The sequence below is a fragment of the Doryrhamphus excisus genome, chromosome 2 (assembly GCF_030265055.1).
Source record: "Doryrhamphus excisus isolate RoL2022-K1 chromosome 2, RoL_Dexc_1.0, whole genome shotgun sequence".
NCBI lineage: Eukaryota > Metazoa > Chordata > Actinopteri > Syngnathiformes > Syngnathidae > Doryrhamphus > Doryrhamphus excisus.
In genome coordinates, this window is record NC_080467.1 from 27848029 (window position 1) to 27992207 (window position 144179).

The 144179-nt window shown below is 40.1% G+C and overlaps 5 protein-coding genes and 2 long non-coding RNA genes across 13 annotated transcripts; 4 read left to right on the top strand and 3 right to left on the bottom strand.

Annotated features, from left to right (window-relative positions):
• Positions 1-7722: 7722 nt before the first annotated feature.
• LOC131120023 (uncharacterized) lies at positions 7723-9331 on the bottom strand. The gene is made up of 3 exons (XR_009126631.1): positions 9247-9331; positions 8921-8963; positions 7723-7988 (listed from the first exon to the last, which is right to left on the bottom strand). It is a non-coding gene; the product is annotated as an uncharacterized LOC131120023 (long non-coding RNA).
• A 358-nt stretch (positions 9332-9689) lies between these two features.
• nanos1 (nanos homolog 1) lies at positions 9690-11263 on the top strand. Its single transcript, XM_058063939.1, has one exon. It carries the CDS (start codon positions 9790-9792, stop codon positions 10453-10455), a length of 666 nt encoding a protein of 221 aa, XP_057919922.1. The 5' UTR covers positions 9690-9789; the 3' UTR covers positions 10456-11263.
• Positions 11264-18161: 6898 nt separating this feature from the next.
• LOC131109433 (dynein axonemal assembly factor 1 homolog) lies at positions 18162-26603 on the bottom strand. Of its 4 annotated transcripts, none has more exons than XM_058061443.1 (3): positions 25468-26456; positions 20909-23948; positions 18162-20227 (listed from the first exon to the last, which is right to left on the bottom strand). In XM_058061443.1, exons 1-3 carry the CDS (start codon positions 26342-26344, stop codon positions 18880-18882), a joined length of 5265 nt encoding a protein of 1754 aa, XP_057917426.1. In that variant the 5' UTR covers positions 26345-26456; the 3' UTR covers positions 18162-18879. The 4 variants fall into 4 exon arrangements, with proteins under 4 accessions (XP_057917426.1, XP_057917407.1, XP_057917436.1 ...); XM_058061453.1 differs by adding an exon at positions 25194-25263 and having other exon boundaries at positions 18165-23948; positions 25468-25527; XM_058061433.1 differs by adding an exon at positions 26490-26603 and having other exon boundaries at positions 18167-23948; positions 25468-26020.
• On the top strand, positions 26399-36505 carry LOC131109443 (tubulin alpha-1B chain-like). Of its 2 annotated transcripts, none has more exons than XM_058061476.1 (5): positions 26399-26769; positions 26850-26884; positions 31060-31279; positions 31353-31501; positions 33784-36505. In XM_058061476.1, exons 3-5 carry the CDS (start codon positions 31162-31164, stop codon positions 34726-34728), a joined length of 1212 nt encoding a protein of 403 aa, XP_057917459.1. In that variant the 5' UTR covers positions 26399-26769; positions 26850-26884; positions 31060-31161; the 3' UTR covers positions 34729-36505. The 2 variants fall into 2 exon arrangements, with proteins under 2 accessions (XP_057917459.1, XP_057917450.1); XM_058061467.1 differs by having other exon boundaries at positions 26402-26769; positions 33760-36505.
• Positions 36506-36929: 424 nt separating this feature from the next.
• On the top strand, positions 36930-102432 carry LOC131112547 (uncharacterized). Its single transcript, XR_009121401.1, has 6 exons — positions 36930-37188; positions 44001-44171; positions 55835-55913; positions 56205-56369; positions 97481-97655; positions 102320-102432. It is a non-coding gene; the product is annotated as an uncharacterized LOC131112547 (long non-coding RNA).
• A 26259-nt stretch (positions 102433-128691) lies between these two features.
• Positions 128692-129761, top strand: lbx2 (ladybird homeobox 2). Its single transcript, XM_058064207.1, has 2 exons — positions 128692-129031; positions 129304-129761. Exons 1-2 carry the CDS (start codon positions 128692-128694, stop codon positions 129759-129761), a joined length of 798 nt encoding a protein of 265 aa, XP_057920190.1.
• Positions 129762-132017: 2256 nt separating this feature from the next.
• Positions 132018-134973, bottom strand: pcgf1 (polycomb group ring finger 1). 3 transcript variants are annotated; one of them, XM_058064110.1, is made up of 9 exons: positions 134820-134973; positions 134075-134180; positions 133847-133999; positions 133692-133763; positions 133320-133425; positions 133179-133221; positions 132471-132554; positions 132309-132389; positions 132018-132187 (listed from the first exon to the last, which is right to left on the bottom strand). In XM_058064110.1, exons 1-9 carry the CDS (start codon positions 134904-134906, stop codon positions 132137-132139), a joined length of 783 nt encoding a protein of 260 aa, XP_057920093.1. In that variant the 5' UTR covers positions 134907-134973; the 3' UTR covers positions 132018-132136. The 3 variants fall into 3 exon arrangements, with proteins under 3 accessions (XP_057920093.1, XP_057920090.1, XP_057920091.1); XM_058064107.1 differs by having other exon boundaries at positions 132471-132557; XM_058064108.1 differs by having other exon boundaries at positions 132471-132557; positions 134075-134177; positions 134820-134964.
• Positions 134974-144179: the final 9206 nt, after the last annotated feature.

A 144179-nucleotide genomic window follows, 5' to 3' on the forward strand; every position in this document is an offset into this window, starting at 1 on the left:
AGCATCCGTATCAAACTTGCGCGGGCCGCACTAACATTAAACTTTCATATCAAGGCGGGAGTCTCAAACTAGTGTCCTGCGGGCCACATTTGGCCCACAGGCCGCATGTTTGAGACCCCTGTTCTAGGGAGTTGTGATCACAAAGTTCTACAAGTCCTAAATATCGGAGCTATTATTTCAGCCATCTCCCCTTCAAGACACTCCCCTCTTGAACAGCAGGGGGTGCTCACATTATCGGCTTTACGACATGACGGCTAAAGCTCATGAGAATTCCTTGGGTTTCAAAGTGCGGCGGGCGTACGCTAATGCCCTGACGCTATTAAAAAACATTTAGGAGTGCAGTGACCGAAATGTGCTTATCAGGTCTGTCATCGCCGGGCGGTTTTGTTAGCATCGCTCGAGTCGATCCGAAGTGAAAACACCTTGCTGAGCCAACCAACCGAACCCCTCGCCCCCCCCCCGACAGAGAACACTGGAGTTTGAGGAAATGGACAGGAGATGGGAACTGATGCCAAAGTCTTTGGGAACTTCTCAACTGGAAAATGTGCTTGTTTTTTTTTTTCTCGATGATGAGACATTCAGGCTACTGAATTAAAGTCATTCTTGACGACTTAAAGTTAGAACTACAATTTGTTTCTGAAGCTCAGTTCTCCTTGTTTTGCCTTCAACTGATCATTGGTCAGTTGTCTGTTCACTTCCTGTTTTTTGTTTTGTTTACTACAGTAAACCTGGGATATATCGGATTCAATTGTTCCCACTGGTTTTGTCCGATATAAGCGAAATCCGTTATATGCGTATACCGGAAAATGTCCGTTTTACGCACATATCGGATTTATATCCGGTATAAAAAGGCACTTCCTTGACTATGTTTCCAATGTACCTGGACTGGCCAATGAAAAGAGACGTAAGGTAATGAGAATTTAACTTTATTGGACTCTGAGCATAACAAATTGTTAATTAAGCTAGGCCCTGTTACGCCCGTCAGGCCTACGATATTTCCAATAGTGAGGTTAAGATCTCATTCACTGCTGTGCTAGTATTATTGACGTCACTCACTTTTATATTTGTCCTAAATCTGAATAATAAACGTGAATATAAATCGCGCAGTCAACGCTGCAAACGATGTCGTATAGCGGCCTGTCACGATTCGGCGAATCCGAGCGCCACGATGCGGCCATCCGATATATGCGAGGGAAATTTAATGGAAATGCATTGGAACGGGACTGGAGATTTTGTCCGAAATAGGCGAAATCCGTTATAAAAAATGAATTTTTATTGGAAATGCATTACAGAAAAATCGGTTCTTTTTTATCTGTCCGTTGTGAGCGAATTTCCGATATATCCGAGTCCGATATATCCGAGGTTTACTGTATTTTACCATAAGGGACACAAACGACAAAATTGATAAATCAGAAAATCCCACATCTAGACCGTTATTTTGGCGTATAACTTCATATATTTTGCTAGTGCTGAACTTTAAGCCGAGTCTATCTATCTTCAGATCAACAAGCTTCAGATGAATTGACTAAGAAAGTAATCGTTTGTTGCAGGCCTTAATAAATCCATACATCCACAAAAGTAAAACTCACAATTTCACTCGGTGTTGTCAGTCAATACTGAAGTCAAAAGGAAGTGCACTGGGAACAAGAGCGCCAGATAAGTGGTTCAGATGAAAGAATGAATGTAAAAACACATTGGAGTCTTAAGAGCAGAGGCAATAAACAGGATTTGGGGCAGGAGGGGAGTCCGGGGATTTACTCCCATTCAGCAACAAGGGCTCCAGCGAGCCGGGCCTCTGATGTTGCCAGATAAAGGCTCGCCTCGCCAGCCGTGTTCCAGCTCATTGCATGCGTGCAAGATGAGGTCCGAGCTCGCTGCAGGCCACTTAGGCTCCTCGGAATCAAAGAGCAGGGAAGCAAAAACACCTTTGTGGGAGATGAGAGATAGAACTCGTGTTTGCGGGGGCCTAACTCAAACATGAAAAGGAAAATCAGGAAGTGCCCGCAGAGTACAAACCTCAGAAATGAAGCAGAACGTATATATAGGTTCCATATAAACACCACAGACTGCACCTGCAGATGCTAACGTCCTAGCGTTCACATGTCGGGAATGGCTTGTCCTTCAAATCATGTAAATGCAGTACCTCTTTTTAACCAATAGACCAGGAGTTCTGAAAATATTCCCAGCGAGGGATGCATACGGGAAAAATCAAAGGCTACAAGTCCACTTTCATATTTGACATTTTTTAATCTAACCCATGTACTGTAGATATGCCAACAACACTGTGACTTTATTCCGATAATATTTTATTCAGGCAAAATTTGTAGGTTAAATAAAAGGCAAATAAAGTAAAGAAACAAAAAAAGTGATTTTATTTTCAAAAAATACATATAATGCAGGGGTCTCAAACACGCGGCCCGTGGGCCAAATGTGGCCCGCAGGACACTAGTTAATGTTAGTGCAGCCCGCGCAAGTTTGATATGGATGCTGTATGATATCATGTACCCAGAAAAAATGATTACGTTTGATTAATGTTCATGTTAAAGGTTAAATAACTGTTAATAGTTATCCTCCCTATCCGTGTGGAAGTGGTAAGTTTTGGATATTTAAGTTGAAAGGAAATAACTTGAAGGCTACCGTTTAGGTCGCTAGCTCTCTAGTTTGCGAGTTAGCATGTGTCTCGAGACCCTGCAGTTGCGCAATATGTTGTAAATAAAAAGAGTATAAATGTGACTATAGTCGTGTTTTGTCATGTCTACAGGGCTCTAATAATGCTTTGTTCATTTTAATCTGAAAAAAATCATTTGTCTACCCACCAACTATATGTGGTTTATTAAGTTTTTATTATTTGCCGTTTTATTATTATTATTATATTTATTTATTACTGATTGATTTTCTTTATTCTTGATTTGTTTATTTATTTTTCATCTTATTTTGTGCAGAAAAATAAAAATTAATACATTTGAGAACAGTGGAATGTTTTATCGGAGCTTTTATTGTAGAAAATCAGAACCAAAGCACTGAAAAAGTTTGTATATTTTTCTGTTTTAAATAATTTTTTGCGTACATTGCACGGTTAGTGTGCAATATGGAGCAAGTTTTGTGTTTATTAATACACTGCAGAAGTGATACTGTGTTCTTAATGCATTTTCATCATAAAACGTCCTTGTTAGCAGCCTGTTAGCTTGCTAACACTACTGTATTTGCTTCCTATTTGTTGTCTTATTGTAGCTTTATTTTGTTGAACCAATTTCGGGTTAATACTTGTGTTGCTCACTAGCTTCTGATTATAATCCGGGTTGAATAAGTCAATCTTTTTAGTCAAAGTGTGTATTTTTTTCCCATTACAGAAGATTTGTGCAGGATCTAAGCTAATTCTTCTCCCGCAGGACTACTTTTAAGAATGTTTTTAAAGCTTCAACCTCATGTGTTTACAATAAAGGTTGAATGAAAGCACTGAAAGAAACTCAATTCCATCTTAATTGCATTGAGGCTTTGAATATCATTTACCATGCAAATCATGGAGATCTGATTTCCTTTGTCTTTGGAAATATTAATCGTCTCCATTACACCACAATGACTCATCTGCGACTCGTGCGGAGGGATTAGATATGAATGGAGGCATTAAATATGCCAGTTAATTATTACCACGTTGTTCGCATGCTGATAGCGTATGTCGAGCATCGCTGCATACATTTATTAATACATTTTAGGTCTTTCTTACCATACATGTGCACGCAGCACATATAATATACAAAAGCAATATTTTCATACTCTCGACACCAAACAAGAAAGCTATTATTCAACAAAGTTTGGAGCTTTCATCCTGCCCGGGCGACAAATTGTAAGTCTTAGGATGACATTATTAACTCGTTATCGTTATTACTTCCCTCTGGTGTTTAAAAAAAAGTAAGAAACGAAAGGTTATGTCTCAGCCTTTACACATAGAACTACTGCCACTGCAATCATAGGACGTGTTTAATTTCCTCTAAATGCCAAGTTTGCAGGGCACCCCCCCCTGCCCCCCACCACGATGACATTCAAACACCCAAAAGGTAAAATAAATAAATAAGAAGTAAAAGGTGTGCGGCACGGTGGAGGAGTGGTTAGCGCGCAGACCTCACAGCCTAGGAGACCAGGGTTCAATTCCACCCTCGGCCATCTCTGTGTGGAGTTTGCATGTTCTCCCCGTGCATGCGTGGGTTTTCTCCGGGTACTCCGGTTTCCTCCCACATTCCAAAAACATGCTAGGTTAATTAGCGACTCCAAATTGTCCATAGGTATGAATGTGAGTGTGAATGGTTGTTTGTCTATATGTGCCCTGTGATTGGCTGGCAACCAGTCCAGGGTGTACCCCGCCTACATAGCACTGATAATAACAGCATTTTTTTTTGCATATTAGGGCCTGAAAAAAATAATGAGAGCACCTTTACACCTGCAATAAAAGCCTGTTGTTTTGGCGATTAAGTCTGGTGCTTGTGCGTCTCACCCAACATTACAGTAACATTACTGACACCTACTGACCAGTGTAGTATACTACATATCATCACGTCTTCGAGTTGTCTGTAATTGCAACACAACATAACAACGCACCGCCAGAACTGATTTAATTTTTAATAATTCAATCATAATTAAATCATAAAATCATAATGAAACAGAATGCCGCTATATGTATTTTTTTCGGAAATAAAAACACTTTCTTGTTTATTTACTTTATTTGCCTTTTATTTAACCTACAAATGTGTCATTGTATCATTACTTCATCCATTTTCCATGTCGCTGATCCTGACGAGGATCGTGGAGGTATGCTGGAGCCTATCCCAGCTGATTTTGGGCGAGAGGCGGGGTTTTGGTTTTGTTGCAATATTACATTTTTTTTTACATTAATATTATGACATATTGGGGCGGCACGGCGGGCAAGTGGTTAGCGCGCAGACCTCACAGCTAGGAGACCAGGGTTCAATTCCACCCTCGGCGTGGGTTTTCTCCGTGTACTCCGGTTTCCTCCCACATTCCAAAAACATGCTAGGTTAATTAGCGACTCCAAATTGTCCATAGGTATGAATGTGAGTGTGAATGGTTGTTTGTCTATATGTGCCCTTTGATTGGCTGACCACCAGTCCAGGGTGTACCCCGCCTCAGTAGTTGAAATACGGGCATTTTTTTGCAGGACTACCCGTGTTTAAAAAGATGCACCGATTGTGTTGGAAAAAGGATAGGGAACAACTCCAGATATCGGCGAGCTTGTACTTAGCATGCTAACAGGTAAGACGCTCATAATGCTAAACAGACAGCTACAAAATAAACCCCATTATCTGAAACATTGGCATCATTAAACACGATAATCAAGTCCAGGGTCGCCAACCAATCACAGGGCACATATAGACAAACAACCATTCACACTCACATTCATACCTATGGACAATTTGGAGTTACCAACTACCGGAGAACATGCAAATGCCCAAGCGGAGAATCGAACCCAGGTCTTCCCGACATGCTAAGCACTCGTCCACTGTGCGATATCAAGCTTTTAAAGCCTATGAGTCTTTACTGTATGTGCCTGTAAAGTCTATATAAATCTGTATGTGCATATATAAAACATGCAAAGTGGTGCACAATTCCGGTGTTCCTTTCCTTCTTTCAGTTGGAATCAAACCTTATTGAATTTCCTGCATCTTTGCTCATTTGCATAATCCCAAACAGAGGTAGAAGCACGTTACGCAGGCAGCCCCTAAAGAAACGGCTTTCATTGTTTTAAATGATAAAACATGCAAATCTGTGAAGTCCCTGAACACTCACTTACTAATACTTTTTGCATGTACTTTCCACTTTAAATGCTGTATACAATAAGTTAGTTACTAACGTCACAGTGGAGATACGGGATTTGGGTGAAGGGAAAAACAGCTTGAAAAGCAGCAAATGTGGCCAGATTCCATGAAAACATCATCGGCGTGGATGCAGATTTACAAGAAGCTAATGCACACCAGGTCCTGATTCAGCATTCATCTTCATTACTGCCATCCATAAAGCCAAATAGATTTTTTTTTCAAGCAATTCCTGAAAGCCCATTATGTATCGTGTGCGTGGTGATCAATACTGTGTGCGATGGAGGGAATACATGAAAAATGCAACAACCTGGAATTGTCTTGGATTATTATCTTCACCAGAGTCGGAGGGAGGGTCCCGATGTCAGCCCGCTAAGCAGCATCACAATGAAACTAAGCAGTACAGTACTAGTACAGAATATTTGGAAATACAGTAAACCTCGGATATATCGGATTCAATTGTTCCCACTGGTTTTGTCCGATATAAGCGAAATCCGTTATATGCGTATACCGGAAAATGTCAGTTTTTTATTATGTTAAATTAAATTAATTAAATACACATATTTAAAAAATTTGCTTCGGCGGCCGCAACGGATTCAACGTGAGCCCGGGGGGTAACAATTATCGAGCCTCACTCTCGAGGTTCCTTAAAATTAAGTGACACTTAGAATTCTATCAATTGTTCGAAATAGATTGTTGATTAATCACATTTTTTAGCCGTTGAGCCAAAGTAAGGTGCAGTACATATCTGCCACCAGTAGAGGCACTGTTTATCCAATTACAGTAAACCTCGGATATATCGGATTCAATTGTTCCCACTGGTTTTGTCCGATATAAGCAAAATCCGTTATATGCGTATACCGGAAAATGTCCGTTTTACGCATATATGGGATTTATATCCGGTATATGCGTAAATCGGATTTTATCCGTTATAAAAAGGCACTTCCTTGACTATGTTTCCAATGTACCTGGACGCGCAGGCAACGCTGCAAACGCTGCAAATGACGTCGTATAGCGGCCTGTCACGATTCGGCGAATCGGAGCGCCACGATGCGGCCATCCGATATATGCGAGGGAAATTTAATGGAAATGCATTGGAACGGGACTGGAGATTTTGTCCGAAATAGGCGAAATCCGTTATAAAAAATCCGATATATGCAATGAATTTTTATTGGAAATGCATTAAAAAAAATTGGTTCTTTTTTATCTGTCCGTTGTGAGCGAATTTCCGATATATCCGAGTCCGATATATCCGAGGTTTACTGTACCACATGTTGCTTCTTCGGAAAATGTCAAAATTAAACGCAAAACGGTTCAAAGTTCTATGACGGACAGCAGTTAGGCTCAAATACTTAACACTAGCTTGACACTGTTGGTTGGGAGCTCGGAGAAGAGTGAAAATATACAAATGATATAAAAAACCATCTGTGTGGTTCTTTACTCATTATTTTCTTGGAAGACACACGTTCTGATAAAACTGCTAACAAAATAATTGAAATGTTTAGCAGCACAACATTTCATCCATTCACACATTGTGTGGGTGTCACATAATTTGTTTAAAATTAAAGTCCAAAACACAAAATCATTCAATTATTCAAACACATTTGCAGTATCAACTATCATTGTACTAGGAATGCATTGTTTTCCCATGCAAAAACGCTTTATTATTATTATAATAAAAATAATGCAACAATGACTCGAGCCTTCATTGGATTTCCATCCTGCTGATGTTGTGCGCGATTCCTGGTTTAATAAAGTGCCACTCGCCGGAGGCAGGCGGAGTATTAATCCCTCTTAGTCACAAGAAAATGATCATGTGCTCATCAATATTTCAGTTGGAGCCAAGAAGGCAAGGCGGGAATCTACTTGTGCAGGCTTGGGAGTTAAAAAAAAAAAAAAAAAACGATTACATGCAATTTTAATGTTTCATCATAAAATCCCTATTTTGGAGTGGCTGCATAAATCTAATGAGAGGCCGATATCGCTGCAAGACGGCGAGGGAAAACGAAGGCTTTGTTGGATCAATTGAACTTTAATTACTACTACACTCACCTTAGCTTACATACCTTCTTGCTTTCACAGGGTCGGGGGGGCACTGGGGCGGGGGGGCGCTTCCACAAGCCTCAGCGACTACAGTCATGGCGCCATCAGAGCGATTCCAACCTGAAGACACAAAAAAACTGCAGAAAATATTCTAATTTATGGAAACATCACAGTTGTGCTTTTAGCATCCCAGCATGCCTTGCGGTAATTTCATTAATTTTCTATTGCTTATTTCCGGGCGAGAAGCGGGGTGCACACTAGACTGGTGGCCAGCCAATCACAGGGCACATATAGACAAACAACCATTCACACTCACATTCATACCTATGGACAATTTGGAGTCGCTAATTAACCTAGCATGTTTTTGGATTGTGGGAGGAAACCGGAGTACCCGGAGAAAACCCACGCATGCACGGGGAGAACATGCAAACTCCACACAGAGATGGCCGAGGGTGGAATTGAACCCTGGTCTCCTAGCTGTGAGAGTGCGCGCGCTAACCACTCGACCGCTGTGCCGCCCCAATATGTCATAATATTAATGTAAAAAAAATGTAATATTGCAACAAAACCAAAACCCCGCCTCTCGCCCAAAATCAGCTGGGATAGGCTCCAGCATACCCCCACGATCCTCGTCAGGATCAGCGACATGGAAAATGGATGGATGAAGTCATGATACGTACCTATGGACAATTTGGAGTAGCCAATTAACCTAGCATGTTTTTGGAATGTGGGAGGAAACCGGAGTACCCGGAGAAAACCCACGCATGCACGGGGAGAACATGCAAACTCCACACAGAGATGGCCAAAGGTGGAATTGAACTCTGGTCTCCTAGCTGTGAAGCCTGTGTATTAACCACTCGTCCACCGTGCATGCAGTACTTGTTTGGGAAAAAGTTGCTAGTTAAATTTTTACAGGTAATTGTTCATTATTTCCCATAGTAGTAGTACTTTACCTGTTTCTTTACCTGCGGCAGAGTGATTGTAGGAACCTTCCTGCTTACATTATTCACCCATTATTTAAAAGTTTAAATGTTAAAAGTAGGAATATCTACCTTTTCTCCATGTCTGTTCATATTTTGCCCATGTCCTCTGCTGCTGTTAAGGAATGAAAATCGAATTTAGACTTAATCATAAAGAAATACACAAACAGAAACGTTGTATTGTATGCCACCATTACATGAGAAACAGTAGCCTAATTCATTAAGATGTTGTAAGCACGTTTCACTATGCTAAAGTCCACAAACACACACACTTCAAACTATAGTAATAGTGTAAATTGATCATTGATACATGTAAGGCATCTTCATGAGGCATTTTAAGCACCTTTTAATATGCTTTTTCATTTGAATGATTGAATATGCTCATTTTAAATACTTACTTTTGTCGTTCACACTTAAATTAATAATGTAAACAAAAAACACTTTCGCTTCCTTATTTTGAGTTTTCTTCCTCGGCGCCATTTTGTCCTCACGTCTTACGTTGACTGCCACTCTGCTGCCCCCTGTTGAAAGCTCCCATGCATGACGTCAGTTTGTTCCCTATTCATTGTAACACACACGTGATTTGAAGTTGTTTTTAAAATAACAGATGATAAATAACAGCTGATATGAAGTCACGCAGCAACAACAATCACAGCATATCATAGCAACCCCGATGCGAGCATAAAGAGCTTCTGTGCGTGATTATTACACGATGGTGGTGGTTTATTTGTATCAAAATAAGCAAGTGCTTCTGAGCCAAACATTGGTTCCAAGCGGAGCCCCGCCTCCCCTTCTTCTTCCTCCTCCTCTCCCTCCTTTCTCCTCATCCTTAAAAGCCAGAACTTGTGCAGTAGGAAGCTCAGCTGTGACATCCACGCTGGAGATATCACACAATTCTGGATTATTATTTTTTTATTGATATTTCCCCCGTATTCGCAGACATGGATTTTGTCAACCACAACTACTTGAGCGCGCGGCGGTCTTACGACTACACCTTTAACTTCTGGAACGACTACCTGGGCTTGACCACCCTGGTCACCAAGAACCACGCACTCAGCATGCCCCAGAGGAGCCCCAACTCCATCACGGAGTCCCTGAAGGCCACGCTGGGTCTGGACGACACTCCGGAGTGCGCCTGCGCCATCGCTGGAGCCATGGGCGACAGCCTCCCGCTCGACTGCTGCTGCCCGCCCGGAACCCCACCGCCGGGCTCCATCCTGGAGCTGAAGGAGCGCTTCTCCATACTGAGCCCCTTCCAGAAGCAGCTGCCGGGGGGTCGAGAGGCGCACGGGTGTCTGGCGGGAAGCTTAGCCGGATTCGAGCTGCTCGGAGCGGAGCGCAGGACGCGCAAACCCTCCGCCAAGGCCAAGCAGGAGCCCAAAATCTGCGTGTTCTGCCGGAACAACGGCGCCCCGGAGGAGGTGTACGGCTCCCACGTCCTCAAGACCCCCGACGGGAGGGTGGTGTGCCCCATTCTGAGGGCGTACACCTGCCCCCTTTGCAGCGCCAACGGGGACAACGCGCACACCATCAAGTACTGCCCCCTGTCCAAGGACCAGCCCCCCCACAGGCCTCTCAAGGGGGGTAAGAGGATGCGAATCTTCTAGAAGCAGACTTTCAATTGCATCAATTGCACTGAACGATTTTCCCATCATTGTGTCAGATTAGATGTCATATATTTTTATACTTCATTTATACTTTTGACTTTCCCACATGGGTGTAGAAAAACACCGTATAGAATGTCAGCTTTCTATTTTTATATCTTTTTTCTTCTTAAAAACCAAAGTTTTGTTCACCATTTCAAAAAAAAAGGTGAGGAAAGTATCCGGTAGCATAAAAAGAAACATGGCGGCCGTCATGTCAACATTTCATCTGAGAAACAAAGTTGACTTTTTTTTTTTTTTTTTATTAGCGACACTCTGACTGGATCCTTTCTTTGTCATAACTTTGCTTTTTCTTTACATTTCCACTCCCGAGACAAGCAAATGAATGTCAAAACACACACGGTTCTATTCCTATAATCCCAAATAATCCATGAGAATGTATCCCACTGACACGGAAGTTTAGTCGACCAAAGCATCCGTCGTGTCATTCAGTATAGTCCAACCTTTCAGAAAAGTGACCTCAACCCCCCCCCCCCCCTCTCTTTTTGTACTTCTATGTAAAAAAAAAACAACACAAAAACTTTATTGATATAGTGCCATTTATAATGAGGGTTTTTTGATAGTATTTGTATCGCATACTTGTACTTGTGTTACCATTTAACATCATTGTATGTAAATATACTCGATATACTTTTTAACTCCTTGCAAGAGAGCAAATCTACTGAATAAATTGACTTTTGAGTAAATGAAGATGAGATAATGAAACTTTTGTTATTTATATTTGCTGCTGTGCAGAATAACATGAAGAGAAATAAACATATGGAATATTTGGAAGCGTGTGCTCACCTTTTTTAGTTTTATTATTGTGGAAGAGTACTGCATGTCCAATCATAACATGTGTGAAATTCTTGACAATATGCTAATATGCTAATCCCAGGGGCTCAAAAAACATTCAAAGTGCACGAAAACACCTGTCCAGTTCTGATAAAACTGGTCCTGTGACAACACCTAAAATTGCAGTCTCTGCTCACTGTCGGCCCCTAGCGGCCACTTCTGTCACTTTCAAGCATGGGGTGAATAATTGCTAGTATTATGTTAATAACTGAGATAATTGACTAGTACCACATTAATATTGATGACAATGGCCATCCATCCTCCATCTTCAATGCCCTTCATCCTCACTTAAGGTCACCGGTAAGCTGAAGCCTACCCCAGCTGACTTTGGGCAAGAGGCAGGGAACACGCTGGACTTGTGGTCAGCCAACCACACGGCATACCAATGGCTAGTACTTGCTAAAAGCTGAGAATATTGGCTAGTACCATGTTAAAAACTGACAACATCCAATATACTGTTGGAGAAATTGAGAATACTGGATAGTACCGACTTAAATACTGATAAAATCAGCGAGCACTGTACTAAAAACTCAGAATATTGGATAGTACAGTGCTTGTACTGTCTTAGGAACTGTACTAAAAACTGAAAACATCAGCTAGTACTGTCCTAATAACAGAATACTGACAAGTACTGCACTAAAATGGAGTACATCGGCAAGTACTGTAGTAGAAACAGAAAACAGTGACTAGTGCTGTTCTAAAAACTCGGAATATTGGCTAGTACAGTCTTTAAAAAGTCACAACATTGGCTTGCAATGTGCAAATGATGGAGTACAAGAGCTAGTACTGTACTAAATATTTAAAACATTGAGTACCATCTGGGAAAATAGGATAGTACTGTGCAAAAAAAAACAATAATGGCTTGTACTGTCTTAAGAACTGTACTAAAAACTGAAAACATTGGCTAGTACTGTCCTAATAACAATACTGACAAGTACTGCACTAAAATGGAGTACATCGGCAAGTACTGTACTAAAAACAGAAAACAGTGACTAGCACTGTACTAAAAACTCCAAATATTGGATAGTACAGTCTTTAAAAAGTCACAACATTGGCTTGCAATGTGCGAAGGATGGAGAACAAGGGGTAGTACTGTACTAAATATTTAAAACATTGAGTACCATCTGGGAAAATAGGATAGTAGTGTCCTAAAAAAACAACAATAATGGCTTGTACTGTCTTAAGAACTGGACTAAAAACTGAAAACATTGGCTAGTACTGTCCTAAAAACACAATATTGACAAATACTGCACTAAAATGGAGTACATCGGCAAGTAATGTACTAAAAACAGAAAATAGTGACTAGCACTGTACTAAAAACTCCAAATACTGGATAGTACAATGTTTAAAACCTCACAACATTGGCTTGCAATTTGCAAAGGATGTAGAACAAGGGGTAGTACTGTACTAAATATTTAAAACATTGAGTACCATCTAGGAAAATAGGATAGTATTGTGCTAAAAAAACAAGAATAATGGCTTGTACCGTCTTAAGAACTGTACTAAAAACTGAAACATTGGCTAGTACTGTCCTAAAAACAGAATACTGACAAGTACTGCACTAAAATGAAGTACATCGGCAAGTAATGTACTAAAAACAGAAAACAGTGACTAGTACAGGCCTAAAAACAGGAAATTGACCAATAGTGCACTAAAAATGAAGAGAATTGGCAAGTAATGTACTCAAAAACAAAAACTCCAGCTAATAATACAACAGTAAAAAAAATGAGTATTGACTAGTACTGTACTACAAATGGAGGTTTGCTGTGGTAACAACTAAAACACTTTGCAATTGTGTTTATATTTCTTCAACAAAGTGTTTTTTTTATTTCCAACACAATCACATCCATTTAAACCCAAAATACAGCTAATATGTCGCCAACTACTGGCCTGGCATGCGTATTACAGCATTTCCTGTATTTTTGTTGGACTATTTGTATAAATCTATGGCTGGTGTGGATACCCCACCTTAAAACAATGACTGCGGGATTGAACACCTTCATGTTGGACTATCCGGACCGTATAGCGACTAAGGTTTTGATTGGTGTTGATGCTCAGCACGACAAGAAGCATCGGGAAAAAAAAAAAAAAAAAGACCCAAGTCAGCCGTTTGCATGTTCGTCCTGCAGCTGCGGCTGCTGCATTAAAAATGGATGAGAACTAAGTGCAGGAGGGATTTATCTGGGCGAGAGCGAGAGAAGGGCTGTCGGGGTGGATAGTATTCCCCGCGGGCCCACGCCTCCATTAGGCGCTGTGAGAATAATCCAGTTAGCTTGCGCATTTATGAGATGTATCTTGCAGCAAGGTAGAAATGGGAGTGCACAATAAAAGTTGGAGGAGTGCTTTTAAATGAAGAAGTGAGAAGCATGGTAGGAGAACCAGGGGTGGTCAAAGTGTGGCCTGGGGTCCATAACAAAAAATTCCAGGCACCTAGGAATTGTCTTATTGTATAGAAATATTTATGTATTTATGTATAATGAATGTCGTATCGCACCAGATACCAATCTGTACACCTTTATGGTTGTGATGACTGTGCACCTTTATGACTACACCTTTATGATTGTGATGACTACACCTTTATGACTGTGATGACTGTACACCTTTATGACTGTACACCTTAATGATTGTGATGACTACACCTTTGATTGTGATGACTGTACACCTTTGATTGTGATGACTGTACACCTTTATGATTGTAATGACTGTACACCTCTATGATTGTGATGACTGTACACCTTTGATTGTGATGACTGTACACCTTTATGACTGTACACCTTAATGATTGTGATGACTGTACACCTTTATGATTGTGATGACTGTGCACCTTTATGACTGTGATGACTGTACACCTTTATGATTGTGATGACTGTACACCTTTGATGACTGTACACCTTTATGACTGTGATGACTGAACACCTTAATGATTGTGATGACTGTACACCTTTGACTGTGATGACTGTACACCTTCATGACTGTACACCTTAATGATTGTGACGACTACACCTTTGATTGTGATGACTGTACACCTTTATGACTGAACACCTTTATGATTGAAATGACTGTACACCTCTATGATTATGACTGTACACCTTAATGATTGTGATGACTGTACACCTTTATGACTGTGATGACTGTACACCTTCATGACTGTACACCTTAATGATTGTGATGACTACACCTTTGATTGTGATGACTGTACACCTTTATGATTGTAATGACTGTACACCTCTATGATTGACTGTACACCTTTATGACTGTACACCTTAATGATTGTGATGCCTGTACACCTTTATGACTGATGACTGTACACCGTTATGATTGTAATGACTGTACACCTCTGTGATGACTGTACACCTTTATGATTGTGATGACTGTACACCTTTATGATTGTGGCCTGGGGTCCATAACAAAAGAGTCCAGGCACCTAGGAATTGTCTTATTGTATAGAAATATTTATGTATTTATGTATAATGAATGTCTTAGCGCATCCGATACCAAATGAATAACCATTTCCCACAATACACCTGCAGTGAGGATGCTGCCGTCGTCATAGCAACCCCTGCTATGAACATGGACAGCAGCTGGAGAGTAAAATTCTATCTTTAGGATTTGTTGTCCACTTTGTCTCGGGGGAGTCGCATCCAAATAAAGATGATGCGCACGGGAAGATGTCATGAAATGATGGGAAAACGTCGCATGACCAGATCAGCTGAGTGTATGAATGAGTAATATTGCAATATTACTTGGATGGATACCATCATAAAATGTATCATACTAATAAAAGCTTCTTTGTAATCAAAACATGGAACTCCAATTCAATGCAATTTCCAAACCATATGATTTAATAGTATTTAAAGGCTGGCCCTTTCAGGCTGGCCCTCTAAGAATGTCCCTCTAAGGCTGGCCCTCTAAGGCTGGCCCCTTAAGGCTGGCCCCTTAAGGCTGGCCCATTAAGGCTGGCCCATTAAGGCTGGCCCATTAAGGCTGGCCCTTTATGGCTGGCCCTTTATGGCTGGCCCTTTATGGCCCTGTAAGGCTGGCCCTTTAAGGCTGGCCCTTTAAGGCTGGCCCTTTAAGGCTGGCCCTTTAAGGCTGGCCCTTTAAGGCTAGCTCTGGCTGGCCCTTTAAGGTTTGAGCTTTAAGGCTGGCCCTTTAAGGCTGGCCCATTAAGGCTGGCCCTTTTAGGCTGGCCCTGTAAGGCTGGCCCTTTAAGGCTGGCCCTTTAAGGCTGGCCCTTTAAGGCTAGCCCTTTAAGGCTGGCTCTGGCTGGCCCTCTAAGGCTGGCATTTTAAGGCTGGCCCTTTAAGACTGGCCCTGTAAGGCTGGCCCATTAAGGCTGGCCCATTAAGGCTGGCCCATTAAGGCTGGCCCTTTTAGGCTGGCCCTGTAAGGCTGGCCCTTTAAGGCTGGCCCTTTAAGGCTGGCCCTTTAAGGCTAGCCCTTTAAGGCTGGCTCTGGCTGGCCCTCTAAGGCTGGCATTTTAAGGCTGGCCCTTTAAGACTGGCCCTGTAAGGCTGGCCCATTAAGGCTGGCCCTTTAAGGCTGGCCCCTTAAGGCTGGCCCTTTAAGGCTGGCCCCTTAAGGCTGGCCCTTTAAGGCTGGCCCATAAGGCTGGATCTTTAAGGCTGGACCTTTAAGGCTGGCCCTTTAAGGCTGGCCCTTTAAGGCTGGCCCATAAGACTGGATCTTTAAGGCTGGCCCTGTTCTTTTCCCAACATGATATCCTGTATGAGTAGCGTGAATGAAGACGACTCAATTAGCGCAGCAGAAAATAACATTTAAATGTCTGTTCTTAATGTCCTTCTATTTTTAGGTTGCCCTTTTAGAAGCTGAGCTGGGGAAAATGGCATTTAGCGAGAGTTGGGGGGGGGGGGGGCGTCCAATTGTGAAAAGTTCGCAGTGACGAGGCGGTTTACTCACCTTCAACCGTCCTTTAAATCTTTCTTGATAAATTCTAATGGACCTGTTGAGCCGTGCGACGGCCGTGATGATGCTAAGTAACAGATCTGCCATCTTCTCCTTTCCCAGTTCCAGCTGCAGGCCAGAAGACACTGGCAGTAATCAGGACGTCCCTGTCGCCTAGCAACCCCCCCCCCCCATCAAATTGGACCGCAGCCAAGCGTGAAAGTCATTCCACACAAGAGGTGAAAGGGGTTAGCATCTTTTAGCCCCCCCCCCGCCCCGGGGCCCACTCAATCTTTAAAAACAGCTCCTATTTCACGAATCCCTCATGAGGAATTACACTCACATTTACATAAGCTAATTCTTTGAACAAAACTGTGGAAGTGTAGCCACAGCAGTAATTTAGCAAGGATAACGTCAAAATATTATAATAAAATAAAATATTATAACCAGAAAATATTGGACTAGTATGACAATAACACAAGAACAATAGTATGAGGACAAATAAATAACAGCATTTCAGTAGCATAAAGTTCAAATATTACAAAAAATAGACACATTGGAATATTATGCCAAAAAAAGAAATTAATAAAGTAATTTTACAAAAATAACATGAGGAAAAATAACTTTAATGTCATTAATATATATTTTAATCGATGTGAGAAACACATTTATGACTGTGATGACTGTACACCTTTATGGTTGTGATGACTGTACCTTTATGACTACACCTTTATGATTGTGACCACTACACCTTTATTACTGATGACTGTACACCTTTATGATTATGATGACTGTACACCTTTATGGTTGTGATGACTGCACCTTTATGATTGTGATCACTACACCTTTATGACTGTGATGAAATTACACCTTTATGACAGTGATGACTGTACACTTTTATGACTGTGATGACTACACCTTTATCACTATGACTACACCTTTATGACTATGATGACTGTACACCTTTGACTGATGACTACACCTTTATGATTACGATGACTGTACACCTTTATGACTATGATGACTGACCTTTATGACTGTGATGACTGTACACCTTTATGATTGTGATGACTGTACACCTTTATGACTGATGACTACACCTTTATGACTGTGATGACTGTACACCTTTATAATTATGATGACTACACCTTTATGGTTGTGATGACTGTACATCTTTATGGTTGTGATGACTGTACACCTTTATGACTGTGATGACTGTACACCTTTATGATTATGATGACTGTACACCTTTATGACTGATGACTGTACACCTTTATGACTGTACACCTTAATGATTGTGATGACTACACCTTTGATTGTGATGACTGTACACCTTTATGATTGTGATGACTGTACACCTCTATGATTGTGATGACTGTACACCTTTATGATTGTGATGACTGTACACCTTTATGGCTGTGATGACTGTACACCTTTATGACTGTACACCTTAATGATTGTGATGACTACACCTTAATGATTGTGATGACTACACCTTTATAATTGTGATGACTACAGCTTTATGACTGTGATGACTGTACACCTTTATGACTGTACACCTTAATGATTGTGATGACTACACCTTTATAATTGTGATGACTGTACACCTTTATGACTGATGACTGTACACCTTTGCAATTGGGTCAAAATGTAAAAAACCAAGAAAACCATTTGGACTTACGAGATCCGGACAGAAAGCGGGGGTCCTGTCGTTAACATTAACAGGAAGCACACTTTGAGGCGTACCTGTTTAAATGTTTCAAAAAATAACATGAGACTTGAAAGGCGTGTTCAAAAAGCCACTAGGAAAAATAAAAAAGGAAAAACATACCATAATAGTTTGGTCCTTTTAAAGGAGCACCCGTGGGCGGGGCACATTTGTCTTTCCAATGTGCAGCCTGTCTTTGAAAAAAAAAATGGACAATTTAATATTGAAGCTTAATTAGATGATTAAATTAACTTAAATTAACTAATTAATTAACTATATTTGGATAGACTAGGTACCAATCATTTTTTTAACTTAATAATTCTATTACAAATGTAACTTTTTTTTAGATTCTAGATTTTATTTGGTCCTTTTCAGTTGACATTTGTAAGGATTTGATTAGATCTACCGTACGAACTCCAATGGTGATGATGACATCATAGATCTACCGTACGAACTCCAATGGTGATGATGACATCATAGATCTACCGTACGGACTCCAATGGTGATGATGACATCATAGATCTACTGTACGAACTCCAATGGTGATGATGACATCATAGATCTACCGTACGAACTCCAATGGTGATGATGACATCATAGATCTACTGTACGAACTCAAATGGTGATGATGATGACATCATAGATCTACTGTACGAACTCTAATGGTGATGATGATGACATCATAGATCTACCGTACGAACTCCAATGGTGATGATGACATCATAGATCTACCGTACGAACTCCAATGGTGATGATGACATCATAGATCTACTGTACGAACTCCAATGGTGATGATGACATCATAGATCTACTTTACGAACTCCAATGGTGATGACATCATAGATCTACCGTACGAACTCCAATGGTGATGATGATGACATCATAGATCTACCGTACGAACTCCAATGGTGATGATGACATCAGTCCAGCTCCACAATCAAGCAGCGCAGAGCAGACATTTGAATTGTCTCACATTTTTCCTCCAGCTCCAAAGGCAGTGGCTCCAGGTGATGGTGGAGATCTTCTGGATAGATGAGTGATGAGTCGTGAGGAGGTTCAGTCGGCTCGGAGCAGTCACTTGTTAAGAGAAACAACTCGGTATCTGAGGAACTGATGACCGATCCATCTGCTGACAGGACTTGGATTTTTGGTTTAAACATGCGTAGGTGTGAGAACATTTCCTTCGGAGGGTCCGCATCCTGAAGATCAGGCAGATCATCAATGAAAAGTGGTTCTGCATCCCGCGGTGCAGTCTCTAGGGGACCAGAACCGGGTGCTTCTTCAGGAGAGTCTACCTTCACAGAAGGAAGCTGGTTCTCGTGGCTTACAATTGCTGTGTCATTGCTAAGAACTTGAACCTGAACCTGCTGAAGCAGTTCTTCATCATCTTGGATCTCAACAGACAACTCTTTGTGAAGATGCTCTAATTTAGAGTCTTCAGGTTTTTCGTTGGATTTCTGCGTTTGACTTTGGAAGCTCTCTAATGTGTCCTGGATGAAGTTCTCTGAGTTCTCAACTTTTGGTTCCAAATGCTCAGTTTTCAGTGGCAGTTCAGTCTCCAGGCTGCATGGACCTTCTGCTTCTTCAGGAGAATCTCCCCTCTCAGGGAGCGGCTTCTGATCCTGCTCCTCACTTGACTGGTTCATAGTTGGTTCTCTGGTTTGAGACTGATGCTCCTTCCCATCTTTATCTCCAGACATCTCATCTTGGATCTTGGCCTCAAACCCTCCATCGAGCTGTTCTGATTTGGAATCATCTTCTGGTTTTTCTCCAGATTGCTGTGTTTGACTGTGATGGATCTCCAATGTGTCTTGTATAACGTAGATGTTACCACCAGGTGAATCCACATCCTGAGGATCAGTTAGATTCTCAATGAGTAGTGGGTCTGCATCCTGTAGCCCAGTCTCTAGTGGACCAGGACAATGTGTTCTTTTAGGAGGGTCTACCTTCACTGAAGGAAGCTGGTTGTCATGGTGCTCACTCCCATGGATTACAACGGTTGAAGATTCTCTTCCTGCTTTGATGCAAAGAACCTGATCTTCCTCTCCAATCACACACTGAGCTTGTTCTTCATCTTCCTCAGAACTCTTCACGTGGATCTCAACAGCCAAGCCTTCATCAAGATGGTCTGATTTTGAATCTTCTTCCAGTTCTTCATTGGAATGCTGTGTTGGACTCTGGTGGATGAAGAGTGTGTCCTGCACGAAGCTCTGCATGTCATCAGAAGGTGGTTCCACATCCTGTAGCCCGGCTGCCATTGGATGAGGGGAATGTGGTTCTTCAGAAGAATCAACCCTCAAAGAAGGAAGATCTCTTCTTTTATCTCCAAGAACCTGATTATCCGCTTCATCCACCTGCTGAAGAAGTTCATCCTGTTCTTCAGATATCATATCTTTGATCTTGTCCTTCAACTCTTCCTGAAGCTGCTCTGATTCGGCATTTTCCTGGTTTTCATTGGTCTGCTGTGTCGTCTGGTTGTGGAAACATTCCTCATGGTTCTCCACTGTGGCCTGCACAAAGCTCTGGATGTTTCCAGCAGGTTGTTCATCATCTCGGAGAGCAGGAACATCATCACGGTGCTGTGATTGTACTTCCTGTATCCCAGTTGCCATTGAATGAGGGGAATGTGGTTCTTCAGAAGAATCAACCCTCACAGAAGGAAGGTCTCTTCCTCTTTGATCTCCAAGAACCTGATTATCATCTTCATCCAACTCTTCTTCAGATATCTTATCTTTGGTCTTGTCCTCCAACTCTTCCTTAAGCTGCTCTGGTTCGGATTTGAAGACTTTGTTATTTTCCTGGTTGTGGACCCACTCCTCATGGTTCTCCACTGTGGCCTGCACAAAGCTCTGGATGTTTCCAGCAGGTTGTTCATCATCTCGGAGAGCAGGAACATCATCACGGTGCTGTGATTCTACTTCCTGTATCCCAGTTGCCATTGGATGAGGAGAATGTGGTTCTTCAGAAGAATCAACCCTCACAGAAGGAAGATCTCTTCCTCTTTGATCTCCAAGAACCTCATTATCATCTTCATCCACCTGCTGAAGAAGTTCATCCTCTTCTTCAGATATCTTATCTTTGGTCTTGTTCTCCAACTCTTCCTTAAGCTGCTCTGGTTCGGATTTGAAGGCTTTGTCATTTTCCTGGTTGTAGACCCACTCCTCATGGTTCTCCACTGTGGCCTGCACAAAGCTCTGGATGTTTCCAGCAGGTTGTTCATCATCTCGGAGAGCAGGAACATCGTCACGGTGCTGTGACTCTACTTCCTGTATCCCAGTTGTACTGGAGGTGAGTGGTTTTTCAGAGAGATCTACCCTCACGGAAGGAAGCTCCTGTACTGCTGTATCTCTGAGAACCTGATTATCATCTTCATCCACCTGCTGAAGAAGTTCATCCTCTTCTTCAGATATCTTATCTTTGGTCTTGTCCTCCAACTCTTCCTGCTCTGGTTCGGATTTGAAGACTTTTTCATTTTCCTGGTTTTCATTGGTCTGCTGTGTCATCTGGTTGTGGAAACACTCCTCATGGTTCTCCACTGTGGCCTGCACAAAGCTCTGGATGTTTCCAGCAGGTTCTCCAACATCCCAGAGAGCAGGAGCATCCTCAGCATGCAGTGGTTCTTCATCCTGCTGTCCAGTCTCCTGTGGACATGGACCTTCGGTTGTAGATTCTCCTCCTGCTTCATCACCAGGAAGTCCATACTCTTCTCCATCGGCCTGCTGAGTCTGTTCATCTTCATCTGCACACGTGTTGACCTCTGAACTCTTTTCCTGGATTTCATCACATTGCAGTGTCTCCACCTGTGTCTCCAGTGTGTCCTTCACAACGCTATGAATGTTCTGGGCAGATGCTTCCACATCTCCAAGAATATGAAGAGACATTTGCGGTGGCTCGATGTCCTCCAGTCTAGTCCCAGGTCCAGGAGGACTTAGCGGTTCTTTGGGTGAGTCTCCCTGGGTTTGATGTTCATCTTTCAAATGACTCACAATTTTAGGTTTTCTTTTCGTTTCATCACCAAGAACGTGATGCTCCTCTCCATCAGCGTGTTCATCTTCCTCGGACATCTTATCTTCAATCTTGGCCTCCAAACCTTCAACAAGTTCTGAGTTTTGGATGCTTGGTTGCGGTGTGGATTGACCTGAGACCTCGTATGCTTCCAACATGTCCTTCACACAGATATGGATGTTCTCAAAAGGTGGTTCTACATCCTCAAGAACAGGTACAATATTTGTGTGTACTGTTTGTGGTTCCTGCAGTCCAATCTCCAGAGGACCAGGATCATCTGGGTTTTTAGGAGCTTCTACTTCCACAGAGGGATGTTGATTCTCCTGGTCTTTGCCCTCGTAGCTTAATGTTTCAGGTTCAACCTCTGTTTCATCACAAGGAACATGAGACTCTTCTCCATCGGCTTGTTGAGCATGTTCTTCAAACATCTCAAATTCCATCAGTGTCTCTCCTCTTTCCTCAAATTGCTCTGATTTGGAGTCTTTGCAGATTTCTTGGTTTTCGTTGGGTTGACTGTGGAGAAACTCCTCATGGACCTCCGGTGTGTCTTGCACAAAGATGGCTGCAGAAGGTGGCCCATCGATGTATAGAAGGTCTGCTTCCTCCACGCCAGACCCCGTGGAAGCAGGAACCTTTAGCTCTTCGGGAGGGTCTCCACTGACAGAGACCTGTTGCTTCCTTTCATTGTTTGCAAACGTTGGAAGTTCTCTTTCTGGTTCTTTGACAAGATGGACCTGGTCCTCCTCACCATCTGCATGCTGAGCTCTTTCAGCTTCGTATATTTTATCTTCATCTTCAGCCTCCAAGTCATCAAGATGGTTTGTTTCAGGGTTTTCATTTTGCTGGTTTCCTTCAGATAGATTTGTTTGTTTCTGGAGAAACTTCTCATGGGAGTCCACTTTGTCCCACACAAAGTTGTGACTAGGTGGTTTCGCATCTTCAAGAATAGCAAGATCATCAACATGCGGCAACCGTGCATCCTCCTGTACAGTCATTAGAGTGCTGGGATTTTGTAGCGCCAACTCCGCTACAAGAACCTTCTGTTGGTCGTCGTTAGCATGACTCACAATTGTCGGTTCTCTTCTAGTTTCATCCCTGAGAACCTGATTGTCCTGAACATCTACCTGATGAGCATGTTCATCGAGTTTCTCAGACTCCAACTCTTCATCAAGTTGATCTGCTTTGCTTTCTTGGTTTTCTTTGGACAGTGGTCTTGTTTGACTTTGGAGGAACTCTTTATGGACTTCCAGCGAGTCCTGAGCTGAGCTTTGGATGTTGGGAGAAGGTGATTCCACATCCTCAAGAACAGGAAGCTCATCAACATCAACATGCTCAGTGGGTTCCATGGAAGGAAGCTTCTTCTCGTTTTCATTGTTCGCATTACTTGCAATTGTTGGTTCTCTTGTTTCATCACAGAGGACCTTCTCTTCATGGTCGACCTGCTGAGTCTGTTCACCAACTTTCTCAGACATCTTCCTTCCAGCCTCCAAATCTTCATCAAGCTGATCTGCTTCATTTTCTTTGGACAACCCTTCATGGCCAACTAATGCGTCCTGCACTAAGCTTTGGATGCTTGGAGAAGATGGATCGGCAAGATCATCGGCATGCAGCAACTCCGCATCATTCAGTTCCGTCTCCGATGGACTTGCTCCTTGCGGGTCTTCCGTGACTAAACGAAGTTGGTTCTCATGATGTGCATCCTCACAGTTTACGATTGTTGGAAGTTCACAGATAACCTGATCCTCTACTTGACTTCCATCAGCCTGCTCAAGATGTTCTTCATCTTCCTCAGACATCTTATCTTCGGACTCTAGCTTGTCTGCCTCTAAGTCTTCATCATTTCCATGGTTTGCATCACACTGAATTGTTTGACTTTGAAGAAACTCCTCATGGGCGTCCAAGGAGTTCTGCACAAAGCTGTGGATGTTCTCAGCAGATGATTCCTCACAAGATGTGTCGGACATGAGGGATGACTGAAGCTCACCTGAAAGGAAACAAAATTCATTCATTCATTTTCTAATGCTTTTTCCTCACGAGGGTGCTGGAGCCTATCCCAGCTGTCTTCAGGCGAGAGGCGGGGTACACCCTGGACTGGTGGCCAGCCAATCACAGGGCACATATAGACAAACAACCATTCACACTCACATTCATACCTATGGACAATTTGGAGTAATGCTAATTAACCTAGCATGTTTTTGGAATGTGGGAGGAAACCGGAGTACCCCGTGAGAAAACCCACGCATTCACGGGGAGAACATGCAAACTCCACAAAGGGTGGAATTGAACCCTGGTCTCCTAGCTGTGATGTCTGCGCGCTAACCACTTGACCGCCGTGCCCCAAAAAAATGTGCAAAAATAGTTGCAATTTTTCCCACAGGAAATAATTTAAATCTGTTCCAGACACCCAAAAATATTACCAAAAATACATTTTTTTGAGAAAACATGTAATAAGAATGGAAATATTCATAAATAATGGATTGAACTTATTAAAATTCATTCAGTCATTCATTTTTTACCGCTTTTTCCTCACGAGGGTCGCGGGGGTGCTGTAGCCTATCCCAGCTGTCTTCGGGCGAGAGGCGGGGTACACCCTGGACTGGTGGCCAGCCAGCCAATCACAGGGCACATATAGACAAACAACCATTCACACTCACATTCATACCTATGGACAATTTGGAGTCGCTAATTAACCTAGCATGTTTTTTTGGAATGTGGGAGGAAACCGGAGTACCCGGCGAGAAAACCCATGCATGCAAACTCCACACAGAGATGGCCGAGGGTGGAATTGAACCCTGGTCTCCTGACCGCCGTGCCACTCCCAACAAAAAAAACAAAAATGTGCAAAAATAGTTGCAATTTTTCCCATAGGAAATAATCTAAATCTGTTCCAGACACCCAAAAATGTTACCAAAAATAATTTTTTTTGAGAAAATATGTAATAAGAATGGAAATATTTATAAATAATGGATTGAACTTATTAAAATTCATTCATTTTCTACCGCTTTTTCCTCACGAGGGTCGCGCGGGGTGCTGGAGCCTATCCCAGATGTCTTCGGGCGAGAGGTAGGGTACACCCTGGACTGGTGGCCAGCCAATCACAGGGCACATATAGACAAACAACCATTCACACTCACATTCATACCTATGGACAATTTGGAGTCGCTAATTAACCTAGCATGTTTTTTTTGGAATGTGGGAGGAAACCGGAGTACCCGGTGAGAAAACCCACGCATGCAAACTCCACACAGAGATGGCCGAGGGTGGAATTGAACCCTGGTCTCCTGATCGCCGTGCCACTCCTAACAAAAAAAACAAAAATGTGCAAAAATAGTTGCAATTTTTCCCATAGGAAATAATCTAAATCTGTTCCAGACACCCAAAAATGTTACCAAAAAATACATTTTATTAAGAAAACATGTAATAAGAATGGAAATATTTATAAATAATGGATTGAACTTATTAAAATTAAATTCAATAATTTCTCATATTTATCAAAATCTCACCTCTCTCCGCTTCCTCTTTAAGACGTAGTTTCCTCTGGGCTTTCTTCTTCAGTAACGCCAAAGCATCCAAGCTGTCCCGGATTTTCTTCCTATCCTGGTTGTCCCACTGCTCCCTCTCCTTGCGCTCCCCCTCCAGGCCACCAAGCGCCCAGGCCTCAGCGCAGGCTCTATCCCTGGGGAAGACCGGCCTGTCGTCCAGGAAGGTGAGCTGCTTGAGTCGGATAATGAGGGTCTTCCTGTAGTTGGGAATTCTGGTCACCACTTTGTTCCCCATCAGATTCAGAACACGTAATTCCGGCATGGCCTCAAAGACCGGAAGAATGTCTGGCTCGTATAGGAGGTTGTGGGACAGATCCAAAACTGTGATGGCCCCACACTGGCTCAGATGTTGAATGTCATCCACAACCTCCAGTTTGTTATGTGAGATCTGCAGGGTGCTGAGTTGAGGCAGGCAGGAGATGTTCTCGATGGTGTTGATGTAGTTGTTGGAGACATTCAGGGAGCAGAGCTTCTGCAGCGGGGCCAGGTTCTCCAGCTTCTGGATCAGGTTCTGCTGCAGGAAGAGGCAGCGGAGGTTAATCTGAGCGTCCAGGTTCTCGATACGTTGCAAGCCGTTGCTCTCCAGCCACAAACACTTGAGACCGGTGTACTCCTCCAAGTTCTCAATGGTGGAGAAACCTTTGAAGTGAAGGTAGAGCGTGTCATTCAAATATGGCGTAGAATACAGTTTGTTCTGCTTGCAGTGGTCCTTCAAGAACTTCTTTGTCATTCTCGGACCGGTTTTTAGTTTTTTTTCTTGACATTGACTTTTTACAAAGGTTGTCTCAGCCTCGCCGCAACCACTCAATGAAATCCGCTTCGACGCTGCTTTTTCCATAGCGTCCCTGAACTCAGCAATGCTAACGTGAAGTTAAGCTAACTTGTAGCCTGACGTCCGCTACAATCCTTCTAAAGGCGTTTTCCGACGAAAGAAAAAGTGCCAATTAAAGCTATAAGGCGGTGTTCTGTTCGGTTATACTCACACTGACGTCACCAGAAGTGCAGCTTTATCACGAAACGGAAGAAAAGCGGCGAGCGGGACGTCACATAGCTAACAGGCGCGCACGTCCTTTGAACGTCGCGCTGACGTGTCTGTGTCACGCGCCCGTAGTGACGTCACCCGCTGTGGTCCACAGTTGGCCTCGTGCAGGCGGGTGGAGGGACCCGACCGCCGGCATCCATTATCACTACGAGTACCATGAAAGTCACGCCAGGAGAGTACCTGCTGTGGTGTGCCCTTAGAGCCCTCGTCCGCCTTCGTCGGTACGCCATTACACTTTTAAGATTTTTATAAAAAATATATTGAACTTATTATTATTTAACTTCAACACTTTGTTTTACAGGGCTGTTATTAACCACCGGCACCTTTTCTTGAAAGGTACAGTTTGGAAAACACACAACAGACCACTCACTTAAGTAGAATGCTCACCTCCACCAAGTCCTTTCAAGGAAAACTGCACTTATTTGGAATTATGTGAAACATGAACACACGTGTTAATCTTTGATGTATTCTGAAGATACCAAAACAGATAAAAAAGACAGCTAAGAATGCATGTAATGGGACGCATAATTAACCAAATTATCCAGTCGTTTTCTATGCCGCTTATCGTCATTATTAGGGTCGCATGGGTATGCTGGAGCCTATCCCAGCTGTCTTTGTCCAAAAGGCGGTCGCCAGCCAATCACAGGGTACATATAGACAAACAACCATTCACACTCACATTCATACCTATGGCTAATTTGGAGTCGCTAATTAAAACTAGCATGTTTTGAGTACCCGGAGAACTCCACACAGAGATGCCCAAGTGGAAATTCGTCATCCCGATCTCCTGACTGTGTGGCCGACATGCTAACCATTCGGCCACTGTGCAGCTAATTAACCGACAACATTATATTACTATTACTATTGTTACGCCGAAGAATTACGTGACTGGCGTAGTGACACCTAGCTACACCACACCCGGCTAGCTACTAGCGTCACAAGCTCACATTGCATCAGATCTCTACTGAAAGCTAACGCTACATATTGGAGCTGCTGCTGTGTTTATATTTTTGAGTTTGAATAAGGTAACGCTAGGTGTAGCGTTTCTTGAACTACCCCCAGGAAGGAAGTTCCAGTAATGCTTAAGATTACCATAATACTTATTATTACATCTACATTATCATGAATCTGATACTGCATGGTCACAGCATGGATAAAAAAACATAAAATTAACTCATTCAATACAAAAGATGTATTCATATATTTTAATAAACCCGAAAGCCCGATCCCAAAGATATTTATATTATATTGCAGTAAAAGTTGTGTTATCACAGCACAATTTTTACTGCAATATAATATAAATATAATATAATAATATAATATAAATGGCCGCAGGGTACCGTGCGTGCACACACTCATGTGTGAAAAATGTAAATAGTTCATGGTGTTATATTTGTAAATAAATGAATATTTGGCTGTAAACCCTTTTTGTGTTTACATCGTGGAATAGTTTCGATATTTCCGCTGTCACAAAAGCTAAATATTTGTCTATGCTTGAAATTTATTTTTTCAGAGAAAGCTGTTTTTTTTTAGTTGGCAACTGATATTTCCCATGTTCTATTGCTGATTGCTAAAGAACGGAAACAGGTAGAAACAAACTTTTTTTTCCCAATGAAAGATTCTAATCTTTCTTTTGGTATGTTCCATGTTTATAAAGCCATCGAGCACAATATTCCGTTTGCGCTGAAATATCAGTCAAAACTGTCTGAAATGGTCGCTACTGAAGGGGTTTTTAATTCCTTCATTTTCTACCGCTTTTTCCTCACGAGGGTCGCGGGGGATGCTGGAGCCTATCCCAGCTGTCTTCGGGCGAGAGGCGGGGTACACCCTGGACTGGTCGCCAGCCAATCACAGGGCACATATAGACAAACAACCATTCACACTCACATTCATACCTATGGATAATTTGGAGTCGCTAATTAACCTAGCATGTTTTTGGAATGTGGGAGGAAACCGGAGTACCCGGAGAAAACCCACGCATGCACGGGGAGAACATGCAAACTCCACACAGAGATGGCCGAGGGTGGAATCGAACCCTGGTCCTCCTAGCTGTGAGGTCTGTGCGCTAACCACACGATCGCCGTGCCGCCCTGAAGGGGTTTTCTTTTGAAAAATTGGGATTGAATGAGTTAACAGCAGGCTTTGTAGGTGGAATAAGTATCCCATTTGGTGCATTCAGGAGCGGCCTCTTTTTATCTCTTTGTGTATCTTTAGAATGAAAGAAGAAAGACATGTGTTCATGTGTCACGTAAGATTTGTCAATAATGAGCAAAAGTGCAAAAAAAAGTCAATTTTTCCTGTAATTGGCATTTGTAACAAATTGTAGATCTCAGTAAACAAAACAAAACTAATTGAAAGTTACTTGGTGGAGGCAGTAATAAAGTCATTTTGTGTTTATTAAAGCCATAAATCCATAATCAAATGCTACTTTGGCATACTTGCAACATGAAAAGTTGTCAAAAAGATCCATTTAAAATGTAATGAATGTGTGAATTAAATTGCAGCTAGAAAGTGGAGGTATACAGTCAGAGGACGCCCTTGAGCATGAACTCAAGCTCCTGACAAAAAGACCACTTTGATTGGCCCGCTAGGAACAGGAATCACAACAGCTGGAATTAGCATCTAAGCTAGCTAGAGTCATAGAAACAACTTGCTACTTAACGCAGGACTCAAAACATCTGAGACAGTTTGTCATCTGTCAGTCATATCATTTCAACTGTAACTCTTCTTCTGCTTCAGGAGAACATGGTGAGTGCTAAAAGGCTTTTTTCTCCCTCCGAGCAGGAAGTCGGGTTCACTAAATTTGAGCTTTTCAAGCGGCGGAATTGGTACGGGAGCCAAATATGTCGCGGTCTCTTGATTATGTTAAATTAAATTAATTAAATAGACATATTTAAAAAATTTGCTTCGGCGGCCGCAACGGATTCAACGTGAGCCCGGGGTAACAATTATCGAGCCTCACTCTCGAGGTTCCTTAAAATTAAATGACACTTAGAATTCTATCAATTGTTCGAAATAGATTGTTGAATAATCACATTTTTTAGCCGTTGAGCCAAAGTAAGGTGCAGTACATATCTGCCACCAGCAGAGGCACTGTTTATCCAATTACAGTAAACCTCGGATATATCGGATTCAATTGTTCCCACTGGTTTTGTCCGATATAAGCGAAATCCGTTATATGCGTATACCGGAAAATGTCCGTTTTCCGCATATATCGGATTTATATCCGGTATATGCGTAAATCGGATTTTATCCGTTATAAAAAGGCACTCCCTTGACTATGTTTCCAATGTACCTGGACGCGCAGGCAACGCTGCAAACGCTGCAAATGACGTCGCATAGCGGCCTGTCACGATTCGGCGAATCGGAGCGCCACGATGCGGCCATCCGATATATGCGAGGGAAAATTAATGGAAATGCATTGGAACGGGACTGGAGATTTTGTCCGAAATAGGCGAAATCCGTTATAAAAAATCCGATATATGCAATGAATTTTTATTGGAAATGCATTACAGAAAAATTGGTTCTTTTTTATCTGTCCGTTGTGAGCGAATTTCCGATATATCCGAGTCCGATATAGCCGAGGTTTACTGTACTATTTCAACTACGTTCGTCCGTAATCAAAACCAGAGTTCAGAACATTCTCATTAGAACCTTCTCTGTTCGCATTAGAACCCGTAAAGCAGGGGTCTCAAACTCAATTTACTTGGGGGCCACTGGAGCTCGGGGCTGGGTGAGACTGGGCCGCATCAGGTTTTCCAAAAAAAAAAAAAAACGCATTTATTAAAAACAGAAAAACGAATAAACTTTGCAAAATAAGATGAAAAATAAACAAATCAAGAATAAAGAAAATCAATCAGTAATAAATGAATAAATATACTAATAATAAAAGGCAAATAATAAAAACTTGAGAAACCACATATAGTTGGTGGGTAGACAAATTATTTTTTTCACATTAAAATGAACAAAGCATTATTAGAGCCCTGTAGACATGACAAAACACGACTATAGTCACATTTATACTCTTTTTATTTACAACATATTGCGCAACTGCAGGGTCTTGAGACACATGCTAACTCGCAAAACTAGAGAGCTAGCGACCTAAACGGTAGCCTTCCAAGTTATTTCCTTTAAACTTAAATAGCCAAAAACTTACCACTTCCACACGGATAGGGAGGATAACTATTAACAGTTATTTAACCTTTAACATGAACATTAATCAAACGTAATCATTTTTTCTGGGTACATAATGCCATACAGCATCCATATCAAACTTGCGCGGGAAACTTTCATATCAAGGCGGGGGCCTCAAACTAGTGTGCCCGCGGGCCGTGTGTTTGAGACCCCTGCCGTAAAGCAAACTTTATCCAGCGCCAATCCCAAAAATATAAACCTATATAAGTTTTACAGCTGTCCATTGTCCGGCAGAAGTCGGCCTGGAAGGATGTAGGAAGTCTTTCAAAGTAGTTTTCCGTAACTCCTAAGAAGAGTTGTTATCCCCACTTCCACAGCGCGAGTGTATCTCTATCCATGTGGGCCAAGCTGGCGTTCAGATCGGCAATGCCTGCTGGGAGCTTTACTGCCTGGAACATGGCATCCAGCCAGACGGACAGATGCCCAGCTCAAAAGCGTACGGAGGTGACGGCTCCTCCAACACCTTCTTCAGTGAAACCGGATCCGGGAAACATGTCCCCAGAGCGGTTTTTGTAGACCTGGAGCCCACCGTCATCGGTAAACTCAAATTGTCAAATCAGTGCAGCTTTGTGGACGTCATATTCATATGCATGATTTTTTTTCCTCTTAGATGAGGTACGCACCGGAACATATCGGAAGCTCTTCCATCCCAATCAGCTGATCACCGGCAAGGAGGATGCGGCCAACAACTACGCCCGCGGACACTACACCATCGGCAAGGAGATCATTGAGCTGGTGGCGGATAAGATTCATAAACTGGTGAGCGGCTGCGATTGCGGTGTCATCTTTTTATTATATTCAAATTCGGAATTTTAAGGATCTTGCTCGGGAAGTTGAAAACAAAACATGGAAAAAAACTGCAACCATTGCTGGAGCCTATCCCAGTTGTCTTTGGGCGAGAGGCGGGGTACACCCTGGACTGGTGGCCAGCCAATCACAGGGCACATATAGACAAACAACCATTCACACTCACATTCATACCTATGGACAATTTGGAGTCGCTAATTAACCTAGCATGTTTTTGGAATGTGGGAGGAAACCGGAGTACCCGGAGAAAACCCACGCATGCACGGGGAGAACATGCAAACTCCACACAGAGATGGCCGAGGGTGGAATTGAACCCTGGTCTCCTAGCTGTGAGGTCTGCACGCTAAACACTTGATCACCGTGCCGCCCCAGTCTTATTGTTCATTCATTCATTCATTCATTTTCTACCGCTTTTTCCTCACGAGGGTCGCGGGGGTGCTGGAGCCTATCCCAGCTGTCTTTGGGCGAGAGGCGGGGTACACCCTGGACTGGTGGCCAGCCAATCACAGGGCACATATAGACAAACAACCATTCACACTCACATTCATACCTATGGACAATTTGGAGTCGCTAATTAACCTAGCATGTTTTTGGAATGTGGGAGGAAACCGGAGTACCCGGAGAAAACCCACGCATGCACGGTGAGAACATGCAAACTCCACACAGAGATGGCCCGAGGGTGGAATTGAACCCTGGTCTCCTAGCTGTGAGGTCTGCGCTCTAACCACTCGACCACCGAATTATATTTTTCAATTATCAAATGTCTTGGAAATAATTCCAATGGCGTCCGAAGCTTCAGACTGTGCTTTCCAACGATATGAGTTCCATCCATCCATTTTTCCTCCGCTTATCCGGGTCCGTGTCGCGGGGGCAGCAGTCTTAGTAGGGAACCCCAGACTTCCCGGTCCCCGGCCACCTCCTCCAGCTCCACTGGGAGGACACCAAGAAGGCGTTCCCAGGCCAGCTGTGAGACATAATCCCTCCAGCGTGTACTAGGTCTACCCCGGGGGCCTTTTCCCGGCTGGGCTGGGCAGGGCATACCCGGAACACCTCACCAGGGAGGCGTCCGGGAGGCATCCGGACTAGATGCCCAAGCCACCTCAACTGACTCCTCTCGATGTGGAGGAGAAGCGGCTCTACTCTTAGCCCCTCCTGGATCACTGAGCTCCTCACCCTATCTCTTAGGGTGAGTCCAGATACCCTACGGAGGAAACTCATTTCAGCCATTTCATTTGTATCCGCGATCTCATTTTTTCGGTCATGACCCAAAGCTCATGACCATAGGTGAGGGTGGGAACAGAGATCGACCGGTAAATTGAGAGCTTTGCCCTCCGGCTCAGTTCTCTTTTCACCACGACGGTCCGGTACAGCAACCGCATTACTGCCGAAGCTGCACAGATCCGTCTGTCGACCTCCCGCTCCCACTTTCCCTCACTCGTGAACAAGACCCCGAGATACTTAAACTCCTCCACCCGGGGACAGGACCTCATTCCCAACCCTTTTCCGACTGAGAACCATGGCCTCTGATTTGGAGGTACTGAGTCTCATCCCACGATATGAGTGACTACGGTAAAACAAGGCAGGAACCGACTGGAGGACTGATTCCCAGTCGGTTCCCAGACTGATTTACAGAGGGGAGGGCAACAGTGCGACACTAGGGGGCGCAAACATGCGAAACATTACCAAAACTCAAAACAAATGAGCATCTCAGAAAACACAAAAAAAGACTGAAGAAATTCTAATCACACAAACCGAAAAGAGAACGTACCAAAGCCCAGATGGACAGGAATGGGGGCCAATAATGGTGGCATCCATCTTACACCGCTTATCCGGGGTCTGGTCCGGGGCAGCAGCCTAAGTAGGGAAGACTTCTGTCTCTCGGGTTCCATCCAGGGTGATCCATCCATCTCCTCCCAGTGGATCCCAGGCTTGTTAAGAGACAGTCATTGACTCTGCCCTCCTACTGGTTGGAGGTGTTCCGAACACTTCCCCAGGTAGGGATCCTGACCAGATGACCCAGATCTGGCAGTGGTTGTACTTCGAGTTTCACCCGGATGAGAGTCCTTTTGGACTTAGGTCTAAGAGAGGACATTGAAATGATTATCTCTAAATGTGTGAGTGTGCATGGTGTGTTGACATAGTCACCAGTTAACCACAAATCAGTACCATACGTAATCATAAAAACATTTAGTTTTTCCCTTTGTCCCCAGGCTGACTTGTGCTCCGGTCTTCAGGGATTCCTGGTGTTCCACAGCTTCGGCGGTGGCACCGGCTCCGGTTTCACTTCCCTGTTGATGGAGCGTCTCTCTGTCGACTACGGCAAAAAATCCAAGTTGGAGTTCTCCATTTACCCGGCTCCCCGGGTTTCTACGGCGGTGGTCGAGCCGTACAACGCAATCCTGACCACACACACCACCCTGGAGCACTCGGACTGCGCCTTCATGGTGGACAACGAGGCTATCTACGACATCTGCCACAGGAACCTGGACATCGAACGCCCCACGTACACTAACCTGAACAGGCTAATCAGTCAGATCGTGTCCTCCATCACCGCCTCGCTTCGCTTCGACGGCGCCCTCAACGTGGATCTGACGGAGTTCCAGACCAACCTGGTGCCCTACCCCCGCATCCACTTCCCTCTGGCCACGTACGCCCCCGTCATCTCCGCCGAGAAAGCGTACCACGAGCAGCTCTCGGTGGGTGAAATCACCAACTCCTGCTTCGAGCCGGCCAACCAGATGGTGAAGTGCGACCCCCGCCACGGAAAGTACATGGCGTGCTGTCTCTTGTACCGTGGCGACGTGGTGCCGAAAGACGTCAACGCCGCCATCAACACCATCAAACATAGACGCACCATCCAATTTGTGGACTGGTGCCCCACCGGCTTCAAGGTTGGCATCAACTACCAGCCGCCCACCGTGGTCCCCGGCGGGGACCTGGCCAAAGTCCAGAGAGCCGTATGCATGCTCAGCAACACCACCGCCATCGCCGAGGCCTGGGCCCGCCTGGACCACAAGTTTGACCTCATGTACTCCAAGCGCGCCTTCGTGCACTGGTATGTGGGTGAAGGCATGGAGGAGGGGGAGTTCACCGAGGCCAGGGAGGACATGGCTGCCCTGGAGAAGGACTATGAGGAGGTTGGGGCCGACTCCATCGACGAGGCGGGCGAAGAAGCATGACATTTTGAAAAGGAGATGAAAAATTAATGGACAGCATTTTTGTCTCGTTTTAAAATGAAATGAACGCTTGTCTTTAAAAAGCATTGCTGCCATGTTAGCTTCATAATCAAGCATTACGGCTAAAATATTAGTTGAAAAATGAAATTATGTGACTTGGCAGGAATGTATAGTTTCACCCACGCTAGCTTGTAAGGACATTTATTCCGAATGCATAGTTTCCTTGCATGGAAAAAGAAAATAAACCTGGAAGAATAATTACAATCTTTATGAAAAGACTGCATGGTGGTGAGTGGTTATAGCATGTTGGCCACGCAGTCAGGAGTTTGAATCTCCACTTGGGCATCTTCTTCCACAAACATGCATGCTATGTTATTTGGTGACTAAATTGTCCATACATGCTACCTTATAAGGACATTTATTCCAAATGCCTATAGTTTCCTTGCATGGAAAATGAAAATAAATCTGGAAGAATAATTACAATCTTTATGAAAAGAAAAGGGCGGCACGGTGGTCAAGTGGTTAGCGCGCAGACCTCACAGCTAGGAGACCGGGGTTCAATTCCACCCTCGGCCATCTCTGTGTGGAGTTAGCATGTTCTCCCCGTGCATGTGTGGGTTTTGTCCGGGTACTCTGGTTTCCTCCCACATTCCAAAAACATGCTAGGTTAATTAGCGACTCCAAATTGTCCATAGGTATGAATGTGAGTGTGAATGGTTGTTTGTCTATATGTGCCCTGTGATTGGCTGGCCACCAGTCCAGGGTGTACCCCGCCTCTCGCCCGAAGACAGCTGGGATAGGCTCCAGCACCCCCCACGACCATCGTGAGGAAAAGCGGTAGAAAATGAATTAAAGGCTACATGGTGGTTAAGTGGTTATAGCATGTTGGCCATGCAGTCAGGAGTTTGAATCTCCACTTGGGCATCTCTGGAGTTTGCATGTTCTCCCACAAACATGCATGCTAGGTTAATTGGCGACTCTAAATTATCCATAGGTATGAATCTTGAGTGTGAATGGTTGTTTGTCTATATGTGCCCTGTGATTGGCTGGCCAATCCAGGTAAAGATGGATGGATTAAAAGAAAAACAACCTAAAAATGCTCGATTTTCAATTAAAACTGAACTTAATTCAATTTCCACAACAGATCCTCTATCTACATTCCCAAATATTTCATAAACCAATATCCCAATGTATTGCTAAGTATTGGATAAAAACTGCTTGAGGGTGTATATTCCAATGTGGTTGTGCTTTGCACACCAATAAGAGACCGGAAATGACAGAAGTTTCCTGTTCAAAGTCTTGTACCACTTCCAGGTGGGCACCATACATTCAAACAAGACCACTAGTCTGCATGCAATGGCAGTATTGGTTGGTGCAAGGGAGACACCCAAAGGCTACGCACGGTACTGCACCTTGGACGGACTAGTGTAAATTAAATTTGCTCAACAGCACCCTCTAAAGGACGTCCTGAGAATTACAAGCAATTGTAACAATGGCAATGAGTAGGAAATGAGTCTTAATAATGAGAGTGCATCAGTGCTAACCAGTTCAACTAGTAAATATGAAGTACGACCGAAAGTATACTAAGTTCTATGTGAAGTATTTCCATAATTGCCTCGTATTAACTCTCTAACAAGATCTCAGTATATAGACTGGTCATATATCTCATCTCGTTTCATATTATCTACATACTGTATTGTATATAACTCTGGAAAAACAGTTGATTTTGTTAATACTTGGGTTGTTTATATTGTTTATTTTTCTATATTGTGTATTTTGTACTGCTTAACTGACTCTGTACGCTTGCTGCTGTGCAATACAAATTTCCCCAATGAGGGACGAATAAAGGCATATCTTAATCTTAAAGTAACTGGGATTTTTCCACGATAAATTATGTAAATTAGCCTGCCGTGGGAATTAATTATACAAATTGAAATAATGTAAGATTGAACAATGATTTTTTTAAAAAAACATACATTTAAAAACGTGTAAAACAGCAACATAAATTATAACATGGGCACCATATATGTCAGTTTGCAAAAATCCATGAAGGATTTAAGTGGAATTCAAATTATATGTAATACTCAAATCTGCCGCAGGGTGTCAGCATTGTACCACCGTTGTCCGTGTAATCAAGACGTCACTGTCACAGAGCTGAGAGGGGGGCGGGGTGTAATCCTTGACGCACGTGTGCATGTTTTTATCCGTCTCTGCTTTGTGAAACAATGAACAAAGACAAAGTCAACCTATTTAGCATTTTTGGCGTTTTAGAAAATCACAACTACATAAACTATTAATTTTTGTAATTAATTTTCCTGTTAGAGGTTTGTCCTTTTTAAATAAACCACTTGAGGAGACAGTTAATTAGCTATGTCGTCATAGTAGCAGTAGCTAGATGATTAGCTTGTTTACCCTGGATGCTAACAAGTGGCCATCTGCTTCCTCGTCACCTGCAAACATCAGGTACAGTAGAAAAACAGACAAATCAATAAAAAATGTGTATTTACAACAATTACAGCACGGGTTCTAGAATTTTTAGACATATTTGAAAAGTATAAAAAGGTGTTTCTACTTATTGAAACTACCGTTTGTAATGACATATTGCATGTATTGACAAGCAACAAGTGGCTAGCATTACTTATTTCCTATTTTTCTGTACATGTGGGGTTTTACAATAACAATACAATTATTCAGTATCACTGATGAGCACAATGATTGATTTGATATTTGTATTAGAATAATACAATAACCTTGTTATGTTTTGTGTATTTCTACTGGAAGCCTTTTTTTTCTTGAATGGAAACATCTGCTGGTGCGTTTAATGCCTCGGTTAACTCAACTTAACAGGAGTGTTGACGTTACTTCCAAAGGAATTCACCGCCTCTAAAAAAACTCCTCCTACCGCCACATAATAGCACACACACACACACACACACACACAAACACACACACACATAGCAATGAATGTCACTGCAATATGGCCGCCGCCTGGCCGGTGGAGCTGACTTGTTTCCAAACACTTAATTCAATTTGTCATGACCACCGAAGGGGGGGCTGAAGTGGTCTAATTTGTGTTAATGAGGGGTAATAAAGTCATAGCCCCCATATTACTGCCAGGGGGGTGGGGGGGGGGGGTGTGTTACGTGTGTGTGTGTGTTTGCAGAGGAGGAGGCCGTTCCCTCCTGCTTTGCACCACCTTTCCCCCCGCATTGTGCTCCTAATTAGACGCCTTTGTCGGGACAATACTGTCGCCATCTGCTCGGCCTTCCGGGGGTGTCGGCCTCCCCTCGTCAATAGCAGCGGCGGACACCGTCTTCCCGCTTTGGCTGACACCCGGAGGACCCTTTCACACTTGAAGGAATTAGTGAAAGATTGATGTCTCTCCCACACGCCTCCCTGCCGCCATATTGTCTCCCACGTCTGCGGCCTGCACCCGAACCTCAACACACTTTTCTTTCTTTACAAACTCATTGATCCAGCAGGAAATATCCATAATCCATAATCATAACCACTCGCTGATCATGTTTCAGGGTCAAATTGTAGCCGTCATCACCACGTAACACTTTCGCTTTCTTAAGTGTAAAAAGAATAGCTAGCTGACCTCAATAAAAATACATGAAAACACGCTAGCAAAGATTTAAACAATAAGATGCTAAGTGGTGAATGGCAAGAGTACGTGTAGGTACGCTATGATATTACTTCATATTACTAATAGCATTACTAATAAATTCTTGCTATGCTAATCTTGCTATGCTATCGCCAAGGTATGCAAACCATTTTTTTGCAGGTCTGTGTGAAAGCACGTTGCTTTATTTTATATTATATTGTTTCTACCACATCCTTCTTCAGGAAAGCTCTCACATGTGGACAATTAAAAAAAAAACATAAAAAAATATTTTTTACTGGGTAACTTTTAAATCCAAATAAATCATTATTATTCTAAAAATTATGTATGAATATTAAACTGTTAATTAGTTATCTACATTAAATACATGCTTGTCCAATTTTAAATAACATTTAAATAATTATTCAAAATATATATGATATATTTGTATTATGTTATATATTATTTTATATATGTACATTTGCATATTTCAAGAAAATAATTGTTTTATAACATGAAAAAATTAACATTTAAGTATTTAATTTGTTTTATTTGTCAACTTTTAAATAAAAATAAAAGAATTCATATTTATAATATTCTGAGAATTATATATTTTTTAAATAAAACACAGTTTTACTTTGAAAAATTTTAAGTACAAATCAAATAATTATTGAACACTCAAAAAGATGTATTTAAATAATGATTATTTTAAATATTGTGTGATAGGTTATTGAAACAAAAACACATTCTTACTTGCAACTTTTAAATAAAAATACATAATTATATTTAAAAATATTTAAACATACTTTAATTTACATGATTTAAATGTACTTGCAATTTTTAAATAAAAATAATATAATTTATGTTTAAATATTCTGAGTATTATACTTTTTAAAATAAAAACACATTTTTACTTTTAAATATAAATCAAATAATTATTTAACACTCAAAAGATGTATTTAAATAATGATTATTTTAAATATTGTGTGATAGGTTATTTAAACAAAAACACATTTTTACTTGCAACTTTTAAATAAAAATACATAATTATATTTAAAAATATTTAAACATACTTTAACTTACATGATTTAGATGTATTTCTTGATAACTGTTCTGTATACATAGGCCCGTTTAATATTACATATTACACACTTTTACTTTGAAACTTTGAAGTCAAAGTAAGCTAACAGTTATGTCATATATTAAACATATGATATGATATATTGTTTAGCGAGATGAGAAACACATTTTGACATGGGGTCATGGGCCCTACTGCCTCACGCAATAGTGTAAGGACAGGGAGAGTCGGCAGCAAGGTGTCTAAATGAAAGGTACTGAAACGTAGTGAGTATAAAGTGTTACAGTGCGGTAAAGTACTGTGATGTACAGTATGTAGTATAAATGTCGTATTTGTCATCTTGCCGAAAAGTGCTACTCCGCCACGGTTAGCAAATCTGAGGCGTCATGTGTACAGACGTACGCTACAAGACGCGCGTTGATAGAAGATCAATAGGAGTGATGACCCGATGGCGTGATCATTGGAGAGGAAGCTGTGAGCCACAAATGTTGACGTTGTGTTTGCGGCGTCAGTCAGCGTGTTTGTTTTGTTAATAATGTTTGCGTTGGGCCTTCGCCGCGTGCGTGCGTGTGTGCGTGCGTGCGTGCGCGTCTTTTTCTTTCTTTCAAGTGGCGAGCGCAACCCTTGCGTGACCTCGAGCAGTTGGCCGTCCTTCACGCCTTTTATTTTCTTCCCACCCAGAAGGAAGGTGGTCCATCTGCCCCGCCCCCGCCCCAACACACACACACACACACTTTACACACACACTTTACACACACACTTTACACACTTTGTTGTTGTTGTTAAACAGCTTTCCACTTTGTCTTGGAGACAAATCATTCCAAAGCTTCTAAGGAGCCTACAATTGCACTTTTTCTAAATAGTCTAGAATAATAATTATTTTTACTAAATTAGTGTGGTTTTATTTTGAAAAAAAAATAACTTTGTTTTAAAAAAATATATATTTTGCAACAAAATGAAACTTTTTGTTTGAAAAAAATCCACATAAGGCCATCTACATCTTTACCTTGTGTTGACACAGCAATGCTTATTACTGTCATATCACATCATTTACAATATATGTATAATATATTTTACCATATAATAATAACAATAATAATGATATATCTTATTGTAATGGTAATGGTAATGGTTTTATTTCATTTGAACATGCATTAACATGCATATTGTACTTCTATAGCAGTTAATACGAGTCATTTTGAAAAATGACTATTCTATTTGATTGTTTTTACATGAAAATGAATTAAAACAAATATACATGAATTAAAATATATAACAATATCTTAGCAGGAATTTATTTGATTTTTCTTAAATTTCTTAAATTAAAGTCTATATTATACAGAAGCGGAAAACTGCCTTGTTAAACATTAATATGTTTAATACAACAACGTTTCTCTTTCTAACGTGGTATTATCACGAGATAATAATATATCATATTATTTGATGTTTATAAAGCTTTTATATGTTTATGTATATTAAGGATGTCCAATATTGGCTTTTTTTTTGCCCAAAACTGATATGCCGATATTGTCCACCTCTAAATTTAACACATATATATGTCATATGCGGCATTTTTCTTAAATATCGGTTTTCATGATCGGGAAAAAATCCGATACCGATATCAGTTGTGATATCGGTATCGGAATTTATTTATTTTTTGATATCGCATTTTTATATATTATTGGGCCGATAATTATTGGTACAGATAATTAATATGAATAAATAAAAAAACTAAATAAATATATTGGTACAGATGATTAATATGAATAAATAAAAAAACCTACATAAATATATTGGTACAGATAATTAATATGAATAAAAAAACTAAATAACTATATTGGTCCAGATAATTAATATGAATAAATAAAAAAACGAAATAAATATATTGGTACAGATAATTAATATGAATAAATAAAAAAACGAAATAAATATATTGGTACAAATAATTAATATGAATAAATAAAAAAACTAAATAAATATATTGGTACAGATAATTAATATGAATAAATAAAAAAACTAAATAAATATATTGGTACAGATAATTAATATGAATAAATAAAAAAAACTAAATAAATATATTGGTACAGATAATTAATATGAATAAATAAAAAAACTAAATAAATATATTGGTACAGATAATTAATATGAATAAATAAAAAAACTAGCTAACTAACTAAATAAATAAATAAATTGATATGTATAAGAGTATATATGTACAAATCCAAGGTGGACCACCACAATGTATCCCACCAGGCATGCTTTTGGGTTTGTCTCCTGAATCCCAGAGTCACCTGGTGGTGAAATCGTGTAATTCCGCGTCTATGCAAGCCTTGTGGCCCACGTGGAGATAAAACCGTGTACTGTGTACCGTGTGCTGTCAATCAATTACCACATTCCAAACATTCCTGGCATTCCTGCACACAGATGTGTCCGAGTGAGCACTTTGGAAGGTTTCGCTGGCGCGAGGAAGGTTTTCCTTGGAAGCCTGAAATGCGCATACTTCACATCCTCTTCATCCTCTTCATCCTCTTCATCCTCTTCATCATCCAACTCAGCGCTTGATTTATTTCCTTTCTCGCCAACTTTTTTCTTCCCGCTTCTCCTTGTAGCGCTCCGACGAACAAGCTTTACGTCAACGGAATCGAGTCCAATGGGGTTAGCGCTCGTCATGTTGGGCTGCCGGTATGCTAATCACGCTACTCATGCTAACAAATGACTTTATTCTCTTTATAAGACTTCTACACTTAAAATGACTTTTTAATGGTGCTTTGACAAAAGTTGAAACAAAAGCAGGAGGACATTTTACTTGACTTTATGACCCGCAAAGCATGCTGGGGAGGCTACCCAGCATGTTTTGTGGGTTATATAGTTCTATAAATAGTATGTTTTTGCATGTACATTTGTTGTGGAAGTGTTCATTTTGATACCCTGCATGGTGCAGTTACATTGTGTGTGTTTGAGTGTGGAAAATAGTAAATACAAAATAATAAATAATAAATACATTTTTAGGTAGATCACCATTCGTGGATTTGCTGTGTTGCAGATTTTTTTTGTCAATTTTAGTGTTTTTTTTTAATGCTGTTACATTGCTGAGCCTGGCCCTTTAAGAAGGATTTCAGTGTGGGAGGTTAAGTGTTGTAGTTTTGTTAGCAAAGTGGTAGTGACTCTCTATTCTGTCACTGTCAATCAATCCCCTTTGTGCCGTCTCCTGTTGCGGTCATGGCTAGCAGTCTTGCTAACCGTGTGAGCTGCTTGCTAACCGCTAATACTGTAAACAATAGAAGAAACTAAAGGAGCTCCCCATTGTGAGGAAAATACGACAACAGGACCGTTATGTTTTAACAAGGATACAAAAACGCTACAGCTGAATCGCGCTCGGATGAGGCTATTTTGGGAACCTATCTATTGTGATAAACGAGGGAACGCTGTACTTCGGTTTGTACTTCCAAAAAGTTGTAGTAATGTAGTAAATGTAAATGTAAATGTAGTAAAGTAGTAGTAATGGTGCGGTGTTAAACCCTTTAAAAGTTGTGTATTCCACAAAAAAAAAAGCCCACTGCAGCTTGTAAACACCCGATGGCGGCATACCCCTCCCATTGCCGCCCCCCCCCCCACCCCCCCAGCCCAGATTCTTCCCACTTGAGCACACACACATGCTCTCTGCAGGCCTTCACGCTTCCTCGCTCGGTTAAAATAAACGTTACTGCTGAACCATATTGTGCCCCCCCCCCCCATCCCTCACTTCCCCCCCCCATTCCTCTCCCCACATCCTTTATTCACAGGCGCGTAATTGGTAGTCAATTTAAGCCCCCCCTTTGCCTATTGTGGGCACATTTTGCTCTGACAGAGTGCGGAAGATTAATGGCTGCGAGCAGCCGAGGGAGGCTCGCCTCAGCGAGCATGAGCGCCCTAAATTCATTACACCAATTTCCCCTGTCCTGCACCCCACCCCCACCCCCACACCCCCACCCGCCATCCCTGGCAGACGATGGCGAAGACCTCACAATGCTACACAGACAACAAGCTGGACTTTTAGCATTCGCCATGTTGGATGAGGGCGCCGGGGACGCACCTTGACCTTGAAAGGCGAGGGCGACCCGTCGCTAGCGAGCCAGCAGCTCGTAATTGCCATGATTTATTTCACCCTCCATTTCTCTACCCCCCCATTCCCCCCGCTTCCAGGGCATGCATGCCAGACCGTGCACGTGAATGTCACATGCCCATGGCCATGGCCATGGCGCCATGCCCCAAGGACTCCAACGGGAGGAGGTGGGGACTGATCTTCATTGTCTTGAAGTGACAAGGACCCCGTGTGACCCTGCCCCTCTGCGGCAATGAACCTGTCCGTCATCCTCGCCGCCATCTTGACACATCCTGTCACCTGCAGTCTGCACGCCGCCCCACAAAGAGGCCCCATTTTTTATGATTGGCAGCTTCTTAAGAGCATAATATGGCACTTTTAACCGATTTAGTGGATCTGGAAGTCCGACTGGCGACCGGTTTGGGGTGTACCCCCGAAGTCAGACGGTCCATCTGTGACTGGGATGGTTTACTGTTTTTTTTAATGCACCTGTTCCCGATGTTTCTGTTCAGGTTTCTGTGCCGAGGGTGTGGCCACCATGGAGGTGTGTGCACGGGTCAGCACTCCCCCGCCCCCCCCTTGGATGGAAGCTCCTCTGGGGTTCTCGACTCATGGCTTTAAGAGGCACTTCCTGACCAGCTCATAAATCAGCGAAGACCAAATAGAGTCATCCACACTCAAAGGTGCGCGGGTTTAATACCCATTTTCACAGCTCCTATAAGATGGAAAGCTTCTTTGCTCCAAATGTTTCGCATGAACTTTTCACCATGTCAGGGGTGAGTGAGGGGGTGGGGCGCAGGAGGGGGGGGGGGGGGGTGATTGCAAGGTTTATAGCGAGCAACGCGGCGAGACGTCCCGGCGGGGGCAGCGGCGAGCCTTCATAAAGATGTCACAAGAAGACACAAAGTCTCAATTTGGGGCGCAGGCCCTGCAACCAGCCAGATGTGGAGGCGCAGAGGCGCAGCGGCTGCATCGTAACCCCCCTCGTCCGTCCCCCGAAAAGCTAACGTGCGGAACCCGTGCGCTCGTTTGAAGTGGGTGCCAGGAGGCGTCCCGGCGTCCTTAACGACTCGCGATTTACGAGCGAGAGAAGTCGGCTTTTAGAGCCGCTTAAACGTCTTTGTTGGACTTCTCCGCGCCTGCCTCCCGCTCGGGTTTTATTCGTCCCGCTCTCGTCTTTCACTGCACCTGTTTGACACCTTGACTCTTTTACCGCCTTTGTCAGGCTGCTGGTAAAGTCATCCACGTGATGTTCCTCTCCTATCACACACCTCGGAAAAAACACATCGTTTATCGGGGCGGGGTCCCATTACATTAAGTGGAAAGGTTGAACATGAATCCCACTAATATTGGAAATAATAGCATTTGAATCAGGTGATCAGCATGTGGAGGACGTGTGGTATTTATGTGTATGCCAGTAGAACTACATATCATACACATATATTTACAGTATATACATATATTAGTATGTTCTGGGGGTGCTGGAGCCTATCCCAGCTGTCTTTTGGGTGAGAGAGGCGGGGTACACCCTGGACTGGTGGGCCAGCCAATCACAGGGCACATATAGACAAACAACCATTCACACTCACATTCATACCTATGGACAATTTGGAGTCGCTAATTAACCTAGCATGTTTTTTTTGGAATGTGGGAGTACCTGGAGAAAAACCCACGCATGCATGGGGAAAACATGCAAACTACACACAGAGATGGCTGAGGGTGGAATTGAACCCTTGTCTCCTAGCTGTGAGGTCTGCGCGCTAACCACTCGACCGCTGTGCAGCCCCTCTAAATGGAACATTTTTTCCTCACAAGGGTCGGGGGGGGATGCTGGAGCCTATCCCAGCTGTCTTCGGGCAAGAGGCGGGGTACACCCTGGACTGGTGGCCAGCCAATCACAGGGCACATATAGACAAACAACCATTCACACTCACATTCATACCTATGGACAATTTGGAGTCGCTAATTAACCTAGCATGTTTTTGGAATGTTGGGAGGAAACCGGAGTACCCGGAGAAAAACCACGCATGCACGGGGAGAACATGGCCGAGGGTGGAATTGAACCCCGGTCTCCTAGCTGTGAGATCTGCGCGCTAACCACTCGTCCGCTGTGCAGTCCCTCTAAATGGAACATTCATTCATTTTCTACTGCTTTTTCCTCACGAGGGTCACGGGGGATGCTGGAGCCTATCCCAGCTGTCTTCGGGCAAGAGGCGGGGTACACCCTGGACTGGTGGCCAGCCAATCACAGGGCACATATAGACAAACAACCATTCACACTCACATTCATACCTATGGACAATTTGGAGTCGCCAATTAACCTAGCATGTTTTTGGAATGTGGGAGGAAACCGGAGTACCCGGAGAAAACCCACGTATGCACGGGGAGAACATGGCCGAGGGTGGAATTGAACCCCTGGTCTCCTAGCTGTGAGGTCTGCGCGCTAACCACTCGACCGCCGTGCCGCCCTTTAATATGTTCTATTAAAGTAATAAAACGCTCTGAACTTCAACTAGAAAAAGCCAATTCTCAGATGTAACGCTGATGTGTCACTTTGTGGGTTATGTCTGAAAAATGGCGAGGAATTGAACAAGATGTTTATTTTGACACAAGAGGTCATAAAGCCGTGTAGCAGCACCACGCGGGCTATGAAGGTATCAAAATAAACCCTCACACACTAAAACAATGCCATTTTATATACATGTATAACCCGCAAGGCAGTCAAGTGGTTAGCGCGCAGACCTCACAGCTAGGAGACCAGGGTTCAATTCCACCCTTCACCTTCGGCCATCTCTGTGTGGAGTTGGCATGTTCTCCCCGTGCATGCGTGGGTTTTCTCCGGGTACTCCGGTTTCCTCCCACATTCCAAAAACATGCTAGGTTAATTAGTCCCTCCAAATTGTCCATAGGTATGAATGTGAGTGTGAATGGTTGTTTGTCTATATGTGCCCTGTGATTGGCTGGCCCACCAGTCCAGGGTGTACCCCGCCTCTCGCCCGAAGACAGCTGGGATAGGCTCCAGCACCCCCGCGACCCTTGTGAGGAAAAAGCGGTAGAAAATGAATGAATAACCCGCAAGGCATGCTGGGTAACCTCCAGTGAAAGTGATACATAAATATAGGTCAGTAATGGTGACAATGTGCGGATATTTGATGGTATTTCTAGCGAGTCGTGAATGCTTGAAACGTGATGGACGAGTGGAACCAGGGTGGATTCTGATCTCTCATCCCGGTTCTAGCGGAGCGGTGTTTTGTTCCGGCCCGGCTGTAAGTGATGTTTAGTAGAAGTGCTGTTTGACCTGCCGGTGACTCGGCCAGCACCAGATGGCCGGCCGAATTAATAATCATAATAAAAAAGCCATGCGATCTGAAATCAAGAGCATATGGACTGGAGCGGGTCCACTCCGAGGGGGATCTCCTCCGTGTTGAAGTGGAAATAAAATGTTGGAATTGTTGTAAGTAGGAAGTATTTGCCGTGCCAAAGGAAATTCATCATTAGCCGAGACGGACGTGGCCCACCCTCGCCTGTCTCCAGCGTACCAGGAGGGGTGTTGATGTTGTTTTCTTTCGGGGTAATGATGATGGCCGCTTGGATCACAACGTGCACGCTAGTTGGTGTTAGCGCACGCCGCCGCTACATCTGGAGCCACTTTGGAAGACCAACCTTTCCGCTTTCTTTGCTAATTAATTGTGGGCCTCGGGCCTCAATTGCACACAGATTGAAAATTACAAGCAATTTTTGCATCTGCGGACGATCATATTTCTGTTTATTGCCAAAAATGTGAGCAAATCTAAAGTGGGAGTTTTAAATGGACAAAAATAACGTCATAAAAACTTGGACAATACCCATTTTTAAAAATTATTTTCTGAATATTATATATATATAATAATAATACATTTATATATATATATATATATATTAATATAATAATATATGACATTAAATATCCTATTTTTTAAATGACATTATTATTATTTTATGACATTTTAAGACATTTTATTTTATTATTACAATTACAATATTTAGTGTTGACAACATTATGATATAATTTTGCATGACTGTATTTTTTATCATATATTTCATTACCTTTAGTGGGCATGTTGGACAATGTAAATAATAATATATTAAAAATAATAATTATAATAATATTATTATACTATTATTCTCAATATAATTATATAATAATAACATTAAAAAATAGTCAAATACTAATTACTGAATTTTATTGAATTTGTTTATTTTTTATTTTTATTTTATCATTATATTTATTGTTATGATTAGTAGAAGTACCCTTTGATTATTTTTTGAAAAAAATATTATGTAATTAAATTAACACAGTGGCCTTATTTTTATTTTTTAGTATAATATTGAGTATTACCTAATAGTTTACCATAATAATATTATTTTGCACTATTGTCTTTTCATATTCATAATATATTTAATGATATTTTGTGTAGGTATATTAGTTGTCTAAATCCAAATATAAAACTGTAAAAAAAATGTGTACAACATTTTTTTGGCATCCATAATTATTTCATTTTCCCGTTTATAATATATTTCATTATCTTGAGTGTAGTTCTATTAGTTTTCCAATCAGTTGGTAAAAACATCTGTAATATTATTATTAAATTATTATTATTATAGCTGCTATGGTTACTATAGTTACTATAGTAACTATAGTTACCACTATAGTCGTCTACTTTTTATCAGTGTAGTTTAGTTGTATAGTTATTTCTTCTGCGTATGTATCAAAGTAGTAGCTTATGGTACGATCCAAATAACAAAGTACTGGCCTGTGAGTTGTACTACCTGAAGTTTAGAGGTGTGGAAGGTGCAAACAAGTAGCTGTTTAGCCGTGATGAAGACTTTCCTGCTTTCAAGGTCACGGCCTTTAGCCCGCTAGTGCTAAAGAGGACAGTAGGCTATACTTGGACGGACTGCCCAGTAGCAAGACAAGACCGCTCTCTCAAAGGCCGTCCAGACAGCGACTGACCCCCGTGGAGACAGAACCTCGGCGCTGGCCGTTTGACTGATTTTGCCAGATGGACCGCGGTGCCATCCAGGAACCCCCGCTGGGGCTCCGGTGACAGTGGGGGGGCCCGCACCAACCCAGCACGAAGCGCTCATGTTGTCCCACGCGTCCCTGCAGGAGGTCCCTGCTCAGCGCGTGCTGACATGTTCCAAACACGTTCAACATGGCCAAGAACATACAAGTTTTTTATTGTTAAATTCTATTTTTAGAATAAAAAACAGCTGGCACCCGGGCCAGACTTTGGACACCCCAGCTTTGATAGATTGTTTGCTAGTTAGCTAGCTAGCTGAATTAGCTAGATGGACAGATATGAAGAAGATCCACACCGCTAAACATTCCTGATACTTTCTCATGTTTCCTCCGGGAGTGGATCATCAATCATGGGAATTGATCGCGCTGTCACATCTCAAATGCGTCCGCTCAGGGCGCGACCGTGGAGTGTGTGACTTTGGCTCGGTCAAGCCTGCTTAAAGGATGCGCTAGTAGCCAGCTTCGGAGGGTGGAAGGATGGGGCGGGGGCCCGGGGGGTCACGCCGCTTCCCGAGCGTAGCCAATGCAAGATGATCGGTCACGTCGCTTGGAAGGAATGAAGACGTCCTGCTTAAAATACCCGAGTGGAGTCGCCGTGTGTCGATTCCGAGCCTTCCAGCTGCGCGTCACCACTTCGCTTTGTGCGCTTTGTCGTTATCGCGCAGCTATGCTAATGGCGTCTCCTCCGACTCGGCTTGCTGACTGATGGGCCGACTGACGCGGTTGAATGTCTTTGCCTGATCGCACGTTACATCCAGGAAAATATAGCAAACGCTAATGATGCATTTGACACTGCCGGCTCGTCGCAAATATCCCACCCATTGCGTACAAGCGCTGACCTCGAGTAAGCCGGTGTTTGTTTGTTTTAGTCCTGACGGCTAAGCTCATCTTGCTAGCAATCTTAGAACGCACTTAGGTCATGTCGTATATTTCGTCATCACCGATGTATAGAACTTGATATCCAACTTTCAAGGGAAAACTACGCCTCAAACGTCACACAAACGTTTGACTTTGAGATGTCAAGTTACCTCCATTTAGCAAGCATCAAAGATCTTCTATGCAACACGAGTGCTCTGCTCTGTTTTTAAGCACCTACTGCAAAAAACACTAGTCAAAGATCCTTTATACTGTATGACAGGAGTAGGCCGCCAGTCAAAGATCCTTTATAATATGGAAGGTGCACTCCACTGTTTTTCCGGAGCAAATGCAAGAATGTGAGTCAAAGATTCTTTATATGACATGAGTGCTCTGCTGGTTTCAAAGATCCTCTATATGACACTCATCACTAGACACTACTCAAAGATCATTTATATTATGAGTGGTGCGCTTGCTCTGCTGTTTTTAGGGAGCGTGGGCAAAAATACTCATCAGAGACTCATGAAGATCCTCTACAAACAGGGGCGCTCTGCTGGTTTTCAGAAATAATAGCAAAAATACTTATCAAAGATCCTTTATGTGACAGGAGTGCTCTGCCGCTTTTCAGGACATAAAGTAAAAATACTAGTCAAAGATCCTATATATATATGACGGAGTGCTCTGCCGGTTTTATGGACATAATATAAAAATACCAGTCAAAGATCCTTTATATATGACAGGAGTGCCCTGCCAGTTTTAAGGACATAAAGTAAAAATACTAGTCAAAGATCCTATACATATATGACGGAGTGCTCTGCCGGTTTTATGGACATAATATAAAAATACTAGTCAAAGATCCTTTATATATGACAGGAGTGCCCTGCCGGTTTTAAGGACATAATGTAAAAATACTCGTCAAAGATCCTTTATATATGGCAGGAGTTCTCTTCCAGTTTTAAGGACATAATGTAAAAATACTAGTCAAAGATCCTTTATATATGAAAGGAGTGCTCTGCCAATTTTAAGGACATAATGTAAAAATACTAGTCAAAGATCCTTTATATATGGCAGGAGTGCTCAACCGATTTCAAGGACTCACTGGAAAAACATTTGTCAAAGATCCTTTATATGACAGAACTGCTCTGCCGGTTTTAAGGACATAATGCAAAAATGCTAGTCGAAGATCCTTTATATATGGTAGGAGTGCTCTTCCGGTTGAAGGACATAATGTAAAAATACTAGTCAAAGATCCTTTATATATGGCAGGAGTGCTCAACCGGTTTCAAGGACTCACTGGAAAAACACTCGTCAAAGATCCTTTATATGACAAGAGTGCTCTTCCGGTTTTCAGGACATAATGTAAAAATACTAGTCAAAGATCCTTTATATATGGCAGGAGTGCTCAACCGGTTTCAAGGCCTCACTGGAAAAAACATTAGTCAAAGATCCTTTATATGAGAGGAGTGCTCTGCCAGTTTTAAGGACATAATGTAAAAATACTAGTCAAAGATCCTTAATATATAGCAGGAGTGCTCAACCGGTTTTAAGAACATAATGTAAAAATACTAGTCTAAAGATCCTTTATATATGACAGGAGTGCTCTGCTGGTTTTCAGGACATCATGTAAAAATACTAGTCAAAGATCCTTTATATGAGGAGTGCTCAACCGGTTTCAAGGCCTCACTGGAAAAACATTTGTCAAAGATCCTTTATATGACAGAACTGCTCTGCCGTTTTTAAGAACATAATGCAAAAATACAAGTCAAAGATCCTTTATTTTTGGCAGGAGTGCTCTTCTGTTTTTAAACACCTACTGCAAAAACACCAGTCAAGACTTGTCATGGAAAGCTAGCATCTCCGTCCCGCTCCGTCACACTGGTTCCTTTTGTAAACAACCCCCCCCCCCCTAGGTTGCTTGGTACGGATCGACGGGCTGATCTGCGTCGTCGTATTTGACCCGCAGGTCAAACTGTGGACTTGGGTGCGAAGTTTTGTGGGCCTCCGGTAGAAAACTACGACCGTCATGTTTGTAGTTAAAGCCAAAAGAAGCTGCTAACATTGGCGTCTTTGAAGTTCGTCCCCCCCCTGCCGAGAAGCTGATGGTCTCCCCCGTGAATCTTGCCTAAGTGCAGCAGATTAGCAGCATTTCAGGCGTTCACATGAGACGGCATGAGAAACGGAGCTGGAAGCTTCCAGAAAGCAATAAAACTCCAATTTCTAGCCTACCTTCCAAACACTGGCAGCATGAAATTGCTGGAGGGGGTCCACTTCAAGGGGCCGTGCATTGTGACATCAGAGCCTTGTGAAGTCAACAAGCATGAAGGCGGGTTTTAAGCGGTGCGGGGGTGGATTACATCTATCAGCGTGAGTACGTGCTTCCATCTAAAAAGGCCTGACCAGAGGCCAGACGGCAATAAAAGGCTTAGGCGGCTACATAAACGCAGCGTGATGCTAAGTATCAAATGCTTACGTCGCCGTGACAAACGTCGGAATGTGGGTGGAAATGTAAACACAGCAGCGGCGATAATACCGTTGCGGCAAAGCAGCTGCCATGTTCGATTGTTGACATGCCTCAAAACGGCGACATCGCTTGAAAACATGTCACCTAATTTCGAAAGTAACCCACGAAATAAAATAAAATAACAGCAATATCAATTATAAACAAAACAAGTAATAATAATAATGACTGCTTTTTGGTAGTTTGAGCGCAGTAGAACTTCCTAAATACGGTTTTAACATTATCAGAGCCCTCTCGACATGAAATAACACCCCTATAGTCACCTTTACACTCCTATTACCCAATAGACTCGACATAATAAGAGAAAATAAGACATAATACAGACTGTATAGGCCACACCGTGGATCATCCAGAATTTTTTAAAAATAAAATTCCAACTTGTATGCCATCAAGTTGAGTTTGGTTGGTGTCCAAAGTGCGGTTCGGTTGATTTGCAGCCCGTAGCTACTTTTTTATTGGCCCATGTCACATTCTAAAAATATAATAATAAATAAATTAAATAAAAAAATATTAAAAAAATAAATAAAACAATTTCTTGTTATAATAATAAATAATATAACAAGAAAACTCAATAAATCGATGAATCAGAATCGATTTTAATAAAAATAAAGTCAAAATATCAACAGAAAAAAATTGTAATTTAATGAGAAAAAAATGTCCTTTTATGAGAATAACACCATAATATTATAAGGAAAACTTATTTCATTTCAGTAGCATAAAGTTGAAATATTACAGACATTTTTTTTTGTTTTTTTTTAATATTATAACATTATGAAAAACAAACAAACAAAACAACAAACAAATTAAAGTTGTACTTTTTGGACAATCAAGTTAGGGAAAAAGTTATAGTATTATGGGAACAGTAGGAGAACAACATTTTCCAAAAGAAAAAAATATAACATGAAAAATGGCAGAAATTAAAAAAATTAAAAAATAGGAGGAAAAAATTTTATTTTAGTATAAAGTTGAGATGTTGAATAATTTTTTAAAAATTAAATAAAATTAAATAAAGAATTAAATGTCATAATAATATTGTATGAGGCAAAAACAAAACAAAATAAAGTTGTAATTTGGGGGAAATTATATTGGGAAAAAAAGCTATAATATTATGGGAAAAAAGTCAAAATAATATAGAAATAAAGACCTATCAGTACAATAAGAAAATTCCCCGAAAGGAAGATGAAATAGTTAGAAAAAAAACTAACATGAAAAAGCAAAAAACTCACCACACCCTGCTAAGTGATTGGCTGGAACTGATTGGCGGATGGGATTGGCGTAATAATAATAATAATAATTTTTGCCGTGTGTTTGTTTATGCATGCTAGCGGGTCCAGCAACGAGCACCTCCATGGTAGTGTCAGGTACGAATCCCAGAAGTCCTCACATTAAGGCTTGAAAGCAATGATTGCATTTTTTTTTTTATTTTTTATGAACGGCTCCTGGACGCTGATGTTCATGTGTGTGTGTGTGTGTGTGTGTTGCCGTTTTCCCAGGAATTTGCATCCTGATAAATGGGCTGATTTATTGGAGCTTCTCATCAGAGCTGAGTTGTGCTTTTCCTCAGCGGACACACATGTTAATAATCCCTAAATGTTTCCAGTAGGATTGTTTCAAAGGAAATATTGCAGACATTTGAAACCAGCAACGGACTGGAATGTTTTTTGGGTTTTTTTTTATTATTATTATTATTAATTGCGTCCTTGGCGAGGGGAAGACGTCCAAGTATTTGATGTTGGCCAGAGTTGGCATGGATTTTTTTTGAGGGAGCGCACCTCAAATGTTAAACACGGGCCGTTCATTACTTCCTGCCAAGTGGATGAAAGACAATAATTGTTGATGGGAACACGCTCCCAAGTCGGAATTGCGATCATTTCTGTGGCTTTTGGAACGGCACGTACAGGACGGGAAGAAAGTTCCAGCAGCAATTAATAACATGACACATTGATTTCAATTCCCATCTGATGGACTCTTGCAGACTGCTCATCAATAAGATGACATGCAATAAATCAAGTGCTGGCGAGACATGTGGTCAATAGTAAAAGTCATTACAAAGATGGATTATTATTTTAGATTTTTTTTGGTGAGCATATTGTTGAAAAAATGTTTGAAAAACAATAAGTTGCTGACAAAAGTTTACACAGTAAGTCAGCGCAACAAACAGGAAGTGCTAAAAATGAACATTTTGCATTGAGATTCACCATCTATTGAAGCGGGAGAGGTTCCCATTTTACCCTTCCATGTTGCTAGCATGCTAGTTAGCAACATTGTTAGCATTGACATTTTCCCAAAATTAAAATCCTGTAGATGTCAAGAAATTATGTGCATATTACTTATCTACCCTGTGAGGCATTAGCTTTAGCATTTTGTGTATCACATTGGGATTTAGCGCATTGGTAGCTACTGGTATTTTTTTCCAAAAATAAAATAAGCGCATATGTTACGACTTCTATTTTAGCATTTGAGATTTAGCACTTTAGCAACCTTCAATTGAAGTGAGTGAGGTTCCCATGCTGTCACAATCTATCCACCCAAGTTGATGGCATGTGCACTGTTAGCATGTTAACTATTAGCATAATTAATGTTGACATTTTTGGGTGCTGACTTAGGACTTTAGTAACCATCTTTCTAAGCCATAGATATTTCCATGTTATCACAATGTACCCACGCAAGTTAATAGCATATTAACTGTTAGCATGTTAGCTATTAGCATATTAACATTGAAATTTTGGGGGATTCCTCTTGAAATAAAATGGGTTTTACGTTCATAGTACCTATCTTGGTGGAGCAACCATCTACTGAAAGGAGAGATGTTCCAATGTACACACTCAGTTGGCTAGCATGTTAACTGTTAGCATGCTAGCTATTAGCATTGTCAGCATTGCTATTTTTTTGTGTTTTCTCCCAGAATTAAAATAGGTGTGACAGGACTAGACATACATTGTACCTAGCATGCGATACTGTAACATTTTAGCATTGTTTATGTCACATCGACATGTACCTCTTTAGCAATAATCTTTCAATTATTTGTGGTAAAAAATTCACCAAACACTGGAAATAATCCACCAGGTCAAGGACCCGCGGTTTTGAATAAGCAGGGGTCACCTTGAGAGCTAATGGTCGCGCCATAACAAGTAACGAGTGTGCGTCCTGGCACGGACTAATCATTCTTTGAATGCTACATGCACATGTCTAATGGAGATATTATGGCTTGGGTATTTTTAGTTTTAAAAGGTGCACAGGTGCAACGTTGTCCCTTCACCCTTACACATATGTTGACATTTAATTATTATTATTATTATTAAATAACCATTTTATATCTGCATAATCCAGTACATCATATTTCTTTGTTGTCTGTATTATTCAGTCATATTGTATGTTTTAGTCATTAGGGTCTGAATGCCCTATATTTGTATTTTACGTCGTTTAGCTAAGCCATTATATAATTACAAAATATCATACAAAATATTTGAACATTTTGTCCTGTACATAAAATACATGGGGGATCTTTAAAAAAAAAAAAAAATCATAAACATGTCCAGGTCAACTTTAAGACAATAAGAAGAACACTTAATCGGGTTCCGCCGTTCTACATTTTTATTGCTGTGGTCACCCATACGGAACAATAAAACAGCAAATCATAAACAACACAAATCAAGACATCATTTGTAGCGGCGGGGGGTGGAATCTTCCTTGTCGACAAACACTTGTCGATTTCTGTTGACATTCCTGCTGCGAGAATGAACGCACGATTCCCACACCTTTCATTCTTTTAACCTCTGGTGACAGGAGGTTGGTGACAGGACACCATCCGTCTGGGTGTTACATTGTTTGGTTTATTTTGTTATGTTTTTATGCTTTGTTCTACTTATTTTGGGTTCCATTTTTTATTTGGTTCTTTTTCTTTGTGTCAGGAGGCCAAAGCGCCACTAATTGGTGATGAGCAGCAGGTGGAAACGGCCGAAAGCGAGCAGACGAGGACATTTGACACAGGTGTGATATTTACCCACAATCTGGTTGCTAATACTTGTAATCAAACAGTCAATTGTTGTGTTTTTAGTCATGTCTTGCACATGTTTTCCAGCAAGGGCCACAAGGATGCTACTTTCACACTTTCCACATGTTTTGTAAAGCAACATGTACATATGCTAAGGAGTTAGAATCAAATTTTTTCTCATAAAGGGGACCTTTTATGCTCATTTTTCGGCCCTTTGAATTGAGTTTTGGACTCCTATAGAGCAACTACACACAATAACCAACACACAAAACTTGATGTACTTCCAGAATCTGCACCTATTCACCTGGATTTCTTTGGATTTCGTGGTTCCCACAAAAACAGCCTTTTAATATACAGTCGTATGTGTTGGATTCCGAATCCGATCCGGAAGTAGAGACTGGACAGTCTGAAGTTTCTGAAGAAACGAGGTTACTTCAAGACGTCTCTCAATGGTAAGTAGCTTTAGCATTTTAGCGTTTTCTACAGCATGGGTAACGTCTAATGTATTATTATAACTTTTGACACTTTTACATCACAACTTTATTCTTTTTTATTTTTTATGTTTTATTGTAAAATTCAGACTTTTCCTCATTCGATTACAACTTTTTTCCCTTAATATTTTGACTTTATTCTTGTAAAATTACTGATGATTTTTCAATTTAAAAAAATGTTAAGTTTGTTAAGTTGTTAAATTATATTTTTAGAATGTTCTACCGTCCAATAAAAAACAAGCAACAGGCCACAAATGGCCTCCGCGCTGCACTTTGGACACCCCTGATGTAGTGCACGCATATATAACCCATATACTATAACCAAATATAACCCACGGGTGTGCAGTTACCTTTGTAAACATTTTTCCAAACAGCTGTTACACTTGCGTTAACGCGGTGGGAGGATTTTGGGTAAAGGTTTAAAAAGAGCCGCGACAAATTCACAGAAAGGAGCCCGTCCTTGACCTTGTGGCGACCCGACGGGCCGTGCGGCTCTCACCCCAATAAACAAGTCCTGTAATGTCAAGTTAAGTGTGATTAATGCCTGCAGGCCCCTCCAAGTATTTGCTGCTTACAATACCCAGAACAGCGTTTAGGCAGCCATCCAGAGAAGAAAAGACACTATTTCACTTTGAAAGCTCTTCTCTTTCCAACCAATCACCGACGTTATTATTTACCTTAATGAGCTTTTATTTTGGACAATGACGAGCGAGAGCTGATCCTAAACCAGCTCAAGTTGTGGCTTTAAAGACAACAACAACTGGGAAGGGAAAGGAAAGAAATGCACTCCACTTTTCTTGGCTGGTGGCCATCATCGCCGGGGCATCGGAAGTACGCCTCAGTGTGTGTGTGTGTGTGTGTGTGTGTGTGTGTGTTAGATGTTAATGGAGATACACACTAGCGGCCAACAGGCAGTGACTTCAGTATTGCCATTACAACATCAAAAATAGCTAATTATATATATATATATATGTATGTATATATTTATATATAATATACACATATCATTTATGTATTTATTTAATCAACACACAGTAATCATTGGGAGTAATGCATAACCATAGCACATGTATACTGTATACTGTATATATAAATAAGGCAGCAGCTGTACCATTACACATTACATATATACTATGTGTTTGTATGTGTGTGTATGTATGTATATATATATATATATATATATATATATATATATATATTTATTTATTTATTTATAATATACACATATCATTTGTTTATTTAATATGTTTATTTAATCAACACGTAGTAATCATTGGTAGTAATGCATAACCATAGCACATGTATACTGTATACTGTATATATAAATAAGGCAGCAGCTGTACCATTACACATTGCATATCTACTATGTGTTTGTGTGTGTGTGTGTATATATATTTATTTATTTATTTATAATATACACATATCATTTATGTGTTTATTTAATCAACACATAGTAATCATTAGTAGTAATGCATAACGTATACTGTATATATAAATAAGGCAGCAGCTGTACCATTACACATATATACTATGTGTTTGCGTGTGTGTATGTATATATATGTGTATATATATATATATTTATATAATATACACATATCATTTATGTATTTATTTAATCAACACATAGTAATCATTGGTAGTAATGCATAACCATAGCACATGTATACTGTATATATAAATAAGGCAGCAGCTGTACCATTACACATTACATATATACTATGTGTTTCTGTGTGTGTATGTATATATGTGTATATATATATATATATTATATATAGAATGATATAAATATTTAACATTTAATATTTACGTTGTACTCTACAATTGACATTTTTGTCTCCATGAAAAAAGTCTGATTCCGCTCCATGCTGTCCATCATGGCAGTGAACATGCTGTCAGATTACTCGTCACCAACTTAGAAAATACACAAAAGTACACAATTCTGTTTTGATTATTATTTTTTTCTCATATTCCGATTCCATGTCTGTTGAATTCTGCGCTATGCCTCATGGCGTCCGACGTGCGTCCTAAAAATGTGCTCCCCTGTGTGTTCTTCATGTCGGGAGGGGTGACTGTGATTGTGGCGGTAAGACTCAGGGCTGCCCCTCATATTTTGATGGCGTGTCGTAACAGCCGCTGATAGCATCTCGCTTTCTCGTCGCCTTTTTACCTCCTGAAGCTGTCAGGAAGATTCACAGGCTTTCCTGATCCGTGGCAGGTCAAGGAACAAATCAAAGGTACCTAAAATGCAAAACCAGCGGCCCTGACAAGTCGTGTGGAAGACGAGAGCGCGCATTCTTGTACGGTCGTGTAGTTGGGACATGTCCGCCGCTCAGTTACAGCTGTTTCCATCCCACAGTGGGGTGGAACGTCCTGCCAATGCGCTCCCTGAGATACATTCCGACATGTCAGGGAATGTGATAGAAGACATTGGTCATTACCATCGGGAGATAACCCTCCCTGGAAAAAAAAAAAAAAAAGAACTCCATGCTGAGCAGGACCCCTGCTGAGGATGAGCTGGAATTTCCCACAGTGGCTACGTTTACATGGAGTCAAATAACCCTATCATAACCTGAATATTAGCAATAACCCGGTTGCCACGGCCATGTAAACACTAATAACCCTTTTGAACCTGAATCTTAATCCATCTAACCTTAATATCAGGTCATAGGGATATCCCCATCATAAGGAATATTGATTTGTGTTTGGAACATGTTCCATTCCAAAGGAATCTTGGGTCTTTTACAGGAAGTATTGATTTTGAAGAGGAAACGAACCATCTCATTAATGTGATGATAGACAGAAAAATGTTTACATCGTTTATAGACAAGTACTACCGGTCCCGGGTCGGTCATTATACGCCTTACTGGTGTTGTTTTGTTTTTGTATACAGGAAGTAGAAGCTCCAAGCCTATTGTTTTTGTCCCTGTCAAATGGAGATATTTGAGTTTGGTAATTGGTAATGGTTTAATTTCATTAGAACATGCATCAGATTACAATTGAATGCATCACATAATCAGTTCCCAGTTCCACATGTCCAAAAAGGAGTAGGAAGAAGCAAAGCTTATTAAATCCTACCCCTCCATCTGGTACTTTTACAATCAGTAACTGTTACATTTGTTCACTTCCTGCTATCCTAATATAATTTAAGTGTTTTTGTATTTTTTTTTTAATTTTAATTTTAATTTTTACAATCAGTAACTGTTACCTGGCGGCACGGCGGTCGAGTGGTTAGCGCACAGACCTCACAGCTAGGAGACCAGGGCTCAATTCCACCCTCGGCCATCTCTGTGTGGAGTTTGCATGTTCTTCCCGTGCATGCGTGGGTTTTCTCCCACATTCCAAAAACATGCTAGGTTAATTGGCGACTCCAAATTGTCCATAGGTATGAATGTGAGTGTGAATGGTTGTTTGTCTATATGTGCCCTGTGATTGGCTGGCCACCAGTCCAGGGTGTACCCCGCCTCTCGCCCAAAGACAGCTGGGATAGGCTCCAGAACCCCCGCGACCTTCGTGAGGAAAAAGCGGTAGAAAATGAATGAATGAGTAACTGTTACATTTGTTCACTCCCTGCTTTCCTAATACAGTCAAAGTTTTTTTTCTTTTTTTTTAAATCACGTACCGAAGTAGGAGGTGATATGAGCATCCAATGCCATAATGGGTACCATAGTAAGTGTCAATATAGTGATATATATAGCACATCATGACTGGTTCAAGACTCTTCATCCTTGTATTTAGCAAACATCAACTGCTTGTATTGTTTCTTGAATTGGCTCATCGTTGTGCATTGTTTGATTCCCTTACTTAATCCATTCCATAGTTTGATTCCACATACTGAAATGCTATGGCTTTTTAACGTAGTCCTAGCATAGAAGTGTTTCAAATTTACTTCTTCCTTTTTTGTGTTGGATCCTTAAAGTAGAACTCCCGAGAACTCCAAGAGAAAATCTTTGCCTTTTTGCTGTTCGACAAGTGTTCTTTAAGTAGATCCTTAAAAACAGCAGAGCGCTCCTGTCTAACAGATCATCTTTGGTGTTTTTGCAGTAGATCATGAACAACTGCAGAGCATTCCTGTCCAATAGAAGATCTTTGACTGATATTTCTGCTGTCTCTTTGAATAACTTTCAAATAGAAGATCTCTGATGAGTGTTTTTACAGTAGATCCTTCAGAACTCCTGTTTTGAGTGCTCCTGTCCGTAGATCTTAGTGTTTTTGCAGTAAATCCTCAACAACAGCCCACTCCTGTCAAACAGAAGTTTCTCCTGTCTGTTTGGATAACGTTCTTTTAAATAGAAGATCTCTGACGCGTGTTTTTGCAGTAGATCCTTCAAAACCACAGAGTGCTCCTGTCCGGTAGATCTTAGTGTTTTTGCAGTAAATCCTCAACAACAGCCCACTCCTGTCAAACAGAAGATCTTTGAGTCACGTTGTTGCTGCTTGACTGGTGTTTTTGCAGTGGATCCTTAAAAACAGCACAACACTCTTGTCAAATAGAAGATCTTTGTCTGGTGTTTTTGCAGTGGATCCTTAAAAACAGCAGAACATTCTTGTCAAATAGAAGATCTTTGTCTGGTGATTTTGCAGTGGATCCTTCTAAACAGCAGAACACTCTTGTCAAATAGAAGATCTTTGTCAGGTGTTTTTGCAGTGGATCCTTATAAACAAATGAGCGCTCCTGTCAAATAGAAGATCTTTGGTGTTTTTGCAGTGGATCCTTAAAAACAGCTGAGCGCTCCTGTAAAATAGAAGATCTTTGTCTGGTGTTTTTGTACTGGATCCTTAAAAACAGCACAACACTCTTGTCAAATAGAAGATCTTTGTCTGGTGTTTTTGCAGTCGATCCTTAAAAACGGCAGAGCACTCTTGTCAAATAGAAGATCTTTGTCTAGTGTTTTTGCAGTGGATCCTTAAAAACAGCAGAACATTCTTGTCAAATAGAAGATCTTTGTCTGGTGTTTTTGCAGTGGATCCTTAAAAACAGCAGAGTGCTCTTGTCAAATAAAAGATCTTTGTCTGTTGTTTTTGCAGTGGATCCTTAACAACAGCATAGCGCTCCTGTCAAATAAAAGATCTTTGTCTGTTGTTTTTGCAGTGGATCCTTAACAACAGCATAGCGCTCCTGTCAAATAGTACATCTCTAGTACAAGTGTTGTGCATGAGACCAACGCAGTGCTAGCATCAACATATTTGATGGCGTTCTTATTCTTTTAAAGCGTAACCTTCCACAACGATCCGCGCCAATGGAAAGGGTTCAACAATCCGCTTTGTCCAAGCCCTCCCCTCATCACTATGTTAAAACCTCCACGAGAACGGTTGGGGGTTCAGCTGTCAGGTGTCTTTATGGAGGCTTTCTAACAAGCCCAGGTTACAAGATCGTTCCCAGAAGGATCGCTCTGATACCCGGCGAGATGCCAGCTCGTACAATAGTCTCCATTTCGTACTCGGCCTATTTTTGTGGCCACTGGAGCTCTACCAGATCTCCTCCACAATAAAGCTGCTGCCAGGGTTCGTGAAGGAACCTCACGCTGGCTACCAGCAACATGAGAAAGCTCACGAAGACCAGGGCTCGCCTTAACCGTCCAACTGGCCGATCGTCAGCTCATCCTCGTGAATTTATGACCGCCGAGACCCCTTATTTTCTGCCTCTCCCGCAGAGATAAGGAGGCTTTTTTCTCCCTAAAAAAAAAAAAACCCCGCTGGGGTGGGGCGGGGCCGGCTGTACTTTTAAAGAATACACTCAGCTGCTGGATGAAGTCATCAGCAAGCACATTGCGGGGTGTCAACACAAATGTTTCACGCATAAGACCCACGAGGAATGAACAGCATTCGGAGGTCACGGCTGGCGAGGACCCGAGTCCTTCGGGACTTTTAAATGTTAGTGTCTGCCTTTCAAGAGCACGGGGTGTCACCTCAAAAGAGATATGCCCACTTCCTGTCACTTTCGACTGGGAATGACGTCATCGTGCCATTGATATGACGTGCTAGCATTTCCAAATAACGACATTAGTACAGTATATACTCCATAATATACTGCAGTACTAGCAGAACCCGGTATCAGTTCAGATATTATCGTTCTAATGGAGATCCCATATACGGATATTTTTTAGCACTTTACTTTATTGTACAGTAAACCTTGGATATATCGGACTCGGATATATCGGAAATTCGCTCACAACGGACAGATAAAAAAGAACCGATTTTTCTGTAATGCATTTCCAATAAAAATTCATTGCATATATCGGATTTTTTATAACGGATTTCGCCTATTTCGGACAAAATCTCCAGTCCCGTTCCAATGCATTTCCATTAAATTTCCCTCGCATATATCGGATGGCCGCATCGTGGCGCTCCGATTCGCCGAATCGTGACAGGCCGCTATACGACGTCATTTGCAGCGTTTGCAGCATTGCCTGCGCGTCCAGGTACATTGGAAACATAGTCAAGGAAGTGCCTTTTTATAACGGATAAAATCCGATTTACGCATATACCGGATATAAATCCGATATATGCGTAAAACGGACATTTTTCAGTATACGCATATAACGGATTTCGCTTATATCGGACAAAACCAGTGGGAACAATTGAATCCGATATATCCGAGGTTTACTGTACCATTACTAGCCAATACTGATATAGGCAGCAACACATAATGCATCTTTTAATGTAAAACCACCGGATGCATATCACAAATAAATGCTATTATAATAAATTAAATATATTTCAATATACATCCCTAGCATGTTTTCCCGCTAGCATGATAATAACCCAAACAATTTTGGGTTCCTACTCCCACAGTTCCTACTTTCACTTTGTTTTTAGAGACAAAGACTTTCAATTCAATTCAAAGTGAACCGGGTCCCGTTTACCCAACTACCGGCGCCGTGCTCCTCTTTAGGCTCTTTCACGAGCATTTTTAGGGGAGCCCAAAAACAACTGACAACAGAGACGGCGAGATCATGTTCAAAAGGAAGACGCATGTCTGCGGCATGCTGGCCTCTCTCCGGCCCGAGGCCATTCCTTACGCTTCCACTCATCCCGAGCGTCCAAATTTAGCCCCGCGGCGCAAGTTTCATGCTAAGTTTCAAATTTGCGGCGGAGTCCGAGTGAAACGGCCTCCTCCGCATTGTTGACTCTGGACGAGTTCCTGCGCCCTGCACAAAATCCCCCGCACTTGAGCTTTGATTGCTTTGTACAGATCCTCCGTAGTGCGCTTGTTTGCTTTAGCTTTGAGGAAGATCAAGACACCAGGCCCTCCTTAAGCCTCGTCCCAGCGGGTAACGGCAGACCCTCCAGCAAGGCACTTACGCTGCTATGTAAGACTACCAGGGCATGTACTCATGAGCAAACCAACATAAACCCTACCATGCAACAGAAGATCAGATTTGCCGATATGTAAACAACAATACAGTGGAACCAGTTTTGGTCATTAATTCCTTCCAAAAAAGTTAGAGTGAAACATAGAGTGAAAAATGAAATTTTATATTTTGTAAAGAAAAACCCGGATCCCCAAAGTAGTAGACGTAGTAACAGGAAATAAAATAGACAGAAATAAATATAAATAACATAATAGATAACATCTTTGAATGCATCTTCTGAATGCCTGATACAGTATCAGTACTTTTGTTGATTTTTTTTCCGCCAAAAATACATACAATTTGCTTAACGATGCATATTCTTTGACATATAACAGGCCATAATCAAACACCCAACAGTGATCATTTTTTTACTAATTTATTTTGAACAACGATGACCGAGTGAAAGCGTAAAATTCGAACTGTGAAGTGACGAGGGACGCCTGTACGGATGTAAAAGCATATTATTAGTCTGAAATTTTGTTGTTTTTTTTCCAAATATTTTAACTTTCTTCTGAAATAATTTTTGTAATTTTTCTTCCTGTAATGTTATGAATTTATTCCCATAATATTATATATTTTTTCCCAACCTTATTTTCCAAAATTTACAAAATTTGTCTCATAATATGACCTCTGTTTTTTCTTAGAAAACATAAACATTTTTCTCGTTAGAATACATCTTTTCTCTCTGAATATTTTGACTTTATTCTTGTCAAATTAAAGCTGTTTTTTAATTTCTGTAGTTTTTTTAATTTAATTATGTTTGCTATGCTTTTCAATATTTTTGTTTTGTTATAATTATTATATTATTTTCCAGATCTTTTAACTATTTTCTAGGAATTTTTTTTCTTGTAATATTATGAATTTATTTCCATAATATTATAACTTTTGCCACAACCTAATTTTTCCGAAATTACAACTTAACTTAACAAATTAAAAAAAAAATTCTCGTCATATTTGGACTTCATTCTTGGAAAACGAGAGCTGATTGAGTCCTGAATATTGAACAAAAATATATATGTTTACATATTTACCCCTATTTCTTACAGTAGCATGACATGAATGAATAGTGTATTGACACGATGTGCCCCCCCCCCCCTGTCAATGACGGTCATTATGACAGGTCTGCACAGTGTTTTCAGTATTAGGTTCCCGGGTGCCATTTGGTATCAGCGGGGCATGACAGGTTAAGGGGCAAATGGCAGCACTGGCCCCCACCAGAGCCGCCCCCACCCCTCAACGGGTCCCAGGGGCTGGCGCCAGGCTAGCCCTGCAGGCAGCCGGGGCAAAAAATAACCTCTCTGCAGTTGTCGGGCAGGGGGAGAGAGGCAAGGAGAGCATGTCACAGCCGGGCTCGGGTTTCAGTGGCTGTCATCAGAGAGCGCTCGTTACTTGGGGACTAATTATCTCAGGACACGCGTCAACAAGTGAGCTGTCAGCCGTCGCAGTGCTACCCTCCGTCCAGCAGGTGGACAAGGTGCAGTGACAGGTAGACTGAGATCGGTACTCGCTTTAGGAATGGAACCCACCACCTTGAAATACAGTAAAAATAGCGAAGGATGCTAGTGACACAGTGATTTTTTATTATTCTGTAAAAAGCTATTAAAAAAAACAATAATACTGCTAGGAATGGAATGTTTTACCTCTGCTTTAAGCAAGACATGTAGAAGGCTTGTTGGGAAAATATTACGTTCAAAATTCACTGTACCCCTACATCTCTTGATACAAAACAAAACAAAGTATGATACTGTTTGCAATGGAATATTTTCCCTATGCTTTGAGCATGATACGTTGTTGATGTTGAAGGCTTGTTGATAAAAGCAAAGAAAAAATATCCCATTCCAAATCCACTATATCCTGAGCATCCTTTGATAAGGAATGGAATATTTTCCCTTTGCTTTGAACACATGTTGAAGGCTTGTTAATAAAAGCAGAAGGAAAATGTTCCATTCCTTATCAAAGGATGTTTGGGGCAAAGTGATTTTTTTTTTGAATTCTCTAAAAAAAATAGCTAAGAGAAATGAACAGCAGAGAAAAAAATATTCCATTCGAAATCCACTATATCCTAAGCATCCTTTGATAAGGAATGGAATATTTTCCCTCTGCTTTGAACACATGTTGAAGGCTTGTTAAGAAAAGCAGATGGAAAATGTTCCATTCCTTATCAAATGATGCTCAGGATATAGTAGATTTCGAATGGAATATTTTTTCTTTAGGAATAGGATAAGGAATTGAACATTTTCCCCCTGCTTTGAACACTTGTTGAAGGCTTGTCAATAAAAGCAGAAGGAAAAGGTTCCATTCCTTATGAAAGGATGCTCGGGGCTGAGTGTTTTTTGGGGGGGGGGATTCTGTAAAAAAAATAGCTAAGAAAAATTAAAAGCAAAGAAAAATATTCCATTCGAAATCCACTATATCCTGAGCATCATTTGATAAGGAATGGAATATTTTCCCTCTGCTTTGAACACACGTTGAAGGCTTGTTAGTAAAAGCAGAGGGAAAATATTCCATTCCTTATCAAAGGATGCTCGGGGCACAGATATATTTATTTATTTATTTATTTATTTTATTAAAAAATAGAGAAATTATACTATTAAGAGTACACTATTTTCATAAAAGCGAAAGGAAAATGTTCCAACATTTTTGGTTATTCTTGGTTATTCTATTTTTCCTGTTTTTGCTGGGTGTTATTTTATTTATGCGATAACAAACAAGCGATGGGCCGCAAATGGCCGACTAGTTAGCTTGGTGGCTTCCCATGTAGCAAGGGAACGACCTGCATGTGACAATAAATATGATGAGTCTATATGAAATGTATTTTTTTATGAATATTTTTGGGTTGAAAATACATATTCAAGGGAGAAAATGTATTTTAGACATTAAAATGTGTACAAATAAAAAGACTGTTAAACAGGATTTTTTTTAGTTTTAATGTTTGAATTTTTTAATTTTTTGTTTTAAAATTAAAATTAAAATTAAAATTAAAATTAAAATTAAAATTAAAATTAAAATTAAAATTAAAATTAAAATTAAAATTAAAATTAAAATTAAAATTAAAATTAAAATTAAAATTAAAATTAAAATTAAAATTAAAATTAAAATTAAAATTAAAATTAAAATTTTATAAATTAAAATTATAAGTAAAATTTTATAAATTAAAATTTTATAAATTAATTTTATAAATTAAAATTTTATAAATTAAAATTAAAATTAAAATTAAAATTAAAATTAAAATTAAAATTAAAATTAAAATTAAAATTAAAATTAAAATTAAAATTAAAATTAAAATTAAAATTAAAATTAAAATTAAAATTAAAATTAAAATTAAAATTAAAATTGAAATTGAAATTGAAATTAAAATTGAAATTAAAATTATACAATTTAACTTATAATTTTAAGTTTTTTTATTTTAATTTTAATTTTTTGGTTTTTAATGTTTTAATTTTAATGTTTTAAAGCGATGATGCAGGGTGGCATGGCTGGCATCCGGGGTCGAGTCATCGGGCCTGAAAAAAACGACCAACAGCATAACAAAACAAAAACAAAGCACAAAGTCATAATACTATAAGGAAATAACAAAACAAAAATATTCCGGAAAAAGGATGTTATTGGTTTCAAAAGTCATCTTATTGTGAGAAACAAACAAAACAAACAATAATTATTTCACAGTTCTGAGTGTAGTTAAAAAACAGTTGAAGTATTATTTTCCTTATTTGCTATGCGACACATTTAGAAGTTCTCCTCTTTTACAACGGAAGAAAAAGTCAAATCCAATAATGGCTGATATACACGGTCAATGCCTTTGACCAAAAAATGTCCGATGTTAGAGGTTTGGTCAATAATAATTGCATTCAGAGATATCCAAAATGACACAAAGTGGCCGTCACGTCTAACTGTACGTTATTAATTGCCCTCTTGTACCCTGTTTATTTTGGGGTGTTGTCTAAGTGAGCAAATATTTATATATGCATTCCAAACCCAATTACTGGACAGCAGCGAGGAAGCTAAAGAGCTGATTTGCATGCTGAAGGATGAGCTGGACGTTAAACGACACCTCCGATGCAACGTGATGAATATGGATTTGTTTCTTCTGGGTGCTTTGACGGTCAGCAGAAACGTGATATCGGGTCAATTTCGCTCATGAGGACGAGCCGGATCATCCCGGTTTAAGACGCGAAAGCCCTGACTGGCTAATTAGGTTAGCTGGGATTTGAACCTGAGACTGTTTATGTGCCATTATGTCAATGTAAGAGGCTTAGTTTTGTGATGGAATGATGATATCACCAACGTGACAATTTCCACTGGTGCACGTTTATACGTACAACATATCCATAAATGACAAGTTTAAGCCTTGGTGGAGGTCTATGAAAATTCATATGTTGACTTTATTACAGCTTTTTGTCATCGAGATCAAGATGTTTTATCAGCTTCATATTTTTGTGTAGAACTAACAAAATTAGTTAATATCCAAATAAAGTTTAGTTAGTTCCACATAATAAATCAAATATTTTAACAAGAACATAGCAAAACCTGTTTATGAATTTCTAAGTAAGGTTTTTACCTTTATTAGAGCCCTCTAGACATGAAATAACACCCCTATAATGCGCAACCTACGAGATCACAAGAGACAGCTTTAAACATCGCATGCTAGCGAGCGAGCTAGTTAGCCTGCAATTTATTTATTCTCATGTTATTTATTCCCTTATACTGTTAGGAATGGAATATTTTCTCTCGGCTTTGAACAAAACATGTGGAAGGCTTGTTAATAAAAGCTGGTGAGCTAACTAGTTAGTCTCCAATGTATTTATTCAAACAGAGTGGGGAAGAAGGACAAAGTGTGAATCCAAAAATGTACCATTTCCACACAAAATGCGAGAAGAACTTGTTTGTACTCTGTCATGTCGAACATGCCAAGGTTAACTACCTGCAGTGTGAAGGTAATCTAATCCAATGTCATGTCGGTCTCACTTTACAATAGGGAATTTTTAGGAAAACTGCTATAGACTGACGGAGTGATGTTCAAGTTGGCTGTAGCGAGGGATGACTTTGACTCTGGGAAAATTTTGACATATTTCCCTTAAAGGGGACGTATTATGTTCATTTTTGGACCCTTTTTATTGAGTTGTGGTCTCCTATAGAGCAGCGCCACACAATAACCCGCACAGAAAACACAGAAACACAGAAAGTAATAAAGAAATAGCAATAAGCCATATATGGAAATCCACCCTTCTGTGACATCACAAAGGGAACTGTTTAACCACACCTTTTCAAACCGAGCGTTTTGAGCCATTTCAGGCTCACTTCCAAATGTGTAAACCTCATTATCTGAAACTTTGGCATCATTTAACATGAGAATAAAAAATTCCAAGTACATTTATTGGTCAGAAAAGTAAAAAAAAACATTGTAGTTCTCCTTTAAAAAAAAATTGGGGTCAAATTCCAAGTCAACATTTGTCATCATGTGTCTCCAAAGTGTTTCGAAGTCTTAGGAATGAGACTTTAGTGAAAATTTAAGAGGACAACTTGATCTTCTTTAAGCATCGACTCCAGCAAGTTGACATGTGAAGAAAAATAGAAGTTAAAAACAACAAAAAAAACATCATGTGTTGCCCCTCCCCCCTCTCCTCCCGGTCATTGGCAACTGGTGTCAGGGTCCAATAAATCATCCGGTATCAAAGCGGCCATGTATCGCTTTCTACATTTCAACATATGTGGAATCAGAGCGCGTCTGTCATCGACGTGTCGAGGGAGAGAAAAAGCCTTTCCGCTGTAATGCGCACCATATGTGCCACTGATTGGCCAGCTTTTTACCTGCCACGCCGGATACTCCTGAAAGAAGGCGAGACGGACGTTGTCGCAGCGTCAACGACGGAGGATTAGTCCCGTAGAGCCAAATCCGGACGGGGACTCTAACATACTTTTCTGCGTTATCGTACCGCAAACCACACAACCTCCCGACCGGAGCCAGACCGGGACAATTCATCTTCATGTTATAAATGGGCCGCCGTGTCATGTGAGGTTTTAAGTTCCCCAAACGAGCTGGTGTACGGCGGCCATAGATCTCCCCTTTTGGAAGACAACTCTTCCATCTCCTGCAGCTTTTGGACTTAAGGTGGCCCTTTCCATCTCCGCGACCTTTAGAAGCCTGGGAAGGCGTCATTTAGGAATCCGTGTTTGCTCATGTGGACGTTAAGCAGGGCAAAGCGTGGACCTCCGTATCAGATGATGTTGAATGATGATGGTCCCTTGTGGGGAGCCATTGTGCGATAATGATATCTTCTTGTTCTTCTAATGCAGTTTCTGGAACCACTGACATTGACTAACCCCTCCGCCCCCCCCAAAACACATTTGGAGTTGAAGTGCTTTTTTTTATTGGTTGGACTGGAATGACACAAGAAACCAAATATCAAGGATGACATTATTTTGGGTTCATATTCTTTCCCAGTGCCGGTGGTCCTTAGTTTATAAAAAAAAAAGTTGAAAAAAAATGAATTAAAAACCTAATTTATTTTCATTTTTATTGTCCCACTGCACATTTTCGAAATGTAATTAAACAAGTAATTAATGTAATGTAATTAAATGTAATTAAATTAAAGAAATCTAAAAATTATTCTTAATTATGAATTAAGAAGAAATGTTGTAACAAATAAAGTTGTCATTTTTGGAAAAAGATATGAGTTTATGAGAAGTCAAAATATTATGGGGTAAAGGCTTTATATTACAAGAGATTGATTTAAAAGGTGAAATAATAGGAAAAAGTAGCATGACAATAAACATCAAATTAAGGCAAATCAACTCTATGTAAAAAAAAAAATCATAATATAAAAAATATCTTGCTCTTTTCCTTTGCAGAGCAAATGTGTTTAGCATGTAAACATCTAAGGCAGCAATGCAAAAAAAAATCAGAAATGGAAAAAAAAACAGCTCAAAATTTACGAGAATAAAGTCAAAATATTAAGAGAAAGACGTCATATTCTAACAACAACAGTCACAATTTTACAGGAATAAACTTGTAATATTAGAAGCAATGCTAGTGGGGTCATGGATTCTGTGCGCTGTTACAAAGAGATCTGGGGAAATAAGAGGTCATCCTTCCCGACTAGGTTTATTTTTATGAATTTCTACCGCTTTTATAGATCATTGCCAGTGAAAAGATTTATCATTAGTTAAGATATCGCAACATTAGGCCAACCATTTTGGATTTATATGGATTATTTTCTTAGTTAATTAGTCAGTTAATCTGGTTTGGCAAAAATGTTTTGCCAAAAGTCAAAGCCGATGTGTGTGAATAAAGATATTAAAATAATAAAAGTAAAAATAAAATAAAACTTTAAAATAAAATTAGATGAAAACAATAAAAACAAAATACATACAATTAAAATAAAAGCAATAAAAAATGAAAAAATTGTATATTTATATAATTAATGAGCAAAATAGTTATCGATTAATGGGATAATCAATTAATCATTATGTGATAGATTAATTGCTGCAGTTCTAAACTGTAAAAAAAGTTTTAAAAAAGTAAAAATCAAGTAAAAATATTCATTTTCTTGCCACAGAGGGCGCTATTCTACCTCGAACAACAATTCCACATAAAAGTGGAATTTATTTGAACGCAGGTCGTAAAACAAGACCGCTGCATCCTGGTAAAAAACCATCACGGCCCACTTTTGTGGCATGGAAAAAAAAAGCAGTATTCCGAAAGGATCCCAGTGCTGCGTACAGCTGCCGTGCAGTCTTGAATTTCCTCCATGCTGCACTTCCAAAGAGCGGATCGTGTTTCCTACGCCATCGTTTTTCACGCGCATTTTTCCACAAATGCAGATGCAAGATTTATCTCCGCTTTGTCCTCCCCGATAACCGCTCACCATTTAGAAAAGTGGTTTTCATTTCACACACGGGTTTTTTTTTTTTTTTGGGGGGGGGGGGGGGGGGGGGGTGAAGGTGTTGGCTGGAGACCAGGTCAAATTTACAGCCGAAGGTGAGAAACCTTTCCTCATAAAAGCCGAGAGCTTGTGTGTTCATGGATATTGTAAATCTTGTGCGTTGAAACACACAATTCCAAAGTTGTACTCGTATGATGCCGAGCATGTGACTTGCACCACCCCCCCCCCCCCCCCCCCCCCGGTTAAAGAAGCGGAGCCTTGAGAGCGTCTTCACTGCATGGTGCAAATTCCCGGGATCAACGTAAATGACGAGTAATCTGAGGCTCTCCTGCACTCGGAGATCCGCAGGATTAAAGGTTCAAGTTCCAGTTGACGCTGGGGAAGAAGAATGGTTGGCCATCCGTCCCAAACAGCAAGCATCTCTGCGGGGTTTAAACTTGCTTCCCGCTCGGGGCGGCGAAGCAGGAAGAAAGTCAAGCAAATCACAAAGATAAGATAAGAACTTGGGAAGTGAGTTCTCATTTTGTCGAGATAAATGTGGGAATACGATTGGAATGGACTCCTGGGATGCATTCCATCCTCATCTCTACGAGTTAGTTATTGTTTCATGAACTTGAGCACCAGACCTGACCGAATATTCCTGATTTATAAATGCGATTAATAAACCTTTTAAAAACCCTCTTAGTACGATTTTAAACATTATTAGAACCCCCTAGACATGGAATAATGTATATCACAAAAACAGGAAGTGGACATAGTTGTTCTGGATGCTTCAGCGGGGGCGGAGCTGATCGGTGGAAGGGATCGGTATCGATATCGATGCTGTAATGTTTACTGATATCGGCCGATACCTATCGGTGGCAGATCGTAGCACTATTCCCATGATATTTTTACTTTATTGCTGTAACTCAGCAACTTTATTTGTAAAAAAAATTAGTTTGTTGTCATAATATTTCCTCATAATATTACAACGTTATTCTCATGAAATTATGCCTTTTGAGGTTTAGTTCTCTTAATATTTTCACTTTCTGCTCGTAAAATGACTGCTGATTGTTCAGTTTTGCTTTGTTTTTTTTTTTTTTACTTTTGTAGTCAAATTGTATTTTTGACTAAATGTACTGCAAAAAAGGTCAGTAAGGATAATTCATAATGCCGCCTACAGAGAACATACTAACTCTTTATTTCTAAAAATCACAAATACTTCAACTTGCTGATATAGTTCATCTTCAAACAGCTAAAATAATGCATAAGGCTAAAAATAACCAATTAGCTAAAAATGTCATCCAATACTTCTCTACAAGAGAAGAAAAATATGATCTCAGGGAAGAATTAAAATTAAAATTAAAATTAAAATTAAAATTAAAATTAAAATTAAAATTAAAATTAAAATTAAAATTAAAATTAAAATTAAAATTAAAATTAAAATTAAAATTAAAATTAAAATTAAAATTAAAATTAAAATACTTAAATTGTATTACGAAAGCAGGAAGTGAACAAATGTAACAGTTACTGTTTGTTAAAATTAAAATTAAAATTAAAATTAAAATTAAAATTAAAATTAAAATTAAAATTAAAATTAAAATTAAAATTAAAATTAAAGAAACAATACAAGCACAAGCAGTTGATGTTTGCTAAATACAAGGATGAAGAGTCTTGAACCAGTCAAGGTCAAGTCAAGGTCTTGAACCTTCGGTATGAGGTACATTATTTAAAAATGAATTTTTAATAAATAAATAAATAAATAAATAAAAACTTAAACTGTAATATATGGAATATGGAAAGCAGGAAGTGAACAAATGTAACAGTTACTGATTGTAAAAGTACCAGATGGAGGGGTAGGATTTAATAAGCTTTGCTTCTTCCTACTCCTTTTGGACATGTGGAACTGTGAACTGATTATGGGATGCATTCAATTGTAATCTGATGCATGTTCAAATGAAATAAAACCATTACCATTACCATTTTTCCAAGCAAAAACACCCCAGTACTAAAATTGAAGTCATAGTTTCTGTCGTGTCGTTTCAGTGGCCAAGCGGAACCCGGAAGACAAAGCTGGTTTCGAACAATATGTCTCTTTTTCAAACTAGATGTAAACAGTTTAGGATGACTTGATGTCGCTTTATGTGCCACATGACACAAAAACGACCTCACTGCATGTCAAGGTTGCCGTCCGTTTCATCGACAAGTGCTCACATTGATCGCCGCCCTTGATCCGAGTCCGCCCTTTTTGGCCCGGCGTCCGTTAACAAAGTTAACCTTCTTATGCGGCGACTCGGCCCGACCCCCCTCGGCAGACAGCTGTGCGCTTACCTCGGCATAAAGCGATAGGTCATCGTTATCGAATGAATCAAAGCTGTCACAACGAGACGCTATTGTCACACAAGCGCCGAGATCACGTAACACTCAGATGTGCTGGAATTGAGTTATCAATATGTCAATATGACAACTTTCATGTAACGATGACTAAGTCGATGTACACCCAAATGCTCAAAATTAGCCTTCAAAAGATTAAAGACGCACCTTTTTTTTATCAGGCTTTTAACTAATATTTTTAAGCTTTTCTTATGTTTTTATCTTTTTAGTCCGATTTTATGCTCTTGGTCTTCAGCTTTTAACTCCAGTGTTATGTTTTTATCTTTTTAGTCCTATTTTATGCTCTTAGTCTTCAGCTTTTAACGCCAATGTTTTTATCTTTTTAGTCATATTTTTTGATCTTGGTCTTCAGCTTTTAACTCCAGTGTTTTGTTTTTATCTTTTTAGTCCTATTTTATGCTCTTAGTCTTCAGCTTTTAACTCCAGTGTTTTGTTTTTATCTTTTTAGTCCTATTTTATGCTCTTAGTCTTCAGATTTTAACTCCAGTGTTTTGTTTTTATCTTTTTAGTCATATTTTATGCTCTTAGTCTTCAGCTTTTAACTCCAGTGTTTTGTTTTTATCTTTTTAGTCATTTTTTTTCTCTTGGTCTTCAGCTTTTAACTCCAGTGTTTTGTTTTTATCTTTTTAGTCATATTTTTTGCTCTTGGTCTTCAGCTTTTAACTCCAGTGTTATGTTTTTATCGTTTTAGTCCTATTTTATGCTCTTAGTCTTCAGCTTTTAACTCCAGTGTTTTGTTTTTATCTTTTTAGTCATATTTTTTGCTCTTGGTCTTCAGCTTTTAACTCCAGTGTTTTGTTTTTGTCTTTTTAGTCATATTTTTTGCTCTTGGTCTTCAGCTTTTAACTCCAGTGTTTTGTTTTTATCTTTTTAGTCATATTTTTTGCTCTTGGTCTTCAGCTTTTAACTCCAGTGTTATGTTTTTAGTCCTATTTTATGCTCTTGGTCTTCAGCTTTTAACTCCAGTGTTTTGTTTTTATCTTTTTAGTCCTATTTTTTGCTCTTGGTCTTCAGCTTTTAACTACAGTGTTTTGTTTTTATCTTGTTAGTCCTATTTTATGCTCTTCGTCTTCAGCTTTTAACGCCAGTGTTTTGTTTTTAACTTTTTAGTCCTATTTTATGCTCTTGGTCTTCAGCTTTTAACTCCAGTGTTTTGTTTTTATCTTTTTAGTCCTATTTTATGCTCTTAGTCTTTAGCTTCTAACTCCAGTGTTATGTTTTTATCTTTTTAGTCCTATTTTATGCTCTTAGTCTTTAGCTTCTAACTCCAGTGTTTCCTCAGATGGGTCCTCCACACTGGGGGCTGTTCGGGTCTGCTGAGGGGGTGCCATCCTTGGGTCCCTTCGACACGGCCGGCTGGGGGTCCCTCCCTTTAATGTGGGGGTCCGCCCGTCTATTGGAGTCGGGGGGGCCCGGGTGCTGGTCCTCCGATGGCACGGCCTGCAGCTCCTCCCAGTGTGGACGGCCCCAAAAGTGGCGTTTCCTTGTTCCTCAGTACCATGCCATGTCTCCCTACTGTGTGTGATTGTGTGCTTGCGTGTGTGTGTGGGGGGGTCTAGTATGGAGGGTGGGAAGGAGGGGCTTTCTTTTTGCTTCATTGTTCTTTCCTTTTAATTGTGGAAATTGTTTTCATTCTGTAAAGCACTTTGTGTTGCATTTCTTTGCAGGAAAAGTGCTATACAAATAAAGTTGATTTCATTTGATTCACACACACAACCTCAGTAAATAAAAAAATATATAGAACATTTACATTGGAAATAGTTCGAAAATGTAAAAAGGTCTGGAGACACTTGACTTACATATACGCTCATCACTTTATCTATACAAAAATATACAAATAAATATCCACAATGCATTTGACTATTATTATTAATAAGTACTGTACACTTTTTAATAAGAAACTACAGATATAATGTTTTGGAGAAAAACAACAAGACTACTTACTACACAGCTAATAATGTATAATGTATCAATCTTTAATAACAGCTGCTACATTGTGACTGTGTGTGTGTGTGTGTGTGTTTGTGTGTGTGTGGGTGTGGGTGTGTGTGTGTGTGTGTGTGTGTGTGTGTGTGTGTGTGTGTGTGTGTGTGTGTGTGTGTGTGTGAACGAGTGATGGAGGGGATGCAACAAGGGAGACCTGATTGTCACATTGATTAACTCTTCACTGTGACAATAAACTCTGTACCACTAGAAGCCTGACATGTCTTACACACACACACACACACACACTATGACACACACACACACACACACACACACACACTGCACAGGCTCTCGAGGGTCCCGGTGGACGCCGCTATCCCCACTGTGCTCCATTTCATAAAGCCATTCACTACATAATTGAAAGGGAAACTCAGGGGGCGTGTTTGACCACATAATCCATTTAAGGTGCTTGTGTGTGTGTGTGTGTGTGTGTTGTGTGTGTGTGTGTGTGTGTGTTCAATGGACATGACCCAACACCCACAATGAGGGGCTCCATCTTACACTCCGCACACACCAGGTCACTGGGGGTTAATGAATGATTATTTCTCACTTTGTAACACAATAGGAGGCCCCCTCCTTCTCTAAATAGAGGATCTTCGCTGGTACAGACCGGTGTGAGATACAGTAATGGAAATTAAGGATGGAATTAAGGATTATTGGAGTCAATTAGAATGAGAAATTAACAGTTATTATTATTCTTCATTATTAATAATTGATACTAGGCTGCACGGCGGTTGAGTGGTTTGCGCGCAGACCTCACAGATAGGAGACCCGGGTTCAATTCCACCCTCGGCCATCTCTGTGTGGAGTTTGCATGTTCTCCCCGTGCATGCGTGGGTTTTCTCCGGGTACTCCGGTTTCCTCCCACATTCCAAAAACATGCTAGGTTAATTAGCATTACTCCAAATTGTCCATAGGTATGAATGTGAGTGTGAATGGTTGTTTGTCTATATGTGCCCTGTGATTGGCTGGCAACCAGTCCAGGGTGTACCCCGCCTCTCGCCCGAAGACAGCTGGGATAGGCTCCAGCACCCCCTCGTGAGGATACGCGGTAGAAAATGAATTAATTAATAATTAATACTAATAATTATTAGTATAATTATTGATGTATTTTTCTAATTATTTTTTTCTCGAGTAGCTCAACTTTATGTTACTAAATTTCTTCTTTGTGATATTACATCATTCTCAACTTTTTCGTATCAGTTGACAAAAAATTTTCCTCATATTTTGACTTTTTTTCCTGTAAAATTACTGCTGATTTATCGATTTTTGCTAGGTTTCTTTGAGTTTTCTTGGTAAATTATATTTTTGGAATGTGCAAAAATGTGTGAGAATGGCAAAAACAAAAGAGAACCGCCAATCACTATCCAAAGCTGGGCGTCGCAAAATTTTGACCTAGCTAGCGGTGTTTGTCTACGAGTAGATACATCTATAAACTAATAAAAAGTCTGATATCATTTGACAGAACCTTACCTGATACAATAAGGACCATCTTACCTCTTAAACAAGGGAAAATCTTTGTTGTTTTGTATCATCATCTGCATCTAAACCGATGCTCCAGCTACCTAGCAAGGAGACATACACGTTATTAGCATTTCCATACATGTGTGAAACCATCCTTGAAATGGTGACAGTCCCTCATAGAAAATGAACGATGTTTAAAAAAAAATAAAAGACTAATTCAGGCCCGGAGGTCTCAAGAGCGAGAGAAACTACGCGAGGAAAGATAAATCAGCCCTGAGCTATTGTTTTTCTGAGCTCCTATTTGAAGTCGGAAGGCGACTTCCCGTGCTTCCACTCTGTAAATCACTTAGCGCATCAAAGAGCTCCAATGTGCCCCCGTTCAACAATGGCGGGGGTCATGCCAACGTGCAAACATGACAAGGATGCAGACCCGGAGAAGGTCTTCCTCTGCTGAGGTGATGACAATCGCGGACAAGATTTACAACGTGACCCAGGGGCCCGACTGGGGAATCAGCACAGGAAAAAACCGGAGATCGTTTTGCTAGAGAGGCCAAACGTGATGCGTGTCAGATAATTAGTCTTGGACATTTCATTAGGTACGGGTGTCGGAGAGCTACAAAGACCTACAACAGATTGTTGTTCAGCTATTATTTTGGCCTTGGAGGTCTCCGAAGGAAACGTGTTCTCGCACAGTCGTCCCACCGCAAACAGACGTAGCTGAGTCATGCTGTCAAAAAAGGCCGCCAATCCGCTCTCGCCTATTTGTCACGCAGCTGACGTCAAGACTGGCGTCCTGTGAATGATAGTGTGGCAGCGGCCGGGTCCCCGGTGTCTTGTAGGTCCAAAAGCCATGCGAACAGGAAGACCCAGGGTCTGCAGACTACCAACTGCTACCTTCCCTTCACTTTGTGCAGGCCCTGCGAGGTCGTGTAGTAGTGAGACTCAAGGCCAACAATGTGCCCACGCTCACTTCCTGTCATGTGGAAGCACGGCACTAATACGTCCGAGCGGAAACGAGACCCAGTTAAACATCCAGTATGAGGCAAGAAACGAGACTATTGTCAGCTGGAATGGAAGCCGCTCATTGGCTAGTATGCTGAGAGTCAATGATTGGTCCTATTGAAGTACCAAATAACCAAAGACAAGAGTGGATTGCACCCTTTGGGTTGGGAATCGGGTCTTGTTCTTGACTTCAGGAATCTCGGGATCTTGTTCATGAGTAACGGAACGCTGACAGACAAATCGGCACAAGTCTGCGGTATTACCATTTCTGTACCGGAGATAGTTGAGTTGGACGTCAAAAGGTCTCACCTAGTATGATCTTCATCTTTGGGTAGTGACCAAAATAACGAGATTGTGGATACAAGCGACCAAAATGAGTTTCCTCCGGAGGGTCACTGGACGGTCAGAGTTAGGGTTCCGAGCTCAATTGTCTGGAAGAAACACAGTAGAGTCACGACTCCTAGACATTAAGAGGAACCAGTTAAGGCGGCTCGGGCATATAGTCCAGATACCTCCTGGACTCTTCCTTGGTGAGGTACTCCGGGTATGCCCAACCAGGGTAGACCAAGGACAAGCTGGAGGCATTACGTCTTACAGATGGCAATGGAACTGGAAGAGTTGGCCGGAGACCAGAACATCTGAGCTTCCTTTCCGAGACTGTTTCCTCAGTGACCGAATCCGGATAAGCGGAAGAAAATGGATGGATGAATGGGATACACCAACTCAGAGTAGAGTCGCTGATCCTAGACATTGAGAGGAACCAGTAGAGGTGGCTCGGACGTATAGTCCGGATGCCTCCTGGACTCTTCCTTGGTGAGGTACTCCGGGTATGCCCAACCAGGGTAGACCAAGGACAATCTGGAGACATTACATCTTACAGATGGCAATGGAAATAGAATAGTTGGCCGGAAACCGGAACATCTAAGCTTCCTTTCCGAGACTGTTTCCCCAGCGACCGAATCCGGATAAGCGGAAGAAAATGGATGGATCCGCTGCTCCTAGACCCTATACCCTGCTCCTAGAACCAGTTGAGGTGGTTTGAGCATATAGTTTGATAAACGGATGTAAACGGGTGTAGCCGTAGCTTTGGTTTTTGACTTTGACTATTTTGATTCTTTGTATTTTCTTTGTATTATGAAAATTTTCGTTACCATTAATAACTTGCATAGAACAATTGTATCACAGTCAGTGGCTCTCTGCACAAGGAACCGTACCGTTCCACCCCAGAACCCACGGACAATGGATTCCAAATGTGAATGACTGCCACTTAAATGTTGCCGGTGGATGATTGGATCAGTGGAATTTATTGACATATCGTTTGGCCTCATTACATCCCTGACTAGCGAAATATCGGTGAGAGAAAACTATGACTCTGTCGGTAATCACTGCTTGTCAATGACGTCTTGTACTGGATTCCATTAGAACTCAAATTACTACACCACTCATTTGTATCCACATATCAAACTTTATTGGTCATTAATGGTTTTTGTGCGTTTTTTAACACAAAAACAACACTGCTGCAGCATTTGTGTTTATATTTGTGTTTTGCTAGCCTGTGCATATCATTAGTTAGCTCCTCTGTGTATGTTTACAAAGAAACATAGTAAGAGATTATCGCCGCATTAGCGCCACTGTGGATCCATCCATGTGGGTGATGACATTATCCCCCATTATGCCACACATTTCAGGCCCATCCGAGGGCTCAGTCATCTGGATCGGAACCCCCCCTCCCTCCCCCCACTCTACCTCCCCTCGGCGAATAATGAAAAAGACATCAGCAGGCGACGAGAAGGTCGCCCGTAACATTTGCTGTGACCTTGCCGCGTCTCTTTTTCTCCCCAATGACAACTTTTGATGCGTCAGGGGTGGCTGATTCCCGAGCGAGGAGGAGGAGGAGGAGGAGGACGCCTCTGGATGCGCTCGTTGCCCAGGGCGACAGCGCTGCTTTCAAGGCCCCCTCCCCTTCATTGTGCTTACAGCTTTTATCCCGCTAATAAAGTTGTTAGCATATTAACACTGACTTTATTTGCATATGATATTACAGTTAATACTGCTTATGCCACTTAGGGTGATATTTCATCCTTCTTGGTTTGCAAACAAAACTTTATCACGGAAAAAAAAAATCCAGATCTAACTGTGAAAATTTAATTTCCGCAAAAGTAGGAATTATTATTTATAAATGGAATATTTTTGTAATTATGGCACAGAAAATCTGTTTACAAACTTCTAAATATAATTTTTCTTAAAAACATTAATAGAGCGCTCTAGGCATGAAATAACACATTTATTATCACATTTGCACTTTTTTACTCAATATAGTACACATACAGTAATTCAGAGGTAATAATATTTATAATAATTATTATTAAGCTTCTCATATTGGGCTTCATGAAAAAAACACACTCAACTTCCATGACACATCACACACTCACAGAGCACAATAAGAGTTGCACAACACTTACATATGACCGATGGGAAAAATACTGGGAGAAGAGGCAGACATAATAATAATAATAATAATAATAATAATAATAATAATTATTATTATTATTATTATTATTATTATTATTATTATTATTATTATTATTATTATTATTATTATTATTATTATTATCATAATATATGTATTATATTATTATTATTACTATTATTATAATATTATTACTATAATATTATTATAATAATTATTATAATTATTAATTATTATTATTATAATAATTAACATTATTATTATTATAAAAATCATGATTGTTACTATTAATAATCATATTAATTGTTATTATTAATAATCATGATTGTTATTATTAACAATAAGAATAATATGAGAAGAATAATATGAGAAGCGTAATAATTATTATAAATATTATTACCTCTGACTGACAGGTGACGTCGATAAAGCATTATGAGCACATAAAGGCTATTGATTGGAAAGTTTCTCTCCAAAGACAAAACATGATATAACAACAATTATTATTATTATTATTATTATTAATAATCATCATCATGATTGTTATTATTATTATATCATGTTTTGTCTTTGGAGAGAAACTTCCCAATCAATAGCCTTTATGTGCTCATAATGCTTTATCGACATCACCTGTCAATCACGTCCACTGTTGTAGGCGCCGAGTGACGACGTCAGGCGTTCACGTGAAGACTAAAACACAAAAGTGCGGTCACAAGGAGTCAAACTGGGCTACTTTTTTAAAGACATAGGCTATTTCCAGTAAGCACTTTACATAATAAATCATAATAATATGCAAAGTGTTTCCGTTTATACACTCCAAGGGCATCACTTCTCCATGAGGGGAAGATGAAAGAGCGAAGGGGAGGAAGAAAGACTTCTCATCCCCGACTGGGAGTTCATCCATCATTGGAATCAGCGTGTGCTGTAATTACTGTGTCAAATAGATACTGCGTATTGGTCGCCATGCACTGGTATACTGGGATGTCTTTAAGCTGTTGGCACAAGCTCATATAGTGTGTGTGTGTGTGTGGGGGGGGGGGGGGTGTCACCGCTCTCCCGTGAACGCCCCATCTTCATAATCATGCCCTCGCATACACACCGCATGCGCACCCCGTACACACCCCGTACACACCACACCACGCTCTCATCCGTCATCCATAGGCGGGCGCTGTCAAGTGGCGCTGTCATGCATTGCCAACATCAGGCCGTCAGGAGAGGCGGTCTTAAACTCTTGCAGCTCGGACGACTCAGGAGCATGTTGCGGTTTCAATGCAGATCGCAAAAATTACCTTTAGATTACGGAAATCGAAATAATCTGTTCCAGAGTTAACCTTTATCACCAAAGGTCAACGCAAAAACAATAAATACTATTAGTTTCTGTGCATCTAAAACAGGGGTGGGCAAACTACGGCCCGGGGGCCACATCCGGCCCGCCAAGTGTTTGAAAAATAAAAATTAAAATAATAATTATTATATTATTATTATAAATATTATGATTATTATATTTATTATATTAATGCTAATTATTATATTAATTATATATAATAATATTGTTATATTTGCATATTTTACATAATAATAATATAATAATTATTATTTTAATTTTATTTTAATTATTATAAGATTTTATTATTTTTAAAATATTTAAATATAAATATAAAATAATAAATAATAATAGCAGATTGCATGACAATTTTACAGATACAATAATACCAGGTGGACTGTTACGTGTAAAATATATAGTCCCCCCCCCCCCCCCCCCCCCCCCCCCCCCCCCCCCGGGAAGTTTTGTTATCTCAATGCGGCCCGCGAGTCAAAAAGTTTGCCCACCCCTGATCTAAAATGACCTGAAATGACAGTAAACATGGCTACACGTTCCGAAACCCAACGCAGTACTAATAGAAGGTCAGGTCCATCTGACATTCCTCGCAATGGCATCTTCTCGTGTGATAATTATCTAAAAAAAAAATAAAAAAAATAGCCACGGCGCCATGCAGCTGGACTAGAGCAGCGGAGCACGAAAAGAGGTGGAAATGGCGTTTGATGCTTGGCTGCTCAATGCGCTGCAATCAAAGCGACGACGGTGACGCACGTGAGAGGATGGCGGAGGCTTTTCTTTTCACTTGGACGCACGGTTTGGTCTGTAGGAGGGAATAGCTAACTTGGCTCCTTGTCTGAGACTCGGTGTGAAATAAGAGAACATCCTAAACTAAATAGTAAATTGTATGTACTATTTAGATTTTGTGTTTCATCCTAAAATTGACAGTACTGCATATTTATACTGTAAGTATTCCTATCATAACCTCAATGACTTTCTCCTTGCTTGGGTGGCCTACTTCCTGGACAGTCCCTTTTAAGGTTAGATATTTCAACCAATCAGGTTTGACCCCATCTGTGTTACCAGGTAAAAAGAAGCCTGCCATGACAATTGTTAGCAGTACAGGCCTATGGTACAAAATACTTTCCAAATATGTCGTTTAAACTCTAAACTTTTAAGGAGATATATATCAGATTGTTCCAACTAGGGGCCAAATTATGTTTTATGCGTACTACAATTTCAGACTTTTGTGTGTATTTTAGTAGAAAGTTGATGAGTAAGCTACTTAGCTAGGTAGCTAGCTAGCTAACAGCTTGCTACTCTTTTTTTGGAACCAAAGCTGGAAAATGACATGGCTATAATTACGAACAATTTACTGAATACACCATGGTTGTCGGGATTATCGATAAAAATAATTTACTATTATTATATATTTATATTGAGTGTTTTTTACTGTCCTATTCGTAATATACAACCAATTGTGTCTCATCATATATATGTCAAATATAATATATAGTCAAATCCACTACCATTTTCTGGCCGTCTTTTCTATATAGCATCAATATAAGTCATTAAAAGGCCTCGCATTTTTAATAATTATCTCATTTATTAATCTCATTTATGCGACATTTCATTTAGATACTTGACAGGCTCACATATTTATACAGTACTGTTTCCCATGCATTCATTTACTGTATTTTCCGGACTTTTTTTCCTAGGTTGGCTGTTCCTGCGACTTATACTCCAGAGCGACTTATATGTAAATTTATATACCGTATTTTCCGGACTATAAGTCGCACTTTTTTTCATAGGTTAGCTGTTCCTGCGACTTATATGTAAATGTATACGTATACCGTATTTTCCGGACTATAAGTCGCACTTTTTTTCATAGGTTGGCTGTTCCTGCGACTTATACTCCAGAGCGACTTATATGTAAATTTATATACCGTATTTTCCAGACTATAAGTCACACTTTTTTTCATAGGTTAGCTGTTCCTGCGACTTATATATACCATATTTTCTGGACTATAAGTCACACTTTTTTTCCTAGGTTGGCTGTTCCTGCGACTTATATATACCATATTTTCTGGACTATAAGTCACACTTTTTTTCCTAGGTTGGCTGTTCCTGCGACTTATATATACCATATTTTCTGGACTATAAGTCACACTTTTTTTCCTAGGTTGGCTGTTACTGCGACTTATACTCCAGAGCGACTTATAAATGAAAAAACTATTTATGTTCCATAAATATTGGACAGCTTTTCTGTTTATTTTTTGTGTAGCTGAATAAGCATTGTGTTAGCATATCTTACACCTATTCAGCCTGTTCTCTATTCTTTTATTGTTAGAACATGCTTTCCGAGATGACGTAATGTCTGTTTTGGTGAAGTAGTTTGGAAAATAAATTACCCGCAAAAATTACCCGCGACTTATACTCCAGCGTGACTTATGTATGTTTTTTTCTACATAATTATGCATTTTTGGACTTGTGCGACTTATAGTCCAGAAAATACGATATTTGTAATGGACCGCTATAAATACATTTGGACTGCCACAGGTTAATTCTACTTTTAGATTGGTGCTACCATTATAATGGGACCGTAGTTTGTCGCTTCTTTACACACGTCATGCGTACATACTACAGTTTGCCTAATTGGGCATGATAATAAAAGTTAGTTAGGAACTGGAATTGACGCCCAACCCTGAATATATTTTTTTTAAATTCTGTATTCCAAGGAATATCATGAATGTGTGTTTTTTATTTGTTGTATGTATTTAGCAGTTAGCCTTAGCTAACGAGTTAGGATGGTATCAACAGTGCCTCTTGTGGTTGCAGCCAAGTACTGCATTCCCATTTTTGCCTTGCGTATTATTATATCTACCCATACATGCAGTATCACTAAAGTCATGATAAAATCCTACATTAACGCAAGTGTCCACAAAGCCGTGAATGTCGCTAGCAAGCAGCTGCTGCTGCTGCTGACATGCCCTCGAGCAAACCACAAACAAAAAGCAGTGTAATTAATTAAGATTCCTCACTTGTCCTCATTTGTGAGCTAGCTCGGAGTACCGCAGAACCCCCATAAGCCCCAATTGTTGGCAGAACCAATTGACAGCGCTGGATGCTGCAGTTCACAGTCGCCAGGCAACCCAGATCGGCTTCCTCCTTCCTCATCCTCCTCCTCCGTCTCCTCTCAGGGCCGATTAGGGAAATGAAACATTCGGCACCATATGCTGGCAGGTTGTTTGGGAATAGCCGCGGCGGCCATATCAGGACACGCTGTAGCTTACATTTTGCCACTTAATTACCACGGTGACATCAAGTCGAGGAGCACGCCGCGGACGTTATGTAGGTGAAGATTCATCTAATTTAGGAACGCGGATGCCTCGTTGTTGCCAACTTTAAAGATGAATTGTTAGCTAGCTGTTAATAGTGTTGACATAGTCATCAAACCCTGTGTGTGTGTGTGTGTGTGTGTGTGTACATGCCAAGCGCGGTCCAAAAAAGCCCAGAGGCTGTTTATACGAGGCGGCGGTGGTCTGACTGGCAGACTTCTCTTAATCAGCATGCGAGTAGCAGAGGTAATTTAAAGACGCTTTGCCACTGACAAGAATTAAATTGTGTTTTGATTTTCTCATTAGCCTAATCTCAAGTGGGCCTCGTTATTGTGTAATTTCCCCGCCTTGACACGACATCTTGTTCCGGGCGATGACAGACGCTCACAGCCGCTCGGGGGGGCGGGGAAAAGGGGGCAAGGGTGGCAGCAGTTTGGGAGAAGCGCAGGGGGGGGGGGGTTGTTCCACAATGACAGCTTTGAAGTTATTTGGTCGGCGCCCGGCCCAATTCCACGCTTCCAGCTAGCTCTGATGGGAGGATGGATGACGTGAGGCTGCTACAGGGTGGGGGGGGGGGTCTGGAAGAGCCGGCCAGGTGTGTGTGTGTGTATGTGTGTGCGTGTTGTGACTCTTTCAATGTGACTTTGTGGATGAAGTATTGTTGGAACAGCCAATGTGTACTTTGGGGACACATTTACAGTACCATGCAAACTTAACCTTAAGGGATATTTCTGCATACATTACAGTTAATGTACACAATTCCAGTTTAGTACCTACTGTACAGTATATCCAATTCCTTTGACTGTCTATTTGCATATATTTTGCCTGTTTTCTTGTTTTTTGTACAATGTTGCACAACAAAATATCAAATCAAACCAACTTTATTTGTAGAGCACTTTACAGTAGTATGTGTGTACCAGCTCCAAACGTGATCAAACGTGATTATTTTTTATACGAGACAAGGCGCTAAAACACATGGGCATGAAACCACCTCTGACCCGCCCCCTAGCTAGATCAGAATCATAATCAGTCTTTTCCTCACAAGGGTCACGGGGGTGCCGCAGCCTATCCCAGCTGTCTTCGGGCGAGAGGCGGGGTACACGCTGGACTGGTCACCAGCCAGCCAATCACAGGGCACATATAGACAAACAACCATTCACACTCACATTCATACCTATGGACAATTTGGAGTCGCTAATTAACCTAGCATGTTTTTGGAATGTGGGAGGAAACCGGAGAAAACCCACGCATGCACGGGGAGAACATGCAAACTCCACACAGAGATGGCCGAGGGTGGGGGAAAGACAAAATAAGACACCAAAAAGTTACCACTTCCACACAAAATAGGAGGAGAACTCATTCATTCATTCATTTTCTACCGCTTAGCCTCACGAGGGTTGCGAGGGGTGCTGGAGCCTATCCCAGCTGTCTTCGGGTGAGAGGCAGGGTACACCCCGGACTGGTTGCCAGCCAATCACAGGGCACATATAGACAAACAACCATTCACACTCACATTCATACCTATGGACAATTTGGAGTTGCTAATTAACCTAGCATGTTTTTGGAATGTGGGAGGAAACCGGAGTACCCGGAGAAAACCCACGCATGCACGGGGAGAACATGCTAACTCCACACAGAGATGGCCGAGGGTGGGGAAAGACAAAATAAGACGCCAAAAAGTTACCACTTCCACACAAAATACGAGGAGAACTCATTCATTCATTCATTCATTTTCTACCGCTTAGCCTCACGAGGGTTGCGAGGGGTGCTGGAGCCTATCCCAGCTGTCTTCGGGTGAGAGGCAGGGTACACCCTGGACTGGTGGCCAGCCAATCACAGGGCACATATAGACAAACAACCATTCACACTCACATTCATACCTATGGACAATTTGGAGTAATGCTAATTAACCTAATCGAAATGTTCTTCGATTAAAAAAAATGGAGGCGAGCAATCAGCACTGGACTGCTAAGCGAAGTTTGTTTTTGATTCAAACTAAATTTCAAGACCGGATAAACGAAAAACTGTCAATACGGAATTATTCCAACAAGTGAAAGAAAAACTCAAGGGAATCGGTATCATGTGATGTTTGTTGTTTACGCTTTACTGGGCATGCCCCATTGACTATTCTGGTTCATGTAGACACGCCATTGGAATATTCCTTTCCATGTACGTATACCTTTGCTTTTGGAAAGGTCATTCGGAAAGATTCCATTCGGAAAAACTTCTCATGTAAACATTGTGGCTGCTAAATAATCCGCCATGGGGCCAAAGAAAGTTCAGCGTGACATAATTCAATCTCAGTAGGATTATTATTATAATTATTTCACATTGTTTGCTTGCATGTAAAATTATAACCAATCTATTTTTTTTTCATAGTTTTGGGGTTCATTGAATTTACATTATTTCTTATGGGGGGGAAAAATACTTTTTGGACACAAATCATGGCAAAACCTGAGGTTTCACTGTATATTATATTGGTTATATTTGTAGTAGTGGTAATGTCTAATTTTTTATACCTTGCCCCGCATTTAGCTTTGTTTTTAGCTCTGAATTAATATATGGATATTGTATTTTAATGCATCTTTTACTCTTTTTTTAATCAACTCTATTTTTATTTATTCTTCTCTACTGTAAAGCGTCTTTGAGTACTCTGAAAAGCACTATACAAATAAAATGTATTATTATTATTATTATTATTATAACAGTACACTATAATCACAGATTAGTACATGCTTCATTGTTAAGGTTGGTTTATTTTTGTCCAATAATGAAACAAAATGTAAAACATAAAACACTATCATGTGCCAGGGCACTACTACTATTGCGTAATAAATGAATTATTTATGTTGTGGTCCGCCACTCGTAGATTTAGCCGCAATAAAGTCTGAAGAAGAACGCTACAAGACGGACACACTCGGGTGAAGTCATTGTCAACACGCTAACCCTCGCGCTGGCAAAGGTGATAAATCACATCCTTTTAGTATCCCGTCTCGCAGGCTCGTCACGGCTTTGGTCTTTAGCGAGCCAAATGTGGAAGGGCTGTGACCTCGTTACTGACTGTACACCTGTTGTTGGGAATCCCGCGGCTCGTCAAGATGTTAGGACGAGACGGGGCACCGGGAAGACAGCAGGATGGGACACGGTGTCTCTTACGAAGGCAATTAAAACTCAATTAGAGGATGTTTTTATCATATGGATTATACTGGACATCTCCTCAGCAGCTCTGTATCTTTTATGAAAGAAGTCTATAGAAGGACTCCGGAATTAGCATTTAGCTTTTCTAACAAAGGTCACATACTGAAAAATGAAAGATGCTTTGATAGTGGATGAAAAACTGCATCTCAGCTTTCGTTTCTCCTTCTCGTAATATTACGACTTAAAAAAAATTGTTTTTCTTAAATACTTCAACATTATGCTACTAAAATAGCATTATTTTTCTTCCTAAAATTACTTTACAAAAACTTTTTATTGTTAGATTACAACATTTTGACCTCAATCTTGTAGAATTATAATTTTTTCATAGTTTTCCTGTTAAAATTATATTTTTTGAATGTTTTGTGATGTATTCGTTTCTCCTTCTCTTAACATTATGACTTAAAAAAATGTTTTTTTTCGTAAATACTTCAACATTATGCTACTAAAATAGCATTATTTTTCCTCGTAAAATTACAACTTTTTCTTGTTAGATTACAACATTTTGACTTCATTCTTGTAGAATTACAATTTTTTTATAGTTTTCCTGTTAAAATTATACTTTTTGAATGTTTTGTGATGTATTCGTTTCTCCTTCTCGTAATATTCTGACTTGAAATTTTTTTTTTTCTTAAATACTTCAACATTATGCTACTAAAATGGCATTATTTTTCCTTGTAAAATTACAACTGTTGCTTTTTAGATTACAACATTTTGACTTCATTCTTATAAAATTATAATTTTTTCATAGTTTTCTTGTTAAAATTATACTTTTTGAGTGTTTTGTGATGTATTCGTTTCTCCTTCTTGTAATATTCCGACTTAAATGTTTTTTTCTTAAATACTTTAACATTATGCTACTAAAATAGCATTATTTTTCATCGTAAAAGTACAACTTTTCTTGTTAGATTCCAACATTTTGACTTCATTCTTTCAAATTTACAATTTTTTCATAGTTTTCCTGTTAAAATTATACTTTTTGAATGTTTTGTGATGTATTCGTTTCTCCTTCTCGTAATATTACGACTTAAAAAAAAATCTTAAATACTTTACATTATGCTACTAAAATGGCATTATTTTTCCTCGCAAAATTACAACTTTTTCTTGTTAAATTACAACATTTTGATGAAATTTTTGATTTCATTCTTTTAAAATTACAATTTTTTTAATAGTTTTCCTGTGAAAATTATATTTTTGAATGTGCCATGGGCCAATAAAATAGCAGCTGCGGGCTGCAAATGCTGCCCGGGCCGCACTTTTGCCACCCCTGCATTAGCAGATATCACATTCATATCTGATTTATTGCCACACTTGGAACAGGTCTGACTCTGCAGGTATCGAAGTTTATATTTTTCTCTATTTGTGCAGCTAGATATGCCGTGATATAAAATATGATTGACAGGAGCCATGTTGCGTAAATCCAGCCTCGGTGTCGATGTTTGAGTCGTTGTTGTCTAATCTGATCCTCCTGCCTCATTAAAGCCATTCTTCAGGTCGGGGTTGGAACATCCGACAAGGAAGCTGTTTGTTCCTCACACTTTCGTGCATCAAAGTCATCGAAGGAAGTGCGTCCCAGTGAGGTCGCCGCCGTTTAGGCCACCGATCGAAAGCTAACAATGGTGTGACTTCATCGCATCGCCCGACGCCGCATTAGCTGTCATCGCGGCAGCCTTGGTTCCCACACATCCGCGGAGAGAGAGAGAAGCCCAGAAGAAAAATGAGTCCTTTGACACGTTCTGGTCAGCTTTACAGAAGTCCTCATCCTTCTTTAAGCACATCCTGTTTGGATGAAGGGGGGGGTCAAGCAGACTCTGACCTCGGTGGACTCTCCTGGGCTCCTGTCAGGAACCCGACGGCAGCAGTTTTTGTATTCCGAACTCATCCCATGGCCGGGAATGACTATTTGCTGGTGCACGGAACAGACATACGTATGTGTAGTTTGATTTCCTTTGAAAAGCAGTTAAAGATCCCCCCCCCCCCCCCCCCCCAATTATCTTTGGACCATCCATAAGCCCAGGCTGTGAGCTTGCCTGTTTCAGTTGGTGAGCATCCCCTCTCCTCGTCTAACAGCTTCAATTTACATCGAAACGAGGCTGCCTCGCCTGGCATTGACGCAACATCTGTGCCCATCACAATTAATTGAAATCTGTAATGTTGCGCAGCAGTGCTAATAATTGTCTCCGTGTTACAGCAGACTAGCACGGCTATTTAGGGATCTTTGTTCACTTCCCCTGATGGAGATCTAACTGGGCCGTGCTTAAAACCGAGCAGTCATATCCATGCAGGAAAGACCATTCGTATGGGATTGATGCCGACAAAAATTAGTTTTCATGAAATAGAAATAAAATGTTTTACAAAGATAATCCAATAATAGACAGTGGGCAAAAGGAAGACTGGATATACAAGAGTACAAGTTTTATTTATGTCTTATTTTCTCTTATTATGTCGACTATATTGGCTGATAGGAATGTAGAAGTATACCATAAGCATCACAAGCATCCCTAACCCTAATCCTAACCTCTAACCCTAACCCTAATCCTAACCTCTAACCCTAGCGCTAACCCTAATCCTAACCTCTAACCCTAACCCTTAACCCTTAACCCTTAACCCTTAACCCCGAACCCCTAACCCTAACCCTAACCCTAATCCTAACCTGTAACCCTAACCCTAACGCTAACCCTAATCCTAACCTCTAACCCTAACCCTTAACCCTGAACCCTGAACCCTGAACCCCTAACCCTAATCCTAACCTGTAACCCTAACCCTAACCCTTAACCCTTAACCCTTAACCCTTAACCCTTAACCCTTAACCCTTAACCCTTAACCCTTAACCCCGAACCCCTAACCCTAACCCTAACCCTAATCCTAACCTGTAACCCTAACCCTAACCCTAATCCTAACCTCTAACCCTAACGCTAACCCTAACCCTAACCCTAACCCTAACCCTAACCCTAACCCTAATCCTAATCCTAACCTCTAACCCTAACCCTAACCCTAACCCTAAACCTTGACCCCGAACCCCAAACCCCTAACCCTAATACTAACCTGTAACCCTAACCCTAATCCTAACCTCTAACCCTAACCCTTCACCCCGAACCCCTAACCCTAATCCTAACCTGTAACCCTAACCCTAATCTTAACCTCTAACCTTTCACCCCGAACCCCTAACCCTAATCCTAACCTCTAACCCTAACCCTAACCCTAACCCTAGCCCTAATCCTAACCCTAACCTCTAACCCTAACCCTAACCCTTAACCCCGAACCCCGAACGCTAACCCTAATCCTAACCTCTAACCCTTAACCCCGAACCCCGAACCCCGAACCCCGAACCCCGAACCCCTAACCCTAACCCTAACCCTAATCCTAACCTGTAACCCTAACCTTAACCTTAACCTTAACCTTAACCTTAACCCTAATCCTAACCTCTAACCCTAACCCTTAACCCCGAACCCCGAACCCCGAACCCCTAACCCCTAACCCTAATCCTAACCTTTTCCTAAGTCAAACTTGATATGTTGTCTTATGTCTTATGTCTTATGTCTTATGTTGATATGTCTTATGTCTTATGTCTTATGTTGATATGTCTTGTTTCGGCTAAAATACAAAGATAATAGGTCTGCTTTCATGGTTGGCCAAGGAAATGAAAACATATTCACATTTGAGAGGCTTAAATCAGAGGATATTTACATATTTAACGATTAATCGATTACCAAAATAGTTGCTGATTAATTGTGTCATTGATTAACCATTGATTAATTGTTACAGCAAAGTAGTAAAGTCCATTTTGTTGCCTCAAAATTAATTAACAATCAATCCATCCATTCATTCATTCATTCATTTTCGACCGCTTATCCTCACGAGGGTCGCGGAGGGGTGCTGGAGCCTATCCCAGCTGTCTTCGGACGAGAGGCGGGGTACACCCTGGACTGGTGGCCAGCCAATCACAGGGCACATATAGACAAACAACCATTCACACTCACATTCATACCTATGGACAATTTTGAAGTCGCTAATTAACCTAGCATGCAAACTCCACACAGAGATGGCCGAGGGTGGAATTGAACCCTGGTCTCCTAGCTGTGAGGTCTGTGCGCTAACCACTTGACCACCGTGCATCAAAGCACCCAATTAGATGTAATATTTTGCCCCCTAATGGACACCTTTGTATGTACTGTACATATAAACATAAAATTTACGTTTATAAAAAGACTAATAAGATATTGGGAGTGTTTAAATGCTGCCATTTTGTTTCATGGTGACCACACGGAGTCGTGCCGTGAATGTGACATGATGGCTTCATATAAGTGACCTCATTTAAGGTCAGCTAATTGTTCTCACACATGATCACCATCACAGCGGTAGAAGGCCCGCATGGGTCAGCGAAACAATTGCACCCCATTTATTTCAGCTTAATCGGCAGGCGAGGGGGGTGCGAGGCATCATGGGAGAAAGTCAGCAAGGAGAGAATAGGAAGGGGGGGGCTGAGGGTGGGGGTGGGGGTACACGGCGGGCACGGCAACTAAGGGGATTTGACTCTTAACCTAAAGCGCGCATTAGACGGGTGATGATCTGTGAAGCGGGGCCAACGGCTAGCGAGTCTCTTTTACGCCGTGATCTATTGGCCCGCTTTGGCTCCGGCGATCCATCACACGGAACTGGCAGTAACGGATGAGAATGATCCGCTGGAAAAACTCTCTCATTTGTCTCTGTCGCAGCCAGTGAACTAAGAGGAGACGCTAATACAGGGAGACGGCCCGCCGAGGGGATATAATTATGTCTCGCCGCTCTTCTGCTCGCTGGCTCAAGATGGAAGACGTATTAGGATGTAATAAAGCCAAAACCTCGCTTGGCTCCCTCTCTCTGCTCCTCCGTGGATTTTATTTTCACACTGCCTCTCGCCCGAAGACAGCTGGGATAGGCTCCAGCACCCATGCGACCCTCGTGAGGATAAGCGGGAGAAAATGAATGAATGAAAGAAGATTAATGATAAAAAGTAAGGGACCGAGGACTGAACCTTGGGGGACCCCGCCTCTCGCCCGAAGACAGCTGGGATAGGCTCCAGCACCCAACCCCCCCCCCCCCCCCCCCGCAACCGCCGTGAGTGAATAAAAGAAGATTAATGATAAAAAGTAAGGACCGAGGACTGAACTTTGGAAGACCCCGCCTCTCGCCCGAAGACAGCTGGGATAGGCTCCAGCACCCCCACCCCCCCCCCCCCCCGCGACCCTCGTGAGTGAATAAAAGAAGATTAATGATAAAAAAGTAGGGGACCAAGGACTGAACCTTGGAAGACCCCGCCTCTCGCCCGAAGACAGCTGGGATAGGCTCCAGCAACCCCCGCGACCCTCGTGAGGATAAGCGGCAGAAAATGAATGAATGAAAGAAGATTAATGATAAAAAGTAAGGGACCGAGGACTGAACCTTGGGGGACCCCGCCTCTCGCCCGAAGACAGCTGGGATAGGCTCCAGCACCCCCCACGACCCTTGTGAGGATAAGCGGCAGAAAATGAATGAATGAAAGAAGATTAATGATAAAAAGTAGGGGACCGAGGACTGAACCTTGGGGGACCCCACCTCTCGCCCGAAGACAGCTGGGATAGGCTCCAGCACCCCCGCGACCCTTGTGAGGATAAGCGGCAGAAAATTAATGAAAGAATGATAAAAAGTAGGGGACCAAGGACTGAACCTTGGGGGACCCCGCCTCTCGCCCGAAGACAGCTGGGATAGGCTCCAGCAACCCCCGCGACCCTTGTGAGGATAAGCGGCAGAAAATTAATGAAAGAAGATTAATGATAAAAAGTAGGGGACCGAGGACTGAACCTTGGAGGACCCCGCCTCTCGCCCGAAGACAGCTGGGATAGGCTCCAGCACCCCCGCGACCCTCATGAGGATAAGCGGCAGAAAATGAATGAATGAAAGAAGAATAATGATAAAAAGTAGGGGACCGAGGACTGAACCTTGGGGGACCCCGCCTTTCGCCCGAAGACAGCTGGGATAGGCTCCAGCACCCCCCAGAACCCTCGTGAGGATAAGCGGCAGAAAATTAATGAATGAAAGAAGATAAATGACAAAAAGTAGGGGACTGAGGAATAAACCTTGGAAGACCCCGCCTCTCGCCCGAAGACAGCTGGGATAGGCTCCAGCACCCCCACGACCCTCGTGAGAATAAGCGGCAGAAAATTAATGAAAGAAGATTAATGATAAAAAGTAGGGGACCAAGGACTGAACCTTGGGGGACCCCGTCTCTCGCCCGAAGACAGCTGGGATAGGCTCCAGCACCCATGCGACCCTCGTGAGGATAAGCGGCAGAAAATGAATGAATGAAAGAAGATTAATGATAAAAAGTAGAAGACCAAGAACTGAACCTTGGAGGACCCTGCCTCTTGCCCAAAGACAGCTGGGATAGGCTCCAGCACCCCCCACAACCCTCGTGAGGATAAGCGGCAGAAAATGAATGAATGAAAGAAGATAAATGATAAAAACGTAGGGGACTGAGGAATGAACCTTGGAAGACCCCGCCTCTCGCCCGAAGACAGCTGGGATAGGCTCCAGCACCCATGCGACCCTCGTGAGCATAAGCGGCAGAAAATGAATGAATGAAAGAAGATTAATGATAAAAAGTAAGGGACCGAGGACTGAACCTTGGAAGACCCCGTCTCTCACGAGAAGACAGCTGGGATAGGCTCCAGCACCCCATCCCCCACCCCACCCCCGCGACCCTCGTGAGTGAATAAAAGAAGATTAATTATAAAAAGTAGGGGACCAAGGACTGAACCTTGGAGGACCCCGCCTCTCGCCCGAAGACAGCTGGGATAGGCTCCAGCACCCATGCGACCCTCGTGAGGATAAGCGGCAGAAAATGAATGAATGATAGAAGATTCATGATAAAAAGTAGGGGACCAAGGACTGAACCTTGGGGGACCCCGCCTCTCGCTTGAAGACAGCTGGGATAGGCTCCAGCACCTCCAGCATAGGCTCACACTTTTTTTTTGCTTGTTCTCTTATTTATTTCTTATCTACCTTTTGCAAAGACAGTATTAAAGTAAGAATGAATGTACTTGTTAAGGGACATATTATAATAGTAGCTAATAGCTATGTTGCAAAAATATTCAAATTGAGTGTGAATGGTGGCAAAACAATGAAATATTCATCCAGGAAGGATTTTGATTCTTTTAATATAGGAGACAATCAAGTTAGTGGCACGCTAAAACGTATATACACACACACACACAACTCTTGGTATCTCCTGTGTGCCTCTGCATCAGGTTTTAGGAAGGAACTCCATCCATAACACGGTGGTGGTTTCCTGTCTGCAGCAGCTTTAATAGGCGGCAGAGCAGCTGACTCAACGAGCTGCACATCAGCTCCACACACAACATGTCACTTATAATCGTCACTTAGCCTCGTTCAATACCGCCGCTATATGCTATTTCTTTCAATTAGAGCCGAGAAATTGGAATTTCTTGGAATAAGAGCATTCACATTGGTTAATCATGAAGTTATCTTAAAGGGATTTATTCAGGCTTTTAAAGGAAAAGTGCACTTTTTGGGGGGAATTTTGATAATCATGCGAAGTTCTCATTTTCTCTCAGTTTTCTCCGGGTACTCCGGTTTCCTCCCACATTCCAAAAACATGCTAGGTTAATTAGCGACTCTAAATTGTCCATAGGTAGAAAATGAATGAATGAATGTTCGGCGGTCGAGTGGTTAGCGCGCAGACCTCACAGCTAGGAGACCAGGGTTCAATCCCACCCTCTGCCATCGCATGTTCTCCCCGTGCATGCGTGGGTTTTCTCCGGGTACTCCGGTTTCCTCCCACATTCCAAAAACATGCTAGGTTAATTGGCCACTCCAAATTGTCCATAGGTATGAATGTGAGTGTGAATGGTTGTTTGTCTATATGTGCCCTGTGATTGGCTGGCCACCAGTCCAGCGTGTACCCCGCCTTTCGCCCGAAGACAGCTGGGATAGGCTCCAGCACCCCCCGCAACCCTCGTGAGGATAAGCGGTAGAAAATGAATGAATGAATGAATGGATTGATTGTTAATTAGTCGCATTTTGAGGCAACAAAATGTACTTCACTACTTTGCTGTAACAATTAATCAACGGTTAATCAATGACACAATTAATCAACAACTATTTTGGTAATCGATTTAATCGTTAAATATGTAAATATCCTCTGATTTCAGCCTCTCAAAGCCCACACCATCACCCCCCGCGGCCATTTTCTATGCATGCTAAAGACATTAAAGGAGCTAAAAAAAGAGTCATCTAGTTAATGCACGTAATGGGACACACCTATTCCGCCAAGAAAGCCAGCTATTAAAACACCTCCAAAAAAACAACAATGTTTTATGTTCAAGCTGTAACCATAGCAACGGGTACATTAATAACATGTAAGCAGGTAGTATAGTATAGCTAGCCAGTGTAGTGTTGCGAGGTGTCACTATGCCAGTAATATAGTTCTTGGGCGTAAAAATGTTATTAATAATAATATAAATACTGCTGTGGATTGGTTAATATGCATGTCATATTATGTAAATGGAATGATATTGGTGCTTTTTGGAGGTTTATTTAAAAGGCTTTATATACGGAATATGTGTGTACCATTAGCCTCTTTTTAGCTCTTTTTATATCTTTATAACACACAGAAAAGACTAAAACATATGTGTTTGTGACTTGTGTTTATCTGAGGAAGTGACTGTTGAGTCACATGCCCACGCAGGAAGTGGCAGTTCTGTCTTGGCCGCCAACCTTCCGATCGGTGTCCAAGCTCTGCCCCGAGCTGTCCTGTTTATCGGCAAATCCAAACCGGAGCGCAGAGAGCGATGCAATTCCTGCCTGATGGTGGGACGGAGGAGGCCTGGCGGTGAGTACCGTAAATTTGGATGCTCGCTCGGTCCAAGCGGCCCGTTGACCGGAACATCAGCCAGAGAGACGAGCATACCTGGCCAATCAAAACGATTTGCATCCGCCATCAATTCATTTTAAACTGTCAAGATGTCATTCACGGAATTCCTAAACAAAAATTTCCACTATAAATTACCATATGAATGACGACAGGCTAACTGACCAGAACCCGGGTTCTCCATTGGACTTTTTTATTTGTGCTAAAACACGTCAATGCAGTAAATCTTTGCACATGCTCAGATTGAACCAAATCGATAAGACGTTTGAACAATTCCCAAATATTGGCTCAGTACACAAGCAATGCTGTTTCTAGTTCTTCTGGAAAAGAACCAGAAATTCCACACTAATCCGCTAAAGAAGACGTCCCTGGCACTGCAGACAACATACTAGGAGGATCTGACGTTAATTGTAAATTAAGCTCCATGTTTGAACCCTGCCAAGCATCCACTTAAAGAAGCAGAAGTCTGTAATGCAAGAAGAGATCACTTTTCTCTTCTCACAGTCGCCACATTGTCCTGTCCGCTCTACCCAAAGGCGCTCTTTCATTTAAACCAGGGGTCTCGAACACGCGGCCCGAGGGCCAAATGTGGCCCGCAGGACACTAGTTTGAGGCCCGCGCAAGTTTGATATGGATGCTGTATGGTATCATGTACTCAGAAAAAATCATCATTTGTAAAATTAACTAATTGTTTTGTCAGATTTTTCAACACCGCCATCATTCCTGCACGAAGAGATTGTTGGGAGTCTGTGAACACTTACCTCACTCCCAAACACAGAGATTTAAATCAGGGGTCTCAAACACACGGCTCGCGGGCCAAGTGTGGCCCGCAGGACACTAGTTTGAGGCCCCCGCATTGATATGAAAGTTGTGTTAGTGCGGAAAAAATGATTACGTTTGATTAATGTTCATGTTAAAGGTTAAATAACTGTTAATAGTTATCCTCCCTATCCGTGTGGAAGTGGTAAGTTTTTGGCGATTTAAGTTTAAAGGAAATAACTTGAAGACTACCGTTTTAGGTCGCTAGCTCTCTAGTTTGCGAGTTAGCATGTGTCTCAAGACCCTGCAGTTGTGCAATATGTTGTAAATTTAAAAAAAAGTATAAATGTGACTATAGTCGTGTTTTGTCATGTCTACAGGGCTCTAATAATGCTTTGTTCATTTTAATGTGAAAAAAATAATTTGTCTACCCACCACCTATATGTGGTTTCTTAAGTTTTTATTATTTGACGTTTTATTATTATTATTATTATATTTATTTATTTATTACTATTTGATTTTCTTTATTCTTGATTTGTTTATTTTTCATCTTATTTTGTGCGGAAAAATAAAAAGTAAGATATTTGAGAACAGTGGAATGTTTTATCAGAGCTTTTATTGTAGAAAATCGAAACCAAAGCAAAGTTTATTCATTTTTCTGTTTTTTTGTTGGTTTTTTTTGGGAAAAACCTGACGCGGTCCAGTCTCGCCCAGACCCTAGCTCCAGTGCCCCCCCCCAAGTAAATTGACTTTGAGACCCCTGATTTAAACGTTGCTTTTTATGCTGTTGTCTTATCCCGACAGAACCGTAGAGGACCTCGCTTTAGTGAACGGTTCTGCTCCGTCACTAATTGGAACCAGGATCTGTTAAAAAAAAAACAAAAAAAAAAACGTGGAACTTAAGTAAAACATGCCGTAAAATTCTGAAGGCTAACCATAAACTAACCAATTTCTTTCATTCTTTAAAAGAGATCTCTAACTGAAACCTCCACGTAAACTTTTACGAGGATCCGCGGGGTCACCCGTAAACCCGTTAATAGAGATGAGATACGATTGGGGCGCTCGGCCTCCCATTTCGTTTGGATTTCTTTCTTTTTTTTTTTTTGCCTCTTGTTGCCACGCATTCTTGCAAAAGGTCAAAATGTTGTTGGGAGGCAAACACAACGACACAAATTTGAGCAGATCAACGCAATACAGCGAAGAAGCGATAACCGAACTACGATATTGCGACGGAATGCATACTTGTTTTAGTTTTGGTTCTTTTGCTTTTTATACCAACCAATCACGTATCTTGGTGTTGTGGAAATGATTTAAATCAGGGGTCTCAAACTCAATTTACCTGGGGGCCACTGGAGCTAGGGTCTGGGCAAGGCTGGTTTTCCAAAAAAAAAAAAAACGCATTTATTAAAAACAGAAAAATATACAAACTTTTTCAGTACTTTGGTTCCGATTTTCTACAATAAAAGCTCTGATAAAACATTCCACTGTTCTCAAATATCTTAATTTTTATTTTTCCGCACAAAATAAGATGAAAAATAAATAAACAAATCAAGAATAAAGAAAATCAATCAATCAGTAATAAATAAATATAATAATAATAACAATAAAACGGCAAATAATAAAAACTTAAGAAACCACATATAGTTGGTGGGTAGACAAATTATTTTTTTCACATTAAAATGAACAAAGCATTATTAGAGCCCTGTAGACATGACAAAACACGACTATAGTCACATTTATACTCTTTTTATTTACAACATATTGCGCAACTGCAGGGTCTTGAGACACATGCTAACTCGCAAACTAGAGAGCTAGCGACCTAAAACGGTAGCCTTCAAGTTATTTCCTTTAAACTTAAATAGCCAAAAACTTACCACTTCCACACGGATAGGGAGGATAACTATTAACAGTTATTTAACCTTTAACATGAACATTAATCAAACGTAATCATTTTTTCCGCACTAACACAACTTTCATATCAAGGCAAACACGTGGCCCGCGGGCCAAGTGTGGCCCGCAGGACACTAGTTTGAGGCCCCTGATTTAGATCTTTGTGTTTGGGAGTGAGGTAAGTGTTCACAGACTCCCAACAATCTATTAGTGCAGGAATGATGGCGGTGTTGAAAAATCTGACAAAACAATTAGTTAATTTTACAAATGATGATGATTTTTCTGTTGTTCCCCCAGTCAGAAGCCCCCTCAGGGTAACCAAAATAAAAGCATTGGTTAAACGTCACCAGAGGTCACGAGATGACTTCGGCTGACCAGACAGCCGCCTACATTTTTTTTTAGTACGTCGCTAAGCTCTCAAGTTACCCCTTCAATTAATCTTACCCTTGTAGTGCGTATAATTTGCTATTACAAAAACCACTAAACCCGCGGGCCTGATTCTGCGCTCATGGGACTGCTCAGAAGGAGGGGTCGGGGGATCGGATAGGGCTCCAGTTGGCCCCTTGCACCCCGGACGAGTCCCCTTCTGGAAAACGGACAGGTACTTAAAAACAGGGTGAAAAGATCACCTTAAAGAAAACAAGGATGATTAATGGCGAAAAATGAGGGCCCTTTTGGTGGCTTTCATCTGGCTCTGATTCAGGTCTTCAGTAAGCCATTAACCCGAAGGACAACTGTCCGGCACCGGTCTGAGAAATGAAGCCTCCTAGTGCCGCTTGAACCCCCCCATTTGGCTACGTGCCGTCGTGCGCTGATCTCATCTGTGATTTAGTCAGCAGATGCAGGCAACAGGCCTCGCATATCATCAAGTCGTCGGCGTATAAATGATGAAATTAATCATTTCTGTAGCAAAAACCGCAATAATAAGTCCGAGCTCAGGGCTAATAAATGGCTATTGACAGATCCCACGAAACAAACTTCACCACGCAACAATTTTAACAAAGTCAAGCTCACATGAATTGTTGTTATTCTGTGTAGACAAGGAATAATATATGTTTTGTTGGGATGAGGTCGGAATCTGGGGGGGTTACGGGGGTGGGACTGGATAAGTCTTGACTTCTTCCCACTTTCTTTCGAACATGTGTACGTTTATATATACATAGGTATTTTTATTTGTATTGATTTTGGTTGCTTTGTTGTGCTTTGGATGTTTTTCATGTTCAAAATAAAGAGAAAAAAAATGTCATTTCAAATAAACAGCAAAAATATAAATACTGAAGATCATCGGTTTTAGGCATTAATTCATAATTAATTCATTTCCTGCCAATCACTAATCCTTACTTGTATCGATTTAAAAAAATATACCTGATAACATACAGGCTGCACGGTGGTCGAGTGGTTAGCACGCAGACCTCACAGCTAGGAAACCAGGGTTCAATCCCACCCTTTGCATGTTTTCTCCGGGTACTCCGGTTTCCTCCCACATTCCAAAAACATGCTAGGTTAATTAGCGACTCCAAATTGTCCATAGGTATGAATGTGAGTGTGAATGGTTGTTTGTCTATATGTGCCCTGTGATTGGCTGGCTGGCCACCAGTCCAGGGTGTACCCCGCCTCTCGCCCGAAGTCAGCTGGGATAGGCTCCAGCACCCCCTGCGACCCTCGTGAGGATAAGCGGCAGAAAATGAATAAATGAAAGAAGATTAATGATAAAAAGTAGGGGACAAAGGACTGAACCTTGGGGGACCCCGCCTCTCGCCCGAAGACAGCTGGGATAGGCTCCAGCACCCCCTGCGACCCTCGTGAGGATAAGCGGCAGAAAATGAATGAAAGAAGATTAATGATAAAATGTAGGGGACCAAGGAGTGAACCTTGGGGGACCCCACCTCTCGCCCGAAGACAGCTGGGATAGGCTCCAGCACCCTGCGAAGATTAGAAAACTGATGCCCAATTAAACTTACATCCATATTTTTCAGATTCCCGAGTACCTGGTGAGAACATGCAAACTCCACCCACAAGTGCCCAAACGGAGATATGAAGCCAGATCTTCCAGATCTCCAGATGCTAACAACATGCTAACCGGTAGGCCACCGTGTATTCCGAATGTAACAACAACAACAATGCACCCCTATTGCTTTGCCTATGCCAGGGGTGGGCAAACTACGGCCCGGGGGCCACATGCGGCCCACCAAGCGTTTGAATCCGGCCCGCCAGTTGCTTTCTAAGTAACTTCAACTTTTAACATACAAACTGGCAACATGACTTGCAAGTCGGATGTCTGATTTAGTAAAAAATAAACAACAAAACTGTAAAATTAAATGACATAGTTTGATGTGGTGTGATGTTTAAAGTGCTCCTAAAAAAGGGACATGAGAACATACAACTGATATAGGATAACACTTTTACAGATAAAATTAGACAAATAATTCAAGGAAAATGATAAGCATAAAATAGTGTGTGTGTGTTAAATACGTATATGTTCTGGCCCCGCAGACAATTTTGTTAACTCAATGCGGCCCTCGAGTCCAAATATTTGCCCACCCCTGGCCTATGCGATCATTTTTGGGGTAATAACCCCCAAAAATTGACCTCATATGTCAGAATGACTTGAAATTTCTCATCTCCAAAATGCTCCATATAACTTAAGGATGTTTAATCGAGTCACCAACAAATTTTTGTGTTCAATTCCAGCAAGATTATTTAACAAACATGGCTGCCATCAAGCAAAAATGTCGTTCCATTGTCACGTCGCCCGCTAACATACACGCGTAAATAATGGCCGCAGCGCTGGCACGGTTCCTTGCAAGTCCAAATCCCACACCTGGTCCCGGGGTGAAATCAAATCCATCATGAACTCTCCTTCTCCTCTCATTTGCCTCGGCGAGCAGGGGTTGCGGGTCAGGAGTCAGCAGGAGTCGTTCGGGTTCACTTTCACACAACGTGTCCCAAAGCCGCCTCCATCGCTGCCGTGTCGGCCATCTTTAGTCCTGTAAATGTTCCCGGATTTATTCTCGCTGGGGGGGTGTGGACTAATAAAGCGTCGTAATGAGCGGCCATTAAAGCACTTGGTATAGATTAACACCCACTAAACCCTCAGCCGGTAAGCGCGGTGATCAAGGAGATCAATAAACCAATTCCTCTTGGTTATGTCGGCCTTGTCCGAGGCAATCAGTTCAGCGCTGATTAAATCACAGCAAATTATCTCGCTGGGATTTATCTTGCCTGAATTGACTTTCTTTCAGCCGGGCGGCCACGGGAGAGCGGGCAGCGCCTGCTGGGAGAGAGAAATAATCATTCATTAACCTCTGACCTGGAAGGAGTGTCAATTGAGTCACCCGGCGGTGTTTTTCTTCCCCCCCCCCGACCCCCTTGAGCGGCCGGCCAAGACAAATTGACAATTTACACGCCGTGTCTAAACTTTATTAACCTGCTCCGCTGGAATCCACGTGATCAGCGCTGCGACTACTTCAGCCACCCTTCTTTCTTCTTGAAGCAAAACGCTGGAATTGAACGTGAAAACATAACTTGATGTTAATTTATGGGCTGTGACGAGCTCAAAGGGATGAACATGTACATCATCTCGTCTGTCGGGATCGGTTTTAGCCGACGTTCTTTTTGATGTATCACAAAGACGCCGACCCAGCCAGGAGTTTTCGGACCAATTTGGGTTTGATGTCTTCATATGGTGGAGGTGATAAATTTTGCTTCTCTCTCTTCACACACATGGATCTCTTCAAGTCATCATCTGATTTGTTAGCATTTTGCTCTATGATTGTGTGTAATAGCCTTAAAATCCGTATCAATATATATTGTAGACTCTAGCGATAACGCTATATATCACAATATATGCTTCAAAATGCAAAAAGAAGAAATGGAAGTGAGACAAAAACATTTAGCAAAAAATGTTGGTCCCTTCATCCCTTCAGCCAATCCCACCCTGGACTGGTGGCCAGCCAATCACAGGGCACATATAGACAAACAACCATTCACACTCACATTCATACCTATGGACAATTTGGAGTAATGCTAATTAACCTAGCATGTTTTTGGAATGTGGGAGGAAACCGGAGTACCCGGAGAAAACCCACGCATGCACGGGGAGAACATGCAAACTCCACACAGAGATGGCCCGAGGGTGGAATTGAACCCTGTGAAGTCTGTGCGCTAACCACTCGACCACCGTGCAGCCCCTCTAAATGGAACATTCATTCATTCATTCATTTATTTTCTACCGCTTTTTCCTCACGAGGGTCGCGGGGGGTGCTGGAGCCTATCCTAGCTGTCTTCGGGCAAGAGGCGGGGTCCCCCAAGGTTCAGTCCTTGGTCCCCTACTTTTTGTCATTAATCTTCTTTCATTTATTTTCTGCCGCTTATCTACACGAGGGTCGAGGGGGTGCTGGAGCCTATCCCAGCTGTCTTCGGGCAAGAGGCGGGGTACACCCTGGACTGGTGGCCAGCCAATCACAGGGCACATATAGACAAACAACCATTCACACTCACATTCATACCTATGGACAATTTGGAGTCGCTAATTAACCTAGCATGTTTTTGGAATGTGGGAGGAAACCGGACACTCACAGAGATGGCCGACGGTGGAATCGAACCCTGTGAGGTCTAACCACATGCTAACCACTCGACCACCGTGCCGCCCATGTTTCAGCTGGTCTTAAAATTTTGATCACAACACAACAACTCACCAATTCCCGATTTCGTTGACCTTCGAGACTTCGAGAATACTTGACTAAATCTAACTAAAGTCATCTCATGGACCCCCCCCCCCCCCCCCCCCCCCGCCCACCCCCACCCCACCCCACCCACCTTGGGCGATACATGTTTCTAAAAGCTGTAACAACCAGAGAGATGTGACATGTTATCGCTGGCATATTGACTCCGTCTGACTCTTAGAGTTTGGATCGATAAAAATCATCAAGACGAAGGTTGAAATATTTCAATCCGTGCACTGGTACCTCATTCCGGGTTTCATCTCCTCCGTCTGGGAGAAATGTCAGGAGAACAATAAATGTATGAAAGGTCAGCGGCGTACTAACCGACCCTTCCCGGGTTTTTTCATTACGTGTGCTGCTGGCTGTAGCGGAGGCGCTCGGGCAACCGTGTTGACATTTGGTTTGTTTTTACACCGTGTTGAGTCTCACACACTTGGAGCTCCTAATAATGTCAGAGGCAAAGATCTCTGGGGCATCTTGTGGTTGAGTTAGCGGCTACCGTGCCAGGAAAGAAAATAGCGTCCGTGACTCAGATCTCAAGTTTGACATCGAAAATGAAATAAATAACTTTGGAAAAGTGCTGAAAGTTTTAGAAAACATATTTTGACTGGTGGCCAGCCAATCACAGGGCACATATATGCTATCAGTCATTCATTCATTTTCTACCGCTTATCCTCAAGAGGGTGCTGGAGCCTATCCCAGCTGTCTTCGGGCAAGAGGCGGGTCCCCCAAGGTTCAATCCTTGGTCCCCTACTTTTTATCATTAATCTTCTTTCATTTATTCATTTTCTGACGCTTATCCTCACGAGGGTCGCAGGGGGGGTGCTGGAGCCTATCCTAGCTGTCTTCAGGCAAGAGGCGGGGTCCCCCAAGGTTCAGTCTTTGGTCCCCTAGTTTTTGTCATTAATCTTCTTTCATTAATTTTCTGCCGCTTATCCTCACAAGGGTCGCGGGGGTGCTGGAGCCTATCCCAGCTGTCTTCGGGCGAGAGGCGGGGTCCCCCAAGGTTCAGTCCTTGGTCCCCTACTTTTTGTCATTAATCTTCTTTCATTCATTTTCTGCCGCTTATCCACACGAGGGTCGAGGGGGTGCTGGAGCCTATCCCAGCTGTCTTCGGGCAAGAGGCGGGGTCCCCCAAGGTTCAGTCCTTGGTCCCCTACTTTTTATCATTAATCTTCCTTCATTTATTCATTTTCTGCCGCTTATCCTGACGAGGGTCGCAGAGGGTGCTGGAGCCTATCCCAGCTGTCTTCGGGCGAGAGGCGGGGTCCCCCAAGGTTCAGTCCTTGGTCCCCTACTTTTTATCATTAATCTTCTTTCATTCATTCATTTTCTGCCGCTTATCCTGGCAAGGGTCGCAGGGGGTGCTGGAGCCTATCCCAGCTGTCTTCGGGCGAGAGGCGGGGTCCCCCAAGGTTCAGTCCTTGGTCCCCTACTTTTTGTCATTAATCTTCTTTCATTCATTTTCTGCCGCTTATCCACACGAGGGTCGTGGGGGGTGCTGGAGCCTATCCTAGCTGTCTTGGGGCAAGAGGCGGGGTCCCCCAAGGTTCAGTCCTTGGTCCCCTACTTTTTATCATTAATCTTCCTTCATTTATTCATTTTCTGCCGCTTACTGGTGGCCAGCCAATCACAGGGCACATATAGACAAACAACCATTCACACTCACATTCATACCTATGGACAATTTGGAGTCGCTAATTAACCTAGCATGTTTTTGGAATGTGGGAGGAAACCGGAGTACCCGAAGAAAACCCACACATGCACGGGGAGAACATGCAAACTCCACACAGAGATGGCCGAGGGTGGAATTGAACCCTGGTCTCCTAGCTGTGAGGTCTGCGCGCTAACCACTCGTCCACCGTGCCGCCCCGTAAGGAATCAATTGAGCTAATTTGAACCAAATCCTAGCGTGTGGAGATAAGCCGATAACAGGTTCATCACTGAGGTTAGCAGCTATCTCTTGTAGCTTGACCCACTTTAAGGAACATCATGTGTACGTGTTTTCCATCCCAGAACTGGACTCCTTCCTTCCACAGGCCCTCGATCACAAACCGGAGGGAGTCGCTACCAGATGGTTAAACAAACACATCGCCCAACTGCCCATAACTCATATCCACTTAGCGCCCTCTTGTCAACGTGTCTCTCGCTCAACGATGAGCTCGCAGGGAATTGAGCGCCAAAGACTGCGGGACTTGAAGACAAAAACGTTAATGCGGAAATAATGAAAATCAGCAAGCAATTCCTGGGGGGTGTTTGTTTCGTTGGAATCACAGAGGTTATCCATCTTTGGAAAGTCCCCCCTTTCCAGTGGAGTACCTAAGACACCAGGGGACTGACACCAGCGTAAAGGTCTAAATGGGAACTTTTGGAAGGGGCGCCCGGGATCCGGGCCAGGGGTTAAGGGTGTGAAGGTCAACAGCTCACACAGTTTTCCATTCTCCTCGACGTCTGAAACCTTTATGGTGTACTTGAGACGGGAATTTACTACCAAGACATCTTCATTCCTTCCTTTGCCACAATTGGAAGTTGCAAACCCGCACAGATAGCTTTCCAGATCTTACAGGATCTGCACCTATTCCAGCAGTATTTCTTTGGATTTTGTTCTTCCCGCAAAAACGATCTGTTTTAATTGATTCCACTTCCGGTGTTGTGCTGCTAGCTGCCAAACCCATCTTATATTATTTATTTATGTTTTTTAAATGCCCGCTTTTAACATACAGCCATATGCTGGTGGGCTGCACGGTGGTCGAGTGGCTAGCGCGTAGACCTCACAGCTAGGAGACCCGAATTCAATCCCACCCTCGGCCATCTCTGTGTGGAGTTTGCATGTTCTCCCCGTGCATGCGCGGGTTTTCTCCGGGTACTCCGGTTTCCTCCCACATTCCAAAAACATGCTAGGTTAATTAGCATTACTCCAAATTGTCCATAGGTATGAATGTGAGTGTGAATGGTTGTTTGTCTATATGTGCCCTGTGATTGGCTGGCCACCAGTCCAGGGTGTACCCTGCCTCTCACCCAAAGACAGCTGGGATAGGCTCCAGCACCCCACGCGACCCTCGTGAGGAAAAGCAGTAGATAATGAATGAATGAATTAATGTTATTGTGCACTAAAATCCTGTATTTAGTATTATTATTATTATTATTATTATAGCAGCTGCAAGTTTTCTTACCACTCACAGTTTGGTTAAAGTTATAATCGTATTGAAAAACCAAAATATTAATAAATAATGAATAACGTCTCATATTAAGAGGAAACTTTGAAATAGTTGGAAGATTTAGAAGAAAACAACAGCAGAAATGTGAATTTTTTTACCAGACTAAAAAGGCAAAATATGAAGAGAAAAAAGTTTTCTGACAATTTTTACAAGAATCTGCTAATTATTACAAGTAATATTCTGGCCATTTTTGGAGAATAGTGCTAAAATGTTCAAGAAAAAAAACACTTTTAGTTGTAGCTACTCACAAAAAGCTATGCACAATTGTTATGCTAGCGAAAGGAAAGTTGTGCGTTCGGTATTGAACATGTCTATATGTGCCCTGTGATTGGCTGGCCACAGGGCCAGGGTGTACCCGCCTCTCACCCGAAGACAGCTGGGATAGGCTCCAGCACCCCCGCGACCCTTGTGAGGATAAGCGGCAGAAAATGAATGAAAGAAGATTAATGACAAAAAGTAGGGGACCAAGGACTGAACCTTGGGGGACCCCGCCTCTTGCCCGAAGACAGCTGGGATAGGCTCCAGCACTGAATGTGAGTGTGAATGGTTGTTTGTCTATATGTGCCCTGTGATTGGCTGGCCACCAGTCCAGGGTGTACCCCGCCTGGGATAGGCTCCAGGATAAGCGGCAGAAAATGAATGAATGAATGAATAAAAGCAGGCAAATACAATCAGTGGCTCACAAGCCAAGTATCGTTTATAGGTAACCGGCCCATACCGAATGCGTACTTTAACCAAGGTTTTACTAAATGTGATTGCTTTTCTTGCAAGGGGTTCATGACAGCTGCCACCTTGCACAATATAAATACTCTCAATTACTCAAAATAATCCACAAAGCCAGGGATATTGCAGTACAACAGCAGTACTGAAGAGATAACACAAGCCAACGGAATCACACCCAAGTCCATCGCGGTACGAATGACCTATTGCGCGTCTGCCATAGGTCATTAACTTCCTCCACGATGAGTATAAACACGTTTTTCTCATGGAATTGTCTTTCAACAAGTACCGTGACAACGTGAGAGGTCGAGCGGGGCAACCTGGATGCTTCCCTCGCCACATAGATACCATGTCAGCCCAGGTGAAAAGGTTGACCAGATAAGAATTATCTCGGACGCACGATTGTCTGAGGCGTGGATAATTGACATGCACGCCGCTGATGGCCAAAAACGTAGGCGTGTCGATGACAGCTAAACTACATTTGGCCCCCGGAATGCCCGGAGCCTGATCTCATACGTCTGAACATCAAACGGCGAGCAGCTCCGTCAATCTAATAGCCCTGGATGTAGGATTTATTGGCTTTCACGGGCCAGAAGAGACCAGCGGCGAAAGCAAAACCAGATTTCCTCCCCCGTATCGGTTTCTCCTTGTCAGTCATCCCCTCATAGAAGCACTTTGGAGACGAGCTCTGCTAAATTGTTCTTTCAGATTAAAGTAAGCGAACGTACGCCCTTTCGGTCCAAACCCCGACGTTATTACGTGAAACAATAAAAAGCACCACTGACCTTTAACGGTGACCTTTAACCTAAACTAGTCCATCATTTCTGCTTTAATAAACCACTATGATCCCGAAAATTTGAACATCATGACCACTGATTGTGACCACTGATTGTCCGGAAACGAGACGAGATTGGGTCTACGAGAATGAAACGAGATTTTAACATTACTTTTACACTCTGTGTGTATGCTATTGGCCCCGCCTCCACCCACAGAGACAAAGAGAGACTGTATGACTGACTTACTGACTGAATTAAAAATTAAAATTAAAATTAAAATTAAAATTAAAATTAAAATTAAAATTAAAATTAAAATTAAAATTAAAATTAAAATTAAAATTAAAATTAAAATTAAAATTAAAATTAAAATTAAAATTAAAATTAAAATTAAAATTAAAATTAAAATTAAAATTAAAATCAAAATCAAAATTAAAATTAAAATTAAAATTAAAATTAAAATTAAAATTAAAATTAAAATTAAAATTAAAATTAAAATTAAAATTAAAAAAACTTAAATTATATTAGGAAAGCAGGAAGTGAAGAAATGTAACAGTTACTGATTGTAAAAATTATAAATTAAAATTAAAATTAAAATTAAAATTAAAATTAAAATTAAAATTAAAATTAAAATTAAAATTAAAATTAAAATTAAAATTAAAATTAAAATTAAAATTAAAATTAAAAAAACTTAAATTATATTAGGAAAGCAGGAAGTGAACAAATGTAACAGTTACTGATTGTATAAATTTAAATTTAAATTTAAATAATGTAAAAAAAAATAATTTAAAAAAATTAAATTATATTAGGAAAGCAGGAAGTGAACAAATGTAACAGTTACTGATTGTAAATTAAAATTAAAATTAAAATTAAAATTAAAATTAAAATTAAAATTAAAATTAAAATTAAAATTAAAATTAAAATTAAAATTAAAATTAAAATTAAAATTAAAATTAAAAAAACTTAAATTATATTAGGAAAGCAGGAAGTGAAGAAATGTAACAGTTACTGATTGTAAAAATTAAAATTAAAATTAAAATTAAAATTAAAATTAAAATTAAAATTAAAATTAAAATTAAAATTAAAATTAAAATTAAAATTAAAATTTAAATTAAAAAAACTTAAATTATATTAGGAAAGCAGGAAGTGAACAAATGTAACAGTTACTGATTGTATAAATTTAAATTTAAATTTAAATAATGTAAAAAAAAATAATTAAAAAAAATTAAATTATATTAGGAAAGCAGGAAGTGAACAAATGTAACAGTTACTGATTGTAAATTAAAATTAAAATTAAAATTAAAATTAAAATTAAAATTAAAATTAAAATTAAAATTAAAATTAAAATTAAAATTAAAATTAAAAAAACTTAAATTATATTAGGAAAGCAGGAAGTGAAGAAATGTAACAGTTACTGATTGTAAAAATTAAAATTAAAATTAAAATTAAAATTAAAATTAAAATTAAAATTAAAATTAAAATTAAAATTAAAATTAAAATTAAAATTTAAATTTAAATTAAAAAAACTTAAATTATATTAGGAAAGCAGGAAGTGAACAAATGTAACAGTTACTGATTGTATAAATTTAAATTTAAATTTAAATAATGTAAAAAAAAATAATTTAAAAAAATTAAATTATATTAGGAAAGCAGGAAGTGAACAAATGTAACAGTTACTGATTGTAAATTAAAATTAAAATTAAAATTAAAATTAAAATTAAAATTAAAATTAAAATTAAAATTAAAATTAAAATTAAAATTAAAATTAAAATTAAAATTAAAATTAAAATTAAAATTTAAAAAACTTAAATTATATTAGGAAAGCAGGAAGTGAACAAATGTAACAGTTACTGATTGTATAAATTAAAATTAAAATTAAAATTAAAATTAAAATTAAAATTAAAATTAAAATTAAAATTAAAATTAAAATTAAAATTAAAATTAAAATTAAAATTAAAATTAAAATTAAAATTAAAATTAAAATTAAAATTAAAATTAAAATTAGCCAATTCAAGAAACAATACAAGCAGTTGATGTTTGTTATTTATTTGCCTCAGGTGTCTTTTTTTAGTACTTGGTTGAAAAGTACGTGGCTGGAAAGTTAGTGATTGGCTAAAACTTTAGATGTTTTTTGGACCAACGCTCCTCCTTGAACGTTTCCACACGAAACGCTCTCTTCTATTGTGTTGGTCCACCAATGCTTCACAAGATGGGACCACTTTCGGGACACTTGGTTCTGGCTCTTCTTCTTTCCACCAACATGATTCCAGCTGCTCCTTGGTCCGCCACTTTGTCTTCACTCCGCTGCAAATAACGACCTCGCTCTTTGCCGATAAATCATGAAGCTTCGTTAAGCATAACACCAAAGGTATCTGTCGACGGTGGCTGACGTTTGTGGGGATTTATTGATCATGGAAACGGGCTTTGCCAGGATTGCTCTTTGGGAATCATCTGTGATCAAGACAGGACTGAAAGGCTTGATGATAACAAATGTGAGTGCAGAACACGGAAGAGGGGGGGGCTTAAAAGCCGAGGACAAGGTTCTCATGGAGAGGGACACAACCAAGACGGCAATCTCCATTTATCTCCGTTATCCTTCCCCAAAAACTCCTGTCCCTGCTTAGCTAGCCCTGCCAATGTGCCGTTGATGTCATCCCCCCGGCGAGAGTTGATTTATGCATCATGGCCGCCGAACTCTATGCTTGAGTGGGGGGTGTAAGAGGTTGGGAAGGGGTGAATCTCCTCAGATAGAGACGTCCACATGTGAACCAAGCTCAGCAAGGGGGTCGAATGAGAACTGTGGATGATCCGATGCAGAACCGAACCGATCCGGCTCCCCGCGGTCAACCCGGTTTTGATGTTCCGTCGGATAGCAGTGATGATTTTACTCGGTTTCTTCCCTCCCGAGTTCTGTTCTCCATTAATCCCAAACCGCGGCGGATTTGACGGACGGAGTGTAGCACCATCCTGGAGGTTTTTTCTGGGAGCGGGGGGAATTGGGTAGAGGACATGCTGAGAACAACGCAACAGGAGTCCTCGCTTTCCTGTCAGAAGTTGGTGCTGCTTTAACAGCTCCATCATGCTCCTTCGCCTTTGCTCTCCTTTACGCTTACACAATTCACGGAGCGCATTGAAGTCTTACTAAATTTTGACATTTAGAAAAATAACATTAATAATAATAAACAACACATACATCTGCATACATGTACATTTAAAGACATAATAAAAACATTGTGTTTTTATGAGTTTTTAGAATCAACACTTTTGTTTTTCTATAGTTACATCATGTCTTTTTAGTGTATTTTTCCAATTTTTTCCAGCTTTCAGACATGCATTCCACAGCATTACGGAGCTGGAGCTCATTCCTGCTAGCCTGTTCGGCAGATTCCTCACCTTTGTTTGTGGCTTGTATGTAATTAATAGATAAATGCATGATGCCAAAAACACATATATGTGCACCTTTAATCGCTAATTATATCAACTATGTTGCTTCTGTATGTATGAGGTGTGTTATGACATGGAACCAGTCATGACCAGTACTTGTAAGCCAAATACAATGACCGTCAATAAATTAAATTAAGGGATGAAGTCCGTAAATCTACGTAGGGTGACTTTGAAATCTTCAAGAAAGGTTTATGGTAATGGTTTTACAATATTTTACAATATGGATTACAATTGAATGCATCCCATAATCAGTTCACAGTTCCACATGTCCAAAAGGAGTAGGAAGAAGCAAAGCTTATTAAATCCTACCCCTCCATCATGTACTTTTACAACTGTTACATTTGTTCACTTCCTGCTTTCCTAATATAGTGTAAAAAAAATTTAATTTCTAAATTTTTAAATTTTTAAATTTTTAAATTTTTAAATTTTTAAATTTTTAAATTTTTAAATTTTTAAATTTTTAAATTTTTAAATTTTTAAATTTTTAAATTTTTTTTAATTACATTTTTTTAATTTTTTGTTTGAAGATGAACTAGATCAGCAAGTTTAAGTATTTGTGATTTTAGAAATAAGGAGTTAGTATGTTCTCTGTAGGCGGCATTATGAATTATCCTTACTGACCTTTTTTTGCAGTACATTTAGCCAGTGAAGATTGATCAATTTATTAATTTATCAATTATTAATGTGTGCCGTGTGGGAAAGGGTACACGTACATGTATACTGCTCAGCACTGTTAATTTCAGCAACCAATGTCTTCGGTTCCATTACGTCGACATTACGTCATCATGTCGTCGATTGGAAGGTAAAATTGCCCTCATGTTTTCTCGAAAAACCTTCCGGACTAATTAGTGTACATCAAGCTAATTTCAGTGCGCCGCTTTTGCATCACTTTGCTGTCAAAGTGACTCTTTTAATAGTCGCTGGTCCCCAAGGAGGTCATTACGACCTCAGGATCAATACGGTTTAAAAATAAGCATCCTCGCTGACGTAAAGTCAATGATGCCTCACTGAGCATGTAAATGAGTAAACAAAACCTTAAGCTCACGCTCTCGTCAAGTAATGACAACTTCAATATTAATTAGGACTTGCTGTTTGCTTGGTTGAACCATTTTGCGCCATTTTGAAACTTCATTCTGTTTTATTGCAGGGGCCTTTATTAAAGGATGGAAAGCAACACATGTAATATAGCTAAGAAGTTATATTAATATATTTCAAGAAAAAAATGCATCTCAATGTTGTCATGTAGGTGAAAAAGCCAATTATTTGTATCAGATTTGCTCTTTGCACAGTTTTTTTTTCAAAATATTTCAACTCTATTCTTTAAAAAAAAAAAAAAATTATTTTTGTAATATTATGACTCCCATATTATATTCTAACACACAACTTTCTCTTCTCTAGCATAACAATTGTGCGTAGCCCTATTTTTTTGTGAGTCGCTACGACTAAAAAAATATTTTTTTCCTTTAATATTTTAGCAGTATTCTCCGAAAATGACCAGAATATTATTTGTAATAATTACTCATAATATTAGCAGATTCTTATAGAATTGACAACTTTTTGCTTTTCATATTTTGCCTTTTTAGTTTGATAAAAATTTGCATTTCTGCTGTTGTTTTCTTCTAAATCCTCCAACTATTTCACACTTTCCTCTTAATATGAAGACATTATTTATTATTTATTAATATTTTGGTTTTTCGATATGATTATAACTTTAACCAAACTGTGAGTGGTAAGAAAACTGGCAGCTATAATAGTAATAATAATAATAATAATGATACTAAATACAGGATTTTAGTGCACAATAACAATTATGGAAAAATATCGAATTGCTGAATTGTGACGCTAACCATCACATTTTATTATTATTGTTCATATTTCTATTTTTTGACATACACATGTACTGTAGCTGGTACTCATGTTTGCTTAGCATTGTTGCAAGCATTTTTGTTTGCATGTGTTAGGCTGAATGCAACGCAAGTCTCGCCCTGGGGGGGGGCTGAGGGGACGGGGGGTTGGGGGGGTGCATTTGCCAGTCCACTCCGACACAATCAGTGTCACCCTCTGCTCCCTTTCACCGTGGTCCGGCAAGTGAGACGGAACATGCGGCGCCGGGAATTGAGGTGCATTGATCTGTCCTCTGCGAAATCATTAACCTCGCCGCCACAGACACAGGAAGCTACAACACGCTATCTTTCAGAGGTTAATTAAAAATAAAAGCACTAGGGGGAGATTTTTCAGCGGGGGAATAGTGCACTGACTTCCAAATGAGCTTTCTCCAACAGCGTAGTGGATTTGGAAGATGGCGTGTTTGGTTTTTTTTTTGGTTGTTTATTTAAGCAACCCACATAGGTGAGATCACTTGGGGGTGAAGGTTCTGAAGGGTCTAAAGAACATTGCTAAAACACCGAAAAAGTATCCGTATTTAACTGGTTTTGGCTAAATATTCTAATCCAGTTGATATTTCGTAAAGCAGCACATAGCTATGCTAAGAAGTTAAATATATTTCAATAAAAAAATCATCTCAGCTTTGTGATATACGTACGTAGCTGAAGAAGCCTATTATTAGTAGCAACTTCACTTTGTGCTCTTTTTCACGCCTTTTTTCTTCATTTTCCAAATATTTCATGTTTTGTCTTCAATTATGTTTTTACCTTTTTAACTTTTTATTCTGTTAAAAAAATATTATGACTTTATTTACATAATATTTTGACATTTTTCCTTAATATTATAACCTACTTTTTCCCAAAAAAATATTATGACTTTATTTACATAATATTTTGACATTTTTCCTTAATATTATAACCAACTTTTTCCCCAAAAAATATTATGACTTTATTTCCATAATATTTTGACATTTTTCCTTAATATTATAACCTACCTTTTCCCCAAAAAATGTTATGACTTTATTTACATAATATTTTGACATTTTTCCTTAATATTATAACCTACTTTTTCCCAAAAAAATATTATGACTTTATTTACATAATATTTTGACATTTTTTCCTTAATATTATAACCTACTTTTTCCCAGAAAAATATTATGACTTTATTTACATAATATTTTGACATTTTTTCCTTAATATTATAACCTACTTTTTCCCAAAAAAATATTATGACTTTATTTACATAATATTTTGAATTTTTTCCTTAATATTATAACCTACTTTTTCCCAAAAAAATATTATGACTTTATTTACATAATATTTTGACATTTTTTCCTTAATATTATAACCTACTTTTTCCCCAAAAAATATTATGACTTTATTTACATAATATTTTGACATTTTTCCTTAATATTATAACCAACTTTTTCCCAAAAAAATATTATGACTTTATTTCCATAATATTTTGACATTTTTCCTTAATATTATAACCTACCTTTTCCCAAAAAAATTTTATGACTTTATTTACATAATATTTTGACATTTTTCCTTAATATTATAACCTACTTTTTCCCAAAAAAATATTATGACTTTATTTACATAATATTTTGACATTTTTTCCTTAATATTATAACCAACTTTTTCCCCCAAAAAATATTATGACTTTATTTCCATAATATTTTGACATTTTTCCTTAATATTATAACCTACTTTTTCAAAAAAAAATATTATGACTTTATTTACATAATATTTTGACATTTTCCTTAATATTATAACCTACTTTTTCAAAAAAAAATTATGACTTTATTTACTTAATATTTTGAAAAATTTCCTTAATATTATAACCTACCTTTTCCCAAAAAAATGTTATGACTTTATTTACATAATATTTTGACATTTTTCCTTAATATTATAACCTACTTTTTCCAAAAATGACAACTTTAATTTGCTTTGGTTAGCAAAATATTATGACTTTTTTTTTTTACTCCATGCTACTAAAGACTAAGACATATTTTTTCTATTAATGTTAAGTTGAATTATTTCAAAATTACTTTATATTTTGACTTTTTCTCGTAAAATTACAGCTATTTTTTACTATCTTTATCTTTTTTGCTATTTTTTTGCAAGCTATCTTTTGGGGTACACCCAGGACTGGTTCTCAATTTCTGCTATTTTTAATTTCCCATTCCTTTTAACTTTCTTATTGTCAATATTCTTGCCATAATAATTTGACTTTAATGATGTAACATTTGCAACACAATTTAATAACAAATCTTTGTTATTTTGGTTGTTTCTTATTGTTACGTCCTGTAGTGTGTTGGATGCTTTGTGTGTGTGTGTGTGTGTGTGTGTGTGTGTGTGTGTGTGTGTGTGTGTGTGTGTGTGTGTGTGTGTGTGTGTGTGTGTGTGTGTGTGTGTGTGTGTGTGTGTGTATTTTCTTCCCCCTACCCCCAAACTCTGTAGATTGGTGACACACCTGGAAGGTGTATCAGGTGTGTCTGATTGCCAATCAGGTGGAGCCTCCATATATAGGAGGCAGACAGCCAGCAGTGCTCCTCTAGAAATGTTGCTGTGTGTCATTTGCTCTGTGTCATTTGTTGTGTGCTCAAACATTTTGTATCAATTATTCTTGTGCCGTTAGTTTCTTTTGCATCCTGATGTTGAGGATTTATTTTTATTTATTTCCATCCCCAGTTTTTTGCGTATTGTTTTCTGTTGCTCCTGGAATTAAATACCTGATATACATATGTTGACCTGATAGTGGTCTGCTATTTTGTTATACCCCATTTTTGCCCAATACACCATTGGGACGTGACACTCATAATATCACATTTAAAAAAAAAATTACTCTTTATTATTTCAACTCATTGTTGGCAGTTGATTACAATAATTTTTATCATAATATTTTCACATTATTCATGCAAAATATTACATATTTGTCCTTATTGCTGTGGGTCACTAAAGTTATGTGGTAGTACTTTGGGCACCTTTGCTCTATGTTTTGGTGAATGTAAACAAAATTAATGCAAAATAAGCTTATTTTTTATTTATTTTGCTGTATTTATCACTGATATTTCTCAATATTTACAATTTTATTTGGGGGAGTTATGTTGAAATCTTAGTATTGTGTTGTTTTTCCAAGTCCAATGGTCCTTTCTCACAATGTCATAGACCCCTGTGGTCCGGACCACCCCCGAAATGTAATCAGTTCTTCTATTTTTGACAAGTCCTGAAAATCCATTCAGAACTTGTGAAATTATTTTCAACACAAACAAAAAATTTTGATACAATAATGTTGGATTTATATCTGGATCCTCTTGGATTAAATGTGTTGTGGCTTTAATGACGTTGAAGTGACGATTCCTAGCTGTAAATCTTGTATGGTAACGCTTGCGTACTACAGTAAACCTCGGATATATCGGAAATTCGCTCACAACGGACAGATAAAAAAGAACCGATTTTTCTGTAATGCATTTCCAATAAAAATTCATTGCATATATCGGATTTTTTATAACGGATTTCGCCTATTTCGGACAAAATCTCCAGTCCCGTTCCAATGCATTTCCATTAAATTTCCCTCGCATATATCGGATGGCCGCATCGTGGCGCTCCGATTCGCCGAATCGTGACAGGCCGCTATACGACGTCATTTGCAGCGTTTGCAGCGTTGCCTGCGCGTCCAGGTACATTGGAAACATAGTCAAGGAAGTGCCTTTTTATAACGGATAAAATCCGATTTACGCAGATACCGGATATAAATCCGATATATGCGGAAAACGGACATTTTCCGGTATACACATAGTATAACGGATTTTGCTTATATCGAACAATTGAATCCGATATATCCGAGGTTTACTGTATTTACAATTTTATTTGTGGGAGTTATGTTGAAATCTTAGTATTGTATTGTTTTTCCAAGTCCAATGGTCCTATCTCACAATGTCATAGACCCCTTTCGAAATTCCAGACTGTGGTCCCGATCACCATCACCATCATTTTTGACATGTAAATCCATTCAGAACTTGTAATTTTTTTTTGATACAATAATGTTGGATTTATATCTGGATCCTATTGGATTAAATATGTCGTGGCTTTAATGACGTTGAAGTGACGATTCCAAGCTTGTATGCTAACGCTTGCGTACTAGCTTGAAAATCCAGGCAATAAGGTTCGCCTGCAGTGTGACAGCTTTAACACAAACAATAACTGATGTTTAAATAGCAACGTCAGACGCGTTCCTATTGGACGGGCACGCTGACACAAAGCCAGCCTTGATACATTCTTTATGAATTTCTAATAGAAAAAGACTGATTATGTTCATTATGGATATACTGGGAGCAACATTTCTTCACCCAATATTGCCTTCAAGTCGAAGCGCCATCTAAGAAGGCACCTGATTGGATTACAGCCTCTCGCCGAAACGGGCCGTTTTATTAGCTGGCTGCGGTTGTTTACGCCGTAAGTAGGTTAGGCACTTGCAATTGTGTGAGAGTGTGACGCCGATCAAGTTGATAGGCCTGTTGAGCGGCGTTATTGCAGCGCGCGCTCCCAGGGAACACTCGGGGAAAATGATGCTCGGCCTGTCAGAGCGACTGAGCGCGTCCGTCTGGATACGAGGGTAATTACTGAGCCTCTGCTGACTCAGGACGTACGCCGGGCGGCTCACATGCGAACGCACGAAACAAAGGAAACGCACGATGCAAACGCAAGTGTTAATGCCTTTATTCCTTTTATGAGTGGTGTTTATTAAAAGTGTTCACATGTAATAAATTGGCTAATAATCTCAAATTCTTCTGTCCTTCCAGGTGTGGAAGAATTGGAAGGATGATTTTTAATACGCTTTATAATCATGTACAATAACTGTTTATGTTGTTTTAACAAAAATACAAATGTACAAAAAATTAAAGCAAATTTCCTTAATAGGAAAAAACATAAATCCATTTAATGTGTTCCACACCTTGTAGAAATAAAGGTTTCCATGCGGGAAAAATAATTAAAATGATGAATTAAACATCACTTTATTGAACATTTGTTGGGAATTTTGCCAAAAATGTTCATCAAAAACCGATACACAAATACTTGGATGTTCAAAAACCAAGGTTTGACTCACCAGGCTGCTCGGTTTAAGTCATGGGTGCCAAACTCAAGGCCTTTATCCAGAAAATTAACCTTTTAAAAAATCAATTTTAGCCAATCAGACGCCTTCAAGGAACAGCATCCATCTTGGTCGTGTTTGCTAACTGTCTTTTTAAGCATGATAAAAATGCATAACACAAAATAATGTTAGCATATAGCATATTTTAGCCTACTAAATCATACTTTTCTACATGGTTTGTCTGGTCCTGTGACTTATACTCCGGAGCAACGTAAGTTTTTTATTTTTTTATTTATTTATTTTTTTTCTCCCACTGACGGCCACGAGAGAGCGCTCCGGGCTTGTGTGCCACTGAAAATAAAAATGTAAACATCAACAGAGAAAGATGGAACACAAATGACTGTTTACGCTGTACATTGTTCATATTTGATGTCATCTATTTATTCTCCACATTATTATTATTATTATTATTATTATATTTGTGCAATGACAGTCTATCTATCTAAATGCCCCCCCCCCCCCCCCCCCCCAAAAAAAAGAAAATAATATTCTGCAGATTACAAGCTGCAAGTAAACGAAGTTATGTTGGGTTTTTTTTTTAGGCTATGGTTATCTGAATAACTGTTAATATTGTATGCTAGCATACATATTTATGTTATGTTAACACCTATTTAGCTGTTCTCCGTGTTATTGTTATTACTATAACTTGCTTTTTCAAAATGAAATGTCTGATTTTTATAAAAAATTAATTTCTCCCTAAAAATGTGACTTATATATGATTTTATTCTTTGTTGTGCATTTTTGGCTGGTACTGGTTTTATACTTCTGAGTGACTTAAAGTTCGGAAAATACAATATACTGTTGATTTGTTGTTTTTTCTCTGGTATCTAAATTGCAAAAAAGGGAAAAATATGTTTATGAAAATATGCCTATGTTTGAATGTTGTGCATTCCTGGTGTTTTTTTTTTCCACCATGGCCGATTATTTGTACAAATTACTGTTTACGCTGTACATTGTTCATATTTGATGTCATCTATTTATTCTCCACATTATTATTATTATTATTATTATTATATTTGTGCAATGACAAAGTCTATCTAAATTCTGCAGATTGCAAGCTGCAAGTAAACTAAGTTATGTTGTGTTTTTTTTTAGGCTATGGTTATCTGAATAACTGTTAATATTGTATGCTAGCATACATATTCATGTTATGTTAACAGACACCTATTTAGCCCGTTCTCCGTGTTATTGTTATTACTATAACTTGCTTTTTCAAAATGAAATGTCTGATTTTTATAAAAATTAATTTCTCCCTAAAAATGTGACTTATATATGATTTTATTCTTCGTTCTGGTTTTATACTTCTGAGCGACTTATAGTCCGGAAAATACAATATACTGTTGATTTTGTTGTTTTTTCTCGGTTATCTAAATTGCAAAAAAGGGAAAAATATGTTTATAAATATGCCTATGTTTGAATGTTGTGCATTCCTGGTGTTTTTTGGGGGGGGGGTTTCCACCATGGCCGATTGATAAACCTTGACTTCCTGCTCTTGCACAGCTCTACTTTGGAGAAATCATTTAGTGTCGACTCTCGCTGCTGTTCAAATTAAATTACAGCTCTGCCGTCTCCCATGGCAACCACCCACGGGACTTCATGATGCTTTAGCGAGAACAGGCCTGCCCGCCCCCCCCTCCCTGACATGATGTATTTCCTGGGTTTATTAGCCTCTGGAAATTGGCTTCAGTGGGAGGCAGGAAAACAAATTTGAATACATACTCCGGTGTCGTCCTCGTGTTCATTTCTGTGCTGTCACTTAGAAAAAGAAGGCGGGGGAAAAGGTGGGGTGGGGGGGGTATGCGGCCCAGATAGAGCGCTTTGTGCCACTGACAGCTTTGGCTTTGTGCGTGATGAATGGGGCTGTCACACACGGTGACAGGTTGGTGTTCAATACATGTGGATGTACAATACGCTCTGCATCCCGTGACAAGCCGGGAGGCTTTTTGTCCCGATAATCTCCATATCGTTTCATCTGTGGCTGCTTTACGCCCGATGTGGTCACCGAGGGCGGTGCCAGGCCCGACGCGTACACGCAACGCAGTCTTACTGGCACTCTTGGTATTGAATTGTGTTTTGTTTTCTACTCCATTGTTGTTGTTTGTAGTCGGGGATGGAGTGTTCGGCTTCAGACACGGGCTCCTTCTCAAGCTTGACTCCGAAATCCATGTGTGGACAGGCTTTGACTTTTCCCAACAGGTTACATGGATCTACCAGAATCCATTAAGCCTCAAGAGATAGGTAGGCGGAATCACATTATCTCTCTGGGATCAACAACTCAATGGGTATCGGCACAGAGCTTTGGAGAACTCTAGACCTCTTTGTTGGAGGCTTTCATCAAGGCTTCAGGAACCACTGTCCTAGGAGACCATCCTTAACTCTAGAGGATGAAATTAGATCAACTGGAACCAAAGTCAATTTTAGCAGATCTTTGGAATCAACTTATCAAAACAGAACTAATCCACCAATGACCAACCCATATACCAGGACCAAGTCTTTGGAATGATCTACATGTCTTTGAGATCAGACCCAATTTCTGGAAGTCTAACATCTCAGTGTGCAAGAAACCTTCAGTCTTTTAAAGGAGGTACAAAGCCTCTGTATCTAACCCTCAAACTCAGTTGGTAATGTCCTCCGGAACCCAACATGAGGAATTCTCCAAGACCAAGCCAACTCCGGTACACCCAGGAACAAAGCTAGTTTTCCAAGAAAAGGTTTCTAGAGTCATAGCCCGCCTATATTGGCCCAGGTCTTCCCAAGTTCCCAACTGAAGCATCCATCCAAAAAGCCAACGTTCTGCTCCATATCCATTCATCCTGAACCGGAAGTTCTTTCTTTATTGACGTCATGTGCTTTTCGACTTTTCTGTGGTGATAATTTTCCATCCTAAATATTCATAACCCATCAACCTCTTCATTTTGAAATGTGTTTACGTGCGTTGTAAAGAGTTAAGAGTCCCGTTTGTAACTGTTAATGAGCAGCACAGCTGACTAATTTCTGCCACATTCGCTGTCATTAATTAGGACTACAGCCAAATCCCCCCCCCCCACCCCCCAAGCTGGAAACACCAAACAACTTTCCATCACGTTGTCCTGTTGCTGATTTGAACCCGGGAAAGGAAAATAAAACTGCATGGACTCAATCGTTTTTTTTTTCTTCTCCTTCCTCCTCAAGAGCATGAAGTCGGGTGTTAAGTTATGGCAGGGGGGCCGGCCAAAAGACATTTTCACACCACTCATATTTATGTTTCTCACATGTGTTTTAAGACTGTTTTCCTGTTCCATTAAACGTAGTCGCTATGGCTCGAGGAATTTTTTTTTTTTTTAGCATTGTTATGAAACTACAGGTGCACTCACACGGCACGGTACGTTTTGGCTAGTGCGAGTGTAATGATACAATATGGCCCAACACGATTCCATATAGTTATAGAATAACTGTTATGCAATAGCTCCTTGAAGATTCTTCATGATTACACAATTTATTATAATAAAAAAAATTAATTGCAAAGACTCAACATGATCCCAAAGTCAAACCCACAGGAATTATCCCCTTTAAAGCCTGAGCAGTGCTTCCCTAAATTAAAGTAAATTAATCAAAAAGTATAACAGCAGATTCATTTTAATGCCACAAACCTTTGAGACCGTTTTACCGGACTTTTACATGAAGTACATTAAGAATTACTTTAGTCCAGGGGTCTCAAACACGCGGCCCGCGGGCCATATGTGGCCCGCAGGACACTAGTTTGAGGCCCCCGCCTTGATATGAAAGTTTAATGTTAGTGCGGCCCCGTGCAAGTTTGATATGGATGCTGTATGGTATCATGTACCCAGAAAAAATGATTACGTTTGATTTAATGTTCATGTTAAAGGTTAAATAACTGTTAATAGTTATCCTCCCTATCCGTGTGGAAGTGGTAAGTTTTTGGCTATTTAAGTTGAAAGGAAATAACTTGAAGGCTACCGTTTAGGTCGCTAGCTCTCTAGTTTGCGAGTTAGCATGTGTCTCAAGACGCTGCAGTTGCGCAATATGTTGTAAATAAAAAAAGAGTATAAATGTGACTATAGTCGTGTTTTGTCATGTCTACAGGGCTCGAATAATGCTTTGTTCATTTTAATCGGAAAAAAATAATTTGTCTACCCACCAACTATATGTGGTTTCTTAAGTTTTTATTATTTGCCGTTTTATTATTATTATTATATTTATTTATTACTATGGTGTATTTTCTTTATTCTTGACTTGTTTATTTGTTTTTCATCTTATTTTGTACAGAAAAATAAAAATGAAGATATTTGAGAACAGTGGAATGTTTTATCAGAGCTTTTATTGTAGAAAATCGGAACCAAAGTACTGAAAAAGTTTGTATATTTTTCTGTTTTTAATAAATTTTTTGGAAAACCTGACGCGGCCCAGCCTTGCCCAGACCCTAGCTCCAGTGGGCCCCAAGTAAATTGAGTTTGAGACCCCTGCTTTAGTCCAACACTTTCATTATGGCGTCCCATTCTGGTTCTGCTGTTTTTTTACAGCCAGGAACCCTGAACCAGGTCGGCCATTGCAAAATCTCAAGCAAAATCTAGTATTCATAAGCACTTGGAATCATTTTGTGTCATATTGTGTTGATATTTATCAAGCAACTTGTATATTTTTGCTATTTCCTTACGGTTAGAGTCAAACTAAACAGCTATACACCAATGAAGTATCATGTTCTTATCTTGAATAGTCTTTGACTTTCTTGGGTGTTATTCCCACACTTCCTCTTATTGTTTTTCCACAGATTTATTTTTGTTGTTGTTGTATGGATCCCACATATCAGGTGTGTTATACTTAAATATGTGGGATCATTTATCTTTTACGGCCAAAGCTTAGAGACTGTCAGCAAGCAGACAAGCTATTTCCTCATTTGGTGTGGGGAGCAAAGTGGAGCAAAGAGAGCGGGAATGGTGGGGGAGATGCGGCGGTGATGGTGGTGATGGAGGGGAGAGAATCCCTGTAATGAAATCCTGATGTCAAAAGGGGAGAGGAGGACTCGGTGGAGGTGTTGCAAGGAGGCCATCTCCTACTAGGCTTCGGCGTCACCGCATCTCTCCAAAGACGTGCTCATCACGCCGCTCTCATTACCTCGGCAACCTCGCATCAGGGACCCGCCGAGCGCCCAAGTGGTGGAGGATAGAATTGCAGTGATTAATTTGGCCGAGGATCCCCCTGGAACGCGGCCTTCTCGGACAAACATTTGTCTTCATTTGCCAAGATATGGCCGCTGACATGAGAAGATAGGCCTTAATAGTCCGCAATGGAGGCCAGACTCATTTTTTTTTCTTGGAAACAAAAGCGGAATTGGCTTTTTTTTCTATACAAAATTCTAATAACATTATGTTAATCAACAAACAAGAAGGGATGCGTTCACAAACTCTGCATCATAACATAATTTCGTTGCTAAATGAATGCAGACTCAACAAGTGCTTGAAAAAGTGATAATACCTGACCTTAACACCGCCATTTTTGGTCACGATCCACACCAACATCAACACTTCCTGATTATCCACCAATCACATTCACAGCCAGCGAGGTGCCTTCACAAACATCAGGATCACAACACTGTCGATTGTTAATGATCCATCTCCGCTCCTGTTGTGTTGAATGTGTGGACTCAAAGTAATGGACTGTACTGTACTTCACGTTGCTGAGTTATTATTCAGTATTATTGAAGTATTTAAAGTACTACATGTCAGAAAATTCCGTAACAATCAAATAATTTCATGTTTTTCAGTGGTATGTGTTTTTAATGATTTTTTTAATATAAGTTACGAGACAATATGATGCTAATTTTCTGTGTGATGTGTAATTTTGTGATGTGTTGTTTTAGCTAAATAAATAAATCCATTCCAGTAAAAATATAAAATGTCTGATATGGTGATGACGTCACGGAATGTCCCGGTAGCGTTCAACGACAAGTTGGGACGTGGCGTCACCGCGTGAAGGACGTGTCTCCGCCCCTCCCAGCGGCGCCGGGCTGCCGTGCAAACGAACACCTGAGTGCCACAACCTGAAAGATGCCTTCAAAGACAGCTTGGAAGAGGAGAGGAGGGAATGAGCGCGGTGACGATACAGAACCGGCATGTCCTCGAAGAATATATACATAATTATAGTACTCGGTAGTACTATAGTAGTTATTTTTACATTTTATTTTTATTTTTAAATATTTTTATTGTATGTAATGTAATGTAAAACTCGCCAACAAAAAATATCCACTTAGCTAGGAAGCTACTTAGCACGAAAAACGTCAGAGTACTTTGTTTCCTCTTCAAACAAGCAATAAAATGTGATATTATGTTAGTTGTTATATTATATCACCTTCCTTGTACTACATTCTTACGTTCATTTGACACCACACACACACACACACACACACACGATAATAAAATAAATGACCCTTTTATTATCAATATTCTCCTTACATTGTGTGGATGTGCCTAATGAAGTGGCCCATGAGTGAAGTGTTTCTATGTTTAAATAAAATATAAGACTGTATTTTTAAAAATAACAAAACTAGTCTTGTGGTTAAATAAAGTAAACACACATTCGATTTGCAGTTTAATGTTGCTTTTACGGTCAACGTTTTTTTAGGCCTCGATGAGGATGAAATGGGAATCATTTCACCACACACACACCACATTTCCCGGAGCCGTAAAACACACCAATACATTTGTGCGTGGGTAATTTATACACCTTTTTCATTTATGTATTTTTTGCAGTAATATTTCGAAACGAGATATTTGCAGCAAAACTGAATTTTTACGTGTTTAAATTCGTGAGGTATTTAATCTAATTACCTTTACCTGATGATGCTTTCATTTTCATTTTGTTTTTTTTTATAAATAGAATGTTTTAATAATAATAATTATAAACCTGAAAGTGTATATTTTTCCTCTTTTTTTTTGGCTGGCAGGTGCTGATTGAATCCGAGGCGTCCAATTAAAAGAGTTGATGATTGATGAGGTCAGCTGCTCGTGCGTCAAATTAACCTTACAATTAAGCTTCAACGAAAAAAAACAACACAGACATCGAATTAAGCATCCGCCTTAATTTGCTATTATTACCGATGTGGTGGACACTTTAGAACATTCCTACAGGACATCAAACGCCTCAAATGAATCACGTGATGACTTGAATGTCGACATCGAATACCTCCATTATATTATCAAAATAATCGGAAATTGAGCGTTTAAATGGCGCTTAATAATCCGAAACAGCATTGCGTCTGAACAAAATGCCCCCCCTTGCCCCCCCACCCCTCCCACAAATAAAAAAGGTGCAGCAAAGACCTCCGAGGCAGCCTTAATAGAAAGTCCTGCTGTTTTACAACTCATGTCACCATATGGTGCTGTTGGCACACAACACTTCCCCTTCCATACAAATGGCCCACTAGAAACTCGTATTGTAAAGGAAAAGGAAACAAATTGAAATGTAATTATTATTTATTTCACAAATACAAGAAATATAAAAAATATTGTCATGGAAAATTGGAATAATGCACGTGGCAAATGAAAATAAAGCTTTTATATTCCTTGTTACAGCTCGGCACATATAATGCATGGAACAGTTCGTATTTAAAGGGACAGTACACTGTATAATAACACTATTATTTTTGTCGTTGGAATCTATAAAATGTATAGATTTATACCACATTTATAGAAAGAATGCATTTTTAAATACATATTTTGAATTTAATTATTGTTTAAAAAATTTAGATATGTTAAAATATATAATTTATCACTCAAATTGATTCTTTGAATCAATCTTTCTTAAATTATGTATACCGTATAGCTCAAAATATTATATAATATTTTATTTTTTGTTGTTTTTTGTTATTTGTTGTTTATTTGTTTCTGTTAAAAATTGATATGAAATATAACAAAAAGTGAAACTACACGTGGAAATCTCTCCTAACTTTCCACATTGAGTGACTGTGACTGTTGTGGCGTATTTGAACGTCCCACTAAGTATTGTATCAGAATGCATGTAGAGATAAACACGCTGGGGCCATCAGACTCCTCCCCCCCACACCTTCCTCCTCATCTTCCTCTTCCTCTTGTTGGTTGGTCCACTTCTTGCTTTTGAAGTGCAGCGGCGGGTCAAAAGTGTTCTTTTGCTCTAATTGAGCCTGAGCCAATCAACAACAAGTCGTTAGCGGTCCAACCTTCTCGTCCTTGCAGTCTGCTACGGACTCCTATTTCTCCTTCACTCGACGCTCCGGTCCGGTTCGGTGCGGTTCGGTGCAGCTCCGGAGCCTTTGCATGGATCTTCTCGGAGAACGGGCTGCAGCGAGCATGCCAGCGAGACCCGCTTTCCAGAGGCTCTAAAACGCAAACGGAACCCCGCAAAAAGAAGCGAAAGAACTTTTGTCCCCCCCTCCCTCCCCTTCCCAGTTGCAGCGTCCATGACGTCCAGCAAAGACATGAAGGCGGGATCCGCTTTGCAGTCCAGCGGCGAGGACCGGAGACGGGCTCCCCTGGATCAGCTGCCCCCGCCGGCCAACTCCAACAAGCCGCTGACGCCCTTCAGCATCGAGGACATCCTCAATAAGCCGTCCGTCAAAAAGAAGGCCACTGCGGCTTCGCCCAGCGTCACGTGTCCGCCGAGGGTGCTGGATAAAGTGGCCGCCTCCAACGCTGCCAGGAACGGCCTCAGCACGCCCTCCTCCCCGCTGTGCGCCCTGGAGGAGCTCGCTAGCAAGACGTTCAAGGGCCTGGAGGTCAACGTCATTCAGGCGGCGGAAGGTACGCCGAACTAAATGTATATTTATATAAGTAATGTATTTAAATACACTTATGTGCTCTTTATGGCTGACAATTTCTATATTTTATCATAATATTCACGACTATATATGGAAAATTGTATTATGCTGTATGTACCGTATGGACGCATTACTCATCAAATATGAATTACTGCGCGTTTACGGTCCTATATTTCGTACCGGAATTTGAAATATTAATGTTTATTTGTAAATATAAGCAAAAATATATATGTAAAAAAATGTATTTCCATGCAGGCCGCGAACACATGAACGCCTTCGGCCAGAGGCAGACCTCCAAGAAGAGAAGGAAGTCGCGGACGGCCTTCACCAACCACCAAATCTACGAACTGGAGAAGCGTTTCCTGTACCAGAAGTACCTGTCCCCGGCAGACCGGGACCAGATCGCCCAGCAGCTGGGCCTGTCCAATGCCCAGGTCATCACGTGGTTCCAGAACCGGCGCGCCAAGCTCAAGCGAGACCTGGAAGAGATGAAGGCGGACGTGGAGTCCCTGAAGAAGATCACTCCGCAGACTCTGCAGAAGCTCGTCACCATGGAGAACATGGACGAGGTCCAGGGTGGACCGGGAGGACCGGGGTCCCAGTCCCCCTCTGATGGACACGTGAGGGTCTTCCCACAGTCCCCGTCTTCGTCCCGAGGCCAAACCACGGACGAGTTCTCTGAGGATGACGAGGAGATCGAAGTGGATGATTGACAGCTTCTTTTTTTTTTAATTTTACACAAAACAAGGGCATTCCCCTCCTACCCCCCCCCCCCCCAAAAAAAAAACTTTTGCACGGATTTTGTCCAAAAAAAGGAGCGTCAATAAAAACATTTCCGGATTTTCTTTCTCCCTTCAATTTAATTTATTCTCCATGAAGACGGACAGACACTTTTTTATGAAAGCTCCTTTTTCCCAGGACAATTGAAGGGACCTTTTTGTGGATGAATGCTTCCCTACAATTCTCTGCGAGCGTTATTATTATAATAATAATAATAATGAACCTTTTACACTGTGTATATATACAGTATATATAAATATATATAAAAGGTGAAGTGTATTTAATCGGCATCTATGTAAATAAAGCTTATTTCAATGATTGGAAAGTCTTTTTTGACATAATATTACAATAAAAACGAGTTATAATTAGTATATTTACTTATATTTATACATGTAATTTAAATATGATATATTTAAACAATCGCCTGGTTAAAAAACAAACAAACATGTAGAATAATTAACCCCTGCTTTGTTGTTCTTTTGCAAACATCGTCTTACACAAGAACCTCCATGCTCCGTACTTCGGGTCACCATATGCTTGCATCCTTGCATCCTTGCACCCTTCCATGCCCACTTGATTGATCGTCCCGAACCCGCCTTTAAAGCCATTCAGGCCGGATGGCATCTGGTCTCTTTCAGCAGCCATCAATAGGAAATCTCCCTCATGAATACAAAGATAACTTAAAACACAGATTCCATGCCGATAAATATCATAAAAATATACAGTAATACACTTCCTGTATTTGAAAATATGTCTTGGTTTTCATTCTAGATTATTTTTCCTACGAAAAATATAGTTAATCAATTTTCTTGATCATAACTAATGATTACAACGTGAAGAAAAACTAGTATTTATGTAAGAAAAAGTATAAATTCAATCATTTTCTCCATCATTTTTTATGGTAGATTAGTATATATATGCAGTAGATTGTGTTCAGCATTATAAAAAAAATAAAATTATAATTATTATTACAAATAGAAATATAAACATACTACATTGTTATCATTTCTAAGTTAATTTTCAGGATTATAGATATTTTTCATGATCATTATTGATGTTGTTTTTACTTGTTTTTCCCCTCACATCTTTTCACATTACCATAAATTGATATTTCGTTATTATTATGCTTTATGTCTTTAACATGGTGAATTATTTCCTGATCATTTAATTATTAGTAATATTTTTAGATTTTTTTCCACATTTTGAACTCTAAAAAAAATAAATCTGACATTAAGTCTAATTCTGAATTAAAAAATATATTTAATATCAGAGTATTATTTAATTCCTGTCACTTAATCTTGTGCTTATAATAAAAAAATAATGTAACCACCCCGGAAAAAAATGTAATAAATAATAATTTTAAACTGTCAGCTAATAAAAAGAGAAAAGTATGAGCATGTTGAGGAGTGTGTGCCAAATGAATAAGAAATTAAAGACACAATATGTGAGAGTGCAGCAGACTGCCGGCACACAATGGAGGTAATGAGCTGGAATCATGGAGGTGAAAAGTCAAGTGACACCCCCCCACGACCACTTGAGGCCTGCAGGGAGGGAGGGAGGGGGTGGGGGTGTGGATGAAAAATACAAATAAACAAGAAGTGACATTATGACTGCAATAGATAAGATTGGTATTTATTTATGTGTCATCTTAATTGTGGTGTGGACATTTTTTACGTCTTAAAATATTATTATTATTTAATCTTAAACACTATTATGATAACAGACATACTGAGAAAATGATCATGTGATCAAGCGAAAGTGTGAAAAGGTAGCCAAATTACCAAGCGCTTCCGAAGGTGACATTATCAGCACGTGACTCAATACAAGAACGCCTGTCCTTGTCTCGTGCGGCACAATGACTCCACCTAGCGGCCACATTGAGTCACTACAACAATATAGCAGACAGCAGGCATTTTAGTAGGGGGAAAAAGTGATTTTAATTCTAAAAAAAAAATAAATTAATAGCAATATTTATATAAAATATGAAATTTGTGTTCTATGCTGATTACCAAAGAACAAAAAAGGTAGAAAAAAATATTTATGTCTGATGAGAGTCCAGAGTCTAATCTTTGTTTTGGTAGGTTCCATGTTTACGTCGCCATATTCTATGTGACTTGAAAGATCAACCAAAATCATCTAAAATGGCCTATCTTTTTGTAATAAAAATATCATGCACACAAAGCGAATCATTTTGACATTTTCCATTTATTTTTCCAAAAATACAAAAATGAGGCAAAATAAGCTGCTGTACACAAAGACTATTAAAATAGAAATATGTATAGTAGAAAATCTGTTGTGGAAGCCGGTCCTATCTGCTCCGTTTGTCCTTGATGGTGTAGTGAAGCACTAACGGCTGCGCCTGAAACACAACACAGCTTTTATTAATCACGTAGTGTCCGTTTAAGCTGGCGTCATCACTTAAAACCTGAAAATGTTCCTTCCAATGGTGTTATATTACTAGTGGCCACCAGGTGTCTCACCTTTCCAAACCAGTGTGACAGCCATAACCGTTTCATGGTCATGTGATCAGGCAAAGACTCGTTGTTGAACAACATCTGGACCTAAACACACACAAAGAAGCATAAAGTTGTGTACTAGCTGTTGTTATTTTGAAGGCAAACAGGAAGTGAAGGTGAAGTTACCTGATGTTTTTCCACGTTGAGTCGATGGCAAAGTACTTTTCGTAAATGTCGAACCTCCGCTCGCACAGAACAACGCACAAACTTCTGCTGCAGAGACACACAAATATGAAAAGTTTAAAGGACGTCTGCAGTGGCTGCTCCGATAAAAGTAATACTGCAAATAAACATCGAGTCAAAGGATAAAGTTGGAATATTACTACAGAACAAGCCCACTTCCCACCCTTAAAAAATATTACTGCTGTTTACATTTACATATGCTTGAAATACAATTTCATTCTCTTATTATAGTTTTTCTCAGAAATTATTATTTTTTATTATTATTATACAATTATTTTCCACCTCATTTTATTATTTTTTGTAATTATTCTTTAGTTATAAAATAACATTTTATTTTATTACTGTAGCTTTAAATAATTAGACGTAAGAGAGCAGTAAAAAAAAAAATCGGTGCAATGGCGCCCTCTGCTGGTAAAACGGCAGATTGCAGCGTTGCAATGAATGGGAGTACTTTAATGGTTCTGTGTAAGTGTATGATTTACATTATTAAGTATTACAGGAAGCATGTGTTAGGACAACTATTACAAGCGTATAGTATAATAGCTGTGTGTTGATGGTACTTATACAAGTGTAAAGTATTATTATATTGTATTTGTGTGTTGATAGTACTAGTACAAGTGTGTAGTATCACAATGTCTGTGTGCTACTGACCTGCAGAGCAAGTTTGCTTTTATCTTTTCCAGCCAGTGATGAACTGCACATAGCAAACACATTGATAAACATCAATAATGCTAATTATTATTATTATTATTATTAATAACAGTGACAGATTGTGTGATGATAAAAACTCACCTTAGTCTTTCTAGACAGAGCGACACTTGTTCGTCGTATCTGTAAAAATGTGCCTTGGCGTGGTCGAAGCTGGTGTACGGTAAAGATGATGGGTCTGATACGCAGTCTGATGGAGCAAGAAATTATTGTTATTGTTTGAATCACCACTTATGGACTGTATAGCAGGGACATATGCAGCGGCTGACAACACGTCATGTTCAATAACGTTCTCCAACTGATGTTTTATGATGTTTATGCTTGAAGTATAAGTCATAAACTTGCTTTTCCATGCCTTTTCAGTCATGCTACTTCCTATAACAATGACTCCTAAAGTAGTGGTGTCTATTTTGTGTTCAAAATACAACATAATTGCAGTAAAAGTATCCTACTCACCGTCCCCTGCAGGCTGAAGAACTCTTTCCAACCCTCGTGACTGATAGAACTCTTTGATTCTTTTGTCTTCGCCTGTCAAAACGTGTATTTAGTTCATGGTTATTTATATACAAGCGCAGAATAATAAACATTTACAATAAATCTTCAACACGTACTTTCTTGCAGACCGGGCACTAGCTTATAGACGATGTCCTGCATGACGCGGTCCAGCTTGAGGTTGAGCAGAGGCTGCGTTTCGTGGATTTTGATGTTGCACATCGGGCAGTACTTGCTGGTTTGCAGGTACTTGACGATGCAGCTTTTACAGACTGAGGACAGGAAACGAGGGAGGTGTTATGGTCAAGAAGTTTGGGGGGGGGGGGGGGTGGCGGGTGGAGACTCACATGTGTGCAGACACTCTGTGATGGTGGTGGCATCGATGAAGTAGCCAGCACAAAGATAACACACGATGTGTTCGTTCAGGTCCTTGATTTTTAACTTCACCTCCTCCTGGGAAAACAAACATACTTTAGGAGTTCCAATACATGCTTTTAAGACATTTGCAGTCCTGCAGAGCACACTGCAGTACTGCTTTATTTAAAATAAAACAGTACAAGTACAAGAAAATATGCTAAGAATATGAACTGCTATCTTGTTTAGCTTGGTAGTATTGCTGTTTAGGTTCTTGTTTACACTCTGGACCTGACAGCTGTGTCAATAACCTCAAACTTCCGGGTAGAATCACAAACTAATTAGTTTTATAACAATACACAAACAACAAAGTATACTTTGAGAAGATTTTTGTGGTGTAATAAGATGTTGTGTTGTTTTTGTTGGACTTTTACGGTGAATGAGCGCGTGCAGCTAGCTTGTAACTAGCAGCTAGCAGCCTAGCATCCCCAACAGATTGTTGACTTTTGTGAAACAAGAAGCGATAAAATAGAAGCACGGTGGGTCACCGGAGAGCCGACAACCGAGGATTGTCTCCCCGACGCGGAAGGCGAACGTCGCGGGCTTGACTCGGCAGGACAACGCATGCTCAGACGCTCCAGCATCACCCAAGCATCGAGCTAAGCGGCTTCTAAACACGCCTTCGCGGGGATTCTAACATCGGCCGGCGGCCTCGAAGCGACAAGGACGGTCGCTCACCTCGTTTCGAAGCGGGTCCAGCTTGTATACGGTCTGCAGCTGGTTTCGTAGCCGCATCGCTATGGCCATCGGACCTTGCTCCGCCATCTTTGGGAATGACGCGAACTTCCGGGTAAACCGGAAGTGGCCCTTTGTGCACCCAGAAGAAGGCGGGTTCTAAACATAAACACCCGAAATACAAGCACAACTTAATTTATGTATTTTTATTTAAAATAGTCACAGAATATAACACAAGTACATTATTTCTCTCATTTATAATGAAGTAAAATGAAAATGTTATAAATGTTGTTAGTAATACATAATCAGTTAAGTTACATAAACATAATAATTGTATATGATTAAGATATGCCTTTATTCGTCCCTCAGTGGGGAAATTTGTAATTATTACCCATATATATATATAGATAGAATATATTACCCATTGTGTGCATCTAAGCAGCTTTTACAAAACAACACTAGTGAAACATGTATTTACTAGCATTAATTGCCAACAATAAATCCAAATATTAATTTTAATCGTGTTTAAAATTTACTTTAATACTTTAACATTGCATGTTATTATAACTTATAATGAACACATTTTGTTTTGTTTATTTTTTATTTTTTATTAATTTTTAAAAATTATTTTCATTTTGTTTTTTCTCCAAATTTAAATAAATTCAAATAAAATGACATAATTCATGGCATAAATCTATTTTTTTTAAGCATAACGTCACTTGGCTTGCCTGCTTTTCAACCAAGTGGGCAATAGAGGGCGCTGTAAGCACATAGTATATGGTCTACTGACCACCACGTGCATTAAACGGCATATATACAGGCTATATATATATTGACGTCATTCTGCTGAAATGTATAAGAGCTCATTGAAGAATATGAATGTGCTGATTGTTTATGTAATGTTAAATAAAACCCAGCAAGGGCCCAGATTAGATTTGTGGCAGCCATGATGTCGGCCCCGCTGCTATTCCAGGTATGTGTCTATCAAAGACAAGAATGTGATAGCACCGCACCTCCAGGTGTTCCAGGAAACATCTGCAACGTGTTCTCGTAACCTGAGTCCAAACAGTACTTAAGGATTAAAAAGGGGCTGTGGCCGCGCTGCGGTTGTCATTAAGGTTGGATTAGTCCCGCACTGTTAGCTCGCGGCTGTTACTGCACAAACACAAAAAAAACATCACAATTTATGTTCCACGTTTGTTCCACGATGTTCCATCAGAGTGACGAGAAACCGGTCGACGGCGGTTATGAAGACCATAGAGACTAAAAGTGTCAAGCGGGGAACCACCGGTGGTCGTTCTGGCCTCCGCCCAGACTGTAACTTTCTTCAAAAACGAGGTCATGCATACGAGGTCTACATGTTGTTGCTGTGGAAATAAAGGCGGCCATTATGGTTGCTGTTAATGCATATGTTTATGCTACATGTGGCACCGATGCCAGCCGGTGTACGTGGGTAAAACCTCATTCCCTCCGCCTGACGGTTTGGCTGACAATCTGGGCTTTTGGCCCAGCGGTCGGCTCGCTCGACTCCCATCACCAGCATCCTGTGTTCAATCCCAGGCGCTGGAAGTATCAGGCATGCTAAGTGACATGTATAATAATCCTATTCATATTTTTGTGGTTGAATATGATCAGTTATTTGTCACAAATATGCATATTTAAGCACATTTCACACATGGTTTGGGCCTAACTGAAGCATAAAAATGTCTGAATGAAGTCAAATACAAATTGTAGTACTCTACACTGGTCATTAGGTGTCAGTAATGTTACTTTGATGATACAATAGCCATTGCAGGAAGTACTGCACAAAGCAGGAAGTAAAAAGATAACTCTCCCGCTGTTAATGTATGAGTCTATATCATGTCTTACAGTATATATCTGATTTTCTCAATTTATATCTACTATATTGGGTAATGTGGTAAAGGTAAATGTGTGTAATGGTGACTATAGGGGTGTTATTTTAATGTCTAGAGGGCTCTAATAATGTTTAAAGTTGTATTAAGAAGGTTGTTAACAGGTTTTCTAACTACAAAAATATTCTTTTTATAAATAAGTAATCATACTTCATGAAACTTCACTTATCACTGTCAATTAACAGTGATAAACGAGGGATTTTGTTAAATATCTAAGTACTAAAGAAAAAAAGTAGTTATTATTAGTAGAAGCATGTAGGCCAGTGACATGGTGAGACAGAAAGTGGGCGGGGGGGGCACTATTTGAAAAGCATTATATTAAGGGGGGGGCGCCCCATTATTTTGGCGTGAACGTGAAGATTGTGTATTGTTTTCGCGTGGGCCGTGTTTGAACAGGTCCGTGTATTGCTGTGACACAGCGAGTTCCCCTTGATCCCAGCCCCCCCCCCTCCCCCAGAGGGTTTCCACAACCTGAAGACCACCCAAATGCTGCACACGCATACAAAGACTCTCACTCCTGTTTTAAAAGTCCATTTCTTTGTTGCACAAAGTGGATGGAAAGTTTCTTTTCTTGTCACTACCTCAGGTCGCCATGGAAACGTCTGCATTCATCTAATCTAATCTAACATTGGATATATCCTTATTTATATGACATGCATGCAAAACCACTCTAAAATGCCCCAAAAAAGGACAACGGCTTCAATAAGTCTGATCCCGGTGTGCTATGCGATATCAATACAATACATACGTATCGCAGTATTGATATTGGAAGGCGTCATGGCGCTGGCAGGGCCGTGGGTGCTTCGAGGGCCATCATTGTCGCTTCAGCGAGTCGTCACAGATGAGCCTTGTGTCTCCTGCCATGTAACGTCGTATCTGCCAGGTCAACGCTTATCTGATTGACAGCGCTTTCATTCAACTCCGGAGGCCTCCAGGCGCAAGAGGAGTCACATCTGCCGACTGTGAAGAAGTCCAAAAAAAAAAAAAAAAAAAGTCTAAACGGATCCAAGCTTTTTTTGTCTCTTATTGTTTTTTTCTTGTCCAGGTCAGCACAGGACAGCCTTGGATTTTCTCCTGGCAGCTTCCATGACTTTGATACTGTAAATCAATAACACTCCTCGTCATCCACAGACATCAGGGAAACATATGATGCAATCATATGTACTGTGTAGATATATTTATGTTTGTTAGGAGATCAAAAGGGCAAAAATTATATTCCCTGCGCTAATGAATGGCAGTCTTATAAATACCAATTTCATCAGTAGCACTACATTTCCATTTACTATATCATATGTTTACATTTGGGGGGTTATTAGGAAATGTCACAAATAATTCATAAATTTATGAAGTGACACATAGTTCAGTACATTTTGACATTTGTTATCTAATATTTGGTATATGTCTCCAATACTTTATTATCAATTCATTATTATTAAAATATAAAAATTGTGGTCATTTTTAATAAAATAAATAACGTTTTGGTTATAAATGTCTATTTTTTATATTTATTATTGTCATAATTAAAAAATATATAATATGTAAAAAGATTGCATGTAAATGATAATATATGTAATAATATAAAAAATAATGTTTTATTATATTAATATATGATTTATGATATTATCAAGAATAACTTTTTGTTATGTTTATTTTTATATTAATTACAAAAATCCAATATATATATTATATATAATATATATTTATATAAATAATATAATACAAATACAATTCAATATTATTAGAAAAAAATCATTAATATTTAATGATAATAACTTAATAATAAGATATATATTTTTCACATGTGTTTTTTATATTTAAGTATAACATATATATATTACAATGTTATTTAAAAATGTTGAAATACTTTCAATGTTAAAATTGTTTTCATGTAGACTGTGCTATAGGACAATAGTATAAAAATAATTTCACTAATAACTAATAATAACTTTTTATTTTACTTATGTTTATGATTTTATGATCATTTATGATAAACGACTCACTGTATATAATCGTGTCAAAATGCTTACCTGACCTTCTCCATACCTGTACCTAATGTTATGTCCAGCGAGAGCCCCGTACGGTATACCTAATGTAGCGTCCAGTGAGTGTACAGTATGTATGGTGTTGCATTTAATGACATGTACAGTAGCCTATACGAGACTGCGGTCCTGTTTGCTTCTGTGCGGGACGTCCTGTGCCAAAAAGCCAGCAAAGCAGAGCCGGCAGGCTGTGGTGAGAATGTGTGTGGCACCACGCAAACAAGGGAGGGGGGGGGGCCCTCCAGTCGCCTCTCTGGGAGCAATCAGAGCATGCAGGGCCGAGCTGCAGCTTTTGTCCGCTTTGCTCCAGCAATTGGCCCGCCAAGTGGCAAGCTAATGACGAGAGCCCCCTTGGAATGACTCCAGCAGCGTACTTGCTGGGCATAATGAATGATGGAGAGCCGTTAATCCCCCCCTTGCTGTCTGCTAGCATACAAAATATGCTAGCCCTATTCACTCATATGCAAAAAACTAACAAAAAAGTAAATTATTGTCACGAGCAGGCCTATTGAAGACTCTTAGGATTATTAAGACCCTTTAAGGCAGGGGTCCCCTACCACAGCTCCATGGTCCACAAAAAACATTGGTTATTTCCATGCTGCTCTGTTGTACTGGCGAGTTAAAATTTCACCAAAAGCCTGTAAAATATACTTATAAAGAGCGTTTCGGTCACATTACATGGAATATTCCAAAACAAAATGCCATCTGCTGGGTTGAATACGTCGATTATTTCCATGCTGCTATATTTACCAGCTTACATTTTACCAAAAGCTTGCAAAATATCATTTTAAAGAGCTTTTTTTTAACTTATTGAGTGAAATAACGCAAACATTCCACAACCAAAATACCATCTGTAGGTTCAATATGTACATTATTTTCATAATCTGTTGTAGTGGCGAGTTAAAATTTCACCAAAAGCCTGTAAAATATACTTATAAAGAGCTTTTTGGTCACATTACATGAAATATTCCAAACCAAAACGCCATCTGCTGGGTTGAATACGTCGGTTATTTCCATGCTGCTATATTTACCAGCTTACATTTGACCAAAAGCTTGCAAAATATCATTTTAGAGAGCTTTTTTTTACTTATTGTGTGAAATAACGCGAACATTCCACAAACAAAATACCATCTGATGGTTGAATATGTCGGGTATTTTTTATATTCAGTCTTCCTGACAACCTTAAATTTCACCAAAAGCCTGTAAAATATACTTTTAAAGAGCTTTTGCAACACATGAAAATTCACCAGAAGCCTGTAAAATATACTTTTAAAGAGATTTGTGAGAAATTACATGACCTGCCGGAAATATTATAAACTAAAATGACGTCTGCTACATTGATTCAGTAGGTTATTTTATAATCTGTCATGAGTTTAGATTTCATCAAAAGCATATAAAATATACTTTTCAAAAGATTTTTTGACATATTACATGACATAGCAAAATGCTATCTGCTGGATGGAATACATTGTTTTTTTTTAGATTCTGCTTTTTTTACCAACTTATATTTCCGCAAAAGCTTGTCGAATATCCATTTAATAAGCTTTTGTCACATAAATTTCACCAGAAGCCTGTAAAATATACTTTTAAAGAGCTCTTGTGATAAATTCCGTCACCTAACTCAAATATTCCAAACCAAAAATGCTGCCTGTTGGATGAAATATTTGTATATTCTGCTATATTTAACATCTTATATTTCATCAAAAGCCTGTAAAATATACTTTTAAAGAGCTCTCGTGACAAATTCCGTCACCTAACTCATATATTCTAAACCAAAAATGCTGCCTGTTGGATAAAATATTTGTATATTCTGCTATATTTAAGATCTTATATTTCATCAAAAGCTTGTAAAATATACTTTTAAAGAGCTCTCGTGACAAATTCCGTCACCTAACTCAAATATTCCAAACCAAAAATGCTGCCTGTTGGATAAAATATTTGTATATTCTGCTATATTTAAGATCTTATATTTCATCAAAAGCCTGTAAAATATACTTTTAAAGAGCTCTCGTGACAAATTCCGTCACCTAACTCAAATATTCCAAACCAAAAATGCTGCCTGTTGGATGAAATATTTGTATATTGTGCTATATTTACCATCTTATATTTCATCAAAAGCCTGTAAAATATCAATTTAAAGAGCTTCTGTGGCATATTACCCAATAAGACTAAGAGGCCCAAAGTAAAATACTGTAGTTGTTTTATTTGAAATGTTTGCGGACACTTCACACCTACAGTGCCCCCCCCCCCCCCTACCGCCCCCCATCATCCACCCCTGCCAAAAAGCTGTCACCTGCTGGAAGAGCGTGAAAGTGTTGGGAAGGAATGTGGAAAGAAGTCAACAAGAGTCAGACATCTTGGCAAAGCGCCATGAAAACGAGAATAGGATCAGCCAACAGCGACGTCCACATCATCACGTCATCACCTTCTGCTCATCAGGCACTCGCCCGGCCCGCATCCTCCTCGAGGGAGCGCCGGCGGCGCTTCCTTTTCTGCCCGGGATTGTTGTGCCCTCACCGTTATCCTCTTAAACGGCCATGAAGATCAAGATGGCCGCTTGCTGATTACGAGCGTGCGTGAGCAGATGGCGGCCGTGACAAAGGCCGGTGAGCGTGACTCGTCTCTTTGCCGGGTCTTAGATTTCAAAGTGTGGAAGACGTCGTCCTTTTGCCGCTATCAGCGCTTTTACACGAAACCCCAGCCTGGGACCCGTGCTGGTGGTAACCGTGGCAACCCGGACTGGGGTCTGCTAATGATGGATGTAGATTCACAATCCGCATGCAAGATCCCTTAAAAATCAGCAGAGCGCTATTTTTAGCAGCTCCTGTCATGTACATGTAGATCTATTCGAAAAGAAGACCTGAAGAATAGAGGATCTTTGACTAGACATTTGACAGTAGATCCTTACAAAAACAGCAGAGCACTCCTGTCGTATAGAGGAGCTTTGACTAACACTTTTGCAGTACGACCTTTTAAAAAATAGTCAAACTGCTCCTCTCACATAGAGGATCTTTGACTAACACTTTTGGATTATAAAGGATCTTTGACTATTACTTTTGTAATAGATGCTTAAAAATACAGCAGAGCACTTTTCTCATATAAAGGATCTTTGACTAGCACTTTTGTAATAGATTCTTAAAAATACACCAGAGCACTTTTCTCATATTGAGGCTCTTTGACTAGCACTTTTGTAATAGATTCTTAAAAATATGTCAGAGCACTTTTCTCATATTGAGGATCTTTGACTAGCACTTTTGTAATAGATTCTTTAAAATAGGCCAGAGCACTTTTCTCGTATAGAGGATCTTTGACTAGCACTTTTGTAATAGATTCTTTAAAATAGGCCAGAGCACTTTTCTCATATTGAGGATCTTTGACGAGCACTTTTGTAATAGATTCTTAAAAATACACCAGAGCACTTTTCTCGTATAGAGGATCTTTGACTAGAACTTTTGTAATAGATTCTTAAAACTACACCAGAGCACTTTTCTCATATTGAGGATCTTTGACTAGAACTTTCGTAATAGATTCTTAAAACTACACCAGAGCACTTTTCTCATATTGAGGATCTTTGACTAGCACTTTTGTAATAGATTCTTATAAAATACAGCAGAGCACTTTTCTCGTATAGAGGATCTTTGACTAGCACTTTTGTAATAGATTATTAAAAATACACCAGAGCACTTCTCTCATCTGGAGGATCTTTGACTAGCACTTTTGTAATAGATTCTTAAAACTACACCAGAGCACTTCTCTCATATAGAGGATCTTTGACTTGTACTGATATGATAGATAACTAAAAATACAGCAGAGCCCTTCCCTTGCATAGAGGATCTTTGACTAGCACTTTTACCGTAGGCCCTTGAAATAATCAGCAGAGCACTCCTGTCACGTACAGGATCTTTGACAAGAACTTGTAGAGGATCTTTGACTAGCTGTGCGCTTGTCATATAGAAGATCATTGACTCGCACTTTTGTATTAAAGCCTTAAAAAACAGTAAAGCACTCCTGTCACATTGAGGATCTTTGACTAACACTTTTGTAATTTAGAGGATTTGCAGTAAGCCTTTAAAAAAACAGCAGAGTGCTCCTGTCATTAACAGGATCTTTAACTAGCACTTTTATAGCAGGCCCTTAATAAAATAGCAGAGCACTACTGTTACGTAGAGGATCTTTGACCGGCACTTTTTTTTAAATAGGTCTTTAAAAAATAGCAAAGCAATCCCGTCATATAGAGGATCTTTGACTAGCACTTTTACAATACTTTGACTTACTTTTGTAGTAGATGCTTTAAAAAAAATAGCACAGCGCTCTTTTCATTTAGATGATCTTTGACTAGCACATTTCAAGCAGATCCTTAAAAGCAGTGTGTTGTCATATAGAGGATCTTTGACTAGCACTTTTCCAATACGGTGGATCTTTGACTCACTTTTGTCGTAGATACTTTAAAAAATAGCAGAGTGCTCTTTTCATTTTGATGATCTTTGACTAGCCCATTTCAAGCAAATCCTTAAAAGCAGTGTGCTGTCATATAGAGGATCTTTGACTAGCACTTTTCCAATACGGTGGATCTTTGACTCACTTTTGTCGTAGATACTTTAAAAAAAAGCCGAGTGCTCTTTTCATTTCGATGATCTTTGATTAGCACATTTCAAGCAAATCCTTAAAAGCAGTGTGCTGTCATATAGAGGATCTTTGACGAGCACTTTTCCAATACGGTGGATCTTTGACTCACTTTTGTCGTAGATACTTAAAAATATAGCCGAGTGCTCTTTTCATTTCGATGATCTTTGACTAGCCCATTTCAAGCAGATCCTTAAAAGCAGTGTGCTGTCATATAGAGGATCTTTGACTAGCACTTTTCCAATACGGAGGATCTTTGACTCACTTTTGTCGTAGATACTTTACAAAATAGCCAAGTGCTCTTTTCATTTCGATGATCTTTGACTAGCACATTTCAAGCAAATCCTTAAAAGCAGTGTGCTGTCATATAGAGGATCTTTGACTAGCACTTAAACAATACGGAGGATCTTTGACTCACTTTTGTCGTAGATACTTTAAAAAATAGCCGAGTGCTCTTTTCATTTTGATGATCTTTGACTAGCCCAATTCAAACAAATCCTTAAAGCAGTGTGCTGTCATATAGAGGATCTTTGACTAGCACTTTTCCAATTCGGAGGATCTTTGACTTACTTTTGTCGTAGATACTTTAAAAAATAGCCGAGTGCTCTTTTCATTTCGATGATCTTTGACTAGCACATTCCAAGCAAATCCTTAAAAGCAGTGTGCTGTCATATAGAGGATCTTTGACTAGCACTTTTCCAATACGGAGGATCTTTGACTCACTTTTGTCGTAGATACTTAAAAAAATAGCCGAGTGCTCTTTTCATTTCGATGATCTTTGACTAGCC

Excerpts from the sequence above, each read along its gene's own strand:
- pcgf1 (XM_058064107.1), bottom strand. The coding sequence starts at position 134,906 with ATGGCGGAGCAAGGTCCGATGGCCATAGCGATGCGGCTACGAAACCAG. Across the intron at positions 134,000-134,074 it reads CACAGAGTGTCTGCACACAT|TCTGTAAAAGCTGCATCGTC; the intron begins GTGAGTCTCCAC and ends TCCTGTCCTCAG. Across the intron at positions 133,426-133,691 it reads TCTTCAGCCTGCAGGGGACG|ACTGCGTATCAGACCCATCA; the intron begins GTGAGTAGGATA and ends TTGCTCCATCAG.
- lbx2 (XM_058064207.1), top strand. The coding sequence starts at position 128,692 with ATGACGTCCAGCAAAGACATGAAGGCGGGATCCGCTTTGCAGTCCAGC. Across the intron at positions 129,032-129,303 it reads CGTCATTCAGGCGGCGGAAG|GCCGCGAACACATGAACGCC; the intron begins GTACGCCGAACT and ends ATTTCCATGCAG.
- LOC131109433 (XM_058061424.1), bottom strand. The coding sequence starts at position 26,344 with ATGGAAAAAGCAGCGTCGAAGCGGATTTCATTGAGTGGTTGCGGCGAG. Across the intron at positions 23,949-25,467 it reads TAAAGAGGAAGCGGAGAGAG|GTGAGCTTCAGTCATCCCTC; the intron begins GTGAGATTTTGA and ends GTTTCCTTTCAG.
- nanos1 (XM_058063939.1), top strand. The coding sequence starts at position 9,790 with ATGGATTTTGTCAACCACAACTACTTGAGCGCGCGGCGGTCTTACGAC.
- LOC131109443 (XM_058061467.1), top strand. The coding sequence starts at position 31,162 with ATGCCCAGCTCAAAAGCGTACGGAGGTGACGGCTCCTCCAACACCTTC. Across the intron at positions 31,280-31,352 it reads CCTGGAGCCCACCGTCATCG|ATGAGGTACGCACCGGAACA; the intron begins GTAAACTCAAAT and ends TTTTCCTCTTAG. Across the intron at positions 31,502-33,759 it reads CGGATAAGATTCATAAACTG|GCTGACTTGTGCTCCGGTCT; the intron begins GTGAGCGGCTGC and ends CTTTGTCCCCAG.